Raw genomic sequence first — 144,179 nt, 5'->3', positions numbered from 1 at the left:
GGTTTCTTCGATTCAGATAAATGGATCGAATTGAAACTGGGATATTTTGCATTTTTTTTTATACAAAATCTGATATTTGTTACATCCAGCTTGTTTGTTGTAATCTATTCATATTTAGAGTCAGGCTTATATCTGTCCAAGTTGTTAAAATCAATACACATGGCATTAGGTCAGTGCCTTCTGGGACATGCATGTTTGTGCAGGTATTTGTGCTAGGTCAGTGCCTCTGAAGGCCGCTGCTTTCTTCTCAAGACCCAGTTCTCAACCGGCCTGGGAATCAATATATTGATTTGTTCTATTGCCTTCAGCAATTCCATTAGCAGCTCCTGCAGTCTTATTAGTAGTTTTATTGCCAGTTGGAGGAGCAGTTCCTCAAATTCTCGCATGGCGCTGTGAGCATCGGATCGCTGTGAGCATTGGATCAATACATTAGTACCTCGGATTCCCGAGGTGTGGGTGTGTAGGGGTGGGGGCAGCATTGTGGTACGATCAATACTTGAGGAAGTTTTATTTGCCTTCAGCAATTGCCTTGATGGATTAGTTCCTGCGAGCGCCAGGGCATGGCGTGCAGTGTTGATTGCATGTACACCCAGCAGAAAAATGGGAGGTACGCACAGGAGAAAATACTCCAGCCATGCAGAGTCACCCACAAGTGGGGGATAGAACCTGAACAGGCTCCACCAAAGTATAGGAGACTTGAAGCATATAATTTGGCGAAATAACCCAAGTAAGGTCATAGAAACAATATACACTAATACAATAAAAGCCAAATTTTTGGCAGGGGGGCCAAAGTGGTTCCTAAATACAAATCTCAAGAACTAATTGACATAGAGCTATGCAGTTTTTTTTGTCTGCACTGAACCCAACTGATCCAGTATAGAGTTTTGATTTGATTCCCAGGAAATTTTATATAAATACCAAAGCCAAAAAATATTAACACACACACACATATATACACACACACACACACACACACACACACACACAAAGCACAGTGCTGAACCCAACTGATCCAGTATAGAATTTTGAATTGAATCCCAGGAAATTGTATATAATAAACAACAACAAAAATGCCGAATCAAAAATATTGTAATCAATGCAATAAAAATATATTTAGCTCTAATTGGGCTAGACACCAAAAGATTTGTGACCCAGACAAATACAGAACCCCCACAAAAATATGCCCCAAATGCCATAGAAAATACAGCATGCAATACTTTACATATACACATAAAGGCACTTGCTCTGCACAGTCATCAATATTGCCCCCACAACCATCCACTTCCGGTCTGAAAAGGAAGCATGAAGCATCTGTTAATGCTGGACCGGCAAAACAGCTACGCTATGCACCTATCCATAGCAGTTTTAATGCCCAACTTAGGGATTATCGGTTTGTATCAGAGCCAAGATGTGGTATTAAGAATTTTTTGAACAATATAAATCCTGATCTGCAGGCAATTCTAAATGCACATCTTGGCTCTTATAAACTGTCCCTCAAATTGTTTGCACAATATAAGAAACCAAACGGCACAAAATTTACACAGCCCCACATAACAGAAACTATACCGGTATATTCAAATGCAAATTCAGACACAATAATAAGCAGTTTGATAGAACAAATGAATATTAAACACTCTGAATTTGCGGCAAAAGAGTCTGGATGGAGCCTATGCGGCTCTCCACACAGGTTATATGTTAATATTTCTGAATTCAGCCCATTACAAGGATCTACATATCTGCCATTACCTGATAATATTAAAAACAAACAAGCCGTGGTTAATATTGAAAATAATGATGAGAAATGCTTTTTGTGGTGTATTTTAGCTGCTTTGTATCCAGTTTCAAGAAATTCTCAGAGAATAAGTTATTACAAACAACATGAACATGATTTTGACGATGCAATGGAGGGTTTAGAATATCCAATGTCTCTTCAGAATATTGATAAATTTGAAAAAAAGGCCCGGGATATTAATGGAAAACAATTATCTATTAATGTATTTATTTGCTCCACTGGCAATTGCTTGATAGAACCTCTCAGAATCAGTACATTTGATGATGATTCTGCTGTTCCGATTGATCTGCTCTTAATTGAAGGGGATGGCACATATCATTACACTCTGATACATAATCTTGAAGCTTTAGTGAGAACACAACTAGACAAATCCAATACAATATTCAAGTTGTGTAGAAGATGTTTAAGTGTATTTGATGGCAGGAAAATGGTGAATGGGGTTCGGGAAGTGAATGCAGAAATTGCTAAAAACAAATTAATTGAGCATCTGAAATACTGTGGCAACTATAAACCTGTTCATATGGTGATGCCCAATCCAAGTGAAAATTGCAAATTCAAAAAGTTTGAAGCCTTGTTGGAACACCCAGCATATATTGTCTGTGATTTTGAATCAAACCTCAAACCTCTTGCATTCTGCAATCCAGATCCTGAAGAATCTTCAATTACACCATACCAGCTACATGAACCTTCCAGCTTTTATTATGTGGTTGTACAAGATGGTGTTGTTACTAAAAAAGATTCATACATGGGACCAGATGCCATCAAAATATTTGCACATAGAATAGAAAATGAGTGCCGTGACATAGCATCTAACATCTTATTAAAATCAAAACCCATGTTGCCTTTAACAGAGAAACAGATTGAAGATTTCAACAATGCAGAAAAATGCCCGGTATGTGATTCTGAATTTTCAGATACAAATATCAAGGTGAAACACCATTCTCATACAGATGGTAAATTCTTAATGGCCCTGTGTAATAGCTGTAATATTAAGATCAAGAGACCAAAATTTGTCCCCATATTTTGCCATGGAGCATCCAATTATGATTTCCATCATCTGATCAGATATGAGGGGTTTGACAAGCAGAATTTAAATATTTTAGCTGAAAATGATGAAAAATATATATCTATTAGCAAAACAATTAAAGTTAATGGTGTTCCTATTCACATGAGATTTCTTGATTCTTACAGAATTTTATCTGCTAGCCTGGCTACACTGGCCACTCAATTACCTGATGATCAATTCAAAATCACACGTGCATTGTTTCCAAATCAGGACCTGAAATTAATTAGGCGGAAGGGGGTATATCCATATGACTATGTCACAGATTTTTCCAAATTTGATGAGTGTTCCCTGCCTCCACAAGAACAGTTTTACAGCAAAATCAGAGGTTCTGGAATCACTGATGATGATTATCACCATGCCCAATTGATGTGGAACAATTTAAAATGCCAGACATTTGGTGATTATCACATGGCATATTTGAAACTTGATGTGACCATCTTAGCTGATATATTGCAGGCATTCAGAAAATCATCAATGCAAAATTATTGACTGGACCCAGTGTATTTTTACAGTGCCCCGGGCCTAGCATGGGCTGCAATGTTTTTAAACACCAAAAAGCAATTGGATCTTATCCAAGATCAAGATATGTATCTGTTTATGGAGCAAGGTATAAGAGGAGGGATGGTGCAATGTTCTCAGAGATATGCCAGAGCAAATAACACATATATGCATGATTATGATCCAGCACGGCCATCAAATTATATATTGTATGTGGATGCAAACAGCCTCTATGGTCACGCAATGATGCAAAAACTGCCATATGCAGGGCTTGAATGGGTCGATTTCAATATTGAAGATCTTCAGGGTTTTGATGACAGAGACTGTGGCCTCTTCTTAGAGGTTGATCTGATATTTCCAGATCATTTACATAACAAATTTTCTGATCTGCCCCCAATTCCCGAGGTTCAGTGCTCACCTGGCTCTAAACAGAAGAAGCTCATGATGACTCTGGAGCCAAAACAGGGTTGTGTCATATATTACAAAAACCTCCAGTTCCTGATGAAACATGGTGTTCAAGTGACCAAACTTGGAAAAGTTTTGAGATTCAGGCACTCAGAATGGTTGAAACCATATATTAATACAAACACGGAGCTTCGAACATCTGCAAAGAGCCAATTTGATAAGACCTTGTTTAAATTGATGGTTAATTCTGTATATGGCAAAACAATTGAAAATGTCAGAAAACATACCGATGTTAAAATAATTACTGACCCCAGCCTGAGCAAAAAATTGGTTGCAAAGCCTAATTTCAATTACAGAAGAATTTATGATGAAAATATGGCACTTTTCAACATGAAAAAAACAAAGATTAAGTTTGATAAACCTATTTATGTAGGGGCTGCAATATTGGAATTGTCCAAATTACATATGTTAACATTGTATTATGATGTGTTGAAACCTTTTTATGGTGATAATATAAAATTGATGTACATGGACACGGATAGTTTTGTTCTTGATATTCAAACAGAAGATGTTTATCAAGATATGACCCAGCCTGAATTGTTTCAATACTTTGATACCAGTGAACATAAAAAGATTCAACAACACCACAACAAAAAAGTGCCTGGCAAGTTAAAAGATGAGACACTTGGTGATGTTATTGTGGAATTTGCTGGGTTAAGTGCCAAGATGTACAGTTTTAAAACATGTAGTGCTGTTGTCAAAAAGGCCAAGGGTATTGGCAGAGTAACTGTTGAAAAAGAGCTCCAATTTGAAGATTATAAAAATTGTCTCAAATCCCAGAGTTTAATCAGAACATCAGAATCCAGAATTCAGAGTGTGGATCACCTATTGACTTCAAATGTTGTAAGAAAAATGGCTCTGGACCCACATGATGATAAGAGATGCATTTTATCATGTGGCATTCATACTTTACCATGGGGGCATTGTGATTTGAAAAATGGGAATCAATGCCCAATTACAGAGCATGATTTGAAATAAATAAACATGCCTATGAACTTATTTGGGTTCAAAAAACAAGGTATTATGGATCTGCCAGCACCACAACCCTCTCCTGATATAATATCTAAACTGAGTGGCTTGTTAATTATTCATCTGAACAGCATACTTACAGATGTTGATGATGAAACAGGCAAAACATTGTACATATTTAACAATAATTTAAATCATTACCAATTACCTGTAGGTGGGCAATTGCAATTTATTACAACCCCTGAGGGTGATGTTAAAATTTCAGTAGGGAGAAATATTTACAGAATTAAGCACTCAAACATGGTTTCTGGCACTGTTTATACTGTTTCTGCTGGTGACTGCTTATATATTGAGGTCCCTGGATCTTATGATAAGCTTATACCCTTTTTTATAGAATTAAGAATCAGATACTCTATAATAAATAACTACTAAATCAAAAATGCCTAATGATATTTTTGGCCATACAAGACATGAAGATCACAGTGATGAGATTCTGATGCTTGATGTCAGAGTCAAGAAATTAAGAAGTGATTTACAAGCTTTACAAACCACACTCAATGCCAGTCTTCAATTAGAAATTACAAATTTGCAATCACAATGCATGGACCCTCTTCTTAAAATTGATTCTGAACTCAAATTGTTGCTTCAGAAATATACTGATTTGGCCACATTGGATAATTTTCAAAGTTTGGAAGAAGCTGTTGCAGCTCTTCAAGCCAAATTTAAGACCCAGGCCACCAACTCTGAGCAATTGAAACAGCAATTGGAAGAGCAGATAAATAATGTCCAGGCACAGCTCCAAACAATTGTCAAAAGCATAAAATCACAAGAAGATTTTGATCTAGTGATTTCCACTCTAAAGGAACAGATTCAGTCACTCCAAATACCTAATCTGGACCCTCTGAACAATGCCATAGCCGAGGTTAAAGAAAAAATTGAGACACTTGAAAATTTTATGAACAATTTGCCATCTTCTGATGCTTTGAATGCAATAACTCGGAGTGTAGCAAATATTAAGCTGCAACTTGAAACATATGAAGATTTTGGAAAAATTCAAAGTTCCATAACCCATCTTGAAGGTACAATAGCAGCAGTGCAAAGTGATTTGGCAAATGTACTTGAATCCCGATTGCCTGGGATTGTAGATACCCTTGTCAGTGTCCAGCAACAAATCACAAAGCTTGAAAACCTCAATACTGAATCTGAACTGTCTCATTTTCATCATTTGATAGATGATATCCAAACAAAACTTGAAATTTTACAACAATCAACACCCTCTCAGGCAGATATAGCCCTGCTCCAAAATGCTATGCAAAATGTTGCTGATGCTTCTGAATTAAATGATGTGAAATTGGCACTTGAATTTTTACAAAATACAGTATCAAATTTGCCTACATCACAGGAACTTAAAAATATTAAGAGGGCAGTGAATCGCATATTGAAATCAGAAGATATCAAAAATATCCAAGCAGAGATCAAACATCTCACTCAGACAGTGGCCACTCTTCCAACCAATCAACATATTAATGAACTGCATGCCCTGTTTGAGGATATCAGAAGACAGGTCCATGATCTTACAGCTCAAAATTCAAAATTGGCAGTTGTTGAAAATTTGCAACAAATTGTAGCTAATATCAAGCAACAGCTAGGGACCATGGAATCCAATCAAGCAAATGCTCTGTCTGTTTTTGCCACCCAGCTACAAGAAATTGTGCAACAATACAAGAGACTTGCTGTGGACATAAAAATCAAGCCAGGCCATGATGATGTTGTTAGGACCATCAATGAGCACCTTGAATCTGTAACAAGCAGATTGCTAACAGCAGAAAAAGAAATAACAGGCATAATTGAAAATCCTAAACATACAGTAATTCTTGAATTGTACAGCATCCCCAACAAAGAATATGATTCTCCATTTACACCAGGAGGCAAAATATATATGCTGTCCCCTGCACAATTTTATTATCAGTTTTTTGTTGGGGGCACATTGAGACCAATCAAGATCAAATATTGGCTACAGCCACAGGCACATCACTACCCTACCTTATCAATAACAAATGCTGATAACAAAGTGAAAATCACCAGTGTAGAATTGGAGGATTTTACAGACCCCAATACATTAGAAACAGCCTATACTGAAGATGATGGCACTTTGGAATTTAAAATACAAATAGGGGACAAATTATATTTAGAAAATCCTGCAGTTTCAGCTGCTGAACACCCCATAGTTGCAATATTCTTGTTTACATATTATGTCTAGACAAATTATTGTTGATGAATTACACAGACAAGCCAGACATAATTTTAAGAGACTCCCAGTAGTCACAAAGGGCATAGATGATTTATGGCAAAGCGACTTGATTGAAATGGCAAGTGGACAGTTGAAAAACTTAGACAAAATCAACAAGGGCTACAAGTATCTACTCACTGTCATAGACACATTTTCAAAATTTGCCTGGGCTGTGCCACTCAAATCCAAGACTGGGGCATGTGTTACAGAAGCCATCAGGACAATCATCAATCAGAGTGGAAGATCCCCGCGCTATTTGCAAACAGATAATGGCAAAGAATTTTATAATTCAGTGTTTCAACAATTTATTAAAAGCCAGGCAATAAAACATTATTCGAGTTACAGTGATCTCAAAGCCTCAATTGTAGAGAGATTCAACAGAACCCTAAAAAATCTTATGTATAAACAATTTACACTGCAGGGTAATTATAAATGGATTAATATTCTTCCAGAACTTATACATAAATATAACAACTCGGTCCATTCCACAATCAACATGAAACCCTCTGAAGTAACTTCATCTGATGAGCAAAAATTGATCAGGACTGTTTATTATCCTAAATATCGGCCAACAACAAGAAAGGCCAAATACAAGGTGGGTGATCAAGTAAGAATCAGCAAATATAAGCACTTATTCAAGAGAGGGTTTACAAGAAACTGGAGCACTGAATTATTTACAGTGGTTCAAATCAAACCTGGGACTCTTAACACATATATAATAAAGGATCACCGAGGAGAAATTCTCAAAGGCAGGTTCTATGAACAAGATCTCAGCAAAACTAAACAGCCTGACACATATCTCATAGAAAAAATCATCCGCAGAAAAGGCAACAAGTTACTTGTCAAATGGCTAGGACTTCCAGAACACAGCTGGATCGATGCAAACAAAATAATAATATGAGCACCTGGGATGTTATAAAAAGGCTGCCAGAACCTGAACAACAGAATAAGAGAAATTGAAAATTGCTACCTGATAATATTAGGTGTCTTATTGTTGGGCCATCTGCTTGTGGTAAAACTACACTAATGGTTGATAATTTTTTATTGGCACCCAACTGGTTAGACTGGAAAAACAGGCACTTGTATATCTTCTCTAAGAGCTTGGAACAATTAAAATATCAGCAGCTGATGAAGCTATATGATGGATTGGATATTGCCACTTTTGAACCAGATGTTAAGCCACTCCATGAATGTCTCGATAATTCTGTTGTTGTGTTTGATGACATTATATTGGATAATCAAAACAAGGTTAGAAACTTCTTTACACAGGGCCGACACAAAAACATTGATTGCTTCTACCTGGCACAGACTTTTTCTAAAATTCCGAAGCAACTGATCCGAGACAACAGCAATTTTATATGTGTATTTCATCAAGACCATACCAACCTCAAACACATACATGATGAATATGTAGGTGGGGACTTGAGCTACAATGATTTTTCCAAGTTTTGCAGCAGGTGCTGGAACCAGGACAGTTATGGGTTTGTCACAATTGATATGACAAGAACACCCAATAGTGGCAAATACAGAAATAAAATCAACAATTTTCTAGACATTGAAACATAAATAAATAACCATGAAAAGGCCAATCATTGATGATCTTAAATTAAGAGATTATCTTGTAAAAAGATTTAAAGGATGGAAATCAGAGAACCGTGGAATTTATGAAAAACACAAACAAACAGAACAGCCTGTAATTGATGCTATTAATAATTTAGGTAAGAATATCAAAACTGTTACAGAGCAGAATCAAAATTTGCTCACAGAGCTTGTACCTGTAGCTGCAAGGAACATATTAGATTATCCATTCACCCCACTTTCAAGTATTCATACACCTAGTCCTATTGCTCCTAGAAGAATTGAGGCTAGTCAGGATCCTATTGAATTGGGTCTTCTTGCTCAAAAATATTTAACCACACCTAAAGACAATAAAGATGAGGTCTTTGGCTTATATGCTGACACAGAGCTTGATGGCAGCATCATACATAGAATTGGCAATTTCAGAGTAACATTTATGGGAGATGATATAATTGTATATTCAGAATCTCGACTTGGAGAAAAAGGTGCTTTTGTTAAATATGCCGGAACACCCGGATTGTGGGAACTGATGACTAGGAAAAGGCCTGGCAGCTATACAGATCAAGATTATGAGGATTACAAAGAAATATTAATAAAATCAGATGCTCTGTACCAAAACAATGATCCCACACAAAAAAGAGTCAAGTCGAGCAGTGGGGCAAAATACAACAATTTAATCAAGCCCATATGGTCACAAATCAAGACTGGCAGTGGAATCAAACAATACAACACCCTGCCTAAAGAATTTGTCTGGGTTGATGATGTCAGGAAACTTGTAGATAGGTTATTGGTGATAGCTGGGGAGGAAAATGCTGGGAACAACAATTTTTACAATGAAAAAGTTGGAATTATGGACATGATAAGCACCAAATTGTCTAATTTTATAGTGAATGACACTAAGGGGATTGGATATCTTATAAAAATAATTAATACTCTACCCCCCAAATTTTGGAATATTTCTGAGGGTCGGGGCTTGGTTAATGACATTATAAATAAGCTGCCATTTGAACTACATATTCCAGGCTATCAGTATTGTGGTCCAGGCACAAAATTGGACCATAGATTAAACAGAGGTGATCCTGGTGTTAATCCCTTAGATGCTGCTTGTAGAGACCATGATATTGCATACAACACACATTCTGATCTTGACAAGAGACATGTTGCAGACAAGAAATTAGAAGAGGCTGCATTTGTCAGATTTGTAAGCAAAGATGCATCTTTGAGTGAAAAAATAGCAGCATTGGGAACCACCATAGCTATGAGCACCAAACAAAAATTGGGGTGGGGGTTGTGAATATATATATAATAAACCTACAATGAAGGCCAAGGGTGTTATGTATCAAATACCTTATGCAGGTCTCAAATCTCTTAAAACTATTGATAGTCTTTTAACCAAAAAGCAGCGCAAGAAAAAAAATTCTTGTATTGCCAAGGGACATGGTATGAAATTGTTGCTCAGCACCCCCCAATTAAAAAAATTACAGCAATCAAGAAAAAAATCACATGTGGGGGGATTTATATTTACCATCCCTGCCATCTTAGCTGCTCTCGGGGCTGTTGGGAGCTTGGCGGGGGGATCAGCTGCCATAGCAAAAACAGTAATAGATGCCAAGAAGAATAGGGCAGAATTAGATGAATTGAAGCGCCATAACCTGGCAATGGAGAAAAAAGGCAAGGGTGTTAAGAGAGCCATGAATAAGTTTAAAAAAAACAAGAGCCGCTTACAAACCAAGATATTGAAGCTTTAATCAAGCCACTGGGCATCAAACATTTTAGAGGTGTGTACATGTCTGATTCTTTACCAGAACAACCACTCAACAAAGAGTGTGGCATTGTTAATTTGGATAAGTACAAAAATCAGGGCACTCACTGGATTTGCTATCTTAAATATTTAAAAGATGAGGCATTTGTGTTTGATTCATTTGGAGGTGTTCCACCTGAAAATTTAATAAAATATCTAAATTCAGCTAATCTTTATTACAATAATGCCCGTGTTCAAAACTTCAAAGATGTTAATTGCGGACATTTGTGTTTATCTGTTCTTAGATATATGTCTCAAATAAATAAACCATCAATTGAAGATTTTCAAAAAGCCTTGTGGTATCTGAAACATCATGGGGGTATTTCATCTCACCAGCCAAAATTCAATATTGAAACTCAAATTACATGATGACATTGTATATCCCAAAACAATAGCTCTCAGGGCATTTTACGGCATGTACCTGATCCCTAATATTACACACCACAACAACACAATTGCAGTTGGGGATGAAAAAATTGTCATCACTCCAGGGCAATATAATCTATCCACTCTAAATGCTCAATTACCCAGAGGTGTAGTGTTAAGTCAAAATTCTGTCACTCACAGAGTAGAGATTGTATCTGCTACAGAAACAGTGGATCTCGGTACCATAGGAGAGCTGTTAGGATTTGAGAACAACACAAAACTTGAACCAGGCATCAAACACACTGCTATGAATATACCTAAATTCTTAGCCATAGAGACTCTAAATATTCACTGTAATGTGGCTGAGGGTATGATCACCAAATCAAATGGCATAGGCACTCACAAACAAACAGGCATCATTGCAACATTCAAACCTAATTCTGAATTTATGGAGCCCATCATCTACAATCCATCCCCAACATTATATTTTCCTGTGTGTCATAATAGAATAGATAATATTGAATTGATGGTCACTAATGAAAAAGAAGAATTAGTTGATTTTGCTGGAGCCACATCAACTGCAATCATAGAGATTAATATTTAAATAAAAATACATACAAGAAGAAAATGGAAAATATTGAGAGTTATGAGCTACAATCTTTCCCCCCAAACACGAGGACATTTGCAAATTTAAATCAACCCAACACAGAGATTGAGGTTGATCTTGATGTAGGGGATGGATTTATACACCCTCACAGAGCAGATTTATACATCAAATTTGATGTTGTAAAGCTCGATGGTACAGATTATCCGGCAAATTCAAATATAAGACTTGTAGACAATTTTGTGCCACATCTATTCTCTGAAATTGAGATCAGAAATCATGGCGTTGTTATAAACAGAGTGGATTATCCCGGCATTACCTCCACAGCTTTGGCCACACTAAAATTATCCAAAACCGAGGCTTCATACTACAAAATCGGAGGATTTGAGGCTGGTGATAAGATATTATCTAAGAACCACACTGTGCTGTTCCCCATGCGCCTATTGCCAGGATTCTTCTCAGATTACAAAGATATTATGTGGAAGGGTGGTTTAAGAATCACATTTAGAAGAGCTGCAAATGATAACAATGCTTTGATGAGGTACAGCACAATAAACTCTACAGGGGAAGCTCTGCCCAATACCCTACCAGATGCAGGCAAATGCATTATTCAGACTATGGAGTTAAGAATCCCTGTTGTTGAGTATGAGGCCAGTTATGCTCTTAAATACAAAGCAGATATAATAAAAAATCCACAGATTCCATTACAATTAGTAGTGGGTCTTGTGCTATTATAAGGACCACTTACAAGTGTAGGAAAGGCGAGGCTATTTTGATTGAACAATCAGATTTGCTTATACTTGAAACAAAGCCAAGAGGGGGCCTATACCCCAATTTTTCAGGTGTGATATGCTCTGATTTTTAAGAAATTCAGAATTTCTAGTGTAGGAAAGGCGAGGGCCCATAATCCGATTTGCTTACACTTGAAATAAAGCTAAGAGGGGGCCTATACCCTAATTCTTCAGGTATGGAGGTTCGGGTTTAAGTCCTCATAAAATGTGAAGCCTCCCCCGAAGGCAAAATGATAATATTGTTGCCTTGTAAACAAATGGCTCTCGGTTCGAGTCCTGATAGATTGAAATACATGTGGCAAAAATAAAATCTCCATAAGTGAGATTTTGAGAATAATTACTGCTACTTGATAGCCCCCAGATCTGAAACCCTTCTTTCTCCTCTCCTCAGACAGATTCGGCCATGTGTGTAAAAGCTATATCTGTGTGATTGTTGTTTATAAACTTGTCAAAAATATGGCTTTTTTGTATGAAAACATGCAATCCTGAATACAATTCTGGTTTTGTCTTGTTCTGTTAATATAAACACAAGTGAGACTTACAGAATATTTATTGCACAGTTCAAAATCCAATTTTGAATTGTATTTAGTTGATATAGAGATGAGGTTTTAAACCTGGTGAAGTGTGTTTTACATCAGCAAAACTATCACCAAAACCTAGTTACTGCTGTTGTTTAGGTATAAAAGCACCAGCTCAGCCATTAACTGCTGAACCCAACTGATATTTTTATTAAGTATAAAATTTTGAATTGAAGCCCAGAAAATCTTATATAATAAACAACAAAAAAAAATGTCAAAACAAAAATATTGCAATCAGTGTAATAAAAATATATCTAGTTCTCATTGGGCTAGGCATTGCCGTATTTGTAAGCCTAGGAAATGCAGAAAGGCCATGAAAATGTGTCCAAGATGCCATAAAATATTAAGCAAGGCATATTACAAATGGCACAAGTGTAATTCTTATGTACAGTCATCAGCATTGCCCTCACAACCATCTACATCTGGTCTGAAAAGAAAGCACGAAGCACCTCTTAATGCTGGACCGGCAAAGCAGCCACGCTATGAACCACCCATCCATAGCAGTTTTAATGGCCAATTAAGAGATTATCGGTTTGTATCAGAGCCAAGATGTGGCATTGAGAATTTCTTGAACAGTGTAAATCCTCATGTGCAGGCAATTCTAAATGCACAAAATGGCTCTTATAAGCTGTCCCTCAAATTGTTTACACAATATAAGAAGCCAAATGGCACAAAATTTACACAGCCCCACATAACAGAAACTGTACCGGTATATTCAAATGTAAATTCAGACACAGTAATAAGCAGTTTGATGGATCAATTGAATATTAAACACTCTGAATTTGCAGCAAAAGAGTCTGGATGGAGCCTATGCGGCTCTTCACACAGGCTATATGTTAATATTTCTGAATTCAGCCCATTACAAGGATCTACATATCTGCCATTACCTGATAATATTAAAAACAGAAGAGCCGTGGTTAATATTAAAAATAATGATGAGAAATGCTTTTTGTGGTGTATATTAGCTGCTTTGTTTCCAGTTGTAAGGCATCCTGAAAGAATAAATTATTACAAACAACATGAACATGATTTTGACGATGCAATGGAGGGTTTGGAATATCCAATGTCTGTTCAGAATATTGATAAATTTGAAAAAAAGGCCAGGGATATCAATGGCAAACAATTATCTATTAATGTATATATTTGTTCCACTGGTCGTGATAATTGCTTGATAGATCCTCTCAGAATCAATGATGATAATTCTGCTGTCCCGATTGATCTGCTCTTAATTGAAGGGGATGGCACATATCATTACACTCTGATACATAATCTTGAAGCTTTAGTGAGAGCACAACTAGACAAATCTAATAGAATATTCAAGTTGTGCAGAAGATGTTCAAGTACAGTTGATGGTAGAAAAACAGTGAATGGGGTTTGTAAAGTGAGTGCAGAAATTGCCAAAAACAAATTAATTGAGCATCTGAAATATTGTGGCAACCATAAACCTGTTCATATGGTGATGCCAATGCCAAGTGAAAATTGCAAATTCAAAAAGTTTGAAGCCTTGTTGGAACACCCAGCATATATTGTCTGTGATTTTGAATCGAATCTCAAATCTCTTGCATTCTGCAATCCAGATCCTGAAGAATCTTCAATTACACCATACCAGCTACATGAACCTTCCAGCTTTTGTTATGTGGTTGTACAGGATGGTGTTGTTACCAAAATAGATTCATACATGGGACCAGATGCCATCAAAATATTTGCACATAAAATAGAAAATGAGTGCCGTGACATAGCATCTAACATCTTATTAAAATCAAAACCCATGTTGCCTTTAACAGAGAAACAGATTGAAGATTTCAACAATGCAGAAAAATGCCCACTATGTGATTGTGAATTTTCAGATACAAATATCAAATTGCATCACCATTCTCATACAGATGGTCGATATAAACAGGCCCTGTGTAATAGCTGTAATATTAAGATCAAGAGACCAAGATTTGTCCCCATATTTTGCCATGGAGCATCCAATTATGATTTCCATCATTTGATCAGGTACGAGGGGTTTGAGAAGCAGAATTTAAATATTTTAGCTGAAAATGATGAGAAATATATATCTATTAGCAAAATAATTAAAGTTAATGGATTTTCTATTCAAATAAGATTTCTTGATTCTTACAGATTTTTACCTGATAGCCTGGATACACTGAGCACTCGATTATCTGATGATCAATTCAAAATCACACGTGCAGTGTTTCCAAATCAGGACCCGAAATTAATTAGGCGGAAGGGTGTATATCCATATGATTATGTTACAGATTTTTCTAAATTTAATGAGTGTTCTCTGCCTCCACAACATGAGTTTTACAGCAAAATCAGAGGATCTGGAATCACTGATGAAGATTATCACCGTGCCCAATTGGCGTGGAACAATTTAAAATGCAAGACATTTGGTGATTATCACATGGCATATTTGAAACTTGATGTGACCATCTCAGCAGATATAATGCAGGCATTCAGAAAATCTTGTATGCAAAATTATGGACTGGACCCAGTGTATTTTTACAGTGCCCCGGGCCTAGCGTGGGCTGCAATGTTTTTAAACACCAAAAAGCAATTGGATCTGATCCAAGATCAAGATATGTATCTGTTTGTGGAGGAAAATATAAGAGGAGGGATGGTGCAATGTTCTCAGAGATATGCCAGAGCAAATAACAAGCATATGCCTGATTATAATCCAGCACTGCCATCAAATTATATACTGTATGTAGATGCCAATAGCCTGTATGGTCATGCCATGATGCAAAAACTGCCATATGCAGGGCTTGAATGGATCGATTTCAATATTGAGGATCTTCAGGGTTTTGATGACAGAGACTGTGGCCTCTTCTTAGAGGTTGATCTGATATTTCCAGATTATTTACATAACAAATTTTCTGATCTGCCCCCAATTCCCGAGGTTCAGTGCTCACCTGGCTCTAAACAGAAGAAGCTCATGATGACTCTGGAGCCAAAACAGGGTTGTGTCATATATTACAAGAACCTCCAGTTCCTGATGCATCATGGTGTTCAAGTAACCAAACTTGGCAAAGTCTTAAGGTTCAGGCACTCAGAATGGTTGAAACCATATATTGATACAAACACAGAGCTTCGAACATCTGCAAAGAGCGAATTTGATAAGGGCTTGTTTAAATTGATGGTCAATTCTGTATATGGCAAAACAATTGAAAATGTCAGAAAACATACCGATGTTAAAATAATTACTGACCCCAGCCTGAGCAAAAAATTGGTTGCAAAGCCTAATTTCAATTACAGAAGAATTTATAATGAAGATATGGCACTTTTCAACATGAGAAAAACAAGGATTAAGTTTGATAAACCTATTTATGTAGGGGCTGCAATATTGGAATTGTCCAAATTACATATGTTAATATTGTATTATGATGTGTTGAAACCTTTTTATGGTGATAATGTAAAACTGATGTACATGGATACGGATAGTTTTATTCTTGATATTCAAACAGAAGATGTTTATCAAGATATGTCACAGCCTGAATTGTTTCAATACTTTGATACCAGTGAATTGCCAGGCCATTTGAATATTCAACCCCACAACAAAAAGGTGCCTGGCAAGTTAAAAGATGAGACACTTGGTGATGTTATTGTGGAATTTGCTGGGTTAAGTGCCAAGATGTACAGTTTTAAAACATGTAGTGGTGTTGCTGCCAAAAAGGCCAAGGGTATTGGCAAAGTAGCTGTGGAAAAAGAGCTTAAATTTGAGGATTATAAAAATTGCATCAAATCATGTAGCACAATCAAAACATCAGAATCCAGAATCCAGAGTGTGGATCACTTATTGACTTCAAATGTTGTAAGAAAAGTGGCTCTGGACCCACATGATGATAAGAGATGCATTTTATCATGTGGCATTCATACTTTACCATGGGGGCATTGTGATTTGAAAAATGGCAATCAATGCCCAAGCACAGAGCATGATTTGAAATAAATAAACATGCCTATGAACTTATTTGGGTTCAAAAAACAAGGTATTATGGATCTGCCAACACCACAACCCTCTCCTGATATAATATCTAAACTGAGTGGCTTGTTAATTATTCATCTGAACAGCATACTTACAGATGTTGATGATGAAACAGGCAAAATATTGTACATATTTAACAATAATTTAAATCATTACCAATTACCTGTAGGTGGGCAATTGCAATTTATTACAACCCCTGAGGGTGATGTTAAAATTTCAGTAGGGAGAAATATTTATAGAATTAAGCACTCAAACATGGTTTCTGGCACTGTTTATACTGTTTCTGCTGGTGACTGCTTATATATTGAGGTCCCTGGATCTTATGACAAGCTTATACCCTTTTTTATAGAATTAAGAATCAGATACTCTATAATAAATAACTACTAAACAAAATGCCTAATGATATTTTTGGCCACACAAGACATGAAGATCACAGTGATGAGATTCTGAAGCTTGATGTCAGAGTCAAGAAATTAAGAAGTGATTTACAAGCTTTACAAACTACACTCAATGCCAGTCTTCAATTAGAAATTACAAATTTGCAATCACAATGCATGGACCCTCTTCTTAAAATTGATTCTGAACTCAAATTGCTGCTTCAGAAATATACTGATTTGGCTACATTGGATAATTTTCAAAGTTTGGAAGAGGCTGTAGCAGCTCTTCAAGCCAGATTTAAGACCCAGGCTAACAACTCTGAGCAATTGAAACAACAATTGGAAGAGCAGATAAATAATGTCCAGACACAGCTCCAAACAATTGTCAAAAGCATAAAATCACAAGAAGATTTTGATCTAGTGATTTCCACTCTAAAAGAACAGATTCAGTCACTCCAAATACCTAATCTGGACCCTCTGAACAATGCCATAGCCGAGGTTAAAGAAAAAATTGAGACACTTGAAAATTTTATGAACAATTTGCCATCTTCTGATGCTTTAAATGCAATAACTCGGAGTGTAGCAAATATTAAGCTGCAACTTGAAACATATGAAGATTTTGGAAAAATTCAAAGTTCCATAACCCATCTTGAAGGTACAATAGCAGCAGTGCAAAGTGATTTGGCAAATGTACTTGAATCCAGATTGCCCGGGATTGTAGATACCCTTGTCAGTGTCCAGCAACAAATCACAAAGCTTGAAAACCTCAACACTGAATCTGAACTATCTCATTTTCATCACTTGATCGATGATATCCAAACAAAACTTGAAATTTTACAGCAATCAACACCCTCTCAGGCAGATATAGCCCTGCTCCAAAATGCTATGCAAAATGTGGCTGATGCTTCTGAATTACACAATGTGAAATTGGCACTTGAATTTTTGCAAAATACAGTATCAAATTTGCCTACATCACAGGAACTTAAAAATATTAAGAGAGCAGTGAATAGGATATTGAAATCAGAAGATATCAAGAATATCCAGGCAGAGATCAAACATCTCACTCAGACAGTGGCCACTCTTCCAACTAATCAACATATTAATGAACTGCATGCCCTGTTTGAGGATATCAGAAGACAGGTCCATGATCTTACAGCTCAAAATTCAAAATTGGCAATTGTTGAAAATTTGCAACAAATTGTAGCTAATATCAAGCAACAGCTAGGGACCATGGAATCCAATCAAGCAAATGCCCTGTCTGTTTTTGCCACCCAGCTACAAGATATTGTGCAACAATACAAGAAACTTGCTGTTGACATAAGAATCAAGCCTGGGCACGATGAGATTGTTAGGACCATCAATGAGCACCTTGAATCTGTAACAAGCAGATTGCTCACAGCAGAAAAGGAAATAACAGGCATAATTGAGAATCCAAAACATACAGTAATTCTTGAATTGTACAGTATCCCCAACAAAGAATATGATTCTCCATTTACACCAGGTGGCAAAATATATATGCTGTCCCCTGCACAATTTTATTACCAGTTTTTTGTTGGGGGCACATTGAGACCAATCAAGATCAAATATTGGCTACAGCCACAGGCACACCACTACCCTACCTTATCAATAACAAATGCTAATAACAAAGTGAAAATCACCAGTGTAGAATTGGAGGATTTTACAGATCCCAATACATTAGAAACAGCCTATACTGAAGATGATGGTACTCTGGAATTTAAAATACATATAGGGGACAAATTATATTTAGAAAATCCTGCAGTATCAGCTGCTGAACACCCCATAGTTGCAATATTCTTGTTTACATATTATGTCTAGAGAAATTATTGTTGATGAATTACACAGACAGGCCCGACATAATTTTAAGAGACTCCCAGTAGTCACAAAGGGCATAGATGATTTATGGCAGAGCGATTTGATTGAAATGTCAAGTGGGCAATTGAAAAACTTAGACAAAATCAACAAGGGCTACAAGTATCTACTCACTGTAATAGACACATTTTCAAAATTTGCCTGGGCTGTGCCACTCAAATCCAAGACTGGAAAATGTGTTACAGAGGCTTTTAGAACAATCATCAATCAGAGTGGAAGATCCCCGCGCTATTTGCAAACAGATAATGGCAAAGAATTTTATAATTCAGTGTTTCAACAATTTATTAAAAGCCAGGCAATACAACATTATTCGAGTTACAGTGATCTCAAAGCCTCAATTGTAGAGAGATTCAACAGAACCTTAAAAAATCTTATGTATAAACAATTTACACTTCAAGGTAATTATAAATGGGTTAATATTCTTCCAGAACTTCTACAAAAATATAACAATTCGGTCCATTCCACAATCAACATGAAACCCTCTGAAGTAATAAGCTCATCTGATGAGCAAAAATTGATCAGCACTGTTTATTATCCTAGATATCAGCCAACAGCAAGAAAGGCCAAATACAGGGTAGGGGATCAAGTAAGAATAAGCAAATATAAGCACTTATTCAAGAGAGGCTTTACAAGAAACTGGAGCACTGAATTATTTACAGTGGTTCAAGTTAAACCCGGGACCCTTAACACATATATAATAAAGGATCACAGAGGAGAAATTCTCAAAGGCCGATTCTATGAACAAGAGCTCAGCAAAACTAAACAGCCTGACACATATCTCATAGAAAAAATTATCCGCAGAAAAGGCAACAAGTTACTTGTCAAATGGCTGGGTCATCCGGAAAACAGCTGGATCGATGCAAACAAAATAATAATATGAGCACCTGGGATGTTATAAAAAGGCTGCCAGAACCTGAACAACAGAATAAGAGAAATGGCAAATTGCTACCTGATAATATTAGGTGTCTTATTGTTGGGCCATCTGCTTGTGGTAAAACTACACTAATGGTTGATAATTTTTTATTGGCACCCAACTGGTTAGACTGGAAAAACAGGCACTTGTATATCTTCTCTAAGAGCTTGGAACAATTAAAATATCAGCAGCTGATGAAGCTATATGATGGATTGGATATAGCCACTTTTGAACCAGATGTTAAGCCACTTGATGAATGTCTCGATAATTCTGTTGTTGTGTTTGATGATGTTATATTGGATAATCAAAACAAGGTTAGAAACTTTTTTACACAAGGCCGGCACAAAAACATTGATTGCTTCTACCTGGCACAGACTTTTTCAAAAATACCCAAGCAGCTGATCCGAGACAACAGCAATTTTATATGTGTGTTTCATCAAGACCATACCAACCTCAAACACATACATGATGAATATGTAGGTGGGGACCTGAGCTACAATGATTTTTCCAAGTTTTGCAGCAGGTGCTGGAACCAGGACAGTTATGGGTTTGTTACAATTGATATGACAAGAACACCCAATAGTGGCAAATACAGAAATAAAATCAACAATTTTCTAGACGTAGAGACGTATATAAATAAACATGAAAAGGCCAATCATTGATGATCTTAAGTTAAGAGATTATCTTGTAAAAAGATTTAAGGGATGGAAATCAGAGAACCGTGGAATTTATGAAAAACACAAACAAACAGAACAGCCTGTAATTGATGCTATTAATAATTTAGGTAAGAATATCAAAACTGTTACAGAGCAGAATCAAAATTTGCTCACAGAGCTTGTACCTGTAGCTGCTAGGAACATATTAGATTATCCATTCACCCCACTTTCCAGTATTCATACACCTAGTCCTCCTAGAAGAATTGAAGCTAGTCAGGATCCTATTGAATTGGGTCTTCTTGCTCAAAAATATTTAACAACACCTAAAGACAATAAAGATGAGGTGTTTGGCTTATATGCTGACACAGAGCTTGATGGCAGCATCATACATAGAATTGGCAATTTCAGAGTAACGTTTATGGGAGACGATATAATTGTATATTCAGAATCTCGACTTGGAGAAAAAGGTGCTTTTGTTAAGTATCTCGGCACACCTGGATTGTGGGAATTGATGACCAGGAAGAGACCTGGCAGCTATACAGATCAAGATTATGAGGATTACAAAGAAATATTAATAAAATCAGATGCTCTATACCAGAACAATGATCCCACACAAAAAAGAGTCAAGTCAAGCAGTGGGGCAAAATACAATAATTTAATCAAGCCCATATGGTCACAGATTAAGACTGGCAGTGGAATCAAACAATACAACACCCTGCCCAAAGAATTTGTGTGGGTTGATGATGTCAGGAAACTTGTAGATAGGTTATTGGTGATAGCTGGGGAGGAAAATGCTGGGAACCACAATTTTTACAATGAAAAAGTTGGAATTATGGACATGATAAGCACCAAATTGTCTAATTTTATAGTGAATGATCCTAAGGGGATTGGATATCTTATAAAAATTATTAATACTCTACCACCTAAATTTTGGAATATTTCTGAGGGTCGGGGCCTTGTTAATGACATTATAAACAAGCTGCCATTTGAACTACACATTCCAGGCTATCAATATTGTGGTCCAGGCACAAAATTGGACCATAGATTAAACAGAGGTGATCCTGGTGTTAATCCCCTAGATGCTGCTTGTAGAGACCATGACATAGCATACAACACACATTCTGATCTTGACAAGAGACATGTTGCAGACAAGAAATTAGAAGAGGCTGCATTTGGCAGATTTGTAAGCAAAGATGCTTCTTTGAGTGAAAAAATAGCAGCATTGGGAACCACCATAGCTATGAGCACCAAACAAAAATTGGGGTGGGGGTTGTGAATATGTATATAATAAACCTACAATGAAAGCCAAGGGTGTTATGTATCAAATACCTTATGCAGGTCTCAAATCTCTTAAAACTATTGACAGTCTCTTAACCAAAAAGCAGCGCAAGAAAAAAAATTCTTGTATTGCAAAGGGTCATGGTATGAAATTGTTGCTTAGCACCCCCCAATTAAAAAAATTACAGCAATCAAGAAAAAAATCACATGTGGGGGGATTCATATTTACCATCCCTGCCATCTTAGCTGCTCTCGGGGCTGTTGGGAGCTTGGCGGGGGGATCAGCCGCCATAGCAAAAACAGTAATAGATGCCAAGAAGAATAGGGCAGAATTAGATGAGCAGAAGCGCCATAACCTGGCAATGGAGAAACAAGGGAAAGGTGTTAAAAGAGCCATGAATAAGTTTAAAAAAAACAAGAATCGCTTACAAACCAAGATATTGAAGCTTTAATCAAGCCATTGGGCATCAAACATTTTAGAGGTGTGTACATGTCTGATTCTTTACCAGAACAACCACTCAACAAAGAGTGTGGCATTGTTAATTTGGATGAGTACAATAATCAGGGCACTCACTGGATTTGTTATCTTAAATATTTAAAAAATGAGGCATTTGTGTTTGATTCATTTGGAGGTGTTCCACCTGAAAATTTAATAAAATATCTAAATTCAGCTAATCTTTATTACAATAATGCCCGTGTTCAAAACTTCAAAGATGTTAATTGTGGACATTTGTGTTTATCAGTTCTTAGATATATGTCTCAAATAAATAAACCATCAATTGAAGATTTTCAAAAAGCCTTGTGGTATCTGAAACATCATGGGGGTATTCCATCTCACCAGCCAAAATTCAATATTGAAACTTAAATTGCATGATGACATAGTGTATCCCAAAACAATAGCTCTCAGAGCATTTTACGGCATGTACTTGATCCCTAATATTACACACCACAACAACACAATTGCAATAGGGGATGAAAAAATTGTCATCACTCCAGGGCAATATAATCTCTCCACTCTAAATGCTCAATTACCCAGAGGTGTAGTGTTAAGTCAAAATTCTGTCACTCACAGAGTAGAAATTGTATCTGCCACAGAAACAGTGGATCTGGGTACCATAGGAGAGCTGTTAGGCTTTGAGAACAACACAAAACTTGAACCAGGCATCAAACACACTGCTATGAATATACCTAAATTCTTAGCCATAGAGACTCTGAATATTCACTGTAATGTGGCTGAGGGTATGATCACCAAATCAAATGGCATAGGCACTCACAAACAAACAGGGATCATTGCAACATTCAAGCCTAATTCTGAATTCATGGAACCTATTATCTATAATCCATCCCCAACATTATATTTTCCTGTGTGTCATAATAGAATAGATTATATTGAATTGATGGTCACTAATGAAAAAGAAGAATTAGTTGATTTTGCTGGAGCCACAACAACTGCAATCATAGAGATTAACATTTAAATAAAAATACATACAATGGAAAATATTGAGAGTTATGAGCTACAATCTTTCCCCCCAAACAGGAGGACATTTGCAAATTTAAATCAACCCAACACAGAGATTGAGGTTGATCTTGATGTAGGGGATGGATTTATACACCCTCACAGAGCAGATCTATACATCAAATTTGATGTTGTAAAGCTCGATGGAACAGATTATCCGGCAAATTCTAATATAAGACTTGTAGATAATTTTGTGCCACATCTATTCTCTGAAATTGAGATCAGAAAGCATGGCGTTGTTATAAACAGAGTGGATTATCCCGGCATTACCTCCACGGCATTGGCCACATTAAAATTATCCAAAACCGAGGCTTCTTATTACAAAATAGGAGGATTCGAGGCTGGTGATAAGATATTATCTAAAAACCACACAGTGCTGTTCCCGATGCGCCTATTGCCAGGATTCTTCTCGGATTACAAAGAAATTATGTGGAAGGGTGGGTTAAGAATCACATTTAGAAGAGCTGCAAATGATAACAATGCTTTGATGAGGTACAGTGCAATAAACTCTACAGGGGAAGCTCTGCCTAATACCCTACCAGATGCAGGCAAATGCATTATTCAGACTATGGAGCTAAGAATCCCTGTTGTTGAATACGAAGCCAGTTATGGTCTTAAATACAAAGCAGATATTCTAAAAAATCCACAGATTCCTCTGCAATTTTATACATATCAATGTGTACAGAAGCCCGCAACTGGTACATATTATGAGTTTGATGCTACAAATTCATTCTCCAGCATACAATTTGACATGCCTGATTTTGTGGTAGTATTGTTTCAGACTGGAAGACACAATAATCAGGAAAAAAATTCAAGTAAATTTGATAACTGCAACATCAAGAACATATATCTTAAAAATGGCAGAAATGAGGTCTTTCCTAGAGAAAATTACAATTTAGACATGTCCAAGAATGATTTCCTCAAATTATATGAAGCTTTTTCGGCTTTCAAGAGGGTCACTACTGGCAACACTGAGATGTACTACACACCAGATGAATTCAAGGCACAGAGACCCATGTTTGTAATTAACACTTCAAAAAGAAAACAAGTTGTGGTGAATGACAGAACAAACATTAAAATTATCTGTGAATTTCATGAGGCTTTACCTGATGACACCATATGTAGTGTTATTCTCATAGGAGAAAAATCATATGTTTATGATGTAAGAAATGAGAGAGTCACAGAGCAGTTCTAGAAGATATTTGCTCTATTATCCTGTTGTACAACACACAAACCTTAACTGTATATCAGCTAGCAGTGAATATCTTATGTGTGGGCAGTTGTATGTATTTCAATCTTATACAGAACTCAAACCCAAAGCCTCTGATTACAATGCCACAATATTAACGCGTCTCCAAATAGAATATGCCCACATTTTACTGGGTTCTGAAGACCTTGATACAGACAAAATTGGATTTTGTTTCTGTTATAATATTCTCCAAGTCTTGCCTAGGTTCGTATTATCGGAATAGAATTGCTTTCAACATGAAGAAGAGCAGTTCATTGCCTCTATGTCAGACATGTTACACTTTTCGCATAGAAAGATTAATAACCCCTTCAGTGAATCGCACAGAAAAATCATTAATGTCCCTCCTTCTAGCGTGTAGATTTTATCTCTTGCGTGCCGGCAGGACATGCAGGCAAAACATTAGTCATTTGATAGATTAATATCAATTCATGCATTTTTCCGAGCTATAATTGCTTACCCCAAGCAATGGAATTGTAGAGCATAGAAATATGGCCAAAAACAATATTAAAAAGCCATATTTTTGACAAGTTTATAAACAACAATCACACAGATATAGCTTTTACACACATGGCCGAATCTGTCTGAGGAGAGGAGAAAGAAGGGTTTCAGATCTGGGGGCTATCAAGTAGCAGTAATTATTCTCAAAATCTCACTTATGGAGATTTTATTTTTGCCACATGTATTTCAATCTATCAGGACTCGAACCGAGAGCCATTTGTTTACAAGGCAACAATATTATCATTTTGCCTTCGGGGGAGGCTTCACATTTTATGAGGACTTAAACCCGAACCTCCATACCTGAAGAATTAGGGTATAGGCCCCCTCTTAGCTTTATTTCAAGTGTAAGCAAATCGGATTATGGGCCCTCGCCTTTCCTACACTAGAAATTCTGAATTTCTTAAAAATCAGAGCATATCACACCTGAAAAATTGGGGTATAGGCCCCCTCTTGGCTTTGTTTCAAGTATAAGCAAATCTGATTGTTCAATCAAAATAGCCTCGCCTTTCCTACACTTGTAAGTGGTCCTTATAATAGCACAAGACCCACTACTACAATTTTATACATATCAATGTGTACAGAAGCCTGCAACTGGTGCATATTATGAGTTTGATGCTACAAATTCATTCTCCAGCATACAATATGACATGCCGGATTTTGTAGTGGTACTGTTTCAGACTGGAAGACACAATAATCAGGAAAACAATTCAAGTAAATTTGATAACTGCAACATCAAGAACATATATCTTAAAAATGGCAGAAATGAGGTCTTTCCTAGAGAAAATTATAATTTGGACATGTCCAAGGATGATTTCCTCAAATTATATGAGGCATTTTCGGCATTCAAAAGGGTCACTACTGGCAATACTGACATGTATTACACACCAGATGAATTCAAAGCACAGAGACCCATGTTTGTAATTAACACTTCAAAAAGAAAACAAGTTGTGGTAAATGACAGAACAAATATTAAAATTATCTGTGAATTCCATGAGGCATTACCTGATGACACCATATGTAGTGTTATTCTCATAGGAGAAAAATCATATGTTTATGATGTAAGAAATGAGAGAGTCACGGAGCAATTCTAGAGGGTCTCTGCGGCAAACCGGAAGTGGACCGGAAGTGGACCGGAAGTGGACCGGAAGTAAATATGTATGGGTGTGGGTGGGTGTGGGTGGGTGTGTATGTGTATGTGGGTGATATACAAGTTGAGCCTGGTACCCAATTGAACTTAAACCGGAAGTAAATATGTGTGTATGTGGGTGGGTGGCCTAGTTTTAAGTGTGGCCAAAAAACATATCAAGAGGGGCATATTTTTAACAAGTTTATGGACAACAATCTCACAGAAGTGCCTTTTGTAAGTATAGGCAAATCAATCTGAGGGGGCTCTTCCTTTCTCATGGAATCCATGAGGGCTTTTTTACAAAAATCTTGGATTAGAGGGGGGTGCTACACTTGAGCAAAAAGCTCATATGCTCATGTTGAGCTAGTTTTAAGTATAGCCAAATCTGCTTGGGGAGGGCTCTTCCTTTCCTGAGCTGGTTATAGTACCAATACAACTAGTGGTTAGCTACGATGCCAGGGGCCAAGGGTTCGAATTCCGGGCTGGACATGGGTGTTCTTTGTGAGTGTCCCTTCATCAATTTCATCATATCATCACTCATTCTCATCGTCGCGATCAGCCCAAAGTGGAAGAAAAGCGATGCTAAATAACAAAACTCAAATCAAATGAAATCGCAATGTAGCTATAGTATAATCCTTGACAATCATCTTATCAGGACGTCAAACATATACAATAGCGAGCGAAGCGAACAGGAAAGTTTTTGTACAGTCTGTAAATATATGCATTTTTTACGATTACAATCAATCTCGACAGCTATTATTGTTTACACTCATAATCGTCATTTTGGAATGCGTTCTAACTCAGCTGAGAAAATATTTATTTCAATATCTGCTTCACAATCCAGGGCCAAACATGAAATAATGTGGAAGGAAGTTCAACATGTTGATCTTTCAATTTCAACTCTCTACGAATATATCAATCTTGCTATGCTTATCTCTAATGATTTAGGCACACGCATAAACTATTCAAATGCAATTGACTTCCTTTAATATTGCTGAAGAAGTGAATTAATGTAGGCTGTCAATTCCTCTTACATACAAGAACACGCTCCAGCGTTCGCAAGTTCAGACTCACTTGCTTAAGTCACGGTTGCGTTGCGGGGCTCGTATTTTTAGTTCACAACGCAACTTTTCAAATGACGTAATAGTTGTGATTGTTGCATATTATTTTCTTGTGATTTTACATCTAGATATTTAGTTTCCTTTATTATCGTAAGATTCTTTTCGCTGAATGTTATTGGTTGGTGTCTATTACCATTCAGTTTACTCTCGAGGATTGTAAAGTGGATCTTCTGGGTGGTAATGGTCAATCATACAGTCCTCCAGAGTGTTTATCGCAATACTGGACTGTTTTTCTACTCTGTTCTTGAATTATCTTCTATTACAATTATTACGTCATGTGCATAGTCAATTGTGCTTTTGATCTCCTAAATATTTTCTAATGTTTCGAGATATGGCTTCAGGTTTAAATTCCACAATTCGGGGGGGGGGGACTTGTGAACTTGGACGGTCCATAACACTGCTACCTCTCATCTGCGAGGTACAAAATTCGTCCTCCACACACACACACGTATAAATTATATATATATATATATATACACACACACACACATATATATAATGTTGTGGCATGGAAGATTCCATTTTAGAAGAGCACACACGGATTTCTTTTACAGAAATACATTTTATTTCTTATTAATTTTTAGAATTTATAGTTATTTTAAAAAAGAGATGATTCCGAAACATATAAAGCTCTAGACCTCGTCTTGGGCTCAATTGGAATGTGATGGAACGGAAAATCACAATTTTGTCATTTGAAAGTAGTGAACAAACATGAATCTATTCATTTTAATGTAGGCGGACCCCACTTTAAACTGTAGGTCCAGACCCGATTAGCCTTACTGTGCATAACTTAAAACTTAAAACATCAACTCAATCAATCAATTTTAATGCAGGGTGCGATCTGAAGGGGGATAGGAGAAACCCCCCCCCCTGTTTTGAACCATCAAATCTCTGGTTAGGAATAACACATCTCAACAGGAGAACATTATTTCCAACCCACTTGTAAACTATATCGTACTAATGGTGTTCCAGTTGAATTCAATCAAGTTTACCTCTACATACAAAAATTTCGTTACGCAATTTATGACGACTGTGTACAGTGGCGCCAATTTATATGCCGTGGGAGTCCGTGGGGCTCGAGCCCACCCAATGTTATTTTAAAAATTGGTGGCCCTGCCTGATTGTCTCTTTCAGATGCCACGTATTCTGTATTTTTTCAGACTTCTGGTGTTTCAGAAGTACTTTTGTATCGAATACTAAAACTGGGCTTTGTTTCTGACTTATGTTTGGTAGCTTCGTAGTTTAATCCTGTTCGAGAGCTTGTTCAAATCTGTAGTGTTTTGTTGTGTCTAATAGAAATAAGTCGAGATGGTCCCCGATTGACTCGTAGGAGGTTCAAGTTTGAAGTATTGGTAAAACAACAAAATGATGGAATTTGCTGTTTTAAGACTCCACAAGTAGCTACTGAAAGTACTAACATTGTATATGCAAAACCAACATCCTTCAGTTCTTAGAGCAAAGCAAGAAATTGACGTGCTTACTCTTGAAAAATTGAAAACGATCGGTTCATCGTGTAAGAGGACGGTAGTTCGGTAGTTAGAGGAAAACGATACGTTCGAAAGCATGTTTTTCAATCTTTGGTGCACAATATGAATGGCCGGTTTGAAGACTTTGGTTTCTCTTCGCATGTAGTCCTATTAAATGCACACACATGGCATTTAGATGATTAAGAATGTGTGTTTTATGGCGACTCAAGTGAACTTTAATGTTTGCGAACGCATCTGTGCGTCAGTACAGGGGTGCCCCCCCCCAAAGTCCATGACGCACTCCCCCCAAAACGGTAGAACATTTCCCCTCCCCTGTTTATGCCGAATCAATTACTCAAATTACTTTTGTCAGACAAAATTTGCAGAAAAATATAATACCAGAGGTACAACCACGAATTTTTGTCGGGGGGGGGGGGAGTACCAGGGTAAACGTACTACATGCTACTTTTTTTTAAATATTACAAAATTAAATTAAAAAAGTAAAATATTGTAGCAAGAACAAAAAAGTAAAACTATTTTCCTGCGATTAGCATTTATGTAAATAATTAAATAAAACTGTTAAATATTGTAAATATTCGTTATTTTATGGTACGTCAACACTAAGGTTATTTTCAACCCGTCACATGTCTGTTGCGGACATTAAAATACACCCATGCCCTCGCTGGGATTCGAACCCTAGACCTCTGGATCAAAGCGAGTTGAGTCGACCACCCAACACGCTCGGCTACCGAGGCCGGCATAAAACTGTTAGGTTGGCCTCGTAATGTAAATACATACTTTTCAATAAAAAAGCTATCTAAAAAACAAATGAGCAGAAACAAAAGACATAAAGAGACTTTGAAACATTTTCTAAACGTTGTTCATGTTACATTTCATTTGCATGAGGAATATAATAGCTGCTTAAAAACTCCTATACGAAGACGTAATTTTTATTTTTAAAAAAGGGAGGGAGTAAGTCATTCATTCATTTATTTCAGTGATCAGAGCCCCCCCCCAATAATTTTGACAAGTCGGCGCCCATGCATGGAATCAAGGCTTACCAGTTTTTCCATTTACTTGCTGTCATGATAGTTTAAAGCCAAAAAATCTTCGAATAGTAAACGGTCAAATGTTAAAATATGTTTTAGGTGGTTTGTATTAAATTTTTATTGTTTACATCCAGAATGCGAAATCATTGATGTCTGGTGGTGGGGGTGAAACATCTGAATTTACACACACACACACACACACACACACACACACACACACATTGTCTGTGTGTCATTAAATGCATATGTATAAAGGAATTAATTTGTTACTTATATATAGACAGTGCTTGTTTTCTGGGAAGAAAGACTCTTCGTTCGATACCCGGTGGAGGCACATAGTGGTTCGGATTCCACTTTAAACTGTAGGTCCAGTCCCGATTAGCCTTGCTGTGCACAAAGTGGACTTAAAACATCAACTCAAACCAAACCAAATCAAGAAAGACTCTTCAACTTGGTTGTTGTGTTCATCATAAGAACTCATTGGCATCGGCAATGGGAGAATTCTTGACCCCTAATTTGGAATAAAGAAAAATTGCTTAGTACTCCTTTGTCCCCCTTTTATTTATAACTCTTTTGTCTCTGTCTGTCCTTGAATCTTCTAGCTAACGCGGTATGGTAAACCGTTGCGCACCGCCAGAAAAGTTATAATGTCACTAAATTACATAATAGTTAAATTCAAGAATGTATCTAGAACTATGTATATTTCGGGAAGGGTTCGCACCTCCGAACTAAGTATCGCACATGTAATAATAATAATAATAATAATAATAATAATGATAATAGAGATTATTAACTGGTAGGTGAAAATTGTTAGCTGGTGGATGTAGAGGGCCACGTATAAATATTTGTAGTAGTCAACCCTCATTTTGCCATATTTTACTGCCCTTGAAGTTTTTATTTTTTAGGAGTAGGCTACTGGCCAAGATGAAGTTGATGACTCCCATCAACCGCCCTTTGGGCGCGCCACTGCGACATTATCCTTAGTAAAGTATATTTGAAGTCAAACATAATTGTTGATCTTTGCTGTTGCAACAAAAACTCTCTCCTAGGAAATTTTTGGTGAAGTGTTTCTTAGGACGATATTATTGATGTGGGAGATCCACACGTCCCTGCCGTGATTTCGCACCGCGTTTACGTCGCCTTTTTTCCCTTCACGTTTTACCAATCATGATGATAAGGGTGCATTGTGGTTAGATGAGATTCCTGAAGGGACATTTACAGAGAGAAATCAAGACAAACTGGTGCGCATTTGTCCTTATTGATCTCTGTTCTGCTGGAGAATTACTATAACTTAAGCCCAGAAATACAGGCATTTACATTGTGAAATATAAACAAAATAAACCGAAAAAAGTGGCAAATTTCAAGTCACTTATATCTACGTATAATTTCATTCAAAAAGTTAAAATCTACGTGGAAATAACTTTATACTTTAGTAGTTGGGATCTGAGATAAGGACGGTCGCTATTTAATATTCGCAATTTAATTGCACGTACTTATAACTAATTTGCACGTACTTAGAACTAATTTGCACGTACTTAGAATTCATTTGCACGTACTTAGAATACTTTACATTTATGTATTTGCATGTTTATAACTTTTTATGAATATATAATTATTTATTTTATGAAAAATATGTATATAGAAGGTAATTAGAGGTACTAAACGCTATGCATATGGTTTTATATTCATTAATTCAAAGTATGTAATGTATGAATTGATAATAATTAATATTTATAATATTGAAAATAAGTTTTCTATGGTTTATGAACCGCTATGAACGGTGGTAATGGTACGAAAGAAGACGGTCCCGGTATTCGAACCCGCGATATGCAACGGTAATAAATGGTTAGGCCTATACTACGTATGTAGGTGTATACTACGTATGTAATAATGTATGTTATTATGTTATGAAAGACGATGGTACGAGATGCCAGACAGGAGACTGTGAACTCCGCGCAGGTAGAGGAGAAAGGAATTTGGGGGAGTGTGCGTTCAAGGTCAAATGACGTCAGAACGTCAGCACAAAGAAGGAACCTGATTCACCAATCAGAGAACGCGTCGGTAGATTTTCAGAACCGGTTTTTCCAAGGTTAACCAGTACGCAATAACAGGGGAAAGCTATGCAATACTGTAGGGCAGGGGAGGGATTCAACCAGACAACAAAGGATGTCTGGAATGCGCAGCAAGGGTCAAATCTCTGAAGCTATGCGTCGCTTGTAGAACTGGTTTCCGCCGCCAATTAATATTCCGCTCAGGGTTGCCCTAAGGCACAGGACGCTTTAGCGCAGGTTTTTTTTTATCTGTACTATGAAGAAGGGAGAGCTATCAGGGACGGGGCCTACAGTTTTCACCATTTGCTTTTATCACGGGGTAACGAACCTAGGACCCTTTGATTATTGATTTAGGTAGTAAATGTATGTTACTGTGTGCTATTTAACTTAATTTTGAGTTTATTTTTTACCAAACTTTGACTTTATGTCAAACATTTTCACAGCTTATTCTTATTTTTACAAAAATAACACTATTTGTACTATTCAGGCAACTTTTTTATTAAATTTTGGACTCGCAAAGACATTTTTTCAACTTTTAATTTATTATTTTACAATTTTATGTTAATTTTTACCAAAATAACACTATTATATACTCCGCACAGCCCGTTACACAAATTCTATAACGTGCTTCGTTTTCTTACCAAGAAGTTCCTTTGTCCCCTTGTACACGATTCGAGTTTTGTTCTCGATTAAAATAGATAGCTTCTCGTCGGATAACATGTTAGCGTATCGATCTGGTAAAAATAGACTGTATTGTCCGTCGAGCAACAGACGCACCTTGGGAACATACTGGGTAGAAACGATTGAACCGGAAGTTATCGTGTAAGGTTTATCCACTTCCAATTCCTGAATTTTTACAAACTCGACTGACAAATTTAGCATTTGTTTTAATGCTTGGAGATCACTCATTTTTTTTCACTCATATCGAAGAGAAATTTCAGAGTGTTAGAGAAATTTAATTTTTATTCACGATGTGTGTTATTTACATATACTTTTTTTCACGAGATTTTTGTATCGAAGATTTTTTTGTCAGTGTTAGAGAAAGAAAGTCCGTGCTTCGGAAAACGCGATGATGTGCGTGATGATTTCTTCGGTCTCCTGTTTAGACTTGCGCCAATCATCCGTGTATCGTCTTCTCCCCTGCCTCGCCTCGTGCAGTTCGTCCAACCTATCGTTTAATTTTTCCCCTGCAGCCGAAAGAAGAGTGTCGAGATCACCGCACATCATGCCACTGATCTCCCGAAGACGGTCCTTGACAGCCATTTCACAAGGGATGCGAAAATCCGGCGTTGATCTCGCTATGATTAAAAGTTTATTAACATCTCCGTTTACTGCATGTTGGAATATTTTACACAGTAGCTCGGGCGGCAAATCAGTTATACAAGACATGTTGTTTTTTTTACTGTATGTTATTTATTTATACACCCCATCCAAATTTTTCTTTCGTGTTCATGGCGATGGTGGTGCCCAATGCTGCAACTCTTTCACCCAGCGAAGCGTCTCTGCTGACGAATCTTTCGAAAGCGGCATGTTCCAATTTCTTGTCTGCTTCGTGACGTGCATCCAGATCCGTCTGCGTGTTGTTGTAAGCGATGTCGTGATCTTTGCATGCAGCGTCCAACGGATTCACACCCTTGTCTCCTCTCTCCAATCTTTTCTCGAGTTTCGTACCCGGTCCGCAGTACTGGTAGCCAGGTAAATGCATCTCGAAAGGTAACTTGTTGATGATGTCGTTCACGAGTCCCTTTCCTTCGGCCACGTTCCAGAATCTCGGAGGCAGCGTGTTGATGATTTTGATCAGGTAACCTATGCCCTTGTCGTCGTTCACGATGAAGTTGGAAAGTTTCGTGTTGATCATGTCCACGATGCCAACCTTCTCGTTGTAGAAATTACGATTGCCTGCATTCTCTTCGCCGGCTATCACCAACAATCGGTCCACGAGCTTCCTCACGTCGTCCACCCAAACGAATTCTTTGGGTAACGTGTTGTAGCGTTTGACGCCGCTGCCTGTTTTGACCTGGTTCCATATCGGTTTGATGAGATTCCTGTACTTCTCGCCGCTGCTCGATTTCACCCTATTCTGCGAGGCATCGTTGTTTTGGTACAAGGCATCCGTCATGATTAGAATTTCCTTGTAACTCTGGTAATCTTCGTCGGTGTAATCTTTCGGCTGCTTTTTGGCAACGAGTTCCCACAGTCCCACCGTACCCGGATACCTGGTCCAACTATCCTTCTCTCCTAAATTAACTTTAATGTCGTTGCCTTCGAAGGTCACCTTCGATTTTCCAATCTTCCTCACCACACCGCCTTCGTTGCTCTCCATGCTCGGATACAATCCGAACACTTCATCCTTGTCGAACTTCCCCGTGCTCAGGTAGTCTCGTGCCAAAGGTCCCAGCTCGATTTTATCCAAAGACGTGCTACCTATGGCTCGACGTCGTACCGGTACGTCCTTCAGTTCGAACGGCGTCGAAGGAATGCTCGAAATGGGCGTGGGTACAGCGTAACTTTTAGCTGCGAGTGGTACGAGTTCGTTGATCAAATTTTTATTTTGTTCCGTGACACTTTTAATTTCTTTACCTAGACCGCTGATGGCATCGATCACAGGTTGATCCTGACGCTTCTTCTCTTCGTAGGATCCGCGATTCTCGGATTTCCAACCTTTGAAGCGTTTCACTAGATATTCCCGCAACTTGAGATTGTCCTCTTCTTGAAATTGACGTTTTGACATTTTTCTATATACGTTGAAACGTTTCTGAAACGTCGAATTCTCAGCCTATACGTTCGGTTCTCGTAGTTTTCTGCTGTCACCCGCTTGAGACTATCCACTTTTTCTAACACTCACTTTTTGTTGTAATGGTTATTTTATATTATTATTGTCAGACGTTTGAAAAAAAAAGAACGTTTTTTCAAATTTTATTTTTTAGATTCTCGACTTTTTATTTTTTTTTTATTTTTTTCTTCTTGTTGCAAATCTGAAATTGTCCTCTTGTTAGCCTTTGAGACGTCTAGATAAACGTTTATTTCATTTCTATATTTTCCATGGTTTGCTTTTCGAGTCATGTCGATGGTCACGAATCCGAAATCACCTTGGTTTCAACAGTGGGAGCAGAATTTAGAAAATAGATTGTAATTCATTTCAGCCCCCACGTAATCATCGTGTGCGTGTTTTAAATTGGTGTGGTCTTGTCGAAACAAACATATGAAATTAGCATTATCGCGTAGCAGTTGTTTCGGAACCTTGGAAAAAGTTTGTGCCAGGTAGAAACAATCCAATCCTTTGTGACGACATCGAGTGAAAAAATTACGAATCTCGTTTTGATTTTCCAAGATCATGTCGTCGAACACCACAACGGAATTCTCGAGACAATCGTCCAGTGGAATGATTTCAGATGCGAAAGTTGCAATGCCCAGTCCCTCGTACAGTTTCATAAGTTGCTGGTATTTCGGTTGTTCGAGACTTTTCGAAAATACGTAGAGGTGTCTGTTTTCCCAGTCTAACCAATTGGGTGCGAGGATAAAATTATCAATGAGCAGTGTCGTCTTTCCGCACCCCGAAGGTCCTACGATCAGACATCGTATGCTGTCGGGGAGCAATTCGCCGTTCCTTTTCTTCGTTTGACTTTCCGAATCAGGTAGACGTTTCACGACATTCCACGTACTCATAGAATCACTTCGTTTGAATCAATCCAACTTGTTCCCGGAAGTCCCAGCCATTTCACCAAAAGTTTGTCACCTCTCTTGCGCAAAACGTTTTCGATAAGGTACGTGTCGGGGTATTTAGTTTTAGAGAGTTCCTCCTCGTAGAAGCGCCCCAATAAAATTTCACCGCCACTGTCCTTTATTATATACGTGTGACGGTTCCCGGGTAAAACTCGAACCACGGTAAAAAGTTCCGTGCTCCAGTTTCGTGTGAAACCCCTGTCGAACGTTCGCTTCAATTTACTGATCCTCACCTGGTCTCCAATTTTGTATTTAGCTTTTTTTGTCGTGGGTGTGTACTTTGGACAGTAAACGCTAGAAATTAAACGTTGCTCGTCGGACTTGGTAACGTCAGCTGGTTTCATGCCTATCGTTCTGTGCACCGTGTGATTATAGTCGTTAACGAGTTCCGGAAGAATGGTGACCCACTTGTAGCTTCCCTGAAGCGTGAAGCGTGACCACATGCGCGATTTCAGAGTGCGATTGAATCTTTCCACGATGCTGGCCTTGACGTCACTAAAGGTCGAGTAATGTCGAACGTCGTGTTTCCGAATAAACTTTTGGAATACGGCATTGTAGAATTCCTTCCCCTTGTCCGTGTGCAGAAACCGAGGTCGTCTGCCGCCGCTTTCGCGAAAAATTGTCTTGAATGCTTCCGTGACGCACGTTCCTGTTTTCGCCTTCAAAGGTAGAGCCCATGCGAATTTCGAAAATGTGTCTATGACAGTGAGGAGGTACTTGTTGCCCTTGTTCAATTTATGTACATTTTTTAACTTACCGCTGCTCATCTCGACGAGGTCGCTTTCCCAGAGGTCGTCGATGCCCTTGGTTACCACCGCTAAACGTTCGTAGTTGCGGCGTGCAGGTTTATGCAATTCTTGGACGATGGCTTGCCTAGACATTTTTTTTTTTTTAGAGATTACGTTTGAAGAGAAGCACCAGCGTGATGGGATTCAAAGAGGGTGGCACCTCGCTCGTGTTTTGAATGATCAGCTTATCGCCGGCACTCACGTCGAAAACTGTAAGATCTTCGTCTTCGTGTATTTCATATATGTTGCGCGTTTCGTTCCAACGTGCCAGAGGAATGTTTCCTGCTTTCTGGACACCACGATTCGATATCAAGGTCATGGTGGGAACGCTGGCTTTTCTGCCGTGAGACCAGTACGAAAATTCGTTTATCTGAATCGTGCCATCGAGGAGAAGCTTGTAGTACGGATGATAAGGATGTAACATGTACAGTTTGTTACCTTCGACGAACGTGGAGATTCTCTGCTGATTGGGTACGCTGTTGATTTCGATGGCTTGCAAGGTGAACAATTTAGCGAATTTAGTGTCGACGCCGAGCAGATTACTGTGAACGTGTCCGAGTTTATTTTCGATGGGCAGCAAATGCTCGACTATGGTATCCTTTACGGCAGAAAACGACGGTTTGATTTTCACTTCCACGTTCAACTGCTTGTAGTTTTCGTTGAGTTCTTGCAACTTGGCACCGAAAGAGGCCAGCGTCGATTCCTGCGTGGATTCCAGCACTCCAACTTGATCTCTGATGTTGACGACAATGTTCTGAAGGTTCTCGACTTGATTCAATTTCGAGCTTTTCTCGGTAAGATCGTTCACGATGCTTCGCATCTCGGTAAACTGCGTGTGAAGATCGGCGACGCTCTGCGAAGTGGGCAACGTCGACACCAGCGAACTAATTTCGTCTCGAATCTGTTCCACGTTCGCCGTTTCCGTTTCCAGTCGTTTCAGCATACGTGATATGTTCCTTTTCAAAGCGTGTAATTCTTTGGAGGTGGGGAGATTGGCCACCCTACTCTCGAGATCGCTGAATGAACTTTTGATGTCGCTCGATTCGGATAGTGCCGTCACCGCCGTTTTCAATTTTTCCAAATCTTCGCTCGAAGGCACGCTCGTCCGTAACGATTCCAAGTCACCCTGTATGTTGTCCAGTACGTGATGAAAATGAGCAAGGTTCGATTCGACGTTCAAATTTTCTAAATATTCGATCTTCTGCTGAACCGTGCTTAACGTGTCTTGTATTCTCGTCAACGCACTCGCTTGAACTCTAATATTTTTAATTTCTTCGTTGATCAACTCCAGAGACGCCTGAAGCGTAGCGATGGTGGTTTGAATGTGTTCGAAATCTTGATAAGCCTCCAATTGAATTTTTATGTTCGCGACGCTTTTACCGATGACCTGCAGTTCGTCTGACGATGGTAGGTTCGTCATGGTATCTTCCAAAGTCTGTAACTTGGATTTAATTTCTTCCAACGTGCCGGTGAATTCTTCTTGTAATTTGGAAACGACGACATGCAAGCGTTCTACATCAATATCGTTCACGACGGTTTGAAGTTCAGAGAAATTATTTTCTATTGCGGAAGTTCGTTCTTCGATTTCGAGTTTCAATTTTTCCAAATCTTCATTTTTCGATTGAAATTGCTGTAATTTGGCCAAATCATTTTGAAGCGAATCAACGCTCAACTGTATATTTTGAACGTTGTCGTAAGAAGGTACGTCGACATAATTTTTTATGAGCGTTTTCAGTTCGGAATCGATTTTCAGAATGGGATCGAGACATTGCGTTTGGAGCGTAGCGATTTCCGATTCTAAACTTTTGTTTAAGGTCTCCTGCAAAGCGATCAAATCGCTCCTCAACTTCTTAACACGAATATCCAACATGAGAATCTCTTCTGCGTGGTCTACACGCTTGGTGTTACCGAAAATGTCGTTAGGCATTTTGGTTAACGGTTATTTATAATAGGATAGACGATTCGTAATTCTACGAAGAGAGGAACGAGTTTGTCGTAATCTCCTAGGAGTTCCACGTAAAGACAATCTCCTGCAGACACATCGTACGCCATGTTAGAAAGTACCTTGCCGTGCTTCATTCGAAAAATGTTCTTGCCGGTAGAAATTTTGATTTCGCCTGCGTTCTCCGGATTCACGGTGATTTGAAGTTTCCCACTGATCGGACTTTCGTAAAAATGTAAATTGTTATTGAAGACGTAAAACATCTTGCCCACATCGTCATTCAATTTCGTCCAAATACTGTTGAGGTGTACAATTAGTAGACCATTGAGTTTAGATAACACGGAAGGTAAGAGGTTATTGGAATTTGGTGGTGCAGTGTCCATGATGGTCTGTTTCCGGAAACCAAAAAGATTCATTGTCCTTGTTAGTTATTTAAATTTCAAGAGAAGATTTTCCTCTGCGGCGATGCAATTCAAAAGGCTCGAACATGTAATTATGTCATTAAATCACGATGAAGAAGAAAAAAGTAAGAGTTGAATTTAATGAGCCTCGTTTAGAGCGGGCTTAACGACATAATAACAACTTCCAACTTTTCATCGCCCGAGGGCCCCTCTTTTCCTCCGTATGTTTTTGAAGAATGGCAAAAGACACAGCGGACTTCATGGCTATGGGGTTACAGTTAACACACGTCACATTTATCGCTTCCATTGCAGTGGCCCCACTCTCTCGTGTGGATTTGACAATCGAGAACACGTAATTTGTTGTCTCTGGCATCCAATGCGACCTTGGTTACGCGCGTCGTGTACAGTTCGTGTAATTTATTCGCAATGCGATGATCTGTGCTGAGTTTTCTTTTACCTTGAAACAGGCATTCTTTGTAGTCTTTCATGCTAAATTTGCTGGTACTTATTTCTCCTACCCCTTTCGCTTTCTTGATCTCTTTTTCTTCTGCAATCTTGACGCAGTACATTTTGGCACGAAGCCCCGCAAATTCACTGATGTAATTACCAGCCGCTTCATCTTTGAACTTTCCTATGGTCATTTTAATATCTGTCGAATGCAAGTGATGGCCTGATGGTAAGTTGCTAAAATCAAAAAGATGCTTCATCTTAGTCAGATCATGTTCGAGGCTTGGTGTTTGGATTAAAAAAACGAAGCTATCCGTGTCAATGTAACATATTTGGATGTTATCTCCATAAAAAGGTTGAAACTGATCGTAGTACGATTGGTACATGTGCAATTTTGATAGTTCAAGGACGGTGGCACCTATGGCAATCGGCTTGTTGAGCATCACTTGCTTCTTGTTCTTCTCGACGAATACCAGATTCTCGTCGAAAATGGTGAAGTTTTTGAAGTAGGGGGACGCGACAATTTTCTCAAATTTCTTTTCGTCCGTGACCAACGTTGCGTCGATGTAATTACGCACGTTCTCCATCGTCTTGCCGTAGATGGCGTTATTGAATAGTTTGTACAGATCCTTGTCTGCAGGCGATGTCGATTGCGCTCTGCGTTGCATGTTCTCGGCTATGTAGGGTTCGAGCCACTTGCTCTGTCGGAACTTCAATCCTCTATGTACTTTCTTCAGCTGCAAACCGTGACTCACGTAAAATTTGAGGAGTCGGTAGTGCAGAACGTAATTCCGCTTGTTCTCCATGCTTAGTATTAGTTTTGGCTCCGATCCTCCAGGTGGCTTCTCTTTGGTGGGGGCCAGGGCCAATCCGTGATGTTTCTCGTGAAGCGTTTCGGGATAATCGAGATCCATTTCCAAGTAACAGCCCCATTCGTTATCTTCGCTCCAGTTGAGAAAATCCTCGCAGGAGAGTTCCTCTTCGGTCATCCACGCGTAGTCGCCGATGGGAAGACACTGGGACATGGAGTGCCCATACAAGTTGTTGACATCCCAGTAGACGATGTAGGTGTTGGGCTTCGATGCATCGTAACCAGGCGTATGAGGATTATTTGCCTGAGCATGGCGTCGAGGACATTGGACGATGCCACCGCGTATCGCACTCTCCATGAAGACATACTGTTCCTTCTCTGCGATGAGCCCCAGTTCCACGTTGGTGTATTTCATCATCGATTCCCAAGTCAATCCCGGCGTCGTGAAGAAATACGCAGGATCCAACTTGTAGATCGAGATGCATCTCTTGCGAAACGATTCGAAAATGTCCATGAGAAGTGTCACGTCTAATTTCAGATAGAGATCGTGATAGTCACGAAAAGTTTGGCAATTGAAGGCCGTCCACACACTACGAGCGTGTTCGTAGTCCTCTTCGGAACAGACGTCCTCCGTGAGATGAGAATAAAATGCCTCCCGGGGTGGAAGTTCCGTCTCGTCAAATTTGTCGAAATCGTTGACGTACTCGTAGGGGTAGATGCCCTTGCGACGCAACAGATTCAAATTCTCATCTCTCCCCGAAAAACATTTCTGCTTGGTGGCCACAAGATCTTCGTCGCCAAGTTGAACTGCATGGGTGGCCAGGCTGGAGGACAGGAAATTGTAAGAGTCCAGGATTCTAACTTCCACACTTCCTCCTTCTTCGAGAGGGATCCACACTCTCACTGCAATATACTTCTCGCTCGTTCTCGGAATGATCCTGATTCGGGTCGTGATATTGTAGAGCTCTTTGACGAACAGATGCGTATCGTATTTTTCCGTGTAATGCAGAAACACGGCAACGAAATGCGACTCCTTAATTTTAAGATTGCAGGAATTACAGATCGTGCTCAGGAATAATCCATTCTGGTGGTCATGGTGTACGACCTTGTGATTTTCGGGGGTGAAAGCCTGGTTACACTCCGCGCATCTTGTCGCCGTGTCATGTCTCCGCTGTTGTTCCGTCGTGAGAGCAGGTGGAGAAACGTAAGAGCCTTTCAGGCTGGGTGCAAGTTCTCTCGCGCATTCCGCTATCTTCTTAACAAAATGTTTTGCCGCATCGGGTCCGCAATACAACAATACAAGATGACATCATTTAATTTTTCTCCGTAAATGGAGAAACTGCAAGGCTCGTGGTGAAAAATTTGGATTGTGCTTGAGGTAGAGGGATCAGGGTCGCAAGACGTCATGGGAACTTGGAAGCTTTCAAAGTCGGCATAAAGGACGACGGGATGGTGGAGAATAGCCTGGTGTTTCTGAAATTTCATCTTGGTTCCGGGTTCCGGCATGACATCTTCGGGTTCTGCATTCACGGAGCCAAAACACTTGTGCTGTTCTCTCATCTTCTTTCCCACGCGAAAAATTCTCAAGCATCGATCGCAAATTTCGATCTTATCGTGATCCTTGGTGATCTGTCTTCCTACTAATCGTGAGAAATTCCGTATCAAACTGTAACGGCCATCTACAAGCAAGAGTCGAATTACATTATTCTGGCTTCTCGCAGGTCTTAACACACGAATATTGCCGGAATCGTCAACCCCAAACATAGAAATATCGATATCTTCTCCTTTTTCCTCTCTATAGTTTTTTTCAAATTGATTGATCTTATTCAGGGGCACAGGATAGGAAATTCCTCTCATCATATTCTCGTATCTCCCCTCGTATCCTCTGTAATTGGACAGGCGTTTCGGGTTTTTATCATTATTAGCTGGGTGTAATGCGGCGATGACAGACCATAGGAAACTCTTCTGATCATTACTTTGTATGTTCAACAATGCATTTTGCTTTTTTTTTTTTTTTTTTTTTTTTTGAGCGCTGCGTAAGGGTTTGAAATTGCAGACTCGAAGCTCTAACATGTGGCTGCGACCGCAAAGACTCCATCCACTTCCTCTACCTTCAAACTCTTCTTGTTTTTGTGTCAGGTGCTCAAATAGCCGTGTCACAATTTCCTCCAGATCGTCGTGATTGCCTTCGTGTAAGCTTTCACACCCTACGTAAAAGCTGAAAGTGCTTGACTCGGACGAGACAACTTTCTCATACAGCAGGGTCAAGACGAGATGAATTTTAATTGCAACATTAACGAGGCAATCACGTAATTGATCGACTACCAGAGATTTCACATTGTCGAGGAAGGTGCTCGAGTCACATTTTTCATCACCTCCAGATTTATACATCATGATGCGTGCACTTTTATTCAAAGCACCGCCTTCATGCGCATCAATGCGAGATTTCTTTGCCGGAGGGACGACATCATGTTCCGGTAGACGACATTTTTTTCAAATGCCTAGCAATATTAGGTTTCGAAATTAATTTTCCACAGTTGCGACATGCCACTTTCCCGCAAAGACCGGAGGGACCTGCTTGCGGTTCCATATTTCTCTGTTATTTATATATACAGAGAAATTTTTTGGGGGGTTGTGGTGGTGGTAGGGGAAAGCGCACTGAAACAGAAGAAAAAAAAAGTTGAAAAATGCTAGACATTTTTTCCTTCCACATATATATATATATATATTAGACGCGAACAGTATGTATGTATGTATGTATGTGTGTGTGTGTGTGTGTGTGTGTGTGTGTGTGTGTGTGTGTGTGTGTGTGTGTGTGTGTGTGTGTGTGTGTGTGCACTGTTGTAGGAGGTAAAAAAAATATGCGACATGTAAGTGTGTGTCAATTTTTATGACTCCTCTGAATATGTGTGTGTGAGACGCAAAACAAAATATAAATATATCACGAAAAAATAAAAACTTACCTTTCAAGAGAGATAGAGAGACTTCAAAAAAATAAAAACTTGTAGCTCACTAAAAAAACTTCCACGATGATATGTATGTATGTATACTGCCAGACAAACAAATTAAAGAATACTGAACTGCCACGATTGACGTTCACCTTCCAAGAGAGATGGAGAGAGACTTCAAAATAAAACTTGTAGCTCACTAAAACTTCCACGATGATATGTATGTATACTGCCAGACAAACAAATTAAAGAATACTGAACTGCCACGATTGACGTTCACTATGATAATGATGTACAAAAGAAGAAACTGTTACGTTATATAGGAACCCCCCCCCACCCCACGCGACCCCCCTTTGGTGAAAACACAATGAGCGCTATAGTCAATGTCCTAGCAAATAAAAACCCCGTTGACCGATTCACTCATACGTGTTGCCCTGGTACAAACGAACAATGCTATACTTTTTTTTTTCAACAAAAGACTTTTCGATGCGCACAATATCCTGTGGGGGACAAATAGCAATGAACGGGCGTTGACAGTTCCACCCATGCATGTTGTCGATCACTTCCTCGGCCTCTTCCACGCCCCCGCCAGGGTGTGGTGTGTGAAACGGGCGACCCCCAGCTCTGCGAGAACCAGCACAAAACTCAACCATGCCTGAAACAAAAACGGTGGACGCTTCGTTTCGTGCTTGTGATTCCATAAAAATAATACGCGAAAAGGTTGAAAAATTCCACGTGCAACAATACAGCTTTTTGTTGGTCGAGCATAATGTGGATAGATAAATTTCCAAAGCGGAAGATGCTGCTGTGCTCGCTTCCGCCGCATCCGCTTCTGATTCGATTGTTATCGGGGATGTGGTGCATTCTTCATTCATGACCGTGGAGGCGAAAAAAAAAATAGATCCGCTTAGGGTGGAAGCGGATGCGAGCTGAATGGGTTCGGGGAGTTGTCGTTGTTTGTTGCGGCGGCGGGGTTTCCGAGGTTGGGGGTCGTCCGCTGCGGACGCGGGTAGCATGGGCAGTACGGCGATTATTTCTTGCGCCCTCGAAAAAATAACGTTGTTTCCCAATCGAGCACACGCGCTTGCAAGAAAAGACAAAAAACTTGCGAGCGAAATTTGCGAAATCGTTCCAATATGCGGGCGCGGAGCAAAAAAAAACGAGTGAGGTTTCGAAGCCACGACGAACGTTGGATTTCCGCACCACCACCACCTGCACACGTCGCCGCCTCTAAAATTGCGTCGTTGTACGATGTTAGTTTCGGAAACGCTTGCAATATATTTTGCACGTTGCGCGAAAACAACAATTCCATTTCGGACGTAATTGTTTCTTGTCGTGCAAGCTCCGGAATGGTTAACGTTTGGGGTGATGCTCTCATCGAATCGAAAATCGATTTCAATTTTTCCGCACCACACTCTCGAATGACATTCGATAATTTCGAACGTGTTTTTTTGCAGAAATTTTTTCGCATTGGTTTGAAAAAGCGTTTGGTCCGTGATAAAAATATTACATTGAGCGACGAAACACAATTTCTCCACGGGGACCGAAAAAGATTCAGTTCTACCGAGCGTCGCTATCCACGCAAACATCAGAAATTGCGTGAATGCTTTGGGGGGCTTCGCATAGGATTATTAATTTATTTTTCATGGAATAATCTACGTAAGATTCCAGCATCGAGAACGAACAACGTTGATTGAATTTTTTGGCAGCATTCGCAATACAAATCCAAACTCGTGATTATTTCGCCACCACGCACCCTGGCGAGGTTATAGGGGCCAGGAATCCTAAAAAACAACAATTATTATTTGCTTGTTTGCGTCACAATACGGAAATAATAAGAGGCACGCGCGCGCGTGTGGCACATCGTTCCCCCGAGAGGTTTACAAAGGTCACGATATATAAACATGACCCCCGGACTTGGAAAATTACGATAAGGTGCATTCATCCTTCAAGGATGAGAGGATGAGAGAGTGCATTTCACTCATCACTGCTTTTCTACGCTGTGAAACATCGTCAGCGCAATAAATGAGGCGCGGAACGTGGAGAGAAAGTGAGTTTTTGAGGTTTTGGTGGTCGTGGGGTCAAGAAATCAGGGTTGCAGTAGAAGGCATATTTGTGACACTACTGATTTGCTGTATTTTACTTAGCTTTGTGTGCCACTTTTGGCTAATTTTCGAAGATGGGGATGAGTGATGATAGGATGAAATTGATGAATGGACACTCACAAACATCCATGCCAAGACCAGGATTCAGTTGCTGTGCACTTCGCGTTTTGTCCTGAAGTAGCAGACGGAATGTATAATGTACTATATATTTGGTATCTCCATTGGTTACATTGAAAGGTTCAAAAACTCTGTTTTTTAAAGACAAGGATAATTTCATTTTTTTCAGTACTTAGTTCAATAAGACTGCAACGTGTATCTGAATATTTACACTGTACGACCACTTTCTTGGAGTAAAGCCTTAATAGATATCTTCATGTAAGTCAAGGGGGTAAGGCAGCGCAGCCTGCCTAGAAAATGAATGTCAATCTAAAGTTATTATATTTCACACATACAATTTAATTTCAGTCAGTAATTTTTGTTAATCAGTGGCGGCGATTAGGCGTGCAGTTGCCCCTGGTTTTTGCTATTTTTGTCCCCGCACTATGCTAAACTGTCCTTGCCCCCTCGTTTTGGCACCTTGCTTCCCAGGTTTGAAAGGTTGCATGTTTCATGGTTCTCCTTATTTTCAGCATCTCACCCCCTAAATTTCTTTCCGCACCCCCTCAGCACCCCTTAATGATTAATCCTGGCGCCGCCGCGGCTTTGGGTACACCACCCTACCGCCTGGTAGGCTGTGATGGAACTAAAAACAACAGAATGCCTACACGCGCTCACACACGCACTGAATGTAGATTGCAGCTTCAAGTAAAAAAGTCCAGACAAGTTATCTTTAATAGTTTCTCTGTTAATAGTTTTGGGACACTCTGTATATCGAGAATTTTATCGCATGTCTTGCAGATATTTCCATGATGGTCTTTTAAAACTCTAGAGGAGAAGGAGTCCAAACATTTCGAGATGAGATCGAAACAGATCTCTGTAAAATCAAAACTAGACGAGACTTCGTTTCCAAGGTACTCTGTCTCGTACGAGCATGATATGGCATTCGAAGAATTAACCTACAACAAATGTACAGTATTATCCGAAGCCACTATTTGTCCCGTTTTATGAAAGTCTAGGAGTTACCTTGAAAACCAAGTCTAAGTTAGAGAGACATTTCTTGCTAAAGAAAAAGATGATGTATTGTTTTGTATATACTAAACAATATGTGTTGCGTTGTTTGTAGAACAGTGAATAAGCATGCAGTTTCTTTACGTAATTGCAACAAGAATTAAACGTTCCTGCGTCTTGACACAACCTCAAAAGAAAAATCTAGAGTTGTGTGTCTGATATGTGGGATAAGGTTTTGGAGGAGATTAATGAACGAATGATGAAGAATAAAGATGGTCTCAAGAAGCTTGTTTGTTCTGCTAAATACTTCTGGAATTACTCAACCTCAGTTTAGGACTAACATCAATGGCTAACTGGAACGGTCCAGAAGCACCGAAATTACAAAAGTTAATATACCTTTTGACAATGGGATATCGTATTTCATTTATTGTTTATGATGTATCATTTATGTGATCCACAGTTTAATATTTAATAACAATCCGTTAATAATAACAATAATTTTACAATTAGGTCTAACCGATTTTTAGGAAAGTGGGGGGGGGGGTAAACTGATCTCCTTGGGAATCCCATTTTTAGGTCAAAATATTATGGTCACCCTAGTCAAATAGGAAAATGTTTTGAAAAGTTGTTGGCCATAATGACCTCTATACGCTGTGAAAGTTTGCGTATATATTGCTTATACTATATACGTATTACATGGCTCGAAATGAGGTAATAGGTCTCCCATATGGGGTAGTGGTGACGAGGTCGCCTTGTAAATCAAGGGGTTCCAAGTTTGAATTGTAGTAGAAGCACATCGAACACTGGTTTGGATACAACTATAAACTCTAAGTCCAGTGCCGTTTAGCCTATGTGAGCACAATGTAGACTTAAAATAAATTTCGACAACTTTTCCAGCCTACACCAATACGATTGATTTATTTGCTTTATTTTACTTCGCCTCTTGTGCCACTTTTGGCTAATTTGCGAAGATGGGGATGATGAAATTGATGAATGGAGACTCACAAACGTCCATGCATGCACAGGCCGGGATTCGAACCCGGGGCCCCTGGCGTCGTAGCGCGGCGTGTTAACCACTCCGCCACGGGAACCTGCTACACCAATACTAGAACGAGACAGGACATTTTCAAATCAGCACGAGGGCCATTCCGTGCCAAATCATCACAGCTTCCAACCCAACGATCTCAGATTTTCATGAATTTTGGTAGGATGGTAGAGGACATGAATTAATTTACATGTGTAATATTTTAGCCCTCAGTGATACACGGTGTTCGTACAACAGGGTTGCCAAATACATAAAAAAGGTCAAATTTATGCTGACAAGGTCAACAAAAAAATTGTATAAATTTTCTTCTAATTAAGGCTAAATTTTCATCTTGGGCTTGTTTTGAAGCTAAGGGAGCATAGTTTTCACACAAAATACTTTTATTTTCATTTTTTCATTTCAAGGTCACATGATGTGACCTTTGACCTTGTATTCCTAAAAAGTATATATTCAATTTTGGTGGAAATAAGATATATATTTTACACTTAAATGTAATCTCTGGTGAAGTTTCATTTTGGGATGGCTTTGGGAACAGGAATATAATAATCTGACTAATATATGCTACATTTAGTAAAACACCATATAGTCTACTAAAATAATGTCATTAGGTGAACTAATTGCAAGAGATATGAAACCAACTGCCTCTATAGTAAAAACATGTGATGAATCCACTCCCTGACCTGTAGGTTCAAAAATTAACATTGAAAATTAAAAGTAATAACATCTCAAAAACGTGTAATTGTTCAAAAAGAGTGAAGATAACCAAAATGAAAGAACAGAAATCTTAATTGAATTAGAAAGCTCCTATTATGTACTTCAATTGTTATAATTAACGTAAAAGCAGAACGCACATAGTTAGTTAATACGGCCGTGTTACCAGACGCATGTTACGATCTAACATAACACGTTCTTTCAGTCAAAGGAACATGATTATTTAACTAAAACACGATAAAAATGATCTCATGAAGACTCGTAGCATTCACGTGATGCCTCTCACCTCGGGGTATTGGGTAACAATCTCTGTTCGTTAGTCAAATAAAAATAAAAATCTAGGTTTCACTAACAGAAAAGAAGTATATTTTACTTCTTAGCAAAAGAAATACTTATGTGGTGCATAAAATTTATTTTACTCAAAGAAATAACAGCTTGTGACAATTCAACTCGACCACGCTTTAAAACTCAAAGCCAGAACTAAAAGTCAAGACAAAACACAATCGTAATTCCCATGGCAACAGCTCTTGCAAGATAGGTACAGGTCAGTCACTATCCTGACATTATCAGTGATAGGTGTAAATATTACATAACACAAGAATCACAAAATAAATTACAGAGATTAAGATTAATAACAATAAACATTTGTACAAGAGGAAAGGTAATTAATAACAATAAATATTAGTGCAATGGAAATGTCAAACAACTGATGCAGACAAATTCAACCTTCTGATTATGAAAATAACAGTGCAAGTAAATTACATAAGGAAAACAACAATAAAGGTAGAAAACGAAAATATTTAAACAAACTATTGACAAAGGGTGTCTCAAACGGCGACGAAATTTCGGCAAAGCTTACACAAGTACTTATGGATAAAGGTGAGTGAAATACTGTAATGTTGTTTACTTCTATCAGTGGAGAATGGACTTCAGGTGAACAAGGCCATCGGTGGAACATTCGAAACTTCAGAAACGTACAACACAATACCTGCTTATGATTTTACAAGGGTTGGATAAAAAGTAATGGCAACACTGGTATAATTGGTACTTGACTGTATTGGCAGAGGAGCACGTGTTATATTCCTTCAAAGTAATCGCCCCTCATCTCTACGACCTTCTGTCACACGTATGGAAGGCGTCGTACACCGTCAACGCATCCATATCTGTCGATGTCCAGCAGTGACCGCCCTATAGCACGTATGATGGCTTCGCGCGTGTCGTAGTGCTTCCCGTCCAGTGGTTCCTTCATTTTGACAAACGGTCGTAATCACACGTCTCATACCAGTGAATACGGCGGATGTTCCAGTACCTCCCACTACCAGTTATGCAGGAGCGCCGTCACATTGTTCGCAGTGTGACACCTTGCATTGTCAAGCAGGATGATGGGACACCGTGCCGTCGCTTCCTTCTTAATGCGAGACGAAGGTGGTGTTGCAAGAAGGTGCAGAAGTAGGCTGGGTTGACCGTCTGCCTGAGAGACGTTGTTCTTCTTGCCTAAACATATTGTTAGGGCACTTGCACTCTCGTCCTCTGCTTCAGAACACTGCTGTTTTTGACTGAAAAACATACAATCGCTCCCACTCACTATACTTCCTGTGACTCACCCCTTTCACGGGACAGCAGTGTTGCCATTACTTTTTATCCAACCCTTGTACTTCGTGGAAGTCTATGGCGTTGACAGACATGGAGAACTATGTACTCCAAGAGGTAAAGGTTGGTTTGTAACGAGAAAAAGTGAAAGAAGGAACTTGTGAAATTTGTCAGCGATGATGAGACATTTTGATCTCTGAAGAATATTCAGGAAGCAGGGCATTATTACATGCCAGTCACTGATTGTTTAGAAGAGAGTGACGAATGAATGTTACCATACTTCTGTTGTATCCATGTTTCACAATGGCACTGGGATTGTGTTTATATGTTCGGAATGCTTCAAGTTAAAATAATAACGTGAAATTACATGGGATTACTTAATTTCATTTTTCTGATAGCAGTCTAGGAAAAAATAATATTTTTGTTAAGATAAACATTTTTCATTATTGTAGAGTAAGCTTGAATGTAGCCTTCCCCATGGGAAATATTATAAATATAGAAATTTCATAGCATTCCAAAATACGATTGTTGATTTTCGGTCATCTTCTATGAAAGAAGGGCGGTATTCAAGATTTTGAAACGTCCCATTCTCGTACGACATTGAGACAATAACCATGATATTGATTGTAATCCAGTGACGTGCAGTGATGTCGACACTTGGTGTGCACACCTCCTTTAAGGCCCAGTATTCCTAAAAAACAACGTCAAAGACAGGAAAAGATTGCAAATTGAGGAATGACTACTAAAAAAAAGTACACGAGACTTCCACCCCATTTCGAAAATCAAAAGCAATTTGATTTGACCACTAAGCCAGAGATCCCGCGTTCGAATCCCGACTTGGCCATGGGCATAGGCGTGCTCACGGGTGGGTAATGGGGGGGCAAATACCCCCATAATCATGGACGTCCGCAGATTTTTTACCACTGAGTGACAAGCAAGGTATTTTTCCATTGGGCATATTACCACTTGAATTTGAAACTATCGCATTAATGTAAATTACTGTGATTGAAATCCAATTATACGTGTGAAATATACACTTTTAAGGTTAACATTCGATTTATAAGGGGGAGTTATGGCCATCCTTGCCCCCCCTTCCAGGCGTCCAGTTTCCTACATTAATATACTTTAACCTAGAAATTTAGTGTAGAGGAATCTTATTGACGTTATTAAACGATATTATACTCTTAAAGAAAATTAAGTATTTTGAAGCCGATTAAAGTTCATAGCAACTACGGGGGAAGAGGGTGAGTGGCGCAACCACAGGGAAGCAATGGGCATTGCCCCTCCCCAATCTTGAGCGAAAATAGCTTTTTGTCAAATTGACATTGACAAATTGCGAGCGAAGGGAGCAAAAAAAAAATGGATCATTTTTTTTGCAGGCTGAAATCAATATTGATTTAATAGGGTGCAAATAATTTCACAGGATGCCAATACATTCTCATTTACAACTTTTGTGCTTCCCCGATGGAGTAGTGGTAACATCGTCGCCTTGTGATCAAGGGGTCCCGGGTTCGATACACTTTAAACTTTAGGTCCAGTCCCGATTAGCCTTTCTGTGCGTAAAGTGGACTTAAAATTACAAATCAATGAATCAATATTTCAACTTATTTTCATTTAGATCATTCGACGCCCAGGGCCGACTCCCGCCGCCCCCTAGCTACAGTTCTGAACTTGATAAGACTAAGAAAATGAGGTATTGCGAGTGAACCGAGCAAGAAAATTTTACGAAAAGTATTTTTATTTGCGTGAAATTTGAAGTTGTTGGCGGTAATTGCCCCCTGTAGGTACACTTGGAGTAGATCATAAATGTGCATCGCATGACAATTCTGATTTCTTGACCAAACGACCACAAAAAACTCAAAAACTCACTTTCTCTCCCTGTTCCGCGCCTCATTTATTACGCTGACGATGTTTTACGGCGCAGAAAAGCAGTGATGAGTGAAAGATGCACTCTCATCCTCTCATCCTTCAAGGATGAGTGCACCTTATCGTAATTTTCCAAGTCCCGAGGACCAAATGTTTATATATATCGTGACCTTTGTAAACCTCTCTCGGGAAACGATGTGCCACACACGCGCGCGCGCGCGTGCCTCTCATTATTTCTGTATTGTGACGCAAACAAACAAACAAATAATAATTATTGTTGTTTTTTTAGGATTCCTGGCCCCTATAACCTCGCCAGGGTGCGTGGTGGCGAAATCATCACGAGTTTGGATTTGTATTGCGAATGTTGCCAAAAATTCAATCAACGTTGTTCGTTCTCGATGCTGGAATCTTACGTAGATTATACCATGAAACGTAAATCGATAATCCTATGCGAAGCCCCCAAAAGCACGTTCACGCAATTTCTGATGTTCGTGTGGATAGCGACGCTTGGTAGAACTGAATCTTTTCCGGTCCCCGTGGAGAAATTGTGTTTCGTCGCTCAATGTAATATTTTCATCACGGACCAAACACTTTTTCAAACCGATCCAAAAAAATTCATGCGAGTTTGTAATTATCGAATGTCGTTCAAGAGTGGCGCGGAAAAATTGAAATCGATTTTCGATTCGGTGAGAGCATCACCACAAACGTTAGTAACCATTCAAGCTCTTGCCCGGCAAGAAACAGCTAAAATAAAATTGTTTCCGCGCAACGTGCGCAATATATTGCGAGCGTTTCCGAAACTAACATCATACGAGGACGCAATTTTGGAAAAAGCGATATGCGCAAGTGATAGTGGTGGTTGTGCGGAAATCCCAAACGTTCGTCGTGGCTTCGAAACCTCACTCATTTTTTTTTGCTCCGAGCCCGCATATTGGGACGATTCGCAATTTCGCTCGCAAGTTTTGTCTTTCTTGAAAACGTGTGCTCGATTGGGAAATAACGTCATGTTGTTTTCGAAAGAATTGCAAGCACAAGAAGTAATCGCTATGTTACCCGCTTCGACGAATACAACCCCCCTGCCGTCGCCGTCGCAACAACAACAACCGCAACCCCTCCCCGAACCCATTCAGCTTGCATCCTCTTCAGCCCGAAGAGATTCTATTTTTTTCAGCTTTCCCACGGTCCTGAACGAAGAATCCACTACATCCCCCTATAACAATCGAATCAGAAGCGGATGCGGCGGAAGCGAGCACAGCAACATCTTCCGCTTTGGAAATTTATCTATCCACATTATGCTCGACCAACAACAAAGCTGTATTGTTGCACGTGGAATTTTTCAACCTTTTCGCGTATTATTTTTATGGAATCACAAGCACGAAACAAAGCGTCCACCGTTTTCGTTTCAGGCATGGTTGAGTTTTGTGTGCTGGTTCTCACAGAGCTGTGGGGATCGCCCGTTTCACACACCACACCCTGACGGGGCGTGTGGAATAGAGAGACCGAGGAAATGATCGACAACACATGCATGGGTGGAACTGTCAACGCTCGTTCATTTGCTATTTGTCCCCCACAGGATATTGTGCGCATCGAAAAGTCTTTTGTTGAAAAAAAAGTATAGCATTGTTCGTTTGTACCACATGCATGAGTGAATCGGTCAACGGGGGGGGGGTATTGCTAGGACATTGACTATAGCGCTCATTGTGTTTTCACCAAAGGAGAGGGGGTCGCGTGGGGTGGGGGTTCCTATATAACGTAGCAGTTTCTTCTTTTGTACATCATTATCATAGTGAACGTCAATCGTGGCAGTTCAGTATTCTTTAATTTGTTTGTCTGGCAGTATATACATACATACATATCATCGTGGAAGTTTTTTTTAGTGAGCTACAAGTTTTATTTTGAAGTCTCTCTCCATCTCTCTTGAAAGGTGAACGTCAATCGTGGCAGTTCAGTATTCTTTAATTTGTTTGTCTGGCAGTTTTTTTGAAGTCTCTCTATCTCTCTTGAAAGGTAAGTTTTTATTTTTTTCATGATATATTTATATTTTGTTTTGCGTCTGACACACACATATTCAGAGGAGTCATAAAAAATTGACACACACACACTTACATGTCGCATATTTTTTACCTCCTACAACAGTGCACACACACACACACACACACATACTGTTCGCGTCTAATATATATATATATATATATATATATATATATATATATATATATATTGTGTGTGTGTGTGGAAGGAAAAAAATGTCTAGCATTTTTCAACTTTTTTTTCCTTCTGTTTCAGTGCGCTTTCCCCTACCACCACCACCACCACAACCCCCCCAAAAAATTTCTCTGTATATATAAATAACAGAGGAAAAATATGGAATCGCAACCAGGTCCCTCCGGTCTTTGCGGGAAAGTGGCATGTCGCAACTGTGGAAAATTAATTTCTAAACCTAATATTGCTAGGCATTTGAAAAAATGTCGTCTACCGGAACATGATGTCGTAGTCCCCCCGGCAAAGAAATCTCGCATTGATGCGCATGAAGGCGGTGGTGCTTTGAATAAAAGTGCACGCATCATGACGTATAAATCTGGAGGTGACGAAAAATGTGACTCGAGCACCTTCCTCAACAATGTGAAATCCCTTGTAGTCGATCAATTACGGGATTGCATTGTTAATGTTGCAATTAAAATTCATCTCGTCTTGACCCTGCTGTATGAGAAAGTTGTCTCGTCCGAGTCAAGCACTTTCAGCTTTTACGTAGGGTGTGAAAGCTTACACGAAGGCAATCACGACGATCTGGAGGAAATTGTGACACGGCTATTTGAGCACCTGACACAAAAACAAGAAGAGTTTGAAGGTAGAGGAAGTGGATGGAGTCTTTGCGGTCGCAGCCACATGTTAGAGCTTCGAGTCTGCAATTTCAAACCCTTACGCAGCGCTCAAAAAAAAAAAAAAAAAAAAAAAAAGCAAAATGCATTGTTGAACATACAAAGTAATGATCAGAAGAGTTTCCTATGGTCTGTCATCGCCGCATTACACCCAGCTAATAATGATAAAAACCCGAAACGCCTGTCCAATTACAGAGGATACGAGGGGAGATACGAGAATATGATGAGAGGAATTTCCTATCCTGTGCCCCTGAATAAGATCAATCAATTTGAAAAAAACTATAGAGAGGAAAAAGGAGAAGATATCGATATTTCCGTGTTTGGGGTTGACGATTGCGACAACATTCGTGTGTTAAGACCTGCTAGAAGCCAGAAAAATGTAATTCGACTCTTGCTCGTAGATGGCCGATACAGTTTGATACGGAATTTCTCACGCCTACTCGGAAGACAGATGAGCAAGAATCACGATAAGATCGACATTTGCGATCGGTGTTTGAGAGTTTTTCGCGTGGGAAAGAAGACGAAAGAACAGCACAAGTGTTTTGGCTCCGTGAATGCAGAACCCGAAGATGTCATGCCGGAACCCGGAACCAAGATGAAATTTCAGAAACACCAGGCTCTTCTCCACCATCCCGCTGTCCTTTATGCCGACTTTGAAAGCTTCCAAGTTCCCATGACGTCTTGCAACCCTGATCCCTCTACCTCAAGCACGATCCAAATTTTTCACCACGAGCCTTGCAGTTTCTCCATCTACGGAGAAAAATTGAATGATGTCATCTTGTATTGCGGACCCGATGCGGCAAAACATTTTGTTAAGAAGATAGCGGAATGCGCGAGAGAACTTGCACCCAGCCTGAAAGGCTCTTACGTTTCTCCACCTGCTCTCACGACGGAACAACAGCGGAGACATGACACGGCGACAAGATGCGCGGAGTGTAACCAGGCTTTCACCCCCGAAAATCACAAGGTCGTACACCATGACCATCAGAATGGATTATTCCTGAGCACCATCTGTAATTCGTGCAATCTTAAGATTAAGGAGTCGCATTTCGTTGCCGTGTTTCTGCACTACACGGAGAAGTACGATACGCATCTGTTCGTTAAAGAGCTCTACAACATAACTTCTCGAATCAGGATCATTCCGAGAACGAATGAGAAGTATATCGCGGTGAGAGTGTGGATCCCTCTCGAAGAAGGAGGAAGTGTGGAAGTTAGAATCCTGGACTCTTACAATTTCCTATCCTCCAGCCTCGCCACCCTTGCATCTCAACTTGGCGACGAAGATCTTGTGGCCACCAAGCAAAAATGTTTTTCGGGGAGAGATGAGAATTTGAATCTGTTGCGTCGCAAGGGCGTCTACCCCTACGAGTACATCAATGATTTTGACAAATTTGACGAGACGGAACTTCCACCCCGGGAGGCATTTTATTCTCATCTCACGGAGGACGTCTGTTCCGAAGAGGACTACGAACACGCTCGTAGTGTGTGGACGGCCTTCAATTGCCAAACTTTTCGTGATTATCACGACCTGTATTTGAAATTGGACGTGACTCTCCTCATGGACATTTTCGAGTCGTTTCGCAAGAGATGCATCTCGATCTACAAGTTGGATCCTGCGTATTTCTTCACGACGCCGGGATTGACTTGGGAATCGATGATGAAATACACCAACGTGGAACTGGGACTCATCGCAGAGAAGGAACAGTATGCCTTCATGGAGAGTGCGATACGCGGTGGCATCGTCCAATGTCCCCGACGCCATGCTCAGGCAAACAATCCTCATACGTCTGGTTACGATGCATCGAAGCCCAACACCTACATCGTCTACTGGGATGTCAACAACTTGTATGGCCACTCCATGTCCCAGTGTCTTCCCATCAGCGACTACGCGTGGATGACCGAAGAGGAACTCTCCTGCGAGGATTTTTTTCTCAACTGGAGCGAAGATAACGAATGGGGCTGTTTCTTGGAAGTGGATCTCGATTACCCCGAAACGCTTCACGAGAAACATCACGGATTGGCCCTGGCCCCCACCAAAGAGAAGCCACCTGGAGGATCATCGGAGCCAAAACTCATACTAAGCGTGGAGAACAAGCGAAATTACGTTTTGCACTACCGGCTCCTCCAATTCTACGTGCGTCACGGCTTGCAGTTGAAGAAAGTACATAGAGGATTGAAGTTCCGACAGAGCAGGTGGCTGGAACCCTACATAGCCGAGAACACACGACGCAGAGCGCAATCGACATCGCCTGCAGACAAGGATCTGTACAAACTGTTCAATAACGCCATCTACGGCAAGACGATGGAGAACGTGCGTAATTACATCGACGCAACGTTGGTCACGGATGAAAAGAAATTCGAAAAGATTGTCGCGTCACCCTACTTCAAAAACTTCACCATTTTCGACGAGAATCTTGTATTCGTCGAGAAGAACAAGAAGCAAGTGATGCTCAACAAGCCGATTGCCATAGGTGCCACCGTCCTTGAACTATCAAAATTGCACATGTACCAATCGTACTACGATCAGTTTCAACCTTTTTATGGAGATAACATCCAAATATGTTACATTGACACGGATAGCTTCATTTTTCTAATCCAAAACACACCAAGCCTCGAACATGATCTGACTAAGATGAAGCATCTTTTTGATTTCAGTAACTTACCATCAGGCCATCACTTGCATTCGACGGAAAATAAAATGACCATAGGAAAGTTCAAAGACGAAGCGGCTGGTAATTACATCAGTGAATTTGCAGGGCTTCGTGCCAAAATGTACTGCGTCAAGATTGCAGAAGAAAAAGAGATCAAGAAAGCGAAAGGGGTAGGAAGAACAAGTACTGCTAAATTCAACATGCAAGACTACAAAGAATGCCTGTTTCAAGGTAAAGAAAACTGAGCACAGATCATCGCATTGCGAATAAATTACACGAACTATACACGACGCGCGTAACCAAAGTAGCACTGGATGCAAGAGACAACAAGTTACGTGTTCTCGATTGTCAAATCCACACGAGAGAGTGGGGCCACTGCAATGGAAGCGATAAATGTGACGTGTGTTAACTGTAACCCCATAGCCATGAAGTCCGCTGTGTCTTTTGCCATTCTTCAAAAACAGACGGAGGAAAAGAGGGGCCCTCGGGCGATGAAAAGTTGCAAGTTGTAATTATGTCGTTAAGGCTCGCTCTAAACACGAGGCTCATTAAATTCAACTTTTACTTTTTTTCTTCTTCATCGTGATGTAATGAGATAATTACATATTCGAGAGTCTTTTGAATTTCATCGCCCGAGGGCCCCTCTTTTCCTCCGTCTGTTTTTGAAGAATGACAAAAGACACAGCATGTAGAAATTTAATTTAAATAACAGGGACAATGAATCTTTTTGGTTTCCGTAAACAAAGCATCATGGACACTGCACAACCAAATTCCAATAACCTCTTACCTTCCGTGTTATCTAAACTCAATGGTCTTTTGATAGTACACCTCAACAGTATCTGGACGAAACTAAATGACGATGTGGGCAAGAAGTTTTACGTTTTTAATAACAATTTACATTTCTACGAAATTCCGATCGGTGGGAAACTTCAAATCACCGTGAATCCGGAGAACGAAGGGCAAAATATTAAAATTTCTAGCGGCAAGAACATTTTTCGAATGAAGCACGACAAGGTGGTTTCTAACATGGCGTATGATGTTTCTGCAGGAGATTGTCTTTACGTGGAACTCCTAGGAGATTACGATAAACTCGTTCCTCTCTTCGTAGAATTACGAATCGTCTATCCTATTATAAATAACCGTTAACCAAAAATGCCTAACGACATTTTCGGCAACACCAAGCGTGTAGATCACGCAGAAGAGATTCTCATGTTGGATGTCCGAATTAAAAAGTTGAGGAGCGATTTGATCTCTTTGCAGGAGACCTTAAACAAAAGTTTAGAGTCGGAAATCGCTACGCTCCAAACGCAATGTCTCGACCCCATTCTGAAAATCGATTCCGAACTGAAAACGCTCATAAAAAATTATGTCGACGTACCTTCTTACGACAACGTTCAAAATATACAGTTGAGCGTGGATTCGCTTCAAAATGATTTGGCCAAATTACAGCAATTTCAATCGAAAAATGAAGATTTGGAAAAATTGAAACTCGAAATCGAAGAACGAACTTCGGCAATCGAAAAGAATTTATCTGAACTTCAAACCGTCGTGAACGATATTGATGCGGAACGCTTGCACGTCGTCGTTTCCAAATTACAAGAAGAATTCACCAGCACGTTGGAAGAAATTAAATCCAAGTTACAGACTTTGGAAGATACCATGACGAACCTACCATCTTCGGACGAACTGCAGGTCATCGGTAAAAGCGTCGCGAACATAAAAATTCAATTGGAGGCCTATCAAGATTTCGAACACATTCAAACCACCATCGCTACGCTTCAGGCGTCTCTGGAGTTGATCAACGAAGAAATTAAAAATATTCACGCTGAAGCAAGCGCGTTGACGAGCATTCAAGACACGTTGAGTACGGTCCAGCAGAAGATGGAATATTTAGAAAATTTGAACGTCGAAACGAATCTTGCTCATTTTCATCACGTACTGGACAACATACAGGGTGACTTGGAATCGTTACGGACGAGCGTGCCTTCGAGCGAAGATTTGGAAAAATTGAAAACGGCGGTGACGGCATTATCCGAATCGAGCGACGTCAAAAGTTCGTTGAGCGATCTCGAGAGTAGGGTGGCCAATATCCCCACCTCCAAAGAATTACACGCTTTGAAAAGGAACATATCTCGAATGCTGAAACGACTGGAAACGGAAACGGCGAACGTGGAACAGATTCGAGATGAAATCAGTTCGCTGGTGTCGACGCTGCCCACTTCGCAGAGCGTCGCCGATCTTCACACGCAGTTTACAGAGATGCGAAGCATCGTGAACGATCTTACCGAGAAGAGTTCGAAATTGAATCAAGTCGAGAACCTTCAGAGTATTGTCGTCAACATCAGAGATCAAGTTGGAGTGCTGGAATCCACGCAGGAATCGACGCTGGCCTCTTTCGGTGCCAAGTTGCAAGAACTCAACGAAAACTACAAGCAGTTGAACGTGGAAGTGAAAATCAAACCGTCATTTTCTGCAGTAACGGATACCATAGTCGAGCATTTGTTGCCCGTACAAAATACACTGGGACAGCTTCACAGCAACCTCGTTAGCGTCGATACTAAATTCGCTAAACTGCATTCTCTGCAAGCCATCGAAATCAACAGCGTACCCAATCAACAGAGAATCTCCACGTTCGTCGAAGGTAACAAACTGTACATGTTGCATCCTTATCATCCGTACTACAAGTTTCTCCTCGATGGCACGATTCAGATAAACGAATTTTCGTACTGGTCTCACGGTAGAAAAGCTAGCGTTCCCACCATGACCTTGATATCGAATCGTGGTGTCCAGAAAGCAGGAAACATTCCTCTGGCACGTTGGAACGAAACGCGCAACATATATGAAATACACGAAGACGAAGATCTTACAGTTTTCGACGTGAGTGCCGGCGATAAGCTGATCGTTCAAAACACGAGCGAGGTGCCACCCTCTTTGAATCCCATCACGCTGGTGCTTCTCTTCAAACGTAATCTCTAAAAAAAAATGTCTAGGCAAGCCATCGTCGAAGAATTGCATAAACCTGCACGCCGCAACTACGAACGTTTGGCCGTGTTAACCAAGGGCATCGACGACCTCTGGGAAAGCGACCTCGTGGAGATGAGTAGCGGCAAATTAAAAAACGTGCATAAATTGAACAAGGGCAACAAGTACCTCCTCACTGTCATAGACACATTTTCGAAATTCGCATGGGCTCTACCTTTGAAGGCGAAAACAGGAACGTGCGTCACGGAAGCATTCAAGACAATTTTTCGCGAAAGCGGCGGCAGACGACCTCGGTTTCTGCACACGGACAAGGGGAAGGAATTTTACAATGCCGTATTCCAAAAGTTTATTCGGAAACACGACGTTCGACATTACTCGACCTTCAGTGACGTCAAGGCCAGCATCGTGGAAAGATTCAATCGCACTCTGAAATCGCGCATGTGGTCACGCTTCACGCTTCAGGGAAACTACAAGTGGGTCACCATTCTTCCGGAACTCGTTAACGACTATAATCACACGGTGCACAGAACGATAGGCATGAAGCCAGCTGACGTTACCAAGTCCGACGAGCAGCGATTAATTTCTAGCGTTTACTGTCCAAAGTACACGCCCACGACAAAAAAACCTAAATACAAAATTGGAGACCAGGTGAGGGTCAGTAAATTGAAGCGAACGTTCGACAGGGGTTTCACACGAAACTGGAGCACGGAACTTTTTAAAGTGGTTCGAGTTCTACCCGGGAACCGTCACACGTATATAATAAAGGACAGTGGCGGTGAAATTTTATTGGGGCGCTTCTACGAGGAGGAACTCTCTAAAACTAAATACCCCGACACGTACCTTATCGAAAAAGTTTTGCGTAAGAGAGGCGACAAACTTTTGGTGAAATGGCTGGGACTTCCGGACACGAGTTGGATCGATTCGAACGAAGTGATTCTATGAGTGCGTGGAATGTCGTGAAACGTCTACCTGATTCGGAAAATCGAACGAAGAAAAGGAACGGCGAATTGCTCCCCGACAGCATACGGTGTCTGATCGTAGGACCTTCGGGGTGCGGAAAGACGACACTGCTCATTGATAATTTTATCCTCGCACCCAATTGGTTAGACTGGGAAAACAGACACCTCTACGTATTTTCGAAAAGTCTCGAACAACCGAAATACCAGCAACTTATGAAACTGTACGAGGGACTGGGCATTGCAACTTTCGCATCTGAAATCATTCCACTGGACGATTGTCTCGAGAATTCCGTTGTGGTGTTCGACGACATGATCTTGGAAAATCAAAACGAGATTCGTAATTTTTTCACTCGAGGTCGTCACAAAGGATTGGATTGTTTCTACCTGGCACAAACTTTTTCCAAGGTTCCGAAACAACTGCTACGCGACAACGCTAATTTCATATGTTTGTTTCGACAAGACCACACCAATTTAAAACACGCACACGATGATTACGTAGGGGCTGACTTGAATTACAATCTATTTTCTAAATTCTGCTCCCACTGTTGGAACAGTGACGATTTCGGATTCGTGACCATCGACATGACTCGAAAAGCAAACCATGGAAAGTATAGGAATAAAATAAACGTTTATCTAGACGTCTCAAAGGCTAACAAGAGGAAAATTTCAGATTTGCAACAAGAAGAAAATCCCAAAAAAAAAAAAATCAAAAGGTCGTGAGAATCGAAAAAAAAAAAAATTTGAAAAACGTTCTTTTTTTTCAAACGTCTGACAAGCATATATAAATAACCATTACAACAAAAAAGTGAGTGTTAGAAAAAGTGGATAGTCTCAAGCGGGTGACAGCAGAAAACTACGAGAACCGAACGTATAGGCTGAGAATTCAACGTTTCAGAAACGTTTCAACGTATATAGCAAAATGTCAAAACGTCAATTTCAAGAAGACGAAAGGAAAATATAGGAATAAAATAAACGTTTATCTAGACGTCTCAAAGGCTAACAAGAGGACAATTTCAGATTTGCAACAAGAAGAAAAAAATCCAAAAAAAAAATCAAAGGTCGTGAGAATCTAAAAAAAAAAAAATTTGAAAAACGTTCTTTTTTTTTCAAACGTCTGACAAGCATATATAAAATAACCATTACAACAAAAAGTGAGTGTTAGAAAAAGTGGATAGTCTCAAGCGGGTGACAGCAGAAAACTAGGAGAACCGAACGTATAGGCTGAGAATTCGACGTTTCAAAAACGTTTCAACGTATATAGCAAAATGTCAAAACGTCAATTTCAAGAAGACGAAAATCTCAAGTTGCGGGAATACCTCGTGAAACGCTTCAAAGGTTGGAAATCCGAGAATCGCGGATCCTACGAAGAGAAGAAACGTCAAGATAAACCTGTGATCGACGCCATCAGCGGTCTAGGTAAAGAAATTGAAAGCGTCACGGAACAAAATAAAAATTTGATCAACGAACTCGTACCGCTCGCAGCTAAAAGTTACACCGTACCCACGCCCATTTCGAGCATTCCTTCGACGCCGTTCGAACTGAAGGAAGTACCGGCACGACGTCGAGCCATAGGTAGCACGTCGTCGTCTTCGGATAAGATCGAGTTGGGACCTTTGGCACGAGACTACCTGAGCACGGGGAAATTCGACAAGGACGAAGTGTTCGGATTGTATCCGAGCATGGAGAGCAACGAGGGCGGCGGTGTGGTTTGGAAGATTGGAAAATCGAAGGTGACCTTCGAAGGCAACGACATTAAAGTTAATTTAGGCGATAAGGATAGTTGGACCAGGTATCCGGGTACGGTGGGACTGTGGGAACTCGTTGCCAAAAAGCAGCCGAAAGATTACACCGACGAAGATTACCAAAGTTACAAGGAAATTCTAATCATGACGGATGCCTTGTACCAAAACAACGACGCTACGCAGAATCGCGTCAAATCCAGCAGCGGTGAGAAGTACAGGAATCTCATCAAACCGATATGGAACCAGGTCAAAACAGGCAGCGGCGTCAAACGCTACAACACCCTGCCCAAAGAGTCTGTGTGGGTGGACGACGTGCGCAAGCTCATAGACAGGTTGTTGGTGATAGCCGGCGAAGAGAATGCAGGCAACCGTAATTTCTACAACGAGAAGGTTGGCATCGTGGACATGATCAGCACGAAACTTTCCAACTTCATCGTGAACGACGACAAGGGTATAGGTTACCTCATTAAAATTATCAACACGCTGCCTCCGAGATTCTGGAACGTGGCCGAAGGAAAGGGACTCGTGAACGACATCATCAACAAGTTACCTTTCGAGATGCATTTACCTGGCTACCAGTACTGCGGACCGGGTACGAAACTCGAGAAAAGATTGGAGAGAGGAGACAAGGGTGTGAATCCGTTGGACGCCGCATGCAAAGATCACGACATCGCCTACAACACCACGCAGACGGATCTGGATGCACGTCACGAAGCAGACAGAAAGTTAGAGCACGCAGCTTTCGAAAGATTCGTCAGCAGAGACGCTTCGCTGGGTGAAAGAGTTGCAGCACTGGGCACCACCATCGCCATGAACATGAAACAAAAATTTGGATGGGGTGTGTAAATAAATAACATACAGTAAAAAAAACATGTCTCGTATAACTAATTTGCCACACGAACTGCTGTGTATTATATTTAAACACGCAGTAAACGGAGATTGTGAGGATATAGGGAAACTTTTGATCATAGCGAGATCAAAGCCGGAATTTCGCATCCCTTGTGAAATGGCTGTCAAGGACCGTCTTCGGGAGATCAGTGGCATGAGGTGCGGTGATCTCGACACTCTTCTTTCGGCTGCAGGGGAAAAATTAAACAAGAGAATGGACGAACTGCACGAGGCGAGGCAGGGAAGAAGACGATACACGGATGATTGGCATAAGTCGAAACAAGAGACGGAAGATATTATTACGCACATCATCGCGTTTTCCGAAGCACGAACTTTCTTCCTCTGTTAAAAAAAAAATAATAATATATATACGTGTCAAAACTTGATATATAAATAACACACATCGTGAAAAAAAAAATCTTCGGTATATATAAATAACACACATTGTGAAAAAAAAATTAAATTTCTCTAACACGCAGTAAACGGAGATTGTGAGGATATAGGGAAACTTTTGATCATAGCGAGATCAACGCCGGAATTTCGCATCCCTTGTGAAATGGCTGTCAAGGACCGTCTTCGGGAGATCAGTGGCATGAGGTGCGGTGATCTCGACACTCTTCTTTCGGCTGCAGGGGAAAAATTAAACAAGAGAATGGACGAACTGCACGAGGCGAGGCAGGGAAGAAGACGATACACGGATGATTGGCATAAGTCGAAACAAGAGACGGAAGATATTATTACGCACATCATCGCGTTTTCCGAAGCACGAACTTTCTTCCTCTGTTAAAAAAAAAATAATAATATATATACGTGTCAAAACTTGATATATAAATAACACACATCGTGAAAAAAAAAATCTTCGGTATATATAAATAACACACATTGTGAAAAAAAATTAAATTTCTCTAACACACACTGAAATTTTTCTCTTCGATATGAGTGAAAAAAAAATGAGTGATCTCCAAGCATTAAAACAAATGCTAAATTTGTCAGTCGAATATGTAAAAATTCAGGAATTGGAAGTCGACAAACCTTACACGATAACTTCCGGTTCAATCGTTTCTACCCAGTATGGTCCCAAGGTGCGTCTGTTGCTCAACGCACAATACAGTCTATTTTTACCAGATCGATACGCTAACATGTTATCCGACGAGAAGCTATCTATTTTAATCGAGAACAAAACTCGAATCGTGTACAAGGGTACAAAGGAACTTCTTGGTAAGAAAACAAAACACGTAATAGAATTTGTTTAACGACTGCGCGGAGTATATATAAAATAACATACCTTGAAAAAAAAATTACACGAAACAAAAAAAAATCTCGGAACATACATATATATAAATAACATACCGTGAAAAAAAATACACGAGAGAGAGAGGAAACAAAAAAAATCTCAGAACATTTATATATATAAATAACATACCGTGAAAAAAAAAATAACATATAGAGAATCAACATGAAGCCCAAGGGTGTCGTGTACCAGATACCATACTCCAATCTGAAAAATCTAGGTGCCCTGGATGGGTTACTCACCAAGAAACAACGCGAGAAGAAACGTTCTTGCTTGACGAAAGGACACGGAATGAAATTACTTCTCAGCACACCTCAATTGAGACGCTTGCAGCGTTCGCGGAAACAGCAAAAGATCGGAGGTTTCATATTCAGCATCCCGGCCATCCTGGCAGCATTGGGGGCCGTTGGAAGTTTGGCCGGCGGAAGCGCCGCCATCGCGAAAACCGTCATCGACTCGAAGAAGAACAAGGCCGAGTTGGAAGAACAGAAACGTCACAACCTGGCCATGGAGAAGAAAGGGGGGAAGGGGGTGATGAAAAAGTTTTAAAAAAAGAAACAGCAGCACTCACCAACCGAGACATTGAATCTCTGATCGAACCGTTACGAATCAAAAACTTCAGAGGAGTTTTCATGTCCGACTCGTTACCTTCAACCGTTAAAAAAAAAGAATGCGGCGTTGTCAACTTGGACGGTCAAGAAAATCCAGGCACGCATTGGATATGTTACCACAAAAATGATGATGATAAAGCATTCGTTTTCGATTCTTTTGGAGGCGTTCCACCTACAAATTTAGTTCATTATCTGAAAACAAACAAAACCTCTATATACTACAACGACGAACGCATTCAAAATTTCGGAGACGTGAACTGCGGTCATCTCTGTCTCTCCATGCTCACGTTTCTCTCTAAAATAAATAAGCCTACGATCAAAGATTTCCAGAAAGCATTGTGGAACCTCAAACACGATGGGCGTGTTCCATCTCACGAGCGAATCTTCGATCTTGAAACTCACGCTGCCTGACGACATCGTCTATCCTAAATCCATAGCTCTGCGTGCATTCTACAGCATGTACCTCATACCTAACGTCACGCATCACAACAACAAAATTAGCGTCGGAAGCGAACATATCGTCGTCACGCCAGGTCAATACAATCTTTCTACTTTGCAAGCTCAGTTACCCAAAGGCACGTACCTTTCTCAAAATTCGGTCACGCACAGAGTGGAAATCCTATCCGCGACGGAGACCGTGGACCTGGGCACCATGGGAGAACTTTTAGGTTTCGAGAACGACACCAAACTCGAAGCTGGCATCAAGCACGTAGCAACCAACATTCCTAAATTCTTGGCCATAGAGACTCTGAACGTACACTGCAACGTGGCCGAAGGCATGATCACGAAATCTTCCGACGGATTGTTAGGAAGTCACAAGCAGACGGGAATCATAGCCACTTTCAAACCCAGTTCCGAATTCATGGAACCGATCATCTACACACCCTCTTCGCCGATCTATTTTCCAGTATGTCGCAACCGCATAGACGACATAGAGTTGGTGGTGACGAACGAGAAAGGAGAGGTGGTGGATTTCGCAGGTGCAACGACCACTGCCATCGTGGAGATCAACGTATAATAAATAACACGCATAGTGAAAAAAAAAATGGAGCAAATCGAAAGTTACGAATTGCAATCTTTTCCTCCGAACCGTCGCACGTTCGCCAATTTGAACGAAGCGAACAGGGAGATCGAATACGACGTGGACGTAGGGGATGGGTTCGTTCATCCTCACAGAGCGGACCTCTACCTTCAATTCGACGTGGTGAAGAAAGAAAGCGGAGACGCGTTCCCCGCAGCAGCAAATTTGATACTCGTGGACAACTTCGTGCCTCACCTGTTCTCGCAGGTGGAGGTGAGGAAACACAACACCGTCATCGACAGAATCGATTATCCAGGCATCACGTCGACGGCGGTGGGAACATTGAAATTATCCAAAACGGACGCGGCGTACTATCAAGCGGGAGGGTTCGAAGCCGGGACGAAAATATCAACGACAAGTCACACGGTGCTCTTTCCCATGCGTCTGCTTCCGGGATTCTTCTCGGACTACAAGGAGATAATGTGGAAGGGAGGACTGAGGACCACGTTTCGAAGAGCGGCCAACGACAACGACGCACTGATGCGATACACCAACTTGAACGCAGACGGCACGCCGATAGCCAACACTTTACCCGAAGCGGCGAAATGCGTCATCCGGAGCATGGAGTTGAGAATGCCGATCGTGGAATACGAGACGAACTACGCCCTCAAGTACAAAGCGGAGATCTTGAAGAGTCCGCAGGTGCCGATTCACTTTCACGGTTACCAGTGCGTGCAGAAGTTGGCGTCCGGAAGTCACATGGAATTCGACGTGACGACTCAGTTCAACAACATACAGTTCGACATGCCAGATTTCGTCATTGTACTTTTTCAGACCGGGCGCGATAAGAACCAGGAAAAAGATTCCAGCAAGTTCGACGACTGCAAGATCAAGAACGTTTATCTGAAGAACGGTAGGAACGAAGTGTTCCCGCGCGAGAATTACAACCTCGACATGACCAAAGACGATTACCTAAAACTTTACGAAGCTTACACCTCTTTCAAACGCGTGACCGAGGGAAGCGTGGACATGTACTACACGCCCAGCGAATTCAAAACCCACAGACCCATGTCCGTCATCAATACCACGAAAAGAAAGCAGGTGGTGGTCAACGATCGCACCAACATCAAGGTCGTCTGCGAGTTCAACAGTCCATTGCCCGAGAACACCGTATGCAGCGTGATCCTGGTCGCAGAGAAGTCCTTCGTCCACGACGTGAAGAACGAGAGGGTCACAGAGCAGTTTTAACAGGTTTTAACATCTTTTCTTGCACAAATAAGGAATTTTTGTACTAGCACAATCAGTTACAATGGCACAATACGAATTTCACTAGTTCAGATCAGTTACAATGTCAATTTCATCAGTTATCAGTTACAATATCTTTTTTTTTCATCAGTTTTTGCACTATAGCACGAGACAATCAGAATTTGCACAAAAAATTTGTTGTTATTTTTACACGAGAAAATTAACAATAAAATTCTTTCTTTTTTTATCGTTTCAGATGCTGTCGAAACATCAAAAAACACATACACACACACTAGAAAAAAAAAAGCATGCAACTTTATTTGTAACACACACATACATTCTCCATCTTCATCAAGAAAATATTATAATAAACATAATTATTTTTATCTATCTCACAATAAAACTCTATATCCAAAAATATTACAACATCAAAATAACACTAGAGTCGTTAGTACACGTTGCATGCAATTACGGAGGTCCTCTGTAGAGTTTCATGGAAGTTTGAGAAAAAAAAAAAAGAAACACGTGAAACTCTATAGAGGTGTGGTTATCTACAACCGCAGCCGTTAGAGAACCTTTTACTTTTTTTTGGTTGGGCACCACGCACCCTGGCGAGGTTATAGGGGCCAGGAATCCTAAAAAAAAAAACAATAATTATTATTATTTGTTTGTTTGTTTGCGTCACAATACGGAAATAATGAGAGGCGCCAGCGCGCGCGCGCGCGTGTGTGGCACATCGTTTCCCGAGAGAGGTTTACAAAGGTCACGATATATATAAACATTTGGTCCTCGGGACTTGGAAAATTACGATAAGGTGCACTCATCCTTGAAGGATGAGAGGATGAGAGTGCATCTTTCACTCATCACTGCTTTTCTGCGCCGTAAAACATCGTCAGCGTAATAAATGAGGCGCGGAACAGGGAGAGAAAGTGAGTTTTTGAGTTTTTTGTGGTCGTTTGGTCAAGAAATCAGAATTGTCATGCGATGCACATTTATGATCTACTACTTGGCCGTCAATGTTTGCCCCCTTTGAACTAATTTCGGTTCAAGGTTGGGGGTGGGGGCAATGCCCCCTGTCCCTCTGTTCTCTATACCGCTTCTTTCATCTCTCTCTCTTCTGTGTCTCCCTTAAAACCAGTGACGACTCGTTGAATTTTTGGGTGTAGGAAGTTATGGTAAACAGACCGAGGAAAGTTTTTGAAGATGCGTTCAATTACACAGTGACGTGTATCGCCTGCACCTTGGATTAGCATTGGCAGGCCCTCCCTGCCTGTCATGTGTGGATTAAGAACAGCTTTGCCAATACCAACTTCCTGATAAGAAAAGGTGCTGTTTCAACTCATAAATTACGCTAAATGTGATAAAATTATGCTAGGGTTTATTATTATAGACGGTGTTACTGTGGAGCATGCGCTCTGGTCTGGTACCCCTCGAACATCAGGTTACGCTTACAATGCTATGGACGTTAATATGAAAAGGCAAAGGGGAGATTCTTTTACAAGGAAATAGGGTGTCAGCTGTGTAGCATATGGTTGCACAGTTCGATCGGGAACAAATTTATTGAGTCAAGTATCACTTCGTAGGTTTCCGAAGGACGTAGAGAGACGAAACCTGTTGATACAAGCAGAACGAAGAAAGAAAGGATTTGTACGACTTGCATTTTGTTACAAACAGGTTGATCGTTTATCTGCGTATTGTGTTGTGGTGAAAAGCACGCCTCTTAGTGAGGTTTCAAACCGAAGCGACACGCGACAGCATTGGTTCGTACCGAAGTGACAAACGACACAGGCCCATTCAGTCTATAAATAAGCATTTACCGCTCATGGGAAATCGAGTCTCAGGCGGCACAATACACGCCACTGAGAATCTGAGCGACACGTGCAGCTTGTCGTGTCGCTTCGGTTCGAAAAATTTCATTGATCACTGAAGATTCACTTTATTTTAAGTGGCACGGAGATTACACACCGAAGCGACAAGCAACAGCCCCTTTACTCCAAAGGAAACAATTCACTTTGCATACGAGTACAACAGACCGAGGCGACACGATGTATGGTGCTGAGAAAACAACATTCCAGTCCAAGCGACACATGCATTTTCTCGTGGTGAATTGGTTCGATTGATTGAATTGTTTTTAAGTCCACTTTATGCACAGAAAGGCTAATCGGGACTGCACCTACAGTTTAAAGTGGAATCCGAACCACTGTGACATGTGCCTCCACAGGGTATCGAACACGGGACCCCTTGATTACAAGGCAACAACGCAACCACTGCGCTATCGGGGAGGCCCTGAATTGGTTCGAAAGGAAGCTTTCAGACTGCAGTGATACGTGACTCTTGGAAACCAACATTAAAAAGAAACAACACCTTCCGAACGACAAATTGCAGGTGTCGCTTGTCGCTCTGACTGGGCCGTTTTATCAATACTGTGCATTGATAATGGCCTGTTATTTGCGCAAGCGTCACTGGTGAATGGTTTGCTTTAGATCGAATGCTTATGTGCGAGCAGCCACAGGCTGAACTTCGCCCATGAATAAAGAAATTCTAATTTTAAAATTCTAAAATTCTAAAATTCTAAATCCCGATATCGCTTGTCGCTTCAGTCTGAAAACTCCCTTGTTGCTTGAAGTAAATTCGTGCAAGTGAAAGTGGCATGCCATATCATAGGTTTTCCCTAAATCCCTCAGGCGGAAAGGCGACGTTGAAAGCACGTATATTTACTAGCATTTGTTATGTGTCACTATACTTCTGCAGGTTTGTTGGCAAAGATTCAATTAAGCATACTTTATAATATAATAATAGTATTGCCCACGAGACGAGACTTTGGCCTGTCTCGTCTCGTGGAAATGCTGTTAAATGCTGTCTCGTCTCGAAAATATTCGTTTGTCTCGGGACACATGATCAATCTCGTCTCGTCTCGAATTTTTAAAAGCCTGTCCCGTCTCGTCCCGTGGGCAACACTATATAATAATATCACTAGTTTTATAGAATTATCTTTCCCTCACTTTCCAATTTACAAAATAATTGAATATACTGTATCTAAACGTTCGTCGTGCGTGTACATGAAATACTTGTATACACGTAGTGTGCTATACAACTGGCGGCCACAAAGACACGTCATATTTTAATAATCTGCTCTCCAGTTGATCATCCGACGTCCACTCCTTCATAGTAGAACTTTAACAAATACCTTTCTTGACTATCGTCGCACAACTGATGAAAACAAGCGCTCATTTCTTACTTCGTATGCCGGTGAATCTGCACTGGCAACAACGGGTACTGGCCTAAACCGAAAGTTCCGGGGGGACCAGGCAAGACCTCACCAATGTTTATGTTTACATTTTTAACACGGTCTATACAATTATTTTTAATTTATTAGCATCATTTTCTGATGTTCTGTAGTAGTTTTAAGTTCAATTTTATTCTGCTATTTTGGAGTTGTGAACTGCGTTATTGATTATTTATTGTATTGTAGTTAAGCAACATTAGGAATTTCGACCATTCAATAAAATGGGTTTAGCATAGTGCTTGAAAAAAGTTGAAGAAAATTCCATGACTGGTGGTAACGGCGCCCGTTTGTTTTATTTGTGACCTCCAACTGTTTCTACCGATTTCCTTTTATGAAATGTTCCTCCCTTGTTAAATCGGGGAGAATAAAGAAAAGATGAGAAGAGGATGGATCAGGGCCTGTAAAAGCTTGTCTCTTGGTCGGCATACTTCCTTTTGTTTGAAACAAGTCCGTTAGAGAAGTACAAACAAGATCTGGAGATTTTCTTAAAAATAAATATTTCCGCAAAATATCTTCATTAGAATTCAATTTCTCTTTTTTCCCAGGGACGCCCGTTTTTTAGACGATGCTGGATTTTCCATTATGCCAAACACAGAGTGCTAGGTGTCAACGAAGTTCAAATTTTGCTAGGTTTAGAACCATTATACTAGAGTTGGCATCACTGTTGAGGAACCCACGGGATCTTCCTCGCGGAACGTATAACCATAGAATATGGTATAACCACATATGGTATAACTGGGCAACCCCTTGCGTACCTCCACCCTCCATTGCACTGCCTCTCACCCATCTGCCTGTAGGATGACGAGAAGCCACAGAGCGCTCTTAAAAAGTAGAAAACTGGAAATACATAAGTATAAATGAAACTGTAGGAAGTTAGGTTCCGCGGTTGAAAGATGAAGAAGGAAAGAAAAGGAGAAAAGAAAGAAAAAAGGAAAGAGGGGAGGGAGAAGGGAGAGAAAGATGGAAGGAAGTAATGAAGGAAAAAAGAAAGAAAGAGAAGAGTAGAGAATGGGAAAGAGCAGGAAAGGAAAGGGTAAAGAGAAAGGTGTGTATGTGTGCGTGTGTGTGTGTGAGAGAGAGAGAGAGAGAGAGAGAAGTAGGTAATGGGAAAAGGCAGGGAAGGAAAGGAGAGAGAGAAAAAGATAAGAGATGGAGAAAGAAAGATGTTTTCTATTATTTCCTTTTCTTCTCTCTCTCAAGTAAAAGAGAACCCTGCCCGTGGTATCGATTTCGCTAACTTCCTATTGGTCAACAAGGCTATAGGTTGCCATCTCAGAAAGAAAGGGAAAGGGATTTTTTCCCCTTTTGTTTTAAACCCTTTCCGGCAATTATATTAGAATACAATTTGAACTCGCCAGTACATTGGGGATGGGAGTGGGGGATGATTGTAAACAATTACAGTACATTTAAAAGAAAATTATGGTTTGAAGCAGTGCTGGAGAAATCATATTTAAAGTTTGCAGACAAAGGATGATATTATCCCAATTAATGTATTCAAACAGGCGGTAGTAAACAGTGACGATGCCTACGAAAGCTTTCAAAGTTGTAATTGAAATGGATATTCAAGCAGTAAGAAAATTATTAATTTTTATTTTAACATTGTTATTTTTCTTAGTGTACAGGCGCCCTCCTCTGTTCAAGGAAAGCGTCTTTTGATTTGTAATTAGTGTAATGTACGTGTTTCCAAAATTTCCAATCGTATTACTGTCTACTTCTAAGTGCAAGGACGATTCATGTATTTTTTATACATTGTTTGCCAACTATATTTTATTTTATGTGGAAGTTGTATTTTTGTTCTAGAATACGTAGGAATTACTGTTATCATTCCGATCCGTCCAAGGCAATGAATGATTACAAAAGGTGACTCAAAGTTGACTGACAATTTTGTTTCTGCGTAGGAAGTGGAAAGTTCGACAAGCACCAAACTATGTCAGTTTTTCTTACAAAAGGTGGGCATAGCTCATTTGGGCATGAATTTACAATACCGAACCCCTCTCCAATTTCTTTCGCGTACTCACTAATTTAGACCTTCTAATCACAAAACTGCAGTTAATATTTGGAGGTCACTTGAAGATTTTTTTTTTATTTTAAAAAATACATGAACTATTGATGGTATTAAGTTAGGTTACGATTGGCAAACATAGTTACACTTTGGATTCGTAGAACTATTCATGGGTAGCCCCAAAAACCATTCCCGGTAGCCCCACGAACCATTCATGGTAAGGTTAGGTTAGGAAAACAGTTCATTTCGTTTTTTTAAAAAAAAAATTCTACAAGTATTAACTGCAGATTCGTGATTAGAATGTCTAAATTAGTGAGTATTCGAAATTTGAAAGGAATTGTAAATTCGTTCCCTCATTTGTTTATTGGTAATAGTCAAGCCTCATTTAATGTTTTTTTGAGCTGAGATGAGGAGAGAACAAAGTTTCAAAGATCATCTTTGTGAAGTTGATTTCATTTCACCTCGAGAAAGAATCATAAGAACCAATCCAGATGATTCTTAGTGACATTGAATCTGGTTTTTTGTTTGTCTGGCATTTTCTCCACAAAGTGAGATCAAATCAACTTGACAAAGAGGATATGGGAAGTTCGAAACATTGTTTTTTATTCCTCTTAGCCAGTGGTGTATTGTGAAAATTTGAGCTGTTTGACTTCGAATTTTCCGTCAATATCTGTATACATGAAAGAAGTTGGTTTACTGCCACATGGGAGAATACACTACTGCTCTTAGCTCATTTACGTGCCTGAAACTTGACTTACTGCTATGCCAGTTTTTCAAAGTATTCCCCATCTGCATCCAGACTGCTGCTCACTGATACTTTTGGTGTATTGAGAACTGAGTTGCTTTTGTAACCAATGTAAGACATCTTTCTTCATTGTTTCATATGCCTTGAATTTCTTCCGTCCCAGTAGCATGTAAAGGGGTAAAAATGAATTATTATCCCTGGGGGCTAAGTCTGGACTGTAAGGGGCACTGGGCAAAACCTCCCAGAGCATTTCAGTCAGAATTGTTGCTGTCTAATTGGCAAAGCATAGACATGGAGAATGACTTCCAAGCAACATCCCAGGTCTATTCTTTTGTATGACATTACTTACTTCGATAAAACTTCGATAGCGTCCCAACGGATTTCTTCTTGTTGGTATTTTCTTTCATCGAGAAAAGCCGATGTTGTCCGTATATGCTAAATTGAACGAAAGGAGTGCTAATGGAACCTAACCTAACAGGCCTAACATAATCTCGTAGGCATACCTTGTCCCTGTGATGGTTGGTGGGGCTAACGTCAATGGTTGGTGGGGCTAACATTAATGGTTTGTGGGGCTAACGTCAATGGGTTTTGGGGCTAACGTTAATGGTTTAATAATTAATCTTTATGTCAAAAATTGAATTTTTTTTCGTGAAAAAAGCAAAATAGCACCTTGAAGAATCTTTCGCAATGCAGAATAGGTAAGTACGAATGTTAAAAATGATGGAACGATTTGAGATGACCGGACCCCTCTCCGATTTTCTTCATATTTGGCATACTCACTAATTGAGGCCTCCTAATCACGAATCTGAAGTTAAAATTTGTCGGAAACGTCTAGAAATTGCAAAATAAGCGAAAATAAGGCGTTAGTTTTTGGAATGGAAATTGTCAATTTTCGCGAAATTTTTTGTTTCACAACCAAATATATATATTCCTGATACTACCACGACACCAAATTTTAACTATGTTTACCTAACCTAACCAAACTAACCTAACCACGTGCCAATGGTTCGTGGGGCTAGCGTCAATGGTTCGCAATTTCTAGACATGACCGACAATTTTTAACTTCAGATTCGTGATTAGGAGGCCTCAATTAGTGAGTATGCCAAATATGAAGAAAATCGGAGAGGGGTCCGGTCATCTCAAGTCATACCAAAATGACGAAATAAACGAGTGAGAGGTGTTTTACCCTTACTTCATCAAGGTGCAGTAATTATGGACAGTAATAGTGAGCCCTTTCTACAAAGAACATCCACATGAATAAAGGCTGATTTACATTGATCGAAAAGGCGAGAGAGTTATTGGGACGAGTTACTGGCCTGTCTGCTAGACTCGACCCTTCTGTGCCAAGTAGATGTTTACACACTTTTTACTGGAGTCTAACAAAGTGGGGATAGTGGCCCAGCTGTTCGGCACTGTCTTGTCACAAAGAACCTATTCGTAATCTGTGGTGGCCATCCTTCGCAAGTAAAAAGCAGCATTTTTCATTTTGTTACCATCGGTACCACTTGCCAATGGTACTGTATGTCATATTTTCATGTGCAGTGAGCAGTGTAATTGTTAAAAATTGTTTAGTTTTTGGGTTCAATACATTTTTTTTGTTTGTTTAATAATTTTGATTTTCAGAATTAATACGATTAGAAAATAATAAAAAAATGTATCTTAGAGTAATTTATAATTTTAGTGTATTTCAAGCCTGTTGTAATTTTAAGTTTTAATACTTCAGGTTACCTGTCCTGGGGTAATTCTGTCTCAAACTGGAAGTGTATTTTTGAAAATGTACATGCTTGAATATACAGCCAATGGTACTATATGTCATATTTTCATGTGCAGTGAGCAGTGTAATTGTTAAAAATTGTTTAGTTTTTGGGTTCAATACATTTTTTTTGTTTGTTTAATAATTTTGATTTTCAGAATTAATACGATTAGAAAATAATAAAAAAATGTATCTTATAGCTCGACCACAAGGAAAAAAAACTTCCCTCAAAAGCGTTCGCGCATCTTCCCTGCTGTTATCGGTGCTTGGGGCAGTGTTGCCAGGTCAGACTTGAAAAAATCGGGAGATTGTTCCTTGGGAAAGCAGAAGATCTGCTACAAAATCCGATGATCTAATAGTAGCGGATGAACGACCTTCTCGGGGGCGGCATAGGCGTGCGCACTGGGGGGCAAGAGGATGTCTGCAGATTTTTTCCAGCGAGGGGGAAACAATGTATTTCTATCAGGCGGGTAAACGAAACATATTACCCCGTAATAATGTTGCCCTCTCAGAATACACCACTTGAGTTTGAAATTATCACGTTCCTACATCCCTATTATAATAATGGATGGAAATTACTGTGACTGAAATGAAAGTTCCAAGCAACTACGGAGGAGGGGGTGCATTATTTCCTTTGTAATTGAACTACATTGAAAATTTCTTGTTATTAACACTCACATGCTTTATTCGTCAGTTATGCTGCCTCTATGTTGCTGCATTTAATATATAATAGACACACACACATACATATATAAAATAATTTGCCCACGCTACGAAGTCAGTATTTCTACTTAGTAAGGCAAGGACGTTTCACTGTGTTTGTGTCACTTCATTCATTTCATCAGTTTTTCATTCATCCTTGTTGTCGTACTTACCCGTAGAGGCACAAAAGCGAAGTAAAATAACTAAAATAGAAATAGATTTTCGGGTGGGATAAAATACAACCATCTAAAAATAGTAATGTACATGGACGTTCGCAGGATTTTTTTTAGGCAGGGGCAAGGAAGGTATTTTTTTCCAGGGGGGGGCAAAGAAGGCACATTTTCTCCAATAATAGTGTTGTTCCCTCAAAAAACATTGCTTAAATTTCAATGTTTCATATTCATGCAATAATTAACACACATTATTGCAGCTGAAATGAAATTATATGTGAAAAATATATAATTTTTGGTTGACTTTTATTTTCCAGGGGGGGCCACGCCCCCCCTTCCGGACGCCCATGGTAATGTAGTAATAGTAATAAAATAATAATAATGTCCTAGCACATCGTTTGGCATAATTTCACAGTTCAAACAGCACTTTTGATGGCTGAGTGGAGTTCCACTCTCCCCTCCATGTTCACGTAAGGTGACCAGGAAACTTGTTTTTGAGCAGGCCGTCGGAGGTGCCATAGCAATAGTTTATTATGGAATCCTACCGAGAAATCAATAGGTCTGGCAACACTGACGTTGGCCGCTCTGAAGGCTCCTTCCTCCTGTCTTTTTCCCCCACCCGCCAGCGCGATGGGGTCTGCGCAGGTTTCTTTCCTTGTGGTTCCACTATAGAGTAATTTATAATTTTAGTGTATTTCAAGCCTGTTGTAATTTTAAGTTTTGATATTTCAGGTTACCTGTCCTGGGGTAATTCTGTCTCAAACTGGAAGTGTATTTTTGAAAATGTACATGCTTGAATATACAGCCAAGACAATGCCATTGCCTCCAAATTTTCCTCTACTGTATCATCAGAAATTTGTTTTTGAAAAGGTAACATAAGTGTGTTTGTTTGTTTTGTGTGTGTGTGTGTGTGTGTTCACTCATAGTGCATGTTCACAGACACACAATATGTATAAGTGAATTTAGTCCTAAAGCTGGTACTATGAATTTTTCCTTGATTTTGCATTTCTGTGTTAGTTATTAATGTATAAATAAAATGTAATAAATACAGGGTGAGTCAAAAGGCAATTTATGTAGGGAAACAAGGGGCAACACTGTACCCCCCCCCCCCCGAGAATTAAGTTGAAACCTTTTTTAATCAACAGATTTCAATGTTTTTTGGAATGTAAAAGTGGTTCCAGCATTAGGAAAACACAAATAACAGAGATATTTGATCCCAAACAATGGCCCACAAAGTTAAAACCTGCAATTTCGGAGTATTTTCACAGCTTTTTGTTAGTAAAAACTGTTTGTATGTACACTAAAATAGCAAAAGATCACGCCGAAAATAACTATCAATACCAAACCTAACAATCCTAACCTAACTTCATAAAATTATAGCTGCTGTTGTGTTAAAATCATTTTGGGTGCTATATTCACTTGTGTGAAGCCTTTGGGCTGTTCTGCTTCACAGTAAAATAATGTTTTAATGTAACAGACAAACTTTACTTCACAATAACCAGTGCTCGAAAAATTTTCTTCAAAGCTAGGCACCAGGAAACCACCTACTAGGAAGTGTGCCAGCAGAAAAGTCGAAACTCCCATTTGATTAGCTGTAACTTGATGTTGAAGTTGATTCCCCATAAGGAATACATGGGATTCCGAAAATTCTTATTAGTCATATTTTTTACAGGTCATATCTAGCTTAATTATCAACTTTGAAAAATGCTTCGACCTGCCACATGTGGAGAAATTCATTCTGTCTTGTACCCCACATTTTTCTTCAGTGTCATTGCCCATTCCGATGATATTCAAATAAATGCACAAATGCCGGAGTATGTGTTAACAGATGTAAATCGAAATCGAACCAAGTTAAAAATTGCATTCGTAGCATGATGCAATCACAATAAAACAAAACGATATTGGGCCTGTAATGTTTACAGTTAAAGTACATGATCAATAACCACATTATCCACATCATCTGCTTGAATGCATGCCTGAATTTGAGGCTACGAGTTGCGTAAGACGTCTGCTAGTGTGGTGGGATTCGTTATCATTTCTTGGAGTTAGTTCAGGCTCTTAATTTTCTTAGCATACACGATGACCTTTACGTTAGTTCAGGCTCTTAATTTTCTTAGCATACACGATGGCCTTTACGTATTCTTACAACCAAAAAATCAAGGTGTGTTTGGTCTGGAGTCTGGGGTGGCAATTCACCTATGTAACCTGACTTTTGACTCACCCTGTAGAGGTCAGATAATTATGTAATTACATGTTCTTTTCTGATGGGCCTAAGGGAAATCGGTAGGGATGGAAAAGAGTATATAGAACTTGCTCAAGATAGGGAAAGATGGAAGGCCTGTGTTGCTGCAGCCATGAACCTTCGGATTTAAGAAGGCTAGGGAGTTAGTTAGAGTTAGAGTTATGTTCTTTTCTGTTAACATTTTTAGTTCAAATTGGGGAAAGGGGTATTTTGGACATAATTGAACTTAAAAACATAACATTTTCAAGTATATATATTGACATATTTTACTTCAGAAGCACATGTATTGACATATTTCTGCCATTTTCATATTAAATACACATATTTCCTGACATTTTTATATTTAATACACACATAATCACAATGGAAGATTTGGCATGGAACAGATAGCCTTGAAATTGTTCGCTCAACTTTTTTTTTATGTGGCAAGATCAATTGAAAATGCAGTGATGAAAAAGATGTGTATTAAGTTAGCGTGATCCTTTTTGGAATAAAACCCAGGGTGCAATACAATTTTAGCTATTAACAGGGTGTAAAGTGCAGGCAATAGTTCTGATGACTTGCAAACTGACTACACCAGAAGATATGTGCAAGTTTAAATATGCACCATTACTTGATGCAAAGCGAAAGGGTTGTCTAGTTAGTACAAAGTTCTGGTACATGATAGCAGGAGAAATAATAGAACGTAAATGTTGAATAGCTTTAGTACATATTTTTTAATTTTTAAGTACATATAGACATACATATTTTACTGTTGTTTTTTTTGTACATAATTATCCGGGCCGCTCTTTAATCAGGTATTAATATCAAGTGCTTCATCATAGCATAGTGTAACCATGCAGTTTAGTGATTCAGATCCCAGTCTAATTTATTTTTCAAGCTAATTACATCAGTGAGGATTAAGTGTGAATAGATGGAATGGATGAAAGGACACTGACAAATGAACACCCAAGCCTAGTTTGGGACTTGAACCGAGAACCATTGAAGCCGAGGTCATTAATAACTATTTAATAACTTTGCTACTAATGTAGCAACAGTGAACTTGTGAACACAGTGAAATGAATATTGAATGATTGATTGAGTTGGTTTTAAGTCCACTTTATGCACAGTAAGGCTAATCGGGACTGGACTTACAGTTTAAAGAGGGAGGCCTTCACCGGATATCGAACCTGGGACTCCTTGATTACAAGCTGATGATGCTACCACTAGGCCATCGGGGAGGCTCAAAGTAAATATTACTTTTGATTGCATGCTGTCATGGGTGCCAATAATGTGGGAACAGGAAGGCTCGTGTTCAAGAATTATTGAGAAAAATATGTATATCTTAAGATATTTTAACTGTCCCCCCATAATGCATGATACAGGGTGGTACACACAAAAGTAGCCTGAGTCCATAGTGTAGTGTATTCTAAATATGTAGAAATATACAGGGTGGCCCCAAAGAAGATAGCTGAAATACTGACTACTTTTGGTTATCTTTTTTGAGTCCCTGGGGGGACAGGGGGGAATTCCCCTCCACCAACCATCTTGTCCCGAAATTTCTCCCACCAAACTCTTCCGGGGGGGGGGGGGAGGTTTTGTTCTAACAACAAACATAAACAATTAGTTTGAGAGTCGAATATACTTCACTGGAATAATTTTGAAAACACACACATAGAAGGGACAACAAGGAGCCTCATCTCTAAGGACACTGAACCCAGCATAGAAATGAGTCCGATTTGTTATTTCTTCTCCATTTCACATTGCCTTTCGTCAGCTTCCGCAAAGTATATACATATATTGTCCTCCTCCGTAGTCGAGCAGGTTAAGGCGTTCACTCGTCTTGAGATCGTTCGCTGCGGGACGGCGTAGGTTCGAATCCGGCTCTGGTCGGAATTTATTCGGCCTACGTATAGGGCCGGTGGCAACCCACCATCGTGTGAGTGAGCGTAACCCGGTCGAGAAGACCTACAACAACGGCTGGGGGTTCGTCGGGCTGATCACCCGTCACCCCAATACTGGTCTAAGACCTCCACGCTATAACAGGTGACGGAGGAACAGTGTGGGAGGGAGACCAGCAGTCGGTAGGTAAGCCAAGGCCCTCCAAGGTGCTGTAGAGCTGTGGGTTATGTTATATATGTATATTAATTAAACACATAATGGCAATTAGATGAATTTTTGCCCCTTCTCCTTAGGCACGTAAACCATTGTTCATGTTCATAGCATTAGTATTACATTAAAATCTTCAATTTGCAATCTAATTTTAAATGGACAGTCGATATAATATATTGTATGTTTTATAATATAATTTGATTATTGACACGTAATTAATGGTTCCGTCTTTCTTCTTACACTGATGATGATTGTGTGTGTCTGTCTGCTTCCCCCCACCAATCTTTGGTGATTTTGCATACTGTGACTCACCATCATAGATCTTGCCTTCAGATCAAATCCACACACAATACAGAAACCGAAAACCAGACTACTTTCTCATGCACCATGATGTTTTTTTGTTTTTTTTACTGTTTGTACATTTATTAATTAACGTTAATTTATTACTTGTGACATTCTCTCTTTGTAACAGATATTCACCTCATGCTGTAACTTGGCTGAACTGCAGGAATACATGCAAGCTCTCACGGTTTTTATTGAACTGGTTCAGTGGAGTGACTATGGTATGGAAATAGTTTTGGCAATGTTTGAATCATCTGTATTTGATCTTCTCTACCCCAGCAATGATCAGAGAGGTATCATGGCAAACATAGAGGTTGATCTCCTTATGGAAGCAACGTTTGATTTTCCAGTGAGTACAAATTTTGTTTGTGTGGGAAAAAAAAATCTTTTACACTGAACCATCACTCTGTTAGGGCCACCTAATAATTAATGGATTGGTGTGCTGAGGCATGTGTATTAATTCTGAGCCTGTTCTCTCATCTACAAGGAATAGTCGGAAAAATAGTTTCCCTAAAGTGCGTGTCAAATCTCCTGCATATGGCCTTAAACAACTGAACAGCACCAGCGAATCACAGACGTGCGGAGTTGCCGTGCTCTCTTTGACAAGGTGTTTCGCTGAACCACAGTTTCTTTTCCATGTGAGATTTCAACATGGCACCGCTGCAGTGCGCTGCTATTGGATATCGCCATATGCAGGAGATTTGATGCACACTCTAGTCGGCCATCTGCAGAGAGTTTTCTTCTGGAGAAAGAACATGATATGAGCAGAAAGAGGCATCATTACACTATTTTTCCACATAATCCCCAGCGACATTCAGGCAACTTGTACTGCTTCACAAGTCTTCAGAACAGGGGAAAAAGCAGAAAAGTCCCTGGGTGCAAGGTCAAGACTGTAGTGTGGGTTGTTCAGCCACTCCCAACTGATTGTGACAAGTATGTTGACCGTAGCTGCCACCATGTGGGGTGTTGCATTGTCGCCCAAGAGGAGGATGGCTGATGTCAGAAGGCTGATTACAAATTTCCGTATCTGAAGACCCACGTACCCTTTCGTACAAAAAGTGTAAATTGTTTATAAGCATTCTTTTCCTGACTACAGGAATTCAAACCATTGTAAACTTATTCTACTACAGTACATTGTGCTTGCTACTAGTTAGTTCATTGGCGTGTCTTTGGAAATATTTTTATGGAGATGAAAATTGTTTAAAATGTGTGAGGAACAATGGAATGAGATAAAGTTTACTTTCAGAAAATCACTCTGCAGACGAATGCCCCTTCGCCGGGCCCCCGTGGCATAGTGGTTAGCACATCGCGCTACGATGCCAGGAGTCCCGGGTTCGAATCCCAGCCTGGGCATGAATGTTTGTGAGTGTCCATTCATCAACATCATCACTCATCCCTATCTTCGCAAATAAGCCAAAAGTGGCACAAAAAGCGAAGTTTAACAAAGCAAATCAATCAATCAATCAACGAATGCCCCTTGGTGTAAGGACAGTACATGTTTTGTAAACAAGTTACAAGTCGATTCGAAGATATAAAGCTGCATTAGGAGGGTATATGACTGACCTTCTTTCATTTTGAATTTTTCAAATGGAATTTTCCGAAACTAAATACTGCTACAATTCATCGTCTTGTTTTCGGGACGCGACATGACAGACCAATTTGGGGGGTACAATGTACTCCTGTACCTCACCGATTATTTTTTTAAACTTTTTCTGCGGGTGTTCGTAAAACTGTACCTAAACCTATGTAAATAGAGATGGTACTGAGACAAGAATAGTCTCAAATTTGGAGACGAGACTGAAATAAATCTGCAATGCCAAAACGAGACGATCTTGTTCGAAACTTTGGCATCACATATGAATAATTTACTTAAAACAAATTTAAATTACTAAGGGTCTTATTCAGACATACCAAGCGTATATCTTGTTCATATTTCAAATAAGTCGTTTATTTTGTTTATTGTAATTGCAAAGTTAATCCATTTGACAATTGCGAGTCTGTGCTGCCCGGTTTCATCAATTCAGGACAAAATTCTCTATTTTGATGGTTCGCAGCATTGAACAAAATGTAAAGCAGAAAAACGTTATTAAGAAATGTTTTTGCTTTAATGAGTAATGACATATATACGTTGTGAAAGTTTGAGTGGTGATACATTTGTCTCATCTCGATATCATTCCTAGTTGAAATTGATCAGCGATATTTCCAAGACATTATCAGAATGGGGAGGCTTTACCTATGACTTAGGTATGCTTAGAATTGGATAAAAATTGCTTACAATTTAACACAACACCATTTTAAATTAAATTCTAAAGTCAAACTGTAAGAATATGACATTAGACAGTTGAATGCACAAAATAAATGAGACTCACTGCAGGTTCGATGATTTGCCAGTTGGCTTGTCAAGGATCCTGTAATGCTTATAACTTGATCCACTTTGTTGCAAATTTTTCTGCATGGAAACAATGCACTGGGAGTCTATTGAAATGAAGAGCAGGTTTAAAACTTCTAAATGATTTCTCTAATCTGTAACGGTAAGGTTCATGGCGCTGAACCCGCATTCACATTCAGCTGCAGATATTGGTACAATTTGGACTGGATTCACGAGGTCTTTGAGTGAGGTGGGAATGTGTATTGAAATTTCTTTGCAGATGCGAAAATCTTCGACTGCTAACGCGTACATTCTTTCGCTTACATTAAAGTTCACCTTTTCATATAAACGAGGAATTAACATGTCACCATAAAACACACGTATGTATCTTCATTTAATGCGACTACATGTGGAAAGAAACCTAACTTTTCAAACCGGCTCTTCATATTGTCCACCAACGATTGAAAAAAAAATCTTTCGAGGGTATGGTTTTCCACTAACTTTGCTTGCTCTGGAGATCTGAAGGATTTCGGTTTTGCATATGCAATGATAGTACTTTCAGTGTTTGAGGAGCATCATAAGGTACAGCTAATTACATTACAAATAATTACTATGTCGAATGTTTTACAAATAACAAATACTTCAAAATTAGATCTCTTGCGAGTTGATCGGGAATCATCTCGATTCATTATTTTTTTAAAAAGACAACATAACGCTATAGCTGTCAACAAGCGTTCGAAAAGTGCTGTTAACATACGTCAAAGACAGGGCACAGTTTTCGTATTTGATAGAAAAGTACTTGTAAAACACCTTCTAGAAGTATGAGAAAATACCGAATACAAGGCTTCTAAAAGGCACTGTATACTGTACATATCTGCCATAAATTAGTTTAATGATATTTTATACATAGCTATGGGGCTCTAAAATGAACTGAACTGAAGTGGAATTCTGTAAGTACGATATATTTAAAAATATGATTTTCATATTCAGTGGGTGGAAAATAATTATTCCTGATTTGGAATGAATCAAGTTAGAGGTGGGGAAATTCTCTTCATCCCCTTTAAATCGCAACCTGCGTTAAAATGAATAGATGTAGCTTTGCTCGCAATTTTTACATTACAATCTCCTGATTTTCCATCCCATTAAATTCAAAATGAGTTCAGAACAAGCTCCAGAATTATATGTTTTGGAATTGCTATCTGGTTGAAACTTTTTTTTATAGTCATAAATTGTAAAAAATAAACAATAATAAAAATAATAAATAAAAATTATGTAGGCAAATTTTGCATTAAAAACTCGATATTCGTGAAATGGCATTTCCCATGCCCCACATTTTACCTAGTTATACGTATATGTGTGAAGTACATACACAATATGTAATATCAAAGGTTGAATTTTTGTACACCCCCAAATGAAAAATGTTCCTGCGCTGCTGCTCATAGTCATGTTTAATGTAAAGAAGTAGAAATTCTATTAAGAAATACATAAAAGAAACTATTTCAGTGAAACATAACATAGCTGTTCTTGCTTACATAGAGTATGTTTTAAATACCCTTATTTTCCTGTAGTTTACGGTTATTACAAGCATAAGAAAACAGTTTTTTGTTGTGACGTTTCAGGAGAACACACGCTCCCTTCATCAGGCATTTATTTCCATTTTGACTAAAGATACAGTTATAACAATGGTTAGCAATTTTTTAAACAAAAATAATCCCTTATATAATGGATGTTGTCAATGTTACATTGTTGTAATATAGCAACTTAACTGTGAAAAGAAGCAGTCTGTTTTATTTTTATTTCAGATAAAAAAAATTTGATCACATTACTTTTTATTTAAAATTATGAATCCCAAATATCATCAGGTAATTCAAATTCATCATTGTTTTCACAAAGTCTCTCGATGTTTTCTGTTACATTAAATTTTAAAGATGGTGGCTTACTCCATTTGTGAAAAAGAAAACTCCATACTGGATCTATGTTACCATTTTCATTATTTAATTTATTCCAGTGTTCTTCTGCAATGAACAAAGCTTCCCAGACATTCAACTCTGTTTCCCGTCAATCTTTTAAAAACCCTTCTCTTTTTAATCAAATGCTTCTCTTCGATGATGTGAGCTGACAAACCTGTTCTTGGGTTTATATTTATAATGTCCAAATCGTGTTCGTGCCATCTTATTGCCATTTTCCTTGCTGTTTGTCCTACATAATCCTTTGAACATGAACAACTTATATTATATATTCCTGTGGTTTCCACATCTGGTAGAGAGTTTCTCATTTTGAATTCATTAAATGTTGTTGTTGTTGATTTAGTTTATTTTACTTCGCGTTTTGTGCCTCTTGGCTAATTTGCAAAGATGGGAATGAGTGATGAAATGATGAAATTGATAAATGGACATTTACAAACAACCAAGCCCGACTGGGATTCGAACCCGGGAGTCATTAAATGTACATTCCAAATTTCTTGGTGATCTAAAAACAATTTTGAAATTAAATCTTGTACAAATTTTTGCAATTTTATGTGAGAATCCCTTGTGGAATGGAATGCACACAAATAAAACAGATTGCTTCTTTTCACAGTTAAGTTGCTATATTACAACAATATAACATTGATAACATCCATTTTTGTTTAAAAAACTGCTAACCATTGTTATAACTGTATCTTTAGTCAAAATGAAAATAAATGTCTGATGAAGGGAGCATGTGTTCTCCTGAAACGTCATAACGAAAAACTGTTTTCTTATGCTTGTAATAACTGTAAACTACAGGAAAATAAATCTACAATGCAAGCAATGCGTAAAAGAGCATACAAGAAAACTATTTAAATACCCTGTTCACATTTTTGTTAAATAGATATACAATATTCCATGTAATCTGTTATTAGTTATATGCTCTTCATTGTTATTTAATTATCTTCTATCTCTCTTTCAGGGCATTCTGTCTCCAAAAATTGAGACTGCCACTCGAACTGTAATTGAAGAAATAGTAAACCCTGTGGTAGATGTTGCAGCAGGCCATAAGCCAGATTTTAACCCTAAAGTTATTGTTTCTAAGGTAACTGACTACTTATACATATAAATTAATGATGAACTTTCCTCTCTCTATCCATATTTTTCACACTTGTACTAGCACACGTATTTCAAGAAAGTTGATGAAAAAATCACCTCCTCACAATTCTGTGTTTGTTTTCACATAAGAACTGTACATAAAATACTTTTGTTTTAACTTTTTCGGTGTGTATGCACAGAAATAAAATATCAAAGCCAACATAGCATTTTGGGCCTTTTTTGAAAATTAATTACTCTGTTACTGTGTACTGTACAAACCTGAAATTTTGTGTACAAATACAAAATACTACAGTTCACAAAATAACGTACAAAATATTACGTAATTTTTTTCAAGCATCAGTGTTGCCAACACAAAAATATTCAAAAATATCAAAAATATTTTTGTTTGTTCATTCTCCTCATTACTCTGTTACTATGTACCCTACAGACCTAAAATTTTGTGTACAAATACAAAACATTGCTGTCTAAAATGTAACCTACAAAAACTATGAAATTTACCTCAAGCGTCAGTGTTGCCATTCACCCAAAATTCAAAAGTTTCTATTTTTTCTTTATTCTCTTTCTGTATCGTATAGACCTAAAATTTAGTGTACAAATACAAACTACTACACATTACAATATAACTTGCAAAGCTATATGTAATTTTCTTCAGGCATCAGAGTATTAAAAAATCTCTAACAACATTCTGTGAATATTCTCTATTTTTCTAAATATTCAGTGAATGGCATCATTTTCTTCAGTTCAGACACAGAATCGTTCACAACCTCCTCCAGACAATGCTGAATATCATCTTGGGAGTGTATCTGCTGGGAACAACCTGGAGCAACTTTGTCAACCATTGTGCGAAGTGAGAAAAGACACAGCACACTTGCCACATGGACTAGCAGAAAAGAAACATATTTATTTAAGTTGGTTTTTTAAGTCCATAGTAAAACTAATTGGGACTGGACCTACAGTTCAAAGTGGGATCCGAACAACTATGTGCCCCCACCGGGTATCAAACCTGGAACCCCTTGATTACAAGGCAACGATGCTACCACTGCGCCATTGGGGAGGCCCCAGAAGAAACATATGAAACAGCATTTGTGCACAGTGGAAGAATATGTTCACTGCGCCGAAAGGGTGTATTTATGGTGCAGCATTATAAAAAACACTTAAATTGTCATAAACGTCTCCCACAGTAAGGTATGTAATTTATTTGTAATAGATACATAGTATGTTTAATAACAAGCCTTAATAATTGTTTTGTACATTTCTTTCCAGTCTCCATATAGATTGAAACGTAATATGGTTGATATTAGACAGAAGATTGCCGAGGCCCAAAAGAGACCAGCATGCCCATGTAATAAGCCAAGAAGCGTCGGAATGACAAGGCACTGGAGAGAGAGAAGGCCTCCATTTGTAGTGCGTCATGTTGATGACAATAACCTGTACAAACCTTCTCCTACGATACGGAGAAGACCATTTTTATCAAGGAGTACAAGCAGCTTTGATATGTTTGGCACACCTTTTTTGTCCTCAACTACAGGAAAAGTTTATCGTCCGCATTCGTATAATGAGCTCATAGCCTCGTGTCCAGAACATTGCACTAAGAAGACGAGGAATGTATCACCAGGTATTATGTTGGATTATTTAATTATTACTTACGTGAAATTTAGAAGATTTCGCACTTCCGCATTGCACAATTTAATGGTTCAATCCTATTAATTTCGAAGATCCACTGTCTTCATTCACAAAAGGGTACGGTGTTTGAAGCAGAGATGGTAGGTTTTTATCATAGATTTATCACATGTACAATGGACTATTTTTAATTCAAGCTTGGATATACCGCTCGCAATTCCAACTGGCGGCTGGGAAACAACGAATCAGTGAACAGTTGAATTCTCTTGGACTGACATTGGGCATTTTCGAGTCGCAAGGCACCGAACGTTCCTGGCAGGATGAAACAAATGAGTGTCAGATACACAGCATGTTGCCAAACGTACTGTAAAACACGACAAAGGGAGAGTTGATGAGCGCTGTTACTGGATAAAAGTTGTACAATGGTACACAAAACACCCATACACTACAAAGAAGCTATAGAAAAAAAACAACTGACAAAAACAGACGTATGCTTGGCAATTTTGCAACTGACGTTGTTGACACTCATTGGGGCACCCCCCCCCCCCCCACCAAAGGCGACTGGTACTGTAGCAAAAAGTAGGTCAGCCGCCAGTTGTGTCTGCGATCAGTATAATTCAAAAATATTTTTATTTTCCTTGAAATTCCTGTTGAAACCAATGTTAAAAATTCAAGTGTAATTCAAATTTTCAAACCATTTGTTGGATATATCCAGCCTCCCCAGTGTCATAGCGGTAACATCACTGCATTGTAATCAAGTGGTTTTGCGTTCGATACACGGTGGAGGCACATAGTGGTTTGGATCCCACTTTAAACTGTAGGTCCAGTCCCGATTAGCCTTACTGTGCATAAAGTGTATTTAAAACTCCAATTCAATCAATCAATACGAACACTATGTGTATAGGGCAATATTGATACATCGATATAGGCTCAAATCTCTTATAAAGTGATTGTCGTAAATTGTTTGGGTGTTTAAAATCTCAGCTATAGTATTTCATTACACAAATGTTTGTCTTTCAAGACAGATATGGAGCATATGCTGCTGAAGACTACACAGGCACTCCCTGTTCAGTGTGCCACTTGTATCGGTCATATTTTGGGAAGGATTACAAGGAACATGAGAAATGTCACCATTTGCCATCAAAAATACCTCATAAATCTGTTTGTGTAAGTATCCATATTTGTATGTGCTAATTGTGTGAATTTTCCTTTTGACCTTGCAAGACAAGTTATTTGTAGCTGTATTGTAAAATATTATACAGGGTGTCCCAAAAGTGTATTATCAGTGATTTCCTTAATTTTGTGATAACCTTGCATAGAGAATCAGGCACACTTGTCAACAAATTGATCCTGCCATCATCAACTCGGTGTTAATCAATTCATCTGTGTGTTATGAGTAATGATTGCCTTTTTGAACAGCTTCTCTAAGACTAACTATGGATTGGGAGTTTTGGGCCATCCTGTAATTTATTAAATATTGGGTGTAGGACAGAACTGTAAGGGGGCCAAAGCTTAGTGTGGTAGCTCGGTGGTAGGGCATTGGCATGGATATTTTCAAGTAATGAAAAACTAAAAGTGTTCCTATGTTTTGTTGTTTTCCAGTTGGTATTGTCAGAGAAAATTCATGACTGCTTCTCCACTCCCCCCCTTTTTTTATCTATGTCGCCATACCAGCAAAGATAAGATGGTAACTACCAGAACATGGTGCTCGCTAGATTTTAACTGAATGATTTCCATTTTAACTATTAGATTTGTGAATTCATTATTAACTTTCCATGATTTTATTTCAGTTTTTCTCTTGGCCTTTCAGGTGTGTGAAAGTGGCATACCGACAACACCTGGAACATTCTTTAATGAAGGTACGTGTTGTAGTGGATACTTACTATTTGCACTTGTCATCAATCATCTATATATTACCTGTGAAATGGTAACATATAGGCATCCGACTATATTACCCATCAATACATTTGAGATGGATATCAAACTGTTGAAAAATTATGATCATGTAAACAAAATGTGTATTTTTAATCATAGGAAATGTATGGTGTAATTCAATTCCGGGCTTCTGGGTCAATTGTAAACATATTAGCCATACAAGCAATGGATTTGTGTACTGACTGTTACAGAAATATCTTACAAAATGAAAACAATTATTCTCTATGAGGAAATTCATTTAGAATGTGATTTTTTTTCCATGATCCTGCAGCTTCTCGTCCTAAATCTGCACCAGCTGGAACAAGTAGCTGTACTTGCAGTGAAACTTTCAAGTAAGTAATTCAGTTCATATTTTATTAATAATAATTTATTTAGATACAAACTCTTTATATGCCAATGATATACAATGAATGAGGATTCGTCACGGTAACCCAGGGTGGCTACTCACTGCGAGAATTCCGGGAATTATGCGTGAATTCTGCTGGAATTTTACTCCGTAGATGTGAAAAATTGCAACTTTTATTAATGCAAATCCCATTGAATGTGTACATATTTATAAATGCTCTGGGGGTATCTTTTTCACAGTTTAGCTTCTGTGTTTATCAAGGAAGTAAAAGAAACCTGCAGTGGAAAAGAAAGCACTCCGTATACTTCGTTAACGTTCCTCACATAACAATCTCTCTCTGAGAGACCTTTTTCGAGAATTTAAGCTACAAGTTCCTTTATGATGGAAATTGGACTGAGTTTAGCGTCAATTAATTGTCTGTGTGGATACGTTGAAATCACAATGACCCTTTATATTGTACATGTATTATTGTGTATGGGGGAGGGGCAGTAATAAGTAATGTTGAAATAGAGGAAATTCTTATTTGTAGCCTTGAATTTTAGGAAAGCTCGCCTTAAAAACCGGAAATTATACTTGAATTTTATCAGGGTTTTAAAGTAGCCACACTGTAACCACACGTCACCTCGTATGCCTGGAAATCCTCTCCAGATGGGAACTTTTCAAGCGCGCCCTTTTGAAACTAGCCACGATGAGCAGAAAAATAGTAGCTAGAGAACTAATTGTCAGAGAGGGATGGTTTTTGAATAACAGGGGTTTAGTGAAAGTGAAATATATGCATTGTACCACCCAATAATGAAAGTCGAAGGGAGAAGAAAAAGAAAATTGATTTAATTTAAAAAAATATATATGCGCCACATCACTGTGGCCACCACAATAGAGCAAAGTGAATAGAGGAGTAGTATGTAACAGTTTTACATTCCTACAACCATGCAAAGTTCTCCTTGATTAATGTATGTAAGCAGGTGACAGAAGTAGGTTTTCTATTAATAAAAAAACTGTGTATTTACACATTTATTGTACAGAGTCAGGGTACAGAACTGGACATGGACAAAGAGAGACAACCTTTTTTTCTTCTTCCCAATCGTATTGAAGGGTATGAAGTGACATAAATCCACCACTCAAGATAGTGCTGTTGCTGATTCTTGTAAGAAGGGAGTGGACACCCCACTGAACCTGTCTGTGGTAAATTTCCTTTGATTTTGTACAAAAATTTCCAATCGTTTTGATTTATGAACCTGAGGCACTAATATGGGGCAACACTGCAAACATAGCCGAAACTTATTTTCCTCCCGTCACCCATCTTTGAACAAATAGGGAAGTAATGGTTCATGGGGGAAAGGTTTCTTTATATCATTATCTGCCAGTTTATTTGAAGTGTATATTGATAAAAAATGTGCACTCTGTTAAATTTGATTTGCTTTCTTTTACTTCGCTTCTTGTGCCACTTTTGGCTAATTTACGAAGATGGGGGTGAGTAATGATATGATGAAATTCATGGACACTCACAAACATCCATGCCCAGACCAGGATTCGAACCCAGGACCCCTGGCATCATAGCGTGATGTGCTAACTAGTGCACCACAGGGGCCGGCACACTGGTGCATGACATTCGTCATACCATCTCTCCTGTCAAGAAGAGGCCATTTTAACCCAGCTTTGCATTGGATGCAGTCATCTCACACACTGTCATTTGCTGTAAGGGCTGGACCCTCCGTTGTGTCATGCATATAATGTTGCTTTAAGCATTCTACACATCCTTATTAAATGCACCAATTTCAATATCCTCAAACAAACTTTCCATTTTTATCTTCCAAACGCCTTGTCATCCATGTTGTGAAAAAATGACATTGTTTTAAGTAATGTTTTTAGCTTATTGAGAAGCCCATGCCTTTTACACTGTCACTGAGGAAATTTGTAATTTTTCCTTGCCTTTTAAATGTGTTGTGTTTGGACTGTGCAGGTCCCTTTACAGCCCTGCACTTTTAACCTTTCTCAAAGGGCTTTTCACACCCCTCTTTTAACTTTCAGGTTAGGATTTTAGATAAGGGGATTTTTCCTCGTATACTTTGAAGGGTGCAAAAATGCATATGTGCAGAAGCACCCAAAAAATTTTCAACTCATTCATTTATTCAGACCAATATGCGCATATTGGCCAAAAATAATTGATAAAGATTCTAAAGTAACATTAATTTTCACACAACAGTCGTTTTCCTGTTAAAGAAGCAAAAAGTGCCATGAAAGGTTCTGGTTCAAAGAGTCCGGTGAGGAAAAAAAGCCCTGTTCGTTCGAAACAGAAGAAAGGCTCTAAAAAGAAGATAGTCACTAAATCTCCTCCAGTTAAGAAGAAACCTAAAGATTTGGCAAACAAAGTGCAAAGTAAAGGGTAAGTTCCGTGAGCTGCTTCTCTTGATATGTGGCGAGTTTATTCGATCTTTATGGGCTAGGCGGTAGTTTGCTCAAAATGTATTGTTTGCTTGTTAAAATGAGTCATTTTTGATTGTTATATTAGAAGCTTTTAGAAACCATGTTTATCTTGAAAGGGGGGGGGGGGATTCCAAAGGCAAGAAGAGATCTACACTATGTCTTGGGAAATAGTGGAGCAAGGCCATGCATAATGGTAGAGAAGAGGAGAAAGCAAGTGAGCAAAGTAAAGCAGTGCATGCTTCTGCAAATGGCTGCTATCTGCAGCTGCGTTTTCCCCTCTCACATGTTTATTGGTCGAGCCCATAGGTGCCGACTCCATGAAGCTTGGAGGGGGGGGGGTTGAGCCCCCCTCCCCCCAATATTATCGATGTGGGGCAGAGCCCCAAAATAATTTTGCTTAAGAGAATCTACTGTATTATTTTGCTTATCTTGTAAAGTTTACTCTGAATTATGCCACATGAACTTAACTTTAAATACACATTTGAAGTATTTTGCTATTATGATTGACGAAACTTTTGACATATCCATCCATGAACAATTGACATTTTGCATTCGAAAATTTTAATATTTTTGAGGAATTCATGGGCCTTTACGAGATTCCGAACACTGAGGCCAAAATTTAAAAAAGGGAGTGAGTGAGTCATTCATTAATTTATTTCAGTGATCAGAGCCCCCCAAAATAATTTTGACAAGTCGGCGCCCCTGGTCGAGCCCTCTCGATTCCTAATAGCACAGTGGACTTGCTTTCATTCGTTTGCTCCAGAAATTCCTGGGACAGAGTATAGACAGACTGTGGTACAGTGGTGGACATTTCTGGGTTGTAACGATTCTATTGAAAGTCAGTTGTATCCTTACAACCCAGAAGTGTCCATGACTGTACGACATGCATATAAAAGCAATGGCCAGATTGCCTTTTTATCTTGAGAGCAGGTGTAATCGCTTCAGAAATGGACACAATGAGATATTGGAGAAATTCCTCGAGTGTTGAGTAACATCTTTAAACAGTACATTTTACATCATCACAACGATGTTCCAGATGAGAACCACAGGAACGTAACTCCAAAAATGTAGTTTACAGTTTTGTTTAAGATATTACCTCTGAACAGCTCTATCTGGTGTGAGATCAACATATATCCACTTCTAACCCTTAGCAGCAAGTTGGAGTCGCATATCTCCAATTAAGACTTGGCTGGATCTTTGGGCGATGCCAGGGTCGTTGTTTTCAAACTTTCCTCTCTTTTTGAAGAACTACTATGATATTCCAAAGTCTGAAAAATTACATGTGCTTGGAATTCATTATAGAGCAGTGATTCTGAACCTTTTTCAGTCTGGGACCCACCTTACAGGATATTACATTTCATAGGACACATTTCATGGCACCCATAAGCATGGGTGCAAGCAGAATTACTTGTGGTGTGCACCCAGTTTATAATAATATTTTTGCCAATATCTAGTACTTTAAGAAGCTCTATTTTATGCTTGCTTAAACAAATTTCACGTACTTCATTCTAGAAAAGTAAATATGTAATTTAAAAGACCAATTTACGCTTGTCTAACATCTAACTAAACACACATGAAGAAATTGAAAACAGTTTTTTTTTTTACTCACCGAACTTATGTGACTAATGCACATGGTAGAGCGAGCGCCAACAGAAATGTAGAGTTTAGACTATGTACAACACATTTTTTTCAATTGTTAAGAAAATATATGTATCTTGGTAATTTAAATGTAATAGGTTTTTAAGATATTTTAAATAGATTTTTGAACCTGACTTCGCAACCCACCAAACGCCCTCTTGGGGACTTGGCAGTGGGTCACGCCCCATAGATTGAGAATGCTCTACAGCATTCACATAAATCTTCGTGGGGTGGCACTTGCCCTCTAACATTTCTGGAATGGTGAAATTGTAGAGATATTTTATACCACAAAATATTATTTTCTGTGACTTACAGACCGTAAGTTACAGCAAGTATTATTATTATTATTATTATTTGAAATAGGTTTACATTTAAGCTTACAGTCTATTTTACACCGATTATCTAACTATAAAAAACAGCTTTTTGTCCTACATGAATTACTGTTAAGTATACAGTGATGCAAATTGTATATAGATATACAAAGTTTGGAAATTACAAATGTATGTAATTTTAAAAGAGTATAAGTAGTAGTAGTAGTAATAGTAATGCAATTATAATAATAACAAAAATAAAAACAATAGTAGCAGAATAAATAGCAATAATAATAATAATAAAAATAAAAGTTTCTGTGACTGCCCCCCCTCCCCATGAGAAAAAATCCTGCGGGCACCCTTGCTTGGGACCAAAGGACATGACACATTCCGGCATCATCACAATGTTCTCACGTGATTCATACAGCAGTCTGTGTTTGTCAGTTGTGCAATGTTCATAATGAACAGACCACTAGGTGAATTTGATTTGATTTGATTTAGTTTTATTTTACTTCGCGTTTTGTGCCTCTTGGCTAATTTGCGAATATGGGGATGAGTGATGAAATGATGAAATTGATGAATGGGCATTCACAAACAACCAAGCCCGACCGGGATTCGAACCCGGGACCCTTGGCATCGCAGCGTGATGTGCTAACCACTCGGTCACAGGGTCGGGCCACTAGGTGTATTTTTCATGACATTGTTGAATACTGGCTCTACAACCAGGGCTCGAAAAGTCCCGGTCACCTGATCGCCATGGCGACTGTGATGTTTTGCTGTAATATTGCCATATTTTCATTAGCCATTGTTTTTCTTTTCCTGGTGCCTGATTTTCAGAGCTGGTGACTGGCTCTGAAGAAGATTTTTCGAGCACTGTCTACAACTAAAATAATTTTATTCCCCCTTTTCTCAACTTTTTTTGTGGGTGGATGAGTTCTGAATCAAGTTAGATATTTCAAATTTCAGCTATATGGGAACTTATTTCTCATACAAGATCATTATGCAGATAAAGTTGACTAGGTAGTGTTGGAAACTTGAAGTATTCCTAGCTTGTCCAGCTGGGTATGGGCAAATTGCCTAACTGGTCTTTTTCTACAGGGCTAGTTTGCTACTTGATTCATTCCTGGCAACAAAAGCTGGCAATCTAGATATTACTTTATCAGACAACATGTCTGAATCATAGTTCTCCTTTCTTGAAACTTGCAGTTGTGTAAAATGACCTAATGCATATTACTATTATTTACATGCGCAAAAGCAGTAGGGATAGAGTAATATTACAAACTAACAATAATAAATCAAATAAATTCAACTACGCCTAATTGAGCTTGACACCCAAGCCAATGCTATCATTCAGTAGTTAGTTTATAATTAATATTAGCGATGGGGGGGATATAGAATTTAATGATACCGATAATTGACATTCTACTGATCCGGTATAGAATTACAAATGTCTAGTGTATACCCTGAATGGTTTAATCACTTCAGTAATTTATATATGTAACCATTCGACCGTTATACTGGAGTTTTTGTCTTAGAAATGATCTGTATATTGATATATGAGGGGATATCACAAAGTAACTGAATAATTTTTTTACAGCCAAAATGAAAATGTATTCACTAAAACTGAAATATACATTAGGAAGTACATGTATTTTGCCACCTTTCCACGAGATGGCAGGTGTGTGCACCTCGCGCATGCCAAGAGGCAGTTGTTTCAAAATGGCAGCTACGTTTGAGATGTTCGACACAGTTGAGCTGCGGAGTGTGAGTTTCTGTGGTCAAAGGGACAGATACCACCTGAAATCTATTGTGAGTTGTGTGCAGTGTATGGTGACACGTGCATGACATTCACAAATGTCTGTAACTGGTGTGCAAACTTCAACGCAGGGCATGTAAATGTCTTCGATGAACCCCGTTCTGGACGGCCTCGCACATGTTGATGCTGTGGAGGCATTGATTCAGGACTGGTGGTCAACAATCCAAACAACAGCAGATGCAGTGGGCATTTCATATGGCAGTGCATACACCATCATCCATGAAGAACTTGGGTGTAATTCTTGCTGATTTTGGGGTAAAAGGAGTAACCGTAAATGCTGCTGCATATTGTGCCACTCTGGATCGTCGCACCGTAAACATCCAACAAAATCTCGAGAGGAGGTCATCATTCTCCGTGACAATGCTTGTCCCCATGTGGCTGCATCAGTGACGCAAAAAGTCAATTCCTGGCATTGGGAAATTCTCAAGCATCCAACATACAGTCCAGACCTGGCCCCATCAGACTTTCACCTGTTCGGCCCACCGAAGGAACACCTTGCCGGCAAACAATTCAGCTGCGACATAGAAGTTGTGGCAGCCGTGCGTCGTTGGTTACGTGTCCAGCCGAACGATTTCTACCGCATGGGCATCGAAAAATTCATGTCCCGGTGGGACAAATGTATAAATGTGTATGGATGTTATGTGGAAAAGCAGAGTAATGGTCAACCTTCAAAATGTATATTTTAAGTTTTTGTGAATACATTTCCGTTTGGCTGTAAAAAATTTACTCAGTTACTTTTTGATATCCCCTCGTATTTATTTTATGCAATTAGGGAATATGAATTATAATTTTATATTCATAAGAACAATAACAAAATGCTGATTATTTATCAAAATATTGGATTGGTAAAAATTATCAGCAATTTTGCTGTTACTTTGCTCATATTGGTTGATAGTGATTGAGCACCAATTTATTTGCCCCATCCGTAATTATTTGAGTTGAGTTATTGTTTTCAGTTCACTTTCTGTACGGATAGGTTAACCGGGAAGGGACCTGCAATGTAAAGTGTGATCCGAACCACTATGGGCCTCCACTCGGTATAAAAAACAGGACAGCTTGATTATAGGCGACAAAGTTACCACTATTCCATGAAGGAGGCCCTATTATTATTATTATTATTATTATTATTATTATTATTATTATTATTGTTATTATTATTATTATTATTATTATTATTATTATCTGTATCTACTGTTATACCCTGACATAGCTTGAAGTTAGGTTTCTTTCTCTGATGAGTTGAGCTAATAAAGTTTGTATCCTGAATTAAATTATTATTTTTTTGTTAACATTCTAAAACTGTTTTGTTAACTCTCCTTAGTCGACCAGATGACAAGTCAAAAATAGAACGATGCTGCCCAAAATGTGGTTGTACTCCTTGTGGTTGTGTTAAAGTTTCCAAAACTTCTAAGCAATTTGAGGTTTCACCAGTGGCAAAGAGAAAGGATTCCAATCTCCGGAAACAACCTACAGGATCAACTTTTGAGTATCCCAGGCAAAGAGTATAAGTAGTAGTAGTAGTAATAGTAATTCAATAATAATAATAACAAAAATAAAAACAATAGTAGCAGAATTAATAGCAATAATAATAATAAAAATAAAAGTTTCTGTGACTGCCCCTCCTCCCCATGAGAAAAAATCCTGCGGGCACCCTTGCTTGGGACCAAAGGACATGACACATTCCGGCATCATCACAATGTCCTTACGTGATTCATACAGCAGTCTGTATTTGCCAGTTGTGCAATGTTCATAATGAACAGACCACTGGGTGTATTTTTCATGACATTGTTGAATACTGGCTCTACAACCAGGGCTCGAAAAGTCCCGGTCACCTGATCGCCATGGCGACTGTGATGTTTTGCTGTAATATTGCCATATTTTCATTAGCCATTGTTTTTCTTTTCCTGGTGCCTGATTTTCAGAGCTGGCGACTGGCTCTGAAGAAGATTTTTCGAGCACTGTCTACAACTAAAATAATTTTATTCCCCCTTTTCTCAACTTTTTTTGTGTGTGGATGAGTTCTGGATCAAGTTAGATATTTCAAATTTCAGCTATATGGGAACTTATTTCTCATACAAGATCATTATGCAGATAAAGTTGACTAGGTAGTGTTGGAAACTTGAAGTATTTCTAGCTTGTCCAGCTGGGTATGGGCAAATTGCCTAACTCGTCTTTTTCTACAGGGCTAGTTTGCTACTTGATTCATTCCTGGCAAAAAAAGCTGGCAATCTAGATATTACTTTATCAGACAACATGTCTGAATCATAGTTCTCCTTTCTTGAAACTTGCAGTTGTGTAAAACGACCTAATTCATATTACTATTATTTACATGCACAAAAGCAGTAGGGATAGAGTAATATTACAAACTAACAATAATAAATCAAGTAAATTCAACTATGCCTAATTGAGCTTGAAACCCGAGCCAATGCTATCATTCAGTAGTTAGTTTATAATTAATATTAGCGATGGAGGGATATTGAATTTACTGATACCGATAATTGACATTCTACTGATCCGGTATAGAATTACAAATGTCTCGTGTATACCCTGAATGGTTTAATCACTTCAGTAATTTATATATGTAACCATTCGACCGTTAAAATTGAGTTTTTGTCTTAGAAAAAATGATCTGTATATTGATATACGAGGGGATATCACAAAGTAACTGAATCATTTTTTTACAGCCAAAACGGAAATGTATTCACTAAAACTGAAATATACATTTGGAAGTACATGTATTTCGCCACCTTTCTACGAGATGGCAGGTGTGTGCACCTCGCGCATGCCAAGAGGCAGTTGGTTCAAAATGGCAGCTACGTTTGAGACGTTCGTCACAGTGAGCTGCGGAGTGTGATCCGGTTTCTGTGGTCAAAGGGACAGAAACCATCTGAAATCTATCGTGAGTTGTGTGCAGTGTATGGTGACATGTGCATGACATTCACAAATGTCTGTAACTGGTGTGCAAAGTTCAATGCAGGGCATGTAAATGTCTTCGATGAACCCCGTTCTGGACGGCCTCGCACATCCCACACACAGAGCAATGTTGATGCTGTGGAGGCATTGATTCAGGACTGGTGGTCAACAATCCAAACAACAGCAGATGCAGTGGGCATTTCATATGGCAGTGCATACACCATCATCCATGAAGAACTTGGGTGTAATTCTTGCTGATTTTGGGGTAAAAGGAGTAACCGTAAATGCTGCTGCATATTGTGCCACACTGGATCGTCGCACCGTAAACGTCCAACAAAATCTCGAGAGGAGGTCATCATTCTCCATGACAATGCTTGTCCCCATGTGGCTGCATCGTGATGCAAAAAGTCAGGGAAATTCTCAAGCATCCAGCACACAGTCCAGACCTGGCTCCATCAGACTTTCACCTGTTTGGCCCACCGAAGGAACACCTTGCTGGCAAACAATTCAGCTGTGACATGGAAGTTGTGGCAGCCGTGCGTCGTTGGTTACGTGTCCAGCCGAACGATTTCTACCTCATGGGCCTCGAAAAATTCGTGTCACGGTGGGACAAATGTATGAATGTGTATGGATGTTATGTGGAAAAGCAGAGTAACGGTCAACCTTCAAAATTTATATTTCTGTTTATGTGAATACATTTCCGTTTGGCTGTAAAAAATTTACTCAGTTACTTTTTGATATCCCCTCGTATTTAATTTATGCAATTAGGGAATATGAATTATAATTTTATATTCATAAGAACAATAACAAAATGCTGATTATTTATCAAAATATTGGATTGGTAAAAATTATCAGCAATTTTGCTGTTACTTTGCTCATATTGGTTGATAGTGATTGAGCTCCAATTTATTTGCCCCATCCGTAATTATTTGAGTTGAGTTATTGTTTTCAGTTTACTTTCTGTACGGATAGGTTAACCGGGAAGGGACCTGCAATGTAAAGTGTGATCCGAACCACTATGGGCCTCCACTCGGTATAAAAACAGGACACCTTGATTATAGGTGACAAAGTTACCACTATTCCATGAAGGAGGCCCTATTGTTATTATTATTATTATCTGTATCTACTGTTATACCCTGACATAGCTTGAAGTTAGGTTTCTTTCTCTGATAAGTTGAGCTAATTAAGTTTGTATCCTGAATTAAATTATTATTTTTTTGTTAACATTCTAAAACTGTTTTGTTAACTCTCATTAGTCGACCAGATGACAAGTCAAAAATAGAACGATGCTGCCCGAAATGTGCTTGTACCCCTTGTGGTTGTGTTGAAGTTTCCAAAACTTCTAAGCAATTTGAGGTTTCACCAGAGCCAAAGAGAAAGGATTTCAATCTCCGGAAACAACCTACAGGATCAACTTCTGAGTATCCCAGGCAAAGAAATATTAAGCCCATGAAGCAAGCTGAAAGTTCCAAGGGCGTTAAGAAGCCCAAGATTTCTGTGGCCTCTAAAAGACTAAAAGAAACTATGAGCGTAAAGGTTCCAAAACAAGCTACTGCCTTTCAGAGTTCTAAACAATCTGCAGCTTCTACAGGTGCTAAGGAAAGTGCAAGACAAAAGAGTTTCAAGGAATCAGATCGTTCGAAGAGCCCTAAACAGGTTCGATTTAGAGGTTCCACGCAAAGTGTAAAACAAAATAGTACTAAAGACTCGAATCGTTCCAAGAATCCTAAAGAGGTTAGATCTAAAGGTTCCAAGCAAAGTGTAAAACAAAAGAGTTCCAAGGAATCAAACCATTCCAAGAGTTCTAGAAGTGCCAAACAAATTAAAGATACAGGGAATACTTTGTAAGTATTATTGTAAATTGTAAGTTGATTCTATGCAATAGTCATATATGGCCACATGTGAGTGTCTTCATCAATTTCATCCAATCATTATTCATCCTCATTGTTGAGATTAGCTTACAGAAGGATAAAATCTAGGTGAAATAAGAAAAATTCAGATACATAACAACAATGTGATGAAACTGATATATATTGGGTTATATGAAAACTGAGTATCTTGATAATGTCACAACTTTTTGTAGCACGTATCCTATTTTACCTTACGATTTGACACGCACGCACATTTTTCGCTGAAATTCTACAAGGTACATCACCTGTGTGTGCCAGAATTCTAAGGTAATTTACGAGGGTCATTCGAAAAGTAAAGAATGTTTCACTATACAAGGATATTTATTGATAATATTGCAGAATCAGAATATACATGTTTTACCACATACTTTTACCTACTTCTCCACTTCGCCTTTGATATTGAAGCACTTGTCTTACCTCCTCGTATCATGTTGCCACCTTGCGATTCAACCAATCTAGGAGAGCATCATGTAGTTCTTCATGACCTGCATGCCTACGCTGATTTATCAGTACCACTCAAGACCAGTGGTATCATTATCTTAAAATATCAATTTGATTTTAATCACCAATACTGTCCGATACTTTTCCAGATTTTGGAAATATTACAGGTCCTGCAAAAATTCTGCATAGCACCCTTAGAGTGTAGAAGTTATGGAGAGAGCATGTGTGATGTCAGCTGAAGCCAAAATAGCTTGCGACGGATGCCATGTTGGGATGTTCCACACTACTGTTGCGTCTATTTGTTAACATTCAGCGAGAGGGAATTTCGTTGGGAAAATTAAGGCTCCTTGTTATGTTTCTTTACATTTAAATTGTCAGAAACAATAAGAGGAAGTTCTTGGTAACTAGTTTTGATGAAAAACAAAGAGATCTAGCCCTTTTTATGTACTGGGGCATGTTCATTTACCATATGTAATGCTACGTTAGTATAGCAAAAAGAGTTTAATGAAATAACAATAGAATCAAAATTGAAGTTGCATTATAACTCCTACACTCGTAAATGCATCACAAAACTTTATTATATAAAAATATGCACCATGTACAAAGGTTTAACATGATTTAATAACAATTTATGCCACTTAAATAAGTAAGCCTAAGTCGAGATTTTAGGTAGATTTCGGATCGAAATATCAGGCCATACGCGACACTCGATAGGCGACAAAAGACAGGAGCCCGTTCATTCAATGGAAGCATTCAGGCCGAAACGACAAGCGATAAGTGTCTATTGACAACAGACTCTCAGAAATGAATGCAGTTTTTTAAACCAAAGCGACATTGCAAACTGCACGTGATATTGTCGCGCACGTGTCACTCGGACTGGGTCATTTTCCAAATACCATACATAATGTTGCTTCGGTTGCTTCAGTTGCTTGTTCGTGCATCTGCAGTGAATATTTTGATGTGGTGAGAATTCACACCGAAGCGACAGGCGACACATGTTGCTTCGGAATGAGCCAATCAACAGCAAATGTTTCACACCATAGTGACATGACAGGCTGCACCATCAGAAATAAATGAGACCTTCCGAGCCGAAGCGACACTCCAAGCTGTGCGTGTCGCCTCGGTTTGTTGGTGGCATATACACGGTTATTTTTTTTTGCTTCAGACTGAAGGGGCTCATGTCGTTTGTCACCTCAAATAATAGAGTTTTCAGATCTAATGTACACGCGACTTATGTCTCCTCGTAACGAGCTAGTCAACGTTTACACCTGCCTTATCAGCAAGACAGACCGCACAAAGCTGCATTGGTGAAATCCTCAAAGCGGCACATATCGCTTGTTGTTTGGGTATGAAATTTCTCTATTCAGACCGAAGCCACAAGCAACACGTTAAGAGGGGATTGGTTTTGCGTTTTTATATTATGTTGATTTAAAGTTTGACTTTGAATATATACTATATCAAAAACAACAAAAACAAAAGAGAGCCATGCTTTATGCGGCCACACGCAGACCCTATTCCACGTGTGGTGTTCCGTATAATAACAGGTATCCCTTGAGATACCTGTTAAGCAACAGACGAACTTTAGCCTAAATTTGATAGTCAGTAACCAGTGGAGCCCTTGGTAGGCTTGTGATTCACTTCAATGATAAAAGGTCAGACACCTTTGAACGACATATTTATTCATAAAAAACACCACTTGTGGCATAGCTACCACCAAACATGAGCATTTCACTGTACATAACACACAAAAAGATATACAAAAGATTCTGTACTTACATACCAGCCGTTTTCACACTACACCATTCATACCTGGGGCCGTACACACACTATTTCACCCTTCATAGCCACATCCCGACACATGGGCAATTTTGGGGTACACAACACTAAAAATTTAAGATTCAATGCTTCCTTGGTGTAACAAAGGCTTTGGGGGAGTGATGGATGAGTTTTCCTGGCTTTTCTTGCATGGACGGCTGAGAACAACTTGGATATTAGCTGATATCCTATGGATGCTGTTATGGCGTCAGTTCTGCCGACCATGTGGTCTGGATTTCCACTTTGGATGAGGGACACAAAAACTCGCTATATTGCTGAAATTTTCACTGGGATCATTAAATGCTGTTTTGGACACAATATCCCACTTGGTCACGCACGCTTAGGCCTGTATTTACTATAACTGGACCTTAGATCCCTGTTTCCCTGATGCATCCTTTGTTGCTGGCACAGGTGGTCATTAACACACTGGATTTTACCAGCAACTTCACAGGTGACCTGCTCTCAGGTGGGTCTGGAATACAAGTGAGCTTGAATAGCAAGCTCAGAACACAATAGGCCATCTGAAAGTCTGCTCTGTGACGTCACAGCCTTGAAGGCTTCTCATTGGCCAGCTGGAGTCCTTTGAGATTTTTCCTTGTCTGTAGGAGAAGTGCCACTTTCTCCCACCAGATGGCAGAGTTATCAATTGCTTAAAAAGTGTAAACAAAAGTGTTTTTTCACCTTTTCTGGCTTAATTATGCCAGATAATTGCAAATGAGTTTACTTTTAGTAAATTAGGCATTATTTTACCTATGGGTGAGTGTTATCTTTGATTTTCAATAAAGGATAAAAGATTTAATAAACGTGTGAGTTGGAGCACATGGTTTTTGTTATTCAAGATGGCTACTGTCAGCCTAAAAATTGTTGATTCTTTATAAATAAGGCACTTCTACCCCTCCCATGAGTGACAACTGGTTGGTAAACATTACCCATGATTCTAATTGGGGGGGGGGGGGTATAAGTCTCTGGGAAAATAGCTCTCACAAGCTTTCTCTGATGCTAACCTGATGGCCCTTGTACTTAGGTTGGTCTGTGGTTATTTGTGTGTGGGCATGTATGCCCAATGCTGATTGGTCATACATATCCCGCCCCCTCGGGAAAAAAAAAAGGATTCGAGAAGCGATTTGTTTTTCTTTACCCTCACTAACCTTAAACGCTATTATGCAAACACACACAAAAATAAATATTCATGGCTATATAAAATTAGATTACACATATGCTGTTAAGAGAAACACTTGAAATGGTCTTGCATATTGACATTATTATAATCCTGTAATAGACATGTTGAAAATTACGATACTTGAAAGATACATCTACTTTGATGCACTCTTGGAATACACATATTAAAAATATTTGGAATACATTGAGGACAGAGTTTCTGCCTCCTGTTCCATTCCTATCCTTATGAAAGTTCTTGAGTGCCTTGAGTCACGACTACCCATTTATATGATAAAGAATGGTTATTTTGGGCACATTACGTAACTTGTAAGACTGTTTGTTCTCTTCACCTTGAAGGGAGTGGATTACTCTACCCTCCAGCAATTAGTCCACAGAGTACACATTTATAAAAAGAAACCCTTTAACACTGTACTTGTGTAAATCAGTCTGCATACACACATTGGACTTTCTTCATACGTAAGTTCGGATATAACTTGTCTATGTGCACTTACACAATACGCACTATGGATATGTCCCGATTTTCGTGGTTGTTAATTTCCGCTCAGTAATCTTGGGGGGCTGACAACCACTATTCGGACACTCCCCATGCTTCCTGTGCCTCAGGGGACATGGTGGATAGTTCCCAACATCTTGCTTGTGATGTTGTATCGTTCTTCACCCCTAAGCCTGTGTGTTTTGGGTGGCACACTTGTGATGGGTCACTGCACACTATCACTTGCCCCATTACTTACACGATTTGGCTGAGTTGGTGGTGAATTCCCATGTTTGGCTTTGGCTGTACGTTGGTTGTGTCGACATTTACCTTTGGCCTACTCAAACATGGTGGTAGTGGAGATGTTTACTAATTTTGTTTTGGCATTTTGAGCTCTGAGGTATGTTTCTTACCATCCCCTCAAATAGGACAACATAAATGTGAAATACTCTAAATATATGGTATATTAGAACATTGAAAGTATATACAATGCACAAAAATGAAATATAGGTCCCATATACTATTTACAACTGTTGTTCTGTATTCAGACAGAACTGAACCCCATCCACAACTTTGCTTAGCATTTTTGAGGCACTTTGGATGCTAAATCAGGATGTAATAGTTTGAGCTTGTCGATGTACAGGTTGTATACTTTGGGACTACATCTCCAGCTTCATGTTATTTACATGTTGATTACTTATATTTCTACCATTGACACAATGTATAACATTAAAAATATTACATGTTATTTGACTAATACAAATTATTAATGGGTACTACACTGTTACACTTATCCCTAACCAGTTCTTTTTCTATAGACACACTGTCGTCTATGTTACAGAATGGAACATTTATTAATCTATGGGATTTGCTTTACCTTCGCCACCATTACTTCCTACGAGAGCAGCGTTGGCTAGTTTCCAGTGGGTGGGGTGTATGGCATTATGGCATCTACATTCTCCCATTGTGAGGTGACTGACGTTTGTTTGTCTCTGGCTGATGCTGGGCAAACCACCGTACCTCATCTAACGCCTTGAGAATTACGTCCATACCCCTGGGACTGAGGTGAACCAGGTCAGGCCTTTTGTAACTGCCATACCCCATGGTTTCCTCAAATAAGGACATATTTAATTCTTGACCCTGGTGAGTAAACTTCGAAGAAACATCAAGCACTCTTATATTACCTTTGTTCTCCAGTGAGGTAATTTTACCTAGGAGGGAATCATACCCTGCCCAGAACTTAGCTCTATTTTCCTTAGCTAGTCTGGGAATTGGTGGAGGTGTCAGAATGACTATCTTCTTGGCACCTTTCCTCTTAAGAACCCCTACTATGCACTCGAGGTTATGCAGCACTCGGTCGCTGTCTTCCCCTCGGAGCATGTCATTTGTTGCAATCATCAACACTACTTTATCGTGCACACTTTTAGTACGACGGAGTTCACTGAGCAGCTGGCTAGAGGATTGTCCTGACTTACATAGCCCTACATGGTATCTACCTTCATAGTCCCTTTGGACTGGGTAACCAAACTTGTTTTGAGCTGGCCTAGACTAGGGATGGCCAGATCCGGATCCGGATCCAAAAATTTTTCGGATCCGGAATTTTCAGATCCAGATCCAGAACTTTTGGATCTGGATCCAGAATTTTCGGATCCGAATCCAGAACTTTCGGATCCAGATCCAGAACTTTCGGATCCAGATCCAGAATTTTCGGATCCAGATCCAGAATTTCCGGATCCGGATCCAAAACTTTGGGATCCGGATCCAAAACTTTAGGATCCGGATTCGGTACTTTTGGATCCGGATCCGGATCCATTTTGCCATCCCACATGCGCTTCTTTGGAAAGTAAGAATGTGCTTATACCATATTGTTACCTGCTAATACACATATATATATAATATACATACACATATATATATGGTTTGTGTGCGCGCGTGCGCGATTTGTAATTAATTAATACACTTACAAGGGAGGTCTAATTCTCCCCCTCCGATTTCCATGAAACTTGGCAGGTGTATAGAGCCCCCCCCCCCCTCCTCAAATGTCAAGATGAGGAGAAATTGAAGTGGGTATCTGACCCCGAAACCACGTAAATATGGCATAGGAAGAAACAAGGAGCATAGGGCCTCTCTATACACCTGTCAAATTTCATGGAAATCGGAGGGGGACACAGGGGTCAGATGATCCCCACGTCAATTTGCCCTCATCTTGACATTTGAGGCGGGTTTTGCCCCCTAAAACAGTTTCTTAGCCGAAACAAAAAAACACGTATTTCTTCCTTTGGGCCCCTCTATATACCTGCGAAGTTTCATGAAAATCGGAGGGGGACACAGGGGTCAGATTCCCACTTCAATTTGTCCTCATCTTGACATTTGAGGGGATTTTGCCCCCGAAAACAGTTTTTAGCTGAAACAAAAAAACACTTATTTCTTCCTTTGGGCCCCTCTATACACCTGCCACGTTTCATGGAAATCGGAGGGGAACAGAGGGGTCAGATCCCCACTTCAATTTGTCCTCATCTTGACATTTGAGGGGAGGTTGCCCCCTAGAACAGATTTTTTGCCGAAACAAAAAAAAAAACATGTAGTTCTTCATTTGGGCCCGTTTATACACACCTGGCAAGTTTCATGGAAATCGGAGGGGGACACACAGGTCAAATGCCCACGTAAATTTGTCCTCATATTGACATTTGAGGGGGGGTTGCCCCCTAAAACAGTTTTTTAGCCGAAACAAAATAAAACCACGTATTTTTCATTTGGGCCCGTTTATACACACACCTGCCAAGTATCATTGACATCGGAGGGGGACACAGGGGTCAGATCCTCATTTCAATTTGTACTCATCTTGACATTTGAGGGGATTTTGCCCCCTAAAACAGTTTTTAGCTGAAACAAAGAAACACGTATTTCTTCCTTTGGGCCCCTCTATGCACCTACCAAGTTTCATGAAAATCGGAGGGACACAGGGGTCAGATCCTCACTTCAATTTGTCCTCACCATGACATTTGAGGGGGTTTTGCCCCCTAAAACAGTCTTTTAACTGAAACAAAAAGAACACGTATTTCTTCCTTTGGGCCCGTTTATACACACACCTGCCAAGTATCATGGAAATCGGAGGGGGACACAGGGGTCAGATCCTCACTTCAATTTGTCCTCATCTTGACATTTGAGGGGGTTTTAACCCTAAAACCGTTTTTTAGCTGAAACAAAAAAAAACAACACGTATGTCTTCCTTTGGGCCCGACTATATGCCTGCCAAGTTTCGTGGAAATCGGAGGGGGATACTTAGATAAAATCCCTTCTTAGTCTTACACTTAGTAATTATATAACACTGCATATATTATAATGTTTTATTTTAATTTGTAAAACTGTAACTGTAGAAAAATTGTATAATTTTTGTATAACATTTCTATCTTGTTAAACGTGTTAAAGATTTCATCCTGGAATGGAATGTCTCATATTTATGTGTGTTTCCATTTCCAATACATTCGAATGAATACATATTCGTTTCAATGGCATTTACAAAATCACCTCTGACATTTTATGTTAAACAAGTAAGATTATTTTTGTGCACGAGTGTGTTAGCTGATGCGTATCAAAGTATTTTAGGAACAACACTTGAAAAAAATTCTTGTAGGACTAACTAATGAAAAATTTCTTTGTAATATAAGATCATAATACCTTTTAAGGTGTAGTAATATTATAATGGGATTGAGATAGTTCCGGATCCAGATCCAGATCCGTAACTTTTGGATCCGGTCGGATTCGGATCCGTTTGGCCATCCCTAGCCTAGACAACATTGAGTCTCCAATGGCTTGATGAGCCTTAATGATTGGATGATGATTACACTGGGTTGAACATGGTGGGCTTAATCTAGGTTCGGCATCGCCCCTCCCCACTTCAGGACGTTGCCGATCTAGTTTCCCTGACTGTGGCTTTCGGAATGCACCTCAGCTATATGCTCTGTGGACCCGAGAGGTCTTAACGAACTCCTACCCTGAGGTTCTATACCCTTTCTTGGTCCTTTACCTTTGTTCCCGCTGATGGGTTCCTTAAACCTATTCTTATCCCTACGCCTGTACTGGTTACTGTACGCTTTATCGGGATCTGATGGACCACTTGTGTCATCCTTCCCATGACTCACGTACGTCTGGTTGACGTGAGGGGTGGTTCTCCCATATGGAGGTCGTGCATGCCTTGTGCTATCCCTCTCAGGGTTTTGTGGCGCCTGTACACTTTCATACCTGAGTATGGAATTGGCCACTCCCTGTAAAGAGGTAAAGGGGGCTAGGACCAGCTGATCCCTTAAGCTACGTGGCAGCTGTTGGATGACATGTGTAAAAATCTGGTAGTCTGCAATTTCTGGCAGGCAAGTCTAAACATCTTCACTTGTTTCCAGAAATATTTATGCATTGACCTATGTAGGTTAGGGTTATATTTGCCATTAAGGGCTTTTGCTAATGAGGAAGCCCTCCACCCATCACCTTGAAAATACCTCAGGAACTGTTTCCTAAAATTCACATATGATCGGAACTTGTGTTCGTTCCTCCCAAACCACTGGCGTGCCTCGTCCCGTAGACTGTATGACACTATTTTGAGGGTATCTTCTAGATCTATTTCTAGAAGAGCAGATCCCTCTCAAATTCTTGTAAGAAATCAGAGGCCAGATTATTTCCCTGACCGCTAAACGTGGGCAGTTGTTTTAGGTCTGAGAACCTAACCCTGGGTGCACTTTTACCTCTTCTTCGGTTTTTCCTTTTCCGTTGGCTTCGGAATTCTGTGTCCGAACCTCCGGATGAGGATTCCGAGAAGTTATGTGAAACATGGTACCTTTGGGGGGAGGAATACCCACTACTATGATCTGACAGTATAACTTTGTTTGTGATTTCAGGAACCTTGTGCAAGCGGTTGGGGGCTCCGATAGCAGACTCTTTACTTGTGTGAGGAATTGGCTTGGTGCATGGGTTTACTGGAGCAGGTGATTTAGTAATTACCTCTCCAACCCCTCTAGGCACGCCAAAATTTTTGTGAGGGCTGCACTGTCTTTAGTTTGTTCATTTGTCCGACTCTCCTCACTACTGTCTGATAGCAGAAGGGTGGGCTGCGGAACACTCTGACCCTCGGAAATGCTATTGAGTGAACTAGGTTCTTCAACCATACAGTTCTGCATCTCCCTCCTCAATCGCTCAAAAATTCTATCTTGTACGGCGATGGCACTATCACTGCGGGCAATTTCCCTGCAAGTGTTCTCCAGGGCATCTAACCTGCCTAGGAGTTGTGCTACAGTGGTCTGGTTGTCTATGCCATTTACCCCTTGCACTATTTCCCTCAATTCCCCTACTTGTTCAGATAACTGGACGTAATCCCTATTGACCTGTTTTTCTAGCTTGTTACATTTGATTTCTAGGTTATTGATCCTGTCAGTATTTGAAGATACTGACCTAACCAGTGCTTCGGAAGTTTTTGTTGTTACATTGTGGATGGAGTCCAGTCTGGCCTGGAACTCCATACGAACAGCCTCCAGTTTCCTATGCATCTCTGCTGATGCCTGGATGACTTCCCTTCCTTGACTATCAATCTTTTGCCCCTGATTGTCAATCTTTTTGCCTTGATGTCAATCTTTTGCCCTTGGTCCTTGAGCATGGCAATGATTAAGGCTAGTTGGGAGTCTCCACTACCACTGGGGGATGACATGTGGCCTGCTGGCCGTTCTAGTGACTTTGACCTGGTATCCATTTTAGTGAATCTTCTACCTCTGAGTCTCATAATCTCGTAAGAGGGGATGGTTTTGTGTGTTTATATTATGTTGATTTAAAGTTTGACTTTGAATATATACTATATCAAAAACAACAAAAACAAAAGAGAGCCACGCTTTACGTGGCCACACGCAGACCCTATTCCACGTGTGGTGTACCGTATAATAACAGGTATCCCTTGAGATACCTGTTAAGCAACAGACGAACTTTAGCCTAAATTTGATAGTCGGTAACCAGTGGAGCCCTTGGTAGGCTTGTGATTCACTTCAATGATAAAAGGTCAGACACCTTTGAACGACATATTTATTCATAAAAAACACCACTTGTGGCATAGCTACCACCAAACATGAGCATTTCACTGTACATAACACACAAAAAGATATACAAAAGATTCTGTACTTACATACCAGCCGTTTTCACACTACACCATTCATACCTGGGGCCGTACACACACTATTTCACCCTTCATAGCCACATCCCGACACATGGGCAATTTTGGGGTACACAACACTAAAAATTTAAGATTCAATGCTTCCTTGGTGTAACAAAGGCTTTGGGGGAGTGATGGATGAGTTTTCCTGGCTTTTCTTGCATGGACGGCTGAGAACAACTTGGATATTAGCTGATATCCTATGGATGCTGTTATGGCGTCAGTTCTGCCGACCATGTGGTCTGGATTTCCACTTTGGATGAGGGACACAAAAACTCGCTATATTGCTGAAATTTTCACTGGGATCATTAAATGCTGTTTTGGACACAATATCCCACTTGGTCACGCACGCTTAGGCCTGTATTTACTATAACTGGACCTTAGATCCCTGTTTCCCTGATGCATCCTTTGTTGCTGGCACAGGTGGTCATTAACACACTGGATTTTACCAGCAACTTCACAGGTGACCTGCTCTCAGGTGGGTCTGGAATACAAGTGAGCTTGAATAGCAAGCTCAGAACACAATAGGCCATCTGAAAGTCTGCTCTGTGACGTCACAGCCTTGAAGGCTTCTCATTGGCCAGCTGGAGTCCTTTGAGATTTTTCCTTGTCTGTAGGAGAAGTGCCACTTTCTCCCACCAGATGGCAGAGTTATCAATTGCTTAAAAAGTGTAAACAAAAGTGTTTTTTCACCTTTTCTGGCTTAATTATGCCAGATAATTGCAAATGAGTTTACTTTTAGTAAATTAGGCATTATTTTACCTATGGGTGAGTGTTATCTTTGATTTTCAATAAAGGATAAAAGATTTAATAAACGTGTGAGTTGGAGCACATGGTTTTTGTTATTCAAGATGGCTACTGTCAGCCTAAAAATTGTTGATTCTTTATAAATAAGGCACTTCTACCCCTCCCATGAGTGACAACTGGTTGGTAAACATTACCCATGATTCTAATTGGGGGGGGGGGGTATAAGTCTCTGGGAAAATAGCTCTCACAAGCTTTCTCTGATGCTAACCTGATGGCCCTTGTACTTAGGTTGGTCTGTGGTTATTTGTGTGTGGGCATGTATGCCCAATGCTGATTGGTCATAACGTGCCGCTTGGATGCGAAACCCTCAAAAATCAATGCAACTTTTTGAACCGAAGCAACACAGCAAGCTGCATGTGTAACTCAGTCTGGTCCGTTGCTGTTGATTGGCTCGTTCCCAAGCGGCATGTGTCACTTGCCACTCGGGTGTGAATTCTCAGGGGATCCTGCGACACATGCTGCTTTGGAACGATCCAATCAACAGCAACGTTTCACACCATAGAGGCATGACAGGTTGCACTAGCCTGCCTACGTTTGGTGAAATCCTTAAGCTACACATGCTATGTGTCACATTTCGGTGTAAAATCTCCCTAAAAGCAAGCATTCACCACACATGTGCTACAAAGAGACCAAGGCGACATGATAAACGCTATTGGGAAAACAGACCAGACTGAGTGACACATGTAGCTTGCTGTGTTGCTTCGGTTCAAAAAGTTGCATTGATTTCTAAGGGTTTCACTTCCAAGCGGCACGTGTTGCTTGTGGCTTCGGTCTGAATAGAGATTTCATACCCAAACAACAAGCGATACATGCTACTTTGAGGATTTCACCAATGAAGCCTTGTGCGGTCTGTCTTGCTGCTAAGGCAGGTGTAAACGTTGACTTGCTAGTTCCGACGTGACATGAGTCGCGTGTACATTAGATCTGAAAACTATATTATTTGAGGCGACAAGCGACACAAGCTCCTTCAGTCTGAAGTAAAAAAATTAACCATTAACAGACCGAGGTGACACGATGGGTAGTATTAAGAAAACGGCCCAGTCCGAGTGACACGTGCAGCTTGGCGTGTCGCTTCGGTTCAAAAGGTTTCATTTATTTCTGATGTTTGATTAACAGGCGATAGGCCTATGTCTCTCTTTTTCCATGTCTGAAGTCTCTCTTTGTTCGTTCAATGAATTTACATTCCACAAAGTTCTCAACACGTATAAACATTTGTAATAGTTACCTTTAAGAAACGTGTGAACGATTTTCACTATTCCAATATGTCACAATTTTGAATTTAAAAATGTATACATATCGTTAATAATAATAATACCACTAATAAAATCACAACAGAAATGTGTCTATAATAAACGTAAATATCTTGTAAGCATGTTTATCTAGGGACCTCTCAATTCCTCCTTTTTATTAAAATACATTTTTTGCCACTTCTCTTGTTGCATCCGAAAGCTGCGCACAGAGGCATAGCTTCTTATTTGTTGTCTACTCACAGTGTCACTGAAATGTACAGATATTATGCATTATAAACAAACATTCCACGCTCAAATCCCTACTTCCACCACTGTATCAGCTGTAACTGTGGCACATCCCAAGATGGCAGTTTTACCTCATCCCCTTCCCCTCATGGCTTCATTCCCCTTGCCCAGAAAACACGCTTGCGCTTCTCTATTCCTTCTACGCTCTAAGATAGCACCTTAATGGACACTAAATACCCTCAAAGTTATGCAAAATTGTTTCATTTTCCAAGTATGGTACTGGCATATATATCGGAGGGAATCAGTGTACAGTATCGTCATTATATCAGTATTGGGTCAATGTGGTATCAACTCAGCCCTGTACAAGATGTGTCCGTAGTATGTTTTCAAGGAAAAGTGGTGTGTCCGTGAAGTTACTGTGCAGTGAAGCACCACACACCATGTTACAGGTCTTCATGCAATGAATGGTGGAAATAATGGAATAGAGGTAACTTTCATGGTAAACAACAATAGCGTTCAACAGATCTCGCTGGGTGTTGTGCATAAGGCTGCTGACTGATTGGTTTAGTTTAGTTACTTTTCTGCCACTTTTGGCTAATCGCAAAGATACTCAACAACGTGAGAAAGCATGTAGTCTCCATGGGCTATATTTCTGCTTTAGGAAGAACTGCAGCATGATATGTGGTGTTTTATTGTACTGCACAGTGTCTTTATGAATGCCATGTACATCGGGATCCATGAGTATTACCGTGCAAATTGTCCATCACCATGTTCATGCACTTTATTTGACTCAATAAGAGCTTCAAGAATTAAAAGAAAACTCAAAACAAGCTGCAGACCACTTCTGCACCAGTATACTTAAAAACCCATTTGTTAAAAACACATAAGATGCAAGAGAAAAATTAATGAAAATAGTCATGGACAATTTGCACAGTAATACTCGTGGATCCCACTGTACATAGGCCTCTATTATTTTGAAGTGTTACACAATTCTGTAATGGACACCACATGAGGAATGTAAGAAAATTATAATCATTTCCTTAAACATTGCTTGTCATACTTGTAATTCTGTGAATTTAAGATTGAATTTGTTTCACAGGTCCATTAAAATTAAACATTGCTGTGAGAATTGTGATTGTAAACCTTGTGGTTGTGTGTCCGCCCTTCAAGATGAGTCTGCAGAGAAAGGCAGGTAAGTAAGTATTTCAGAGACTTAAGTCATAAGTTTGTTTATTACCGTGAGCTGGTGATTAAATTTACATTGAATAAGTGTGTGTGTTGATAACTCGGTGGGTCCGTTTATGGTTTGATTCTTTTTTAAAACTGGAGTTTCTGCATTTGCAATCTTATATGTACACGCCATCTTGCATATTTCACTAAACATCTATTATTTTTAGAGGATTCCTCACCCCCATTGTCTGTATGTTGGTTGTTTTGTGTATTAAATATTTTGGAAAAATGTGAATAGAAATTAAGGATGAATTTAATAAAATTTTAATGAAAAAGTAAAATTCATTAGGGAAAGGTCCCATTCCAGAAACTTGAAGTCAGGGTTCCATCACTATATAGGTATATAATAAATATGATACGAAGTCTCTTTCTATACACAGGCCTGCACCAGCGGAATACATTTGTCTACACTGTGGCTGCATTCCTTGCACTTGTCCTGCAGCTGGGACTCCAGTTGTACATCAGGAGAGGTAAATGCTGTTAAAGTGTTAAAGTTCATTATTCTTTTTAATTGAGTGAATGTAGAATTCTGTCCCTAAGGATCATATCACAAAGTGGGGGTGGGGGAGGGTTCATATATGCATTTACCACGTTTGGTGAGCCGGACAACTTATTATATCTAAGAGCAAACATGTCACTACTAACTTCCAGCTTAAGATCACCTTAGTTGAATTGCTGAATGATAAAACAAGTTGCACGTGGCCGACAGATGAAACTAGTCAATGCCACAACTAACATACAAGCTGTAAAGCAGAATAAATATATTTAGGAAAGAATGAAAAAAGTAGCTACTATTCTCGGAAATGTGATAAATATGGAATATCTTCTTTGGCCATGTGTTTAATTGAATTTAAGTAATGAAAACCAGTTTTGAGTTAATTTTCATATTCAGCTTCATAATATTCCACATTCAATCAAGATATTTACTGTGAATTTAGAAAGAAACATTAAAACGTTAGATCTCGTGAGAAGTATATACAGTAGAGCGTCGATTATCCGAAGTAATTGGGGGACATGGGTGTTCGGAAAACTGGTTTGTTCGGATAATCGAACTGTACATGTTTATTTGCCAAAAAGAAGTACTGTACAGTAAATTTATTCATAAAAACAGGCATCTCTTTAAGTATGTATTACAAAGTAACGTACAAAGGCAACTTTAGTAGGAATATATAGTATGTGGTACAGTTTATTAAACAAAAATATGTACATATTACATACGCATTTTGCATGAACAATACACACAGTACACAAAATTAACGTTTAAAAAAATCCTTTATTTTGGTCTGTCTAAGCAAGCCTACACGCTTACGAGCAGCTAAGTCACGTACTTTTTTCATTACAGATATCTGAAAGTGAGCGAGTACACAGTTCGGTTAAGCGGTCGTTCGGTTGACCGACGTTCGGATAATCGACGTTCTACTGTACTTAGCATTCATTAATGCAGATTGCAGTGTCCCAAATCGTATGTCAAAGTCACACACTTCTTGTTTGAAGCACACAATATATTAAATGTGCATGGTCTTGATTTAAAACAATGAACTCCTCTCTTACACTTGAAACCAACATTTGAACATTTTCAAAGTATAATTTATTTATCTTGAATACAAAAAATGTTGTCAGACTATACCAAGTATGCTATAATTTCAGGTGTTAGAAAAAAATAATGACTAGGTTATTCTACATTTTTGTCAACTAATTGAATGTTTTCACCAATTTTCATGTTGTAAGAACTAGGGGAAAGTGTGTGACGCTGTTGGACTTTGAATAGGGTTTATGGTAACACTGTCAAATTATCTTTGAGCACTTGCATTTAAACTGTAAATGGAAATACTAACTCCCTCGCTGATCCCCTTCCAGCAGTGATTGAAACAAGTACATGCAACATGAGTCAATGCTTGGACAACGTGCATGTGGTGTATCATGTCCTTGGTGAAGAGCTACCACAATCCAATGTGAATAGACATAAACCTGCATGACATTCTTTCACATGCCTTGTAATTTAATCCACTCAAGTTGTTTGCAATTTGAAAATTACATTTTAGGGCAGTCGGATTTTGCCATCTCTATGTAACAGCTTCGTACTCATTAATTTTTATAACTTCACTAGTGGCACTGGGTGTGTTGAACAGCTGTGTGTTCCTAGAACTAGCAGCGACCCCTACATGTTCACAGTGTGGAAACACTTTCCAGTACTCGTTGTTATAACCATTAATTAATCACTGCTTATATGTTTATATTAGCTGATGCCAATTAATTTGTTTCATCTCTAATAAAAATATGCGAAAAAGTGATGAATCAGTCGGTAACATGAAAAGTGGAATTTCTAAATTTTATTCACTGTAGTTATGCCAACCTCTGTTTCAGAGGTGGCACAGCATGCCATGATACCAGGGGTCCCAGGTTCAATTCCTGGTCTGGGCATGAGTGTTTGTGAGTGTACCTTCATGATATGATCAATCATCCTCATCTTTGCGATTAGCAAAAAGTGGCAGATAAACAAAGTTAAACAAACCCAATCAATCATGTCTGTAGTCATAGATGTTTTCATAGTATTTTTCCTAGAATTTCCTGCTTGCAACAATCTAATACTGTGTATTTGTTTCTAGCCGGCGTCTTCTTAGATCAAGGCAATCTGATAGGTGCTGTGACAATTGCAACTGCTTGAACTGTTTGTGCGTGCAACGTGGTGCAAGGGTGATGCAGTCTGTTCGCTGTTGCCAGTCATGTGGCTGTTTTCCTTGCATATGCGCTAATAAAGATTACCAAAGAGGATTGCAATGTGAACGTTGCTGCAAGGCGTGTGGCTGTACTCCGTGTACTTGCGCTAATAAAGATTACCAAAGAGGATTGCAATGTGAACGTTGCTGCAAGGCGTGTGGCTGTACTCCGTGTACTTGCGTCAGAAAAATGCCTAATATGACACGGAATGTGGAAATTCAGATTCCTGAAATGGAAGAAGATTCTGAGTTGACAAGACGCGAAAGCAACGCTAGAGAAACCGTGAGGAAACATACTAGGCTGTCTCCAGATTCTGTAAGAACAAAGCATCAAAGCAGGGAACGGAGAACAAGCAACCGGCAGCAGGAGAGAACAATTGGTTACAGTGATGATGAGAAGAATATCAGGCAAGTCAATACAGTGATGTTTTTGTAACAGGTGCACACAAATTATTGGCCAATTTGATAAGGCCATATTTTCACCAATACTGAATAGAAATATAGGACACTACCACCGTTTGAAAGAGGAATGTTTGTAGTTTAACACAGACCTTAAATGCATTCAGTGTTCTTCTAATGTGTGGCAGGACAGATGCCCAGGCGGTACTCCTATTCTCGCAAAACCTTATCAAGCATATCTTGTGTGTCGTTTCCGATGGCAGTGTCGATGCACCTTCGCAATTCTGGCGGTGTCTGTTGATGTGGAGGAGAGTAAATATTGCCTTTGATGTAGCCCCATAGGAAGAAATCGCATGCTGTGAGATCCTGTGATCTGGGTTGCTATGTCCTTGAAGAGGTTTGGTGAGAATGGGTGTACCTGTACTGTCATGCCCACATTGGCTGCACATTGGATGCATTTAAAGTCTGTGTGAAACTGCAAACATTCCTCTTTAAAACGGTGGTAGTATCATGTATTTCTGTTCAATATTGGTGAAAATGTAGCCCTACAAAATTGGGCAATAATTTGTATGCACTCTATATATTTTAGGGTTTCTACCAATTTGCAAAACCTAGAAAAGTAAGGTAAATTTACTGTGTTTCTGGAAAAATAAATATTTTTGTGGAAGTGCACTAAAAGTAGGTTTTTGATCAAATGAGAAAAGGACAAGCAAGACATTTTAAATTTATTGTCGACCAACTATACTTCAGTTTGATATACTGAATATTTCTGGTAGTTACAGTAGAAATTGCTTGTTAAATATTCTAGGAAAGGGGGTCTGCTTTGAACTGTTACAGTAGAAATTTACTACAGTAAGTAGCTATTGGCACTTACTACTTTCTGGTTGCAATTTTTTGGTTGTGTTTGGTTAATATTAGGATTAATACATATATTATTAAATTTTACTATAATTATGTATTATTTTGCTTAATTGTTATGATTTTCTATACAAAAATAATAATTCTTTATTTACCATTAGTCAGTACATGGCAAGTATTGTGGTAAAGCTCACCCCTGATGCTCCTCTCCAACGTCAATTTCTGTTCAGTTTTCTTCCTTGTTATTACTTTGTTATTTGGGACTCTGAGTGTGGTGTTAACTAAAATATGGTGACGTACGTACACACATGTGTAAATATATGAATTGCCTTAATGACTTGATCTAAAAAATTTGGTTATTGGTCTGGAAAACCTGGAAAAGTCAGGGAATTTCGATTTTACATAATTGAAGACACCCTGTATTTCGATTTCACAATGTCCCAGTCTTATGTTCCCAGGTTTTACATTTTTAAACATATTAATTGTTGTATGCTCTGTAGAGCATAAGTTACATATTTTAACATCGAAATGGCATTTTTATAAACCTCTTTCGATCCTGAAATGTACCCAGTTTCTCTCCATAAAATCTTCATCCTTTATTCACCATGAATATGTATTCCTTTGTACGAGATTTGAAGAAACCATTTTATAAAAACTCTCTTTTAGAATATTAATAATTTAATTAAAATAAAGTTCCTCTGGGCAAATTACCTGATGTAAACTTTCTCAATAAAATGGTTCAAGTTATAACTGAAACTATAACAAAACTTTTGTATCATTATAATCCATTATTGGTGGTAATATTTGAAACCAAAAGCTATCTGTTTCTTATTTTAAATTCAATCTAAATTATATTCTGTAGAAATATAGTTTTATATTAACCATATTCATGTGCAAATAGTTATTTTTTCTAAATTTCCATGCAGCCTGGAAAATCCAAAATGCAACTGTTCTTTTCCTTGTGAAGAAGTCACCAAGAGTTCCAGAAATGGCACAGTGTAAGTATAATATATAATGAAAATAGTTTAAAGCTGGTCAAATATACACCCGCCGCAAATATACACTCAGACCTCATAACAAAAGCACAAAAAATACAGAAAATTCATGTGAAAACCTATTATTAAGCTATTAGATACAGAAGAAATGCATACATTAGTAAGGAGTCATGTTGCCTTTACTTTTGAGAACCATTTGGATGTGCTTGGGCATGGAATCACTAAGACTTCGGAAGTAATTTAAGTCCATGTCAATGCACCACATTTTCTTCACTTCTGTTTGGAGGGTCTGTAGGTTTTGAATCTTCTTCTTTCCCAGGAATTGCTTCATACGATGCCAACATTTTTCAATTGAGTTGAGATCGGGGCTATTCCCAGGCCACTCTAACATCTTTATCTGTTGTTCCTCAAGCCATTTCCTTACCTTCTTAGCCGTGTGACAAGGAGCGTTATCATGCATGAAAAGATCACACTCGTTGATCTGAAGCATATCCACTAAATGGTCCTTAAGAACGTTGATATATTGGACTGCGTTCATCGTCATGATTTGCGGTAAGAAATATAAACCTGATCTACCCTTTTCACCTGAAAAACACCCCCACACCATTACAGACTGGGAGTGCCTGCCTAACTGTCGGAACCGTATACTTTGGGTCGCATTGATCTGAAGATGATGGACGTCGAACCTTAGCAGCTCCCATTCGGAACAGTTGGAATGAGCTTTCATTGGAAAACATGACTTTCCTCCACTGTGCGGGTGTCCAGTGTGCGTATTTCTTTGCAAAAGCAATACGGTCTTCCTTCATGCAGGCGGTGAGTAGTAGCTTCTTAGCAGCAGTACGACATGGCAAATCCAAGTCTTTCTGTAAACGGTGCTGGATCATGCGAACACTAACGTTTTCCAGCAGACTCGGGTGCATTTCTTTAAGTTCTGATGCTGTCAGTCGAGGGTTTTTCTTTATTTCTCTCATTAGGAGAGCGTCTGTAGATTTGGTTGTTTTTCTTTGCCTCCCACCACCGAATTTGTGCTTGGGAATGACAGTCGGAGGCAGTCCTCTGGCGGCTGCCAGTACCTTCATTATGGTTGATTTTCGACGACCTGTATGTTTACATATCGTCTTTATCGGGACGTTTTCACTTTGCCATGCAATAATGGTGGCTTTTTCCACACTACTACAGTACTTTCGCAGCATATCACAAATACACCTGTACAGTAGTCAAATATCCAACACAAATACAGTAGGAAAATATCCAACACAAAGTGCACCACACGAAAACACAGCAATTTATCACACACACTACAGCAGAAAGTCACCCTTCCTGTGTCAACTAACAATACAAAATGAAATGAACTCGCTTATCAGCAGTAATACACTGTTGCCAGATATGTTCATGCAGAAACAATTCCGTGTTCGAAACAAAACTATACTAGATACACAGCTACAAAGTGATAGACCGCTTACTACGGCAGATTTCACATGAGGTGCGAAGTCATTTTGCGGCAGGTGTAAATGCACCTACACCCCAGCCTCGCTGTTTCAACATATTTGTTTTAGCCTTTAACTATTCCAGCAACTGCCATACCAATTCTCTAATGCTGGCATTAATACATATATACCACAGACTTTCAACTGTATTTACCAAATCTCTTGTTATGCTGCTTCGTTGAGAGAGACAATAGTTGCCCTGACTTATGAAGTAACCCTCGCGTATTGAACCTATGAAGGTTTTATATTGGACTAGGATTAGATACCCTATTATTGGTACTGTAGTTATGTTAGTTAGTTATGAAGTATTGGTACTGTAGTTAGTTATGAATTTGAAACTCAGAGAATTTGGTGGTGCTTTATTCTGTTCAAAGAAACCTCCCCGATCATTGATATTCCACATTTTATTTAATTTTTGTTTTTATTTATGAAAAATTTTAACTGCAGGAGTGTTTCTGTTCCACCTGATCCCTACCTCCAAGGAGCGGGAGTGAAAATTTGTCATGACTTGCATGCATTTGGCATCCTTTTAAGCCCTGCCTGATTGCATAGTGGTAATGCTGTGACCTAATGGTCCTGGGTTCAATCCCTGGTAGAAGAACATAGTGGCTTTAAAAACTTTAAACTGTAGACCCAGTCCCAATTAGCAAATCTGCACATAACGTGGACTTAAATCAAACTTTGACATCCATTCTTTGTCATAGAGGCTACACCCAAACAACCAATCAGGTTTTGAGAAATAAAATATGTCAGATTCGTTCTCGCACGACGCACCGAGAGACTGATGCTTTCGCCTAGTGCATTCCTTCAAGTAGGTAAGTTCCCATGCAGATTGTCAATGATTGAAATGAAGAGGTATAGCAATTCTTCTTTCTTGATAACCTTCTTCTCACAGTAGCAGATACACATGCTATGCAGCTTCCTTCTTGTGTGTGGGGGAAGCTACATTCCCACTTTCAACGAACTCAGTATGTACCCACAGGTTTTTTCACATTCGCACCTCCATTACCTTACTCATGGGCATAACTTGGGACCTAATTTTGAGGGAGCAGAATCAAAGTTGGGCCTAATTTTGAGGGGGCAGAATCAGACTTGGGCCTAATTTTGAGGAGACAGAATAAAAGTTGGGCCTAATTTTGAGGAGGAAGAATCAGACTTGGAGCCTAATTTTGAGGGGACAGAATCAAAGTTGGGCCTAATTTTGAGGAAGAAGAATGAGATTTGGAGCCTAATTTTGAGGGGGCAGAATCAGACTTGGGACCTAATTTTGAGGGGACAGAATCAAAGTTGGGCCTAATTTTGAGGAGGAAGAATCAGACTTGGGGTCTAATTTTGAGGGACAGAATCAAAGTTGGGCCTAATTTTGAGGAGGAAGAATCAGACTTGGGGTCTAATTTTGAGGGACAGAATCAAAGTTGGGCCTAATTTTGAGGAGGAAGAATCAGACTTGGGGTCTAATTTTGAGGGACAGAATCAAAGTTGGGCCTAATTTTGAGGAGGAAGAATCAGACTTGGGGTCTAATTTTGAGGGACAGAATCAAAGTTGGGCCTAATTTTGAGGAGGAAGAATCAGACTTGGGGTCTAATTTTGAGGGACAGAATCAAAGTTGGGCCTAATTTTGAGGAGGAAGAATCAGACTTGGGGTCTAATTTTGAGGGACAGAATCAAAGTTGGGCCTAATTTTGAGGAGGAAGAATCAGACTTGGGGTCTAATTTTGAGGGACAGAATCAAAGTTGGGCCTAATTTTGAGGAGGAAGAATCAGACTTGGGGTCTAATTTTGAGGGACAGAATCAAAGTTGGGCCTAATTTTGAGGAGGAAGAATCAGACTTGGGGTCTAATTTTGAGGGACAGAATCAAAGTTGGGCCTAATTTTGAGGAGGAAGAATCAGACTTGGGGTCTAATTTTGAGGGACAGAATCAAAGTTGGGCCTAATTTTGAGGAGGAAGAATCAGACTTGGGGTCTAATTTTGAGGGACAGAATCAAAGTTGGGCCTAATTTTGAGGAGGAAGAATCAGACTTGGGGTCTAATTTTGAGGGACAGAATCAAAGTTGGGCCTAATTTTGAGGAGGAAGAATCAGACTTGGGGTCTAATTTTGAGGGACAGAATCAAAGTTGGGCCTAATTTTGAGGAGGAAGAATCAGACTTGGGGCCTAATTTTGAGGGGACAGAATCAAAGTTGGGCCTAATTTTGAGGAGGAAGAATCAGACTTGGGACCTAATTTTGAGGGGACAGAATCAAAGTTGGGCCTAATTTTGAGGAGGAAGAATCAGACTTGGGGTCTAATTTTGAGGGACAGAATCAAAGTTGGGCCTAATTTTGAGGAGGAAGAATCAGACTTGGGGTCTAATTTTGAGGGACAGAATCAAAGTTGGGCCTAATTTTGAGGAGGAAGAATCAGACTTGGGACCTAATTTTGAGGGGACAGAATCAAAGTTGGGCCTAATTTTGAGGAGGAAGAATCAGACTTGGGGTCTAATTTTGAGGGACAGAATCAAAGTTGGGCCTAATTTTGAGGAGGAAGAATCAGACTTGGGACCTAATTTTGAGGGGACAGAATCAAAGTTGGGCCTAATTTTGAGGAGGAAGAATCAGACTTGGGGTCTAATTTTGAGGGACAGAATCAAAGTTGGGCCTAATTTTGAGGAGGAAGAATCAGACTTGGGACCTAATTTTGAGGGGACAGAATCAAAGTTGGGCCTAATTTTGAGGAGGAAGAATCAGACTTGGGGCCTAATTTTGAGGGACAGAATCAAAGTTGGGCCTAATTTTGAGGAGGAAGAATCAGACTTGGGGCCTAATTTTGAGGGACAGAATCAAAGTTGGGCCTAATTTTGAGGAGGAAGAATCAGACTTGGAGCCTAATTTTGAGGGGACAGAATCAAAGTTGGGCCTAATTTTGAGGAGGAAGAATCAGACTTGGGGCCTAATTTTGAGGGACAGAATCAAAGTTGGGCCTAATTTTGAGGAGGAAGAATCAGACTTGGAGCCTAATTTTGAGGGGACAGAATCAAAGTTGGGCCTAATTTTGAGGAGGAAGAATCAGACTTGGGGCCTAATTTTGAGGGACAGAATCAAAGTTGGGCCTAATTTTGAGGAGGAAGAATCAGACTTGGAGCCTAATTTTGAGGGGGCAGAGTCAGACTTGGAGCCTAATTTTGAGGGGGCAGAATCAGACTTGGAGCCTAATTTTGAGGGGGCAGAATCAGACTTGGAGCCTAATTTTGAGGGGGCAGAATCAGACTTGGAGCCTAATTTTGAGGGGGCAGAGTCAGACTTGGGGCCTAATTTTGAGGGGGCAGAATCAGACTTGGAGCCTAATTTTGAGGGGGCAGAATCAGACTTTGAGCCTAATTTTGAGGGGGCAGAATCAGACTTGAGACCTAATTTTGAGGGGACAGTCCCCTGGAAACACAAAAATTCTGTTGCTACCAGCACTTGACATATTCGTCTGCAAACAAATTGCAATATGGGGTGCAGGGTGCATTGTACATTATAAATCTGAGCATATAATAGACAAAGAGATGGGTTCTTAAGGAAAATAGCAACAATTACTCAATGATAAATAGAGAGTGTAATGTTAGTAATAGTTATTGATGTACATGATATAAGTAGTTGTGTAGCCTTCCCATCAAGCCAGAGGTGCCTGATGATTGTCAGTTGTTACCATCTGTACACAATCTACATCTCAATTCTGCATCCGGAAAAAGCAACAACCTGGTGACTCAACGCAGATAATAATGAGCTGAAAATTTAATAGTGATGACAGCAGTGCTGAAAGAGAATGGTGTGAATCAGACCATGTTGGCATATACAAGACCTAACTATTCCCTCCCTACAGCGTTATAGGCATGAGCCTATCATGCGATGTTCATACACAGTAATGTTATGCAGCCAGACAGTTGGTGATGCAACATGTTTTTCAAGTCTGAGCAGCATTCCTAGCTGAAAATTGGAACTGAGAGGGGCTGTACTGCAAAAGAGTGCTACCAGAGACTGGAGCCCCGTGGAACTGAGAAATGTACAATATGGTGTAGAGGTGGGTGAATGCCTTCAAGTGGGGACGTGCACTATGAGCCCAGGTTGGGCAACCCACTGTTACGGATTCACAAGTGGAGGCCGTGCCTGCTGTACTGGTGGATGATCATTGGCATTGTAAGCTTGCCTCTGAAACTAGTCTGTCACACGACTGTCCTCAAAATCCTGAAGGAGCTTCTTCACATCTGATAAATTGGCAGTGTAGTTCCCTACAGGGCATTAGTTTCCACATGGTTCCTTACATGTCAACAGTCCACTGCTTAATCTCTGACATCAACACAACTGAGGGCTGTTGATGGCATTATGAAACTACCACACCGATCGTTATAGCTGACTCCCGTGGTGGAGTGTGCAACGTGCCACCACTCGTAACTCCAGGGTATGGAGATCTGAATTGGCAACACACCGCTCCTTGCTCCAGCTAGTCAGTTGGAAGCACCAGTTCTCACCCAGGGATCGGGATTAAGGCGATCCACATTCCTCCAGGAAAGAAACCACCGAATTGCAACACGTGACAGTAAATAAAATTCAAATACTTTATAATTAAAATGTCCAAAATCTTTAATCACGAATTGCGTGCGTACATACTGATTTGCACAAGTTAAAATTATAATTTGTTGGGTCATGCATGCTCATAGGCAGTGATAAGCAACTTATTTAACATGAGAGTTTGCGCACCACCTTCACAGTTAATAGCAAGATCTCAACTGCCTACCTCAAGCATGAGGTGCAGCATAACAGATTGTTCTATCTTACAATAATACAAACTCATAACATAAAATAACACAAGAAAAACTGATAATTTATATAACAGATCAATGTTAATTAGTGATAGGAAGCTGAAGTTCAGGTTGGCAACAATTAAAAATGCCATCGTGGAAGTTTTTACATCGCCAAAAACGCATAGCGTGGTTCCCCCAATCCTAACATAAACAGCCAATAGGAAAACGATATTTTATTGAAAATGAGGGAGAAAAACTTTGCTATAAAATTACAATATTAAACTATATAGAAATAACTAAACTGATTGGATCAAATAATTCATATTTGCCCTTGTACATAAAAAATTATTAAATAAAGATTTAGTTTATAACAAAGACAAATTACTTCAATCTTGTACATTGTTGAACAAAAATCGTTAAGAAGAAATGTATTTAACTTGTGCTTAAACAACAAAATTTGCATGAAAGATCCTAGCCATTTTGGATTTGAAAAACAATGAAAACGTTGCATATATTTTTTGGGATAATTATAGCCTATAAATTCTGAATAAATGTTGCAAAAATATGCGAATAATATTATAACATAAGATAAAACATAAATATATACATGAATTATGAAAACAATTAAGTATAAATAATTTAATCCAAGTTCTTAACTTGAAATTATACAAATAAGATAAATGTCAATATACGACTGAAATCTGCCTAACATGGTGGTTGTTACAAGTGGTTAGCACAGCATGCTACGATGCTAGTGGCTCAGGTTCGAATCTCGACCTTGGCATCAGGTGTTCTTTGTGAGCGTTCCTTCATAAATTTCCTCATAATTACCTTTACCCTCATCTTCGTGATTAGCCAAAAGGGTCGTGGACAGTGTTGGAGACTGTATTAAGACACTGTAAAAGTGTTTCTGTAGTGCACCTTTCCTGTGCTTATATGTACCATTGCGATCACTATTAAATCTCCAAGCCTGGTATATTAAGTGATCCTGAATGCACCCATTGTCTCTTTACCATACTAGTCATGTAGCTAGCTCAACTTCTTACATCAGTGACAAGAGATATTTATTATAGGCAAGCAACCGCAGGAACTTCTAGAAATCCTCGGTATCGAAACCAGGAGCAAGATATAGACTTTCCTGAACATGATACGGATTATGAACATTCATCAGTAGATATTAAGTAAGTATATATTTTATTACAGATTAACAGTGGGGACATATTAACTCAGCAGGTATATATATATAGTGTCAATTGTCAATTGGGACATGTTTGTTCGAGCAGTTGTATATACAGGGTGTTTGAAAAAGAACTCCCTAGTTTTAAAGTATAAATTTAATAGGGAAAGTAGTGAAAACTTACATCAATGAGTACATATCATGAAAGAGGATTCCTTCAAGTTTTGTTCAATGTTAGTACACCTCAACGTGGGATCCATTTGTTGCCCTGCACACGTCGAGACGATATTCCACTTCTTGCCACGTAATCACCAACATTTCAGGTGTAACTGTCCCAACCGCAGCGACGATTCTTTCCCATAAATGATTGATGTCTCTGATCCTAGCACTGTACACAACATGTTTTATGTGGCCCCAAAAGAAAAAGTCCAGTGGGGTTAAGTCTGGTCTTCGTGGTGGCCAAGGTATTGGGCCAGCCCTGCCTATCCACCTTCCTGGAAAGCGAGTGTTAAGAACTGCACGCACCTGTTTACTGTAATGAGGTGGGGCACCATCTTGTTGGAAAAACACAAGCCCCTTTTCCGCCTCAATATCGTCCATTTGGGGAAAGACGTACTCTGTCAACATGTCATGGTAAACATCCCCGTTTATTGTTTTTTCTACAAAAATGAAAGGACCAACCACACGATCTTCCATCAAACCGCACCAGACATTAAGTTTGGGAGAGTCACGTTGATGCTGAATAACTTCATGTGGATGCTCTGCCCCCCAAATTCTACAATTATGACGATTAACTGTTCCACTGACATGAAATGTAGTATGTATGTATGCATAAAGTGGACATAAAACACCGAATCAATCAACCACTGACCTGGAAAACAAGGAAAAGACAAGAATTTTGTAAAAATACTCAAAAACTTGGAAAAGTAAGGGAATATGAAATGTAATTGTCGTACATGTGGTCAGTATGGGTTTCTCACATATTTGTAATTACTCATTTGTAGAATGGACCGATATGAAACTTTTGCTGGTAATGTTCTAATATAAGATTTGTTAAAGACAATACCTGTAGTCTATAATCTGATATAAAATTAAGAACTTCCAGGTATAAGGCTATGAGATCTGTATAAGAATTAGAACATTAAGTCAATATGTAATATATTACTAGGAAATATTAGCAAATAATGTGGTGACCCATGTTCAGTTCAAAAAAAAATAATGTATTTCAAGTAAGCATGTGAGGGATGGAACATTTTTGGTCAGGATGGGATCATGATGGTAAATTTAAAAATCCAGGTCCGGAAAAAATTGGGAAGATTTTAAGACGGAAAATTTCAGATTCTGCATCTCTATCTGCTTGAAGTGGTATGGTATGCCTACAGCATAATGCATGATCGTTGAATTTCCCAAAAGTGTACATGCGGTGGCAGCAAATGATGATGAACATGAGGTGCGACTGTGGCTGGGACAGCAGCCCTAATACTTTTTATGCAGTAGGTTTTGGGGGCTGATAAAGTAATGGGATAAGTGTATCAATGTTGGTGGAGATTATGTTGCAATGGTAAAAATGATTTACAAGTCAGTATTTTTTAAATAAATGTTCTTGGCCTACTTACTGACTTACCCTCATACTATCGTAAATTTTATATCAATACTTTATCAATATTGGCAGAAATTTAATTTTGGTCCATCCCAACAAAGAAATAAAATCTGTTTTTAAAAGAAAGTGATTATCTTATTGTAAAAGAAGTGTTAACTTTTGTTATTTTCATATAGCTGCTCATTTCATTTTTTAAGTTAAGTTGTGCTTAGTAGTAGTAATGGTGGTAGTATTTTACTGTGTTTATCTGAAATTAAGTTATTTTCATTAAATTTTTCCATAGCCATTTGGCCCAGAGAAAGTCAAAATGTCCCTGTTCTTCTTGTCCTTGTGAAGTACAATCCAGGAATCTTGGCAAAGATACTACTACGTAAGCATTTAATGAAATAGCTTTCTTTTAAATGGTAGACGATAGATGTGTCCTCACATTTTTTTTCACTACTGTTGTGTATGAGGGTGAATTTGAGAACTGTACAGTGAAACCTCGATTTTACATTTTTCTGCAGTCTTCATGGTCCCAATAGGAGGTTTTTAGTTTGTTTCTTCTGACTTTTTAATGTGTTGTGTTTGTCTCGTGCAGGTCTTTTTACAACCTTGCACTTTTAGGTTTTTCCCAAGGGGCTATTTACACCCCTTTTTTAAGATTTCAGTCAGAATTTTAGATAAGGGGATATTTCCCCATGTACATAGAAGGGTGCAAAATGGCCTTAAGTGCCGACGCACCCAGAAATTTTAAATCAATCAATCAAGCAATTCATGGTCCCAAAAAAGGAACATGTTATAAAATATTTGCAGATTTTACGTTGTCTCACATTTCAAGTTTTTACCAGCTTGATCCCTTACAAACATAAAATCGAGCTTCCACCGAATAATTCTCTATTAAAAATAAATAATAATAAAAAGACTGAAAGGGTATATACTGAAACGTAACATTATCTATCTTCTTCTCTCCCAAGAGTGGGTTGGGGATTTATTTATCACCTGTTGAATGGTGCTTGCATTGTTAGAGTGGACTGCAGGAAAATGTATATACAATAGAACCTCCACTGCAAACAGTAACCCAAACTTGGATACTGCTCTCCGATCTGGTCCATGGCATGCCCCACAAATTTAGATAGACAATTCTAAATTTCTCCCTGGACATTGTTCGTCGCCGAATTTCATCCACAAAAGCAAAAGGCCATCATTCTGAAAATGTTAAATATCCATACTCCTCACGAGAGACATAAACTGGCAGACCAATGGGAATATCAGAAGTGATTGCCTTGTCCAGGAAATTCACTTTCGAGTGCTGCCTCGCTTGCCAAAAGCCAACATTATGCCTCATCGAGTGTTCCCTGTTTCACAGTCTACCCAGCCAATACAATAATTTAGCTAGCCAAATAGATATTCGTGAAAATCAAGCATGCTTTAACAGGCTGTTGTGTAAAAATATATAGAGGTCACTTCATCGCATGTAATTTAAGTTCATGTACTATTATTTGTTGTTACTTTTTGTTATTATCTATTGTTAGTACATTCTGATGTAAAATGGCTAATGCTGTCTTTGGATCCTTTGCAAAATATATAAATAAAAGCTAGGCCAATAGATACTGGTTTTTCTTGTATGTATGCATTGCTTGCATTGTAGAATTATTTTCCAGTAGTTTACAGTTTTTACAAGCATAAGAAAACAGTTTTTCGTTGTGACGTTTCAGGAGAACGTTTTAATTTCAAAATTGTTTTTAGACCAAGAAGTTTGGAATGTACATATAATGAATTCAAAATGAGAAACTCTCTACCAGATGTGGAAACCACAGGAATATATAATATAAGTTGTTCATGTTCAAATGATTATGTAGGACAAACAGCAAGGAAAATGGCAATAAGATGGCACGAACACGATTTGTACATTATAAATCTAAACCCAAGAACAGGTTTGTCAGCTCACATCATCGAAGAGAAGCATTTGATTAAAAAGAGAAGGGTTTTAAAAAGATTGACGGGAAACATAGAGTTGAATGTCTGGGAAGCTTCGTTCATTGCAGAAGAACACTGGAATAAATTAAATAATGAAAATGGTAACATAGATCCAGTATGGAGTTTTCTTTTTCACAAATGGAGTAAGCCACCATCTTTAAAATTTAATGGAACAGAAAACATCAAGAGGCTTTGTGAAAACAATGATGACTTTGAACTACCTGATGATATTTGGGATTCATAATTTTAAATAAAATAATAATGTGATCAACATTTTTTTATCAGAAATAAAAATAAAACAGACTGCTTCTTTTCACAGTTAAGTTGCTATATTACAACAATGTAACATTGACAACATCCATTATATAAGGGATTATTTTTGTTTAAAAAATTGCAAACCATTGTTATAACTGTATCTTTATTCAAAATGAAAATAAATGTCTGATGAAGGGAGCGTGTGTTCTCCTGAAACGTCACAACAAAAAGCTGTTTTCTTATCCTTGTAATACCCGTAAACTACAGGAAAACAATAGATACTGAGATGACCGAATAAAATAGCATTAGTACTGTAGCTTTTGAAAAAGATACACACCTTGTCTGATATACAATCATAGGTAAAGCTATCCCATGTGCATTGCAACATACAATGAAGGCATATGGGCTGGGATGTGGAGGTATCACCCCCAGACATTCACAATCTTGGCTATTATTGGAAGTCATGTTATCAGCATCATGCTCCAGGTGCCTTCATCCCCCACCCCCAGGTATTCGTTTATGAGAGGCTGGATGAACCCCAGAGCCAGAGACACTGTTGGCCATTTCCCACCTTAAACACCCACCCTAAGATCAAACCCAAGTCTACTACGTGGCATTCGGATACCAGACCAACTGGACAACTGCGATTCAAATACAATCATAAAAATAAAAGACATGTCACAGGCAGACTGTTATATGATCTATTTTCTTTGTTCATAAAACATTTATTTTGTGTAAATTTGTTGTACAAATTTGTTCATAAAACCTTTATTTTGTGTAAATTTGTTGTACAAATTATTTAGTTATCTTTTACTTTTGCTTTATTCAAAGAGATGGTGATATCCTAGTGTTATCAACGCGTTTCAGACAAAGATCAGAAAATCATGACAACAATGTTATTGGGGTTGCTCTTTGTAAGCATGTAAGTTTTATATTTTTTTAAAAAATGTAGTTAGAGGTGTTCAGAAAAAAATGGAAATTAGATCTTTTTAGAGGTTGCACTGGTTAGTGGCTAACAATTGCAAACTCTTATAATTCTATAGATTCATTATTAAAGTTGCTGACAGTTCAGTTATTCTTGTGAACATATCTGTATGTAACAAGTAAATAACTTTTATGAAACAGAATTGTACGGTGTCCATAAAGTACGGAACCATTGGTGGTATGGATTCCGAATGAATACACAAATGGCTGAATGATGTGTTTTCTGGATGCTGGATTGGAAGAAAGAAAAAAGAAAAAAGCACTGTCGAATGGCCAGCACAGCCACCTGACCTCAACCTGATACACTGTCTCACACTGGGAATTCGGAGGTCCATGTTGTGAAAATCCAGGATCTGAATGAACTCGAGAAAAGTACGGCCACTGTAATGGATCCTCACATTTTGAAGCGAATTTAAGGAAATATTTGAGTAAGTGTGTAGAGACTGGTAACCGACATGTGAAGCACATTTTTTATTCAATTCAATTCAATTTTCCTTTACTAAAGGGCGAGGTTCAGCCTGCAGCTGTTCTACCACCTAACCCCGATGGATACATATACATACTAAATACATTCTACCTACTAAATGTTTGTACAATAACAAAGGAAAAAGAGAGAAACATAAAGAAGACACAAAAAGAACGAATACAAAATTGAGAACAAAGGCTCATCTACACGCTAAAAATAATAATAAAAGGATTGAAAACAAATACACAAGGATACACAAATTAATATTAATGTTATGTGTAAAGAAGATATAAATGTTCTTAATATGCAAGAAAGGACAAAATATTGTTAAGGGTTGCCAACATGTAAGAGGAAAAGTAAACAAGCAAAATGAAGATGAAAATACTTGTTATTAGGAAGTTGGTTCAGATATGCGAGCTATTATTCGTGAGAGCTGGAACACAGATATTGTTCATTTAACAATAGAGTTTTTAGATTGTCTTTGAATTTGTTGTGATTAGTGAGTGACGTCATGGAAGGAGGAAGTTCATTCCACGCTCTTGCAGCTGAATACGTAAATGATGATTCGAAAAGCACTAGTGCTGTTCATGGTTCTCCCATTGCCTCCAGGCTTTATGGGCACCCTGTATAAGTAGAACACAATTTGTTCCAAGAATAAAAATTTAAAGCTGTTGTGCTAAATATTTAGATTCTAGTAGAAAGCTGTAATTCAGATGAACACTGTTATGTTGTTGTTTCTTTTTTGCAGGAAAATTACTGTAACTGGACTGCAACCCAGATGTAGTGAAAAATCCTACAGGCAACAATTTTATGAGAGTTTGCAGAAATCATATAAGGACTTGCAAGATAAGGCAAAGAACAGAGCAAAAGTACAAATCAAATAAAGATTTTTTATCATATTTTACTAATCTGAAATGAATTTGCACATTGTGATTATTTTTATATTTATTGCATAAAACTTTTGTACTGCACTATGCAAGTTTTTTCTGTGTGATCTGTGTTGCACATTTACTTCATTTTTTAACTACCATGACATTTTTTATGAGCCTTGTAGTATGTTTTTTTGTGATTTGAGATCATTTACAAGAAGTTTTAATTAATATCATGTATATTATATTTTTTTTAAAAAAGACTAATGAAATATACGTACAATCTTTAAGGCACTGCTTCTATTTTTCACCTACAATTAATTTTAACTATTAAACTGCAAATTACAAAACATTCCCTTATGCACTTTGTTACACATTGAGTGTACTTTAGCTAACATATGCTGCTTTATTTCATATGAATTGTAGAATTTCTTCTTCTATAATGATAATAATTTGATACCATTTTTAGGCTTTGTTTTGTATAATATTGTTGACAAAAATTTGGTGGTGTTTTTGTTTCCACCAAATATAAACATGTAGATCATTTGTACCAACATATTTATGTGTGTATGTATTTATTGTGTGTTGTGGTAGGTCAACTGATCACAAGGTACGCTTGAATTGTAATAAATTAATAAGAAGAGCCAAAATATTTTTTCCTTGCATATTAATGTCGTTAGGGACCGGATTTGAAAGGGAAAAAATTTCCTCTAAAATGTACAAATAAAAAAGGGAAAAAAGGACCAGTAATTTTGCACTCCACTAAAAATACTATTTTAAATGCAAGTGCAATATATATCATTCATACATAAAAAGGGATACATTACATTTCGTATTAATCATTTCATATTTTTGAAGGTAAAGTACAGAGAATAACCTTACCATCTGTTTCGATGAAATCTTCCTTGCAACAGCTTACGACATTTCATAGCTTGCTGCCACTTGTACAGTGGGATCCATGAGTATTACCATGCAAATTGTCCATGACTATTTTCATTAATTTTTCTCTTACATGCTATGTTTTTTTAAGCGATGGATTTTTATGTACGCTGGTGCAGAAGTTGTCAACCGCTTGTTTTGAGTTTTCTTTTAATTGTTGAAGCTCTTATTGGGTCAAATAAAGTGCACGAACATGGTGATGGACAATTTACATGGTAATACTCGTGCATCCCACTGTAACACAGTAAAGTTAAAACTATTCTAAAAAACTTCACAATAATAAAAGTCTAAATCTAGTCGCTTACAATGCATTTGTTGCTGCGTAAGACCAGATCGCATTGTTTCAACAATTGCTGTAACGTACTCCCAACACAAATGGAGGCATAGTCGCAGACTCCATGGGGCTTGGGGGGCTCGAGCCCCCCCAATGTTAACGATGTGGGGGCAGAGCCCCCCCAAATAATTTTGCTTAAGAGGATCTAATGTATTATTTTGCTTCTCTTATAAAGTTTACTCTGAATTGTGCCTCATGAACTTAACTTTTAATACACATTTGAAAGGTTCTAGAGTCTAGACCATCAACTTTGGGGGGCTGAGACTGCTAAACCATCAAGTTTTGGGGGAGGCTATGGCCGGAGACAGCAAAGCACATGATTTATTACTATATACTAAGTATATAATTATTATTTACTATTATACATATATTAATCAGAGACAATGAATTTAGCCAATGACCTGTTAAAGACTCTTTGGGAATCCCCTAAAGGAATGCAAATATTTAAGAATATTAGTGATGTGAATGAGAAGGCTGGCCATACTATACTGCGACCACTTTGCCCTCGGAGGTTTCGAGCCTCCAGTATGTAACAGATCTTAAGGAACTATGAAAACCTTCTCAATTTTTTTGAGAAATTTTCTGAAGAAGATTCTACTGACGCAGCATCAAAATGTGCTGGAAAGCTGGAGACAATGCTTCACTTCAAGACATTTTTCTTTCTCTCCCTCTACTGCCATGTGATGGGTCCAATAGAAGAGGTAAACTGTAAGATTCAGTCTCCACGCATTGGTGCTACAGAAGTGGAATGAATACAAAAATACTTGACTGACATATTTCAACAAAAGCGAATTGGTTTTGAGCAGTTCTGACAGAAATGCACAGAGGGCAAACCCAGCCTCGTTGATGAGCCAGAATTGCCCCGGCAACGTCACGTCCCTAAGAGACTTGAAAATCCTGATGCTGCCAAAACTCACTAAAGGTAAAGGTATAGTGTTCCCCTGTGCATAGCACCACGCCATGAAGGCGTATAGGGGGTGTGGGGGTAACGCCCCACACTTTCTCACTACACTCCAAAATAGCATTATGAATCAATATACACTGACATCTGTGACACAGCAAAATCATGTGTTAAACAAGGACATGAATCTACAGGACTACAAAAAGTAACAGCCGTAGAGAAAGGGTGCATCTCAGCTGTGAACAGTTGCACAACAAACTTTCAGCAAACGCGAGAATTCTTCCGAAAAGATTTGGATGCCGATAGGCTCTCCTTACACATGTCCAAGCTTCTTCCAAACAGAAGAAAGTGGTTCCAACTACCATGCGTGACATAAGGATGTTTCTTTTGGAAGACAGCACCCTCTAGGGGCTTCTGCCTGAAGTTGCCAAATTCATGATGCTGCTCCGCACTGTGCCAGTGACGACAGCCACAGCCGAAAGGTTATTCAGTGCTATTCGCCGACTAAAGACATATTTGAGATATACATACAATGGGGCAGAAGAGACTAAGCAGCTTAGCGGTACTCCACATACATCAAACTGTGCTTGATAATTTGGACCAAAGACCACTCGTTAATGAGTTCATAAAAAAATAATCCAGTGCATAGAGCAACCTTTGCTTTATTTTTAAATCATGTTCATATGTTTTTGTTGTGTATGTCACTTTATATCTTAGTGTACATGCTATTATTTTTATTATTGCAAAATTAAATTTAAAAAGTAAAATAATGTAGCAAGATCAAAAAAAGTAAAACTATTTTCCTGTGATTTGTGTTAGCATTTATGTAAATAATTTAAAAAAACGGTTAAATATTCGTTATTTTATGGGTACGTCAACACTAAAGTTATTTGCCCCTGTCACATGTCTGTTGCGGACATTAAAACACACCCATGCCCTCGCCGAGACTCGAACCTCTGGATCAAAGCGAGTTGAGACAACCACCCAACACGCTCTGCTACGGATGGCATAAAACTGTTAGGTTGGCCTCTTAATGTAAATACATACTTTTCAATAAAAATGTTAATTATCTAAAAAAAAAAAAACATGAGCAGACACAAAAGACATAAAGAGACTTCGAAACATTTTCTAAATGCTTTTAATGTTACCTTTCATTTGCATGAGGAATATAATAGCTGCTTAAAAACTGCTATATGCCCGACCCTGTGGCCGAGTGGTTCTGGGTTCGAATCCCGGTCGGGCTTGGTTGTTTGTGAATGTCCATTCATCAATTTCATCACTCATCCCCATCTTCGCAAATTAGCAAAGAGGCACAAAACATGAAGTAAAATAAACTAAATCAATCAATCAATCGAAAACTGCTATACGAAGACGTAATTTTTATTTTTAAAAAAGGGAGGGAGTGGGTCATTAATTCATTCATTTATTTCAGTGATCAGAGCCCCCCCAATAATTTTGATAAGTCGGCGCCCCTGAATGGAGGGAAGGTAATGTAGAAGGCGCTTATTATTTCTTTCCTCTAAGCTGCACCAAATAGACAATTGTTGAATGTTTTGTTCAGTACAAAATATTTGATATCTTGTCAATAAATGGACAAAGGAAGACCTTTTTAAAGGGAAAAAGGAATGTAGGCTGAAAAAATGTTTTAGAAAAGGGAATGTAGGCTGAAAAAGGGAAGTCAAAACCATGTAATCTTGTTGGTTGGTTGGTGGAACTATCAACACTGTTGTTAATATGATCAGTGTTGAAAAATAATAAAAAAAGGACTTCCCTTTAAAATTTGGTCTCTAATGATGGTTAATTGGCAGAACGTCTGGTGTGCACTACCCCCATGTTGCAATTGTTTAGTTGATGTATAGGCATATATTCTGTATGACCTTACGTGCATACAATATCCAACAAAACAAAATTACATTACAGTAACAGGACGTGCTGCATTGTCGTTAACCTTCCATACTTTTTTTTTTTAACCAACTTACCTTCACATGCTTTTAACTTTGACTATTCTTGTCTTAACTCCTGAAGAAACCACATGAATTGACAAAAGCTTGAGTAACTGAAAAAGTAAGTACATGCCTAAACTAGACTTCAGCTACTTAGCGACACATTTTCAATTATTAATACAACTAATGTATATTACTTGTATAAGATGTACATGTAGGTCATTCATAAGGACTGTGTTGGTTTGACACCCAGTGGATGTACATAGTGGTTCGGATACCAGTTTAAACTGTGGGTCCAGTCCCGATTAGCCATACTGTGCATAAAGTGGACTTAAAAACACCAACTCAATCAAAAGGACTGGACTATGTTGTTTCCACTAGATACATAATTTCCAATGTCCTACCAAAACCTGTAACCATGTGTTCACAACCTTCTGAAATCTTCAGTTTGACATTAAGAAGTGACTTTTTACTCTCACATTGCAGGCTCAGTATTCTAGAATTCTTGGAGCTTTAAATTTGCCCAAGAAATTGCTCGCTACCATTTTGAAGCCATTACAAATGTTGTAAATCATTCACCACATTTTCAGATTCCTTGTCACCTTTACTTCTTACACAATTAGACAGAGTGATTCAAAAGTCTGGAACCATCCATGTAACTGAAAGACTAGAATATGAGTACTATGTTTTTTTTGTGTACATCTTTTTCTCAATGAAAATTAAATCCTGCCTCTGTATGGTCTCGCACGGCAGTTAGGTCGGTCTTCACTTCCCGATAAGACTTCTAGTTCCTTACTTAATGATCATGTGAGAGCTTTCTCTTTTTCAGTTCCAGACGGAATTAGAAACAGTCTTTAAATCCATCATTAATACCATAGAACTGGCCAGCTTAAGTAGGAAGAAGGAGGGCAGTAGATGTTAAGACTGTTTATTGAAGGCAGCTTAAAGAAGAAAAAACATTTGACCAATACAATTATATTAAATGATTGAGGGGAACAGTTTATTTGATGAGTGAAGAGTCTGCTAATTATTATTGTTTTAAATAAATAGTTTACATGTCTAAATTTCCTACTGATTTTTTATTTTCACAACCGACACAAATACCATTTTGAAGTGAACACTGAACAGACGTCACATGTTTGCTGTAACAGGCAGACTGTCCTGTGTGTAGCACTACAGTAAAATGTGCTAGTGTTGAAATGAAATATACATTATGAATTGCAATTGTTTCTTCATGGCCCTCCAAGTAAATCTCTCAATAAGTATTTTATGACCAAAGAAGTGTCAATGTAATATAAACATTGTAACAATGTAAACCCCACAATTTTTGCATTTTGAATGTTGTAAAGTTTATGTAATTTATTTGACTAGTTCGTATTGGGGAATAAATTTCAAAACTGCATGGAGAAGGGTTTCCTTAGAAGATTGTATCTTAATATGCGGAAAATGCAACTAGCATCTCAGTGAAGTGTTATATCAACTTGATATAACCTGTGTTATATACTCACATTCACTGCTACAGGTGCTGCATTTTTCAAGTACCATGTTATCTTATTCTTTTAGGATAAAACAATCTCTTATCTTCAGCAGTTATTAGCATCTAAGTTTGTGAAGTAGTATAATGTGTTTGTGTAATAGCCATTTTTAAAGATGATTTTAAGGGTCGTGCTTTTGATGCCTTCGCAAACTGGACATACCTAAGTGCCCTGTGAGAGACTGCTTTTTGATGGTGAAAAGTGACTAACAATTTCGTATATAATGCGCAGTACAATTCAGGTTCAAGAAATGGCTTTCTTAGTTGTAGGTCTTAAAAGATGTTGCTATGCCAATCAAGAGGCCAGCAAATTTGTCTAAAATAACAATGTTGTAGGGCCTATATGTTAGCCACATTGATGTGGTTACATTAGTCGCAGCTTTTATTGGTGCTTCGGAGCAACATTTCCAAATATAGTTTATGAGGTCATTTATTGGTTATATTTAGGTGTAACTTTGGTGTAAGAGTTTTGCTCATTCCTTCTTTACTTTTCAAAAAAAAAAAATTGAAAATATGCATTTTTTGTGAATTAACGTAACTTCTATACGAGGCACATTCAGAACCCTCAAACTAACAGCAGCACAAGATTTCTTCCATTAAGGCATTTACACACTCCATGCATGTCATATTATTTGGCCAATAATACATTTTAATCATTATTTTCTTTTTCCTTACATTTTCTTTCATCCAAAGTACAGATGGGATCAAATGAAATGTACTTCCCTTTTCCTACCAACTCAGAAGCGAGTTGGAAACTCTTCATTGCTCCTGTATAGATAAGAAAGTGGGGGAGGGCAGTAGCAGACAAGGCCATCATGCAAACTTGTTTCCGCCAAGCTTTCTGTTGGAGTCTTGGCAGTTTGTGGAAGGATTTTGTGTTCCTCCCCCCCCCCCCTGCCTTTCTCTCTCTCCTTGAGTTTGTGTGCGTGTGTGCGCACGCGCGCGGGCCGACACCTGTTTCATTTTAAGTTTGACTTATTTTTATTGCATCAACTAATTGTTGTCATGACTGGAAATGAACCAGGTTAGCAATGGAGACATAATGAAGGATCAAAAATACAAAAATTCCTGGCATAAGTAGTTAGTAGTAGTAAAGGTAAGGTAAAGTTCGTCGTCCGTATAGAACCGTGCCATGAAGACACATTTAGGGGATGTGGCAGTAGGGCACCGCATATTCTTGAGTTCGGCCATTTTGGAGGTCAATGATCAGCATCACGCTCCAGCCGTTTTTACTCCCCAGGGATGTAGAAACGAGAAAATAAAAATGTTTCGCATTCTGCGTATGTGACAGTATTCTTTGGATATTGTCTTGGAAGTATCTGTTAACATCTTAACCCGCAATTTTGTTTAAGGATAAAACTGGTTGAAGGTCGCGAGTGTTCCTGAGAAGTAATGAGCATATCTCATAATGCGCAATAGTTTAGCTCGCGTTTTTCTGAAAAAAAAAAAAGAGAATGATATACAAATCAATTTTACAATGCTTACGTCATTGTGAGCATGGAGTGCATTTTACACACTAACGAGGATCTGGCGTCTAGACATAAGGTCAGTATAATGGTTGTTGAGGTTTGGACTGTGTCCCATCCATTTACGTTTGTAGTTGTCCTTTCACAAATTTCATCTTAACACACCTTTCATCCTGATCTTTGTGATTACCCAAAAATGGAAGGAAAGCGAAATAAAATAAATAAATCAATCAATCAGTTATTGTGTCCCTGCGTTTTTCAATTTTTCTTCATGTCCGAAAATTTATATTTCACTGATGTAATGCATCACTATAATAATGTGAATTATTTTCTGTCATCATCGTGTGCTTAATAATTTTTTAACTCATAGACTAACGCTGTTGTCCTTAGTGTAATTGATCTTATTGTGTGGAAGTTTTGATGTAGGCAAAAGAATGGTGAAGAATAAATCTCAATTGATTGTTTGAAATTTAAAATATAACAACTCCGAGGTGACGCATATTAACTGTTCTTAGTTCGACATCAAAGAACGATTTCTCATACACATTAAAAAGGATTCCGACCTCCGTGGTAGAGTTGTTAGCACAGCTTTCTTAAACACCGGCCTTGGCATTGTGTTCATTCGGTGATCATTGCGAGTGTCCCTTCATTCGTCGACCATCCTCATTGTCGCGTTTAGCCAAAAGTGGCACAAGAAGTGAATTAAAATACTGCAAAACAATCAACCGATCATAGGGTCTCCGGTTTCATAGAGCAGTAGCATATGCAAACCACTTTGTCATGGAGGCCCTCAAAATTGAAATAATAATTGCAACAGAAAACCTGTTATAAGAGTATTTTTAAGAGTTTAGGCATATTAGCAATTCACGTCAACCAACACCAATTTCACCTGTATTGTGTGATATATGGTTCTTCCCTAACAATTGATTTTATTTTACTTCGCTTTTTGTGCGACTTTTGGCTATTTTGCGAAGATGGGGATGAGTGATGATATGATGAATGGACACTCAGAAACATCCATGCCGGGATTCGAACCCGGAACACCTGGTCCTGAGATTTCGGCTTGTGTATGAGGCCGGTGGCTTGCTTGCTTTATCGTGGCTCACACCGCCTGTCTGCGGCCGGTGGCCATCCAAGTAGTTGTATTGATGATATTATAAGGACAACAAATGATGAGCCCCCCTCAAGCAGATTTGGCTACACTTAAAACAAGCTCAACATGCCCATATGAGCTTTTTGCTCAAGTGTAGCACCCTGTCTAATCCAAGATTTTTGTAAAAATGCCCTCGGGAATTTCCCGAAGCTACAGTGTACAAATGATGAGCCTCCTCAGATTGATTTGTCCATACTTACAAAAGTTGCATCAGCCAGATTTTTGTCCATAAGCTTGTTAAAAATATGCCTTTTTTGATTTTGTTTTGGATACACTTGAAATTAAGCCAAGATCCTCATAAAACCTACACCACCTACACATATTTACTTCCGGTTTAAGTTCAATTGGATACCAGGTTCAATTTGTTTATATAATATTAAAACAATGTAATATGCAGAGATTTTCTAGAATTGCTCTGTAACTCTCTCATTTCTTACATCATAAACATATGATTTTTCCCCTATAAGAATAACACTACATATGGTGTCATCGGGGAGTGTATTATGGAATTCACAGATAATTTTAATGTTTGTCCTGTCATTAACCACAACTTGTTTCCTTTTTGAGGTGTTGATGACAAACATGGGCCTCTGTGCTTTGAATTCATCTGGTGTGTAATACATGTCAGTATTGCCAGTAGTGACCCTTTTGTATGATGTAAATGCCTCATATAATTTAAGAAAATCATCCTTGGACATGTCTAAATTATAATTTTCTCTAGGAAATACCTCATTTCTGCCATTTTTAAGATATATGTTCTTGATGTTGCAGTTATCAAATTTACTTGAATTTTTTTCCTGATTATTGTGTCTTCCAGTCTGAAACAGTACCACCACAAAATCCGGCATGTCATATTGTATACTGGAGAATGAATTTGTAGCATCAAACTCATAATAGGTACCAGATGCAGGCTTCTGTACACATTGATATGTATAAAATTGTAAAGGAATTTGTGGATTTTTTAGGATATCAGCTTTGTATTTAAGAGCATAACTGGCCTCATATTCAACAACTGGCATTCTTAGCTCCATAGTCTGAATAATGCATTTGCCTTCATCAGGTAGGGTATTAGGCAGAGCTTCCCCTGTAGAGTTTAATGCACTGTACCTCATCAAAGCATTATTATCATTGGCAGCTCTTCTAAATGTAATTCTTAAACCACCCTTCCACATAATATCTTTGTAATCTGAGAAGAATCCTGGCAACAGGCGCATGGGGAACAGCACTGTGTGGCTTTTAGATATAATTTTATCACCAGCCTCAAATCCACCTATTTTGTAGTAAGAAGCCTCGGTTTTGGATAATTTTAGTGTGGCCAAAGCTGTGGAGGTAATGCCGGGATAATCTACTCTGTTTATAACAACACCATGTTTTCTGATCTCAATTTCAGAGAACAGATGTGGCACAAAATTGTCCACCAATCTTATATTTGAATTTGCCGGATAATCTGTACCATCGAGCTTTACAACATCAAATTTGATGTATAGATCTGCTCTGTGGGGGTGTATAAAGCCATCCCCTACATCAAGATCAACCTCAATTTCTGTGTTGGGTTGATTTAAATTTGCAAATGTCCTCCTGTTTGGGGGGAATGATTGTAACTCATAACTCTCAATATTTTCCATTTTTTTTTTGTATGTATTTTTATTTAAATATTAATCTCTATGATTGCAGTTGTTGTGGCTCCAGCAAAATCAACTAATTCTTCTTTTTCATTAGTGACCATCAACTCAATGTTATCTATTCTATTATGGCACACAGGAAAATATAATGTTGGGGATGGAGTGTAGATGATGGGCTCCATAAATTCAGAGTTAGGTTTGAATGTTGCAATAATGCCAGTTTGTTTGTGAGTGCCTATGCCATTTGATTTGGTGATCATACCCTCGGCCACATTACAGTGAATATTTAGAGTCTCTATGGCTAAGAATTTAGGTATATTAATAGCAGTGTGTTTGATGGCCGGTTCAAGTTTTGTGTTGTTCTCAAATCCTAACAGCTCTCCTATAGTACCCAGATCCACTGTCTCTGTAGCAGATACAATCTCTACTCTGTGAGTGACAGAATTTTGAGTTAAAACTATACCTCTGGGTAATTGAGCATTGAGTGGATAGATTATATTGCCCTGGAGTGATGACAATTTTTTGATCCCCAACTGCAATTTCGTTGTTGTGGTGTGTAATATTAGGGATCAAGTACATGCCATAAAATGCTCTGAGAGCTATTGTTTTGGGATACACTATGTCATCATGTAATCTAAGTTTCAATATTGAATTTTGGCTGGTGAGATGGAATACCCCCATGATGCTTCAGATACCACAAGGCCTTTTGAAAATTTTCAATTGATGGTTTATTTATTTGAGACATAT

General features: G+C 39.0%; 1 protein-coding gene across 3 annotated transcripts; it reads left to right on the top strand.

The window, feature by feature from the left end:
- Window positions 1-72,298: 72,298 nt before the first annotated feature.
- LOC145979524 (uncharacterized) lies at window positions 72,299-134,180 on the top strand. 3 transcript variants are annotated; one of them, XM_083112469.1, is made up of 19 exons: window positions 72,299-72,581; window positions 77,117-77,254; window positions 81,190-81,408; window positions 86,356-86,478; window positions 87,756-88,107; window positions 89,134-89,279; window positions 89,923-89,971; window positions 90,319-90,379; window positions 92,597-92,776; window positions 97,904-98,068; window positions 100,752-101,339; window positions 114,878-114,970; window positions 115,389-115,478; window positions 117,615-118,133; window positions 119,909-119,980; window positions 127,304-127,411; window positions 129,291-129,377; window positions 132,053-132,143; window positions 133,420-134,180. In XM_083112469.1, exons 1-19 carry the CDS (start codon window positions 72,534-72,536, stop codon window positions 133,453-133,455), a joined length of 3,165 nt encoding a protein of 1,054 aa, XP_082968595.1. In that variant the 5' UTR covers window positions 72,299-72,533; the 3' UTR covers window positions 133,456-134,180. The 3 variants fall into 3 exon arrangements, with proteins under 3 accessions (XP_082968595.1, XP_082968594.1, XP_082968596.1); XM_083112468.1 differs by lacking the exon at window positions 132,053-132,143; XM_083112470.1 differs by lacking the exons at window positions 92,597-92,776; window positions 132,053-132,143.
- The last annotated feature ends 9,999 nt before the right edge of the window (window positions 134,181-144,179 follow it).

This window comes from Lepisma saccharinum, chromosome 26 (genome assembly GCF_977018435.1).
Source record: "Lepisma saccharinum chromosome 26, izLepSacc3.1, whole genome shotgun sequence".
NCBI classification, from domain to species: Eukaryota; Metazoa; Arthropoda; class Insecta; order Zygentoma; family Lepismatidae; genus Lepisma; species Lepisma saccharinum.
Note: the sequence above shows the minus strand (reverse complement) of the source record. Positions and strands in the feature narration are given on the sequence as shown.

Coding starts and splice junctions, on each gene's coding strand:
- LOC145979524 (XM_083112468.1), top strand. CDS start 72,534: ATGCCTACGAAAGCTTTCAAAGTTGTAATTGAAATGGATATTCAAGCA. Junction 81,409..86,355: donor AAGCAACGTTTGATTTTCCA/GTGAGTACAAAT, acceptor TCTCTCTTTCAG/GGCATTCTGTCTCCAAAAAT. Junction 127,412..129,290: donor CATTCATCAGTAGATATTAA/GTAAGTATATAT, acceptor ATTTTTCCATAG/CCATTTGGCCCAGAGAAAGT.